This window comes from Ammospiza caudacuta, chromosome 3 (genome assembly GCF_027887145.1).
Source record: "Ammospiza caudacuta isolate bAmmCau1 chromosome 3, bAmmCau1.pri, whole genome shotgun sequence".
NCBI classification, from domain to species: domain Eukaryota; kingdom Metazoa; phylum Chordata; class Aves; order Passeriformes; family Passerellidae; genus Ammospiza; species Ammospiza caudacuta.
The window spans coordinates 14492882-14622318 of NC_080595.1; the positions used below are offsets into that span (position 1 = coordinate 14492882).

At 44.3% G+C, this 129437-nt stretch overlaps 5 protein-coding genes across 10 annotated transcripts; 4 read left to right on the top strand and 1 right to left on the bottom strand.

The window, feature by feature from the left end:
- The first annotated feature begins 6427 nt into the window (after positions 1–6427).
- CHGB (chromogranin B) lies at positions 6428–15415 on the top strand. The gene is made up of 5 exons (XM_058802141.1): positions 6428–6616; positions 10181–10224; positions 11439–11532; positions 12295–13961; positions 15060–15415. Exons 1-5 carry the CDS (start codon positions 6568–6570, stop codon positions 15141–15143), a joined length of 1938 nt encoding a protein of 645 aa, XP_058658124.1. The 5' UTR covers positions 6428–6567; the 3' UTR covers positions 15144–15415.
- Positions 15416–16311: 896 nt separating this feature from the next.
- On the bottom strand, positions 16312–30164 carry TRMT6 (tRNA methyltransferase 6 non-catalytic subunit). 6 transcript variants are annotated; one of them, XM_058802006.1, is made up of 11 exons: positions 30021–30164; positions 27567–27694; positions 27054–27163; positions 24837–24928; positions 24667–24750; positions 23364–23488; positions 21796–22160; positions 21480–21565; positions 18365–18467; positions 18196–18282; positions 16312–17324 (listed from the first exon to the last, which is right to left on the bottom strand). In XM_058802006.1, the coding sequence occupies exons 1-11, from the start codon at positions 30113–30115 to the stop codon at positions 17151–17153; spliced, it is 1449 nt and encodes a 482-aa protein (XP_058657989.1). In that variant the 5' UTR covers positions 30116–30164; the 3' UTR covers positions 16312–17150. The 6 variants fall into 6 exon arrangements, with proteins under 6 accessions (XP_058657989.1, XP_058657993.1, XP_058657992.1 ...); XM_058802010.1 differs by lacking the exon at positions 30021–30164 and adding an exon at positions 29223–29278; XM_058802009.1 differs by lacking the exon at positions 30021–30164 and adding an exon at positions 28614–28658.
- A 227-nt stretch (positions 30165–30391) lies between these two features.
- Positions 30392–45723, top strand: MCM8 (minichromosome maintenance 8 homologous recombination repair factor). The gene is made up of 18 exons (XM_058802282.1): positions 30392–30527; positions 30710–30784; positions 31071–31153; positions 31338–31487; positions 31807–31910; positions 32775–32973; positions 33659–33744; positions 34746–34897; positions 35736–35934; positions 36704–36734; positions 37637–37777; positions 38776–38917; positions 39490–39685; positions 39946–40159; positions 40802–41011; positions 42209–42285; positions 43261–43450; positions 45187–45723. The coding sequence occupies exons 1-18, from the start codon at positions 30392–30394 to the stop codon at positions 45277–45279; spliced, it is 2478 nt and encodes an 825-aa protein (XP_058658265.1). The 3' UTR covers positions 45280–45723.
- Positions 45724–47027: 1304 nt separating this feature from the next.
- Positions 47028–52418, top strand: CRLS1 (cardiolipin synthase 1). The gene is made up of 7 exons (XM_058801868.1): positions 47028–47315; positions 47579–47716; positions 48130–48259; positions 48703–48788; positions 49144–49212; positions 49526–49617; positions 51118–52418. The coding sequence occupies exons 1-7, from the start codon at positions 47028–47030 to the stop codon at positions 51227–51229; spliced, it is 915 nt and encodes a 304-aa protein (XP_058657851.1). The 3' UTR covers positions 51230–52418.
- Positions 52419–52679: 261 nt separating this feature from the next.
- On the top strand, positions 52680–115259 carry COMMD1 (copper metabolism domain containing 1). Its single transcript, XM_058802521.1, has 3 exons — positions 52680–52876; positions 70958–71239; positions 115121–115259. Exons 1-3 carry the CDS (start codon positions 52688–52690, stop codon positions 115226–115228), a joined length of 579 nt encoding a protein of 192 aa, XP_058658504.1. The 5' UTR covers positions 52680–52687; the 3' UTR covers positions 115229–115259.
- Positions 115260–129437: the final 14178 nt, after the last annotated feature.

Genomic DNA, 129437 nt, shown 5'->3' on the forward strand with positions numbered 1-129437 from the left:
AGACAGGCAGTGTGCATCCTGTGTAAATGTGGCTATTCCATTACTGAGCATTGGTGATTTTGTGTGGGGCATATGTTTTCCCACAACACAGAAGTTCATGTTAAAAATACCCTGTTCTGTAGGCTTTCCCTAATGACTACTTTCCCCCACACATCGATTAGGCAACAGCATATGCCAGCATTTCTTCCTTAAAAGTAAAATCTGGCACATAGCACACAGAGCATGAAATAATAAGATGTGATTAAAGCAATAGCTGGAGCTAACCAAAGCCAGAAAACTTGTGGCTGAAAGGTCAAACCTTTTTTAAAATTGCATTTGCCTGTTTGTTTGCAGATGCTGGGACTTGGGAGGGAAAGTCTTGTAATGAAAGAACAACTATCATAGAAGATTTCACCCTCAGTACAAGGCAAACAAACTTTCACTTGCATTGGAAGGTAGGTTCCTGTAGTGGGAAATGTCAGCCTTAGGCAGGTGTCACTTTCCAGTGTTACCTGCACTGCTGTGAGAGATGAGCCAGGAATGGTGCTAAATGGGTGCTAAAATCAGCACCTCCTGGCCAGAGAAACAGAGTGATTCTGTAATTAAGGATGCTGAGGTGGGGATGCTGTGCCCTGCAACATATTGTCAGTGTGACTTCCACCAATTAGTTTTTTCTAAGTTGCCAGCAGCTTGTTTTGGGTATCTGAGAGCTTCAAAGAAAGAGTGGAAGGCCAGAGGGCATTTACACCACATCTCTAACAGCAATTTCCCTCAAAACCCTGCAATTAGAGCTCAAACAATAATAGAGATTTTGCATCTGTGGTCCAGCCCCCCCTGTTTAAGAAGCAGCTCAGCACGTGTTCTGTGAGGCCAGCTTGGTTTTGGTCCTGGTTTTTGCATCTTCCCTGAGTCTGGCTGGTGCCTGGGACAGGCTGAGTGCCACATGATAAAGGTGTGAGTGCAGGCAAGTGCCAGGGCTGGGTTCTGTCTCTGGGACTGTTCATGCTGCTTGTCTGGTGTTCCAGAATAGCCTGCTTGCACGTGAATTAGTAGGGAAGAAAGTCCTTCTGGCATGAGGAGACAGAGTGCTGTTTTGAGGGCTGGGGGAGGCTTTCCAAAGGCAGCAGTGCATTAGGCTGAAAATGCAAGGTGTGCTGGACAAGCATCAGACTGATTCCTGTGCCCTTCCTCCTGTTCCCTTTCCCATGGGGTGATTCTGCAGCTGATTTTTCCCAAAAAAAATCAGGCTCAGTGTGCCTCATCTGAGTGCTGGCAAAGCCACCCACTGTGGCTTGGTCTTTCTTACATCCAGGGTAGCAGAATCTCTTTTCCTGTTTGGATCACATTCCCACCATCAGGGTTACTAGACAAATTTACACAGATGGAGCATCTTCCTGCTATTTTCATTTCCCAAGGCTGCCTTTAAGTTTAAGCCTTTTAAGGTTTTTTGATAAGCACACAGCATTTCACACAAAGGGCCTAAAAGTCTTAAAATCGGGGTATGCAAAAGGAAAAGGATATTCTAAGGGGAAAAGATGCTACCAAAATATTCTCCTGCATTTTGCAGGTTGTGCTCTCTCTTTCCTAGGCTTTTTTTGCAATTGGGTTTTGTTCTTTGTGCCAGTGGCGATTCAGAAAAAGGTGATGGAAAATTTCTTGAGGGATTCCTTTTGCTGTGCAAATACTGCTGTCATAAAATAGATCTCTCAACTCTGTGTTTTCAGTCTGCAATTATCTGCAAGAGCATAATTGGATTATTTTTTTAGCACATACATTGTTCAGTAATAAAAACTTTACTCTGAAATCATTACAGTCTATTGCAGAAATCTATATGTTTTTATGCTCCAAAATGGAAATTTGCCTCTGAAATTTCCATGACACTATCAAGCACAGAACAGTATTGTTCTTACCAAACAGAACCCTTGCTGAGAGTCAAAGTGCTATAAATATTTAAAGAAATTAATTACTAAATAAGCCAGAGTAGTGCCCCAGTCTTTAAATATTAAATGGAACATGCACAGTTGACAAAAAGCAGGCAGAAACACTGAATGGGGAAATTTAATGGCCTAAATGTAATTATTTGCAGTGCAAAGGCAACTAATAAAGTAATTTTTGCTTAATGACAAGCAGTACTCAAAATACAAAGGCTTAAGTGTCCACATTTTGCTTGCTGAAAGAAATTTCTATCCTGTTTTTTATTCTCCTACAGAAGCCTCAAAGTTTACCAAGGAGGTTAATTACCCAGTGTGAGTGGAAAAAGGGCAGGGGGCATTGGCAGGGGTTGTTTCATGAAGGGTTTTCTTTGGGGCAGCACCTGGGTGTGCAGCTCAGCTGTGCCCAGCCTGCAGGGAGAGATGCTCCAGCTGCTCTCTGAGCATCAACTGCCTGAGAACTGCTGTCCTGCAGTGATGCTAATCCTCCAAAAGGCAGCCCAGAGAGATGTGGGGCAGCTTTTGGGCGCTGTTATTGTCCAGGACTCCTGTCTGGTCAGGGGGTGTTGGGTGCCCTCACTTTCCCCCTGGCAGAGGAGGAGGCACCCAGGGCTGCAGAGGTTGCTTCTGTTGTCAGCAAGGCAATTTGATGACAGCTGAGGCTGGGAGAAGGTTTAGTCATAGCCCAATTTATAAAGCCATGAGCAATCATGTCAGGGCTGCTTGTGCCCCTGCTCAGATCCAAAAGCTGCATCTTATCTTGATGGCCAGTTTCTCTGGAGTGGTCACTTTGGACTTGGAGTCCAGCACATCATTTTTGGACAGACAATCAGGTGAGGAGTGGCAGCTCAGAAAAAATGAAGTCTTGTGACTAAAAATGCCAATGGTGCTCACATTATTAGGCAAATTCCAACTTTCTCTTCTAGGAGGAAATGTGCCTGTTGGTTCCCATCAGTGTCATCTGTCCCATGGAGACATTTACCTGTGGAATTGCAGGAGCTCACTTGCATTTCCTGCCTGGAGCAAGCAATGCCAGCAAGTTGCTAACTAGGGAAGGAGCTAGGAAGTGGCACTTCATGCTGACTGCAGTATGGAAAAATTGCCCCTAGGCTCCAAAGTATTTTCCCCTTCCCTTTCCCTTTCCCTTTCCTTTCCTCCCCTCCTTCCTTTCCTCCTATCTATCTATCTATCTATCTATCTATCTATCTATCTATCTATCTATCTATCTATCTATCATCTATCTGTCTATCTATCATTTAAAACTTATTTTTGTATTGCAGCACAATCCAGTTTTCTGCCATCTGATCTAACAGAGAGAAGGATGACTGGGGAGGAAGAGAGGTGTGTGAGCAGTATATGGGAAAATGTTCTGTGGAAAACCTGGGATGTTGGATAAATGGTTGTGTTTATACTTGGTCTTCCCTGTCTCACCTCTGTTTTGTCCTTGGCTTTGTTTTGGGTTTGGTGGTTTCTTTTCTTTCATTCTGCAGCCTGTGAGTGTATCCAGAAGCCCTGAGGACTTCTATCAGGTAGCACAGGGCTTTTTCCAGAGGACCACACCAGGGTCTGTACATGTGTTTTTCATACCACTCAATAGTTATGACATCCCTTGTAGGCTTATTTTAAACCTCTTTTCAGTTAGGCCATACAATATTTGACCTCATTTCTGTGGAATAGATACATCACTGAAAAACAGGAGCTAGAAGGGTCCTGCATGGAAAAGAAGAGGGTTACAAGTGAAGAAAATTTGTTTTTTTAAGAATACTAAGAAAGACAATTCAGGAAGAGTTGGACTGAACTTTTAAGGTTCTCAAGCAAAAATACTTTGGATTTTTAATGAAGAAAGTCTTTTGACACTAAAGACTGGAAGTCAGTTTCTAGCAGCTTTTTCTGCACTGCCTAAGTGTATTGGCATGAATAAAACCCACAGTGTGAGGTGCTATATAAATACAGAAAACTAAAAAAAGATATTTGCCCATGCTGCAGAAATCACCCATCTGTACCACACAGGGTCTCAGCTGCAGCTCAGCTTGCTGGGCACTGGTACCATGTGCTAAGGCCACAGGTGGTGACAGTCCTGTTCTACTTTTGTGCAAGAAGGACCCAAAAATGTGTCAGCTGTGCAGCTCCACCATCCCTTATGTTACAATGAGCATTGCATATGGCAAGGTTTCTGAAAGGATTTTGGTTCTGTTAGGGAAGCTGCATAGATGGTGGCCTTTAGGTGCAATTGTCTTTCTCCAGACCCATCCTCTCAGCACCTCCTGAATGAAAGAAATGAGTTTGTTCATGAAATGGGCTGCAGTATTTTAATGCCATGAAAACTAATTGGCATGTAAGAATGAAGATAATCCCCACTAGCACACCTAATTAGAAGAGCAATCCTCATTTTCCTCATGCAGTCTCCTCTCAATTTAGAAGGAGCTCAGGCACAGAAATTGCTTGTCATCCTTTGAAGTTTCAGCTTCTAGCATGAGCCAAATGTGTAATTTTCTAAAGCATTTGTATTTGAGAGAATCCCACAGGATAAATAGTGTTTATTCATAGAGCAGTAGATTGTCACAACATTGCCAGGCGTGGATGTCACTGCAGTCAGAGTACTGACACATCTGAGAAAGGAGGTTGGGGTGTGCCACTCACAGTGATCAAATGAAATGTGCCTTTGCCTGCAGTAATCCTGATTTAGTGCAGTCACAGCTCTCTCCTGATCTGCAGAGAAACTCACCCCAGCTGATACCTGGCTGTAAAAGTCCACGTGAAGTGACACTGCTTTGAGAACAGAGGCTGACTTAATTAATTAACTGTGGGCAAGATGCTTGGATGCTCTGGTTTTCCAGTGCTGGCAGAAGAGTCTGTGGGATCCTGTTTTGGAATCCTACCCTGAAGACAGAGTTGGATATACTCCACTTCTGTCCCTACTCCTGTCACAGGCCTCCTACAACATTTGCAAATCTTTGTCACCTTGAACCTCATCAAATCTGAAGGTGTGAAGGTGCTCCCATGCAGACCCTGATGTAACTGATGGCAAAACATGCTATTTATATGCCTGCAGAAGCAGAGAATACATAAAAGGCAAATGCTTCACTTAAAATTCTTTCTCACGAGCAGCTGAAGAGGTTGAGGCCAATCTGAATCCTCACACAGACAGAGGAGGATAAGGGGGCCTTGGAGCCAGGGAAATTTGTCAGTCTTTTGAAACAGGCTCTTGACTTCCCAAAGCCAAGACTGGAGATTCCCAAAGAAGCAGCTGCCTGTGGGGATGGGGCTGGCATAGGCAGTACATAGCATGCAGGAGGGACATTGGGAGGTGTTGCAGGTGGTTTGTCTTCCATGGCCTGGTGACTGGGTTGTGTTACTTTGCAGAAATTGCAAACTGAATGCAAGGTGAGCAAGGTGTCTCCTCCTGGCTGTCTCCTGAAGCAGGCTTCAAATGGAGCTGGAATTCTGCTTCCTGCTGGTGAGTTGGTTTGGAGCACTGTGCTTGTGTGCTGTTTTCTGTCTCTAAAGGCTGCGTGGCTGTAGCAGCCTGCCATTGTTAATGGACAATAGAATGGCACGGGATGATAACAGAGGGAACTGCCAGCTTGGTGCACTGATCCATTGTCCTCCAGGAACACTGGCAGTTAGAGGGCCATCTGCTTGGCTCTGGAGACAAACAAAAAAGAAAGCTGTAAATACACCTAAAATTGGAGATGACCCTCTGAGGGTTAATGAAAACCAAAAGGAGTTCTGGTCTTTGCCTGGCTCTGAAGGGAACCGGGTGGAACATTCAGACTTCCTCGTTTTAACTTGTCATTTAAGCTTTTTATTCCACTATGGACTAATTAGGACAGCAGGGGCTGTTAAAGGAAACCATGTAAAACTTGATCTCTGTATGCTTCCTCTGGCTTCCCAGAGCATCATCACAGTAAATAAGAGGCTTGCCTGTGGAGATGGATGCTGAGAGCAGTGATTTCCCTGGTAGAACTCTTGGGGAATACTGCTTGCCATTCCCTCCCCAGGGGCCATACGCTCTAGGATTGCTTCCCAGTCGGGGTCTGGGTGTACTGGATAAGGGGTGGGGGAGGCTGTGAGAGGAGGGAGCAATGAGGGGAGGGGAAGGGACAAAAACCTTGCAGGAGAAAAGGCTGCAGGAGCACCTGAAGAGGCTTTGATCGGAAAAGGGTGTGGAAGCGTGGCAGTGATTCCTTGTGGAAGCTGTTTCAGAGGGATGGGTTACCGCACCTCCTCCCTTCGGCATCCTCTGACGGTGGGAAAGACCTAAGGACGCTACCGCATCCTCCGAGCTGGAGAAGGAGGCAGGGAAGCCCCGCTTTCCCCTTTGCTGGGGCAGGGCTGTACGGGGGTCTTGGAAGTGTTGGTCGGGGATATCGGGCAGGGCGGCTGCGGTGGTTACCGGGGAAGGGAAAGCGAGCTCGGCTTGCCCAGCCTGTGAGAAAGTTGGAGAGGAGAGGAGAGGAGAGGAGAGGAGAGGAGAGGAGAGGAGAGGAGAGGAGAGGAGAGGAGAGGAGAGGAGAGGAGAGGAGAGGAGAGCGGGGGCGGCACCGCCGGGGGCTCGCAGTGACGCAGCTCCGGCGGGGCCCCCCGCCCGCTCCTCCGCCCCCGCTCCCCTTTTAAACCGCGCCGGAGCCGCCGAGCGCAGCCGAGCCGTGCCGAGATGGGGCCGCCGGCGCTGCTCGCCCTCCTGGCGGCCGCCGCCCTGGCAGGTGAGCGGGGACGGGGAGAGCGCTGGGAAGGGCGGGGAGCGGCGGAAGGATGGATGGATGGATGGACGGACGGACGGGCTGGCTGGCTGGCTGGCTGGCTCCGGGGAGGCGGCGGTGGGTGCAGGACCCGCAGCCCGGAGTCGCCCCTCGGGAAGGGGCGGCGGGGATGGCGCTGAGCGAGAGCTCTCCGCCTGCTCCGCCTTTATTTTTATCTTTGCACAAAGACTTCTCGGTGCCGCTTCGTTCCAGCGGTGCTGCTGGGCTTGTGCCAGCCGGTGCTGGATGCCGGGAGGTGGTGGCAAAGTAGCGGCTCTGCGGGTTTAACTAACAGGGGTTTTAATTTTTTTGCACGCGGCATTAAATACAAAAACTGCACGGTGAAATGAACCTTAAACACAATAGAATGAGGTGGTGACTTGGCTCTGTAGTGTTTTATGCGTACTTACATCATTGGTTGAAAGAGTCGGTGTCATTCTGGGTTGAGTATTTTTGGCTTTAGGTCTGTTAGAAGTCTCCACGCTTCTGGGACTTGCACAGAGACTGTGAGGAAGTTGGCTGCCTTCAAGTGCTTTTATTGAAATCAAAGAGGGAGGGTGGGGTACGGAGGGGAAGAGACCCCAGCACAGAGAAGCTCACACACTTATACCGTAGATTCTATGGGGGTTTGTTACCAAATGTTTTTTCCTGTTTATCAAAGTACCTGATCAAACAGATCAGGTACTTTACATCCTTTGTGGCTGTTGTGCTTTCAAATGTTGAACTGGTTAGACATTAACTTCAAGAACTTTCTAGTGCTCCTGCAAATCAATATGCCTAAATTTCAGTGATCCTGCCTAGGAAGACACTGTGACATTTTGGTGAGGAATGACACTGCACTGAGTCATCTGTGCTGATGAAACAAAGCCATGTGGGGATTTCATCAGGGACCCACCTGAAGATCTGTTCTAATCTTGGAGATGCAAGCAAAAACCTTGTGAATTTGTCCTGCATTTATCATTTCTCATGATATTCATCAACTCTCAGCACTTAGGCAAAATCAGATAATCTGATCACAACTGCCTGGGCAGAGCTGGTTCAGGAGGGTAAAGCAGAGCCAGAGCCAGCTGTGCTCCGTGGGGCTGTGGTTTGTTTCTTGCTGTGTGTTCAGGTGCAAGGTTTCCATGCTGGCACATGCTCTGCTCTGGAGCCCTGCTGTGCCCCTGCAAGGCCATGGGTGGGTGTCCTGCTGCCTGAGCCCTGTCCCTGTCAGGGTGGTGGCCTCACCCCTCCTGGGCACACCTGGGGACGATGGCAGCCGTGTTGGCCAGCACCTTCGGGTGGCAGGTGACACTGCCAGCACTGGGTAAAGTGGGGCACTGCTGGCTCCCCACTGCCTTCCTGGCTCATCCCTGGCAGAGCAGCTGCCTCAGGGAGTTATTTCAGGCTCTGGCATGGATTGGAGCCTCATCCTGTTTCTCCAGACAGGTTAATATGAGGTTTGTCTAATACCATTTGGTTCTCCTAACATTGTTATGATGCTCCCTCTTTGTTCATGCTGCCTTTCACTGTTAACCAAGCTCTTGGGAGCTTTTGAATGACAGCAAAGACAGTGGGTACAATCTGACTTTGTCTTCCTGTGCCACTGACAGCACTCAGGGAGTGGCCTGAAGGAGGAAAAGATGTCCAGGAGTTTTTCTGCTCTGTCCTTTATCCCATCCTGGGTGTCACTCACAGGAGATGTGCCGTGGCTGCATCACTCAAAGGATAAAATCAGTGCTTGCCCTGGAGCCTGTCAGATTTTCACAGGGGCTGGAGGAGCAGAGGAGCCTCCCCAGAAAGAGCTCATGAAGGGGCTCATACCTGTGAGTGGAGCCTGGGGATGTAATAGCAACATCCCCAACACCTGTGGGACTGAGAGAATGTCTTTTTAAGACTAACACTTGTTTTGGTGGGAGGGCTTTGTCTCCTGCCTGCAGCAGCCTGGCAGTCATTTGCATACTGGGTTAGTGAAGGAGCTGGAGCCGCCTCAGGCAGCTCTGAACGCCGGAGCTGGGGGAGAGGCTTGGCTCTGAGCAGCACCATCCCCTCACACACCACCTGCCACTCTGGGGGAGGCAGGCAGTGCTATTTTGGGGGAATCCCTGCTGTGCTGTCCTTGTGTGGGTTCCCTTCTCTGATGGCACTTGTATAGGCAGGGAAGGGCTGGGGGCTGGAGAAGCACATCCCTGCATGTGTGTTTGGGGGAGAGCACAGAAATATCAGTTATTAGTGTATGATGCTCAGCTATTACACTCTGAGTCAGTGTATCCAGGGGATGTCTGCTTCCTCTGCCAGCACAGAGAATAAAAAGGTTGTGTTCTTTAAATAGTGCAGAGCTACGTGATCCTGCCTTCCTTGGGACAGTGCTCGTTCTCCTGATGCTGAGAGGTAAAACTGACCTCCTTTACTTCCATGATGTGCTGTGTGCTCATCTGTTTCAGGAGGTCTCTCACTGACCCAGACAGTGTGACAGTGTTAGGACTCTGTGACCTGTGTGAGGACTTTAGGGCTGCACCTCAAGCTGTGTGTCTGTGTGTGTGTGCTGTGATTCTGCACCTTGGGAGGCCTGCACAGCCAGGATTCAACAGGCCCTGCTTCCACACACTACTGTGAGTGGCACAGGGGCTTAACCTCATTCCTGGAAATCTCCAGGTGCATGGGAATTGACTCAGCTCATTAATAACACACAGCACATTTATAACACACAGTTCATTAATAACACACAGCAGCCAAGCTCATTAACCAGCTGGAGCCATTGCAGCAGTGATGGCAAAACCAGGCAGCACAGAGGTTTTATGGGCAGTCGCTTCTTTCCAAAAGCAAATTCCTTGGCCCAGGTACAGTAGAACTGGTGTAAGGAGGTGTGAGTTATCCCACATGTCCCCAGGGCACAGAGGGTGAGGGATGGGTTGTACTGCTTCCTTCCAGAGTGGTTTTCCACTGAGATTTGAGGGGGTTTTGCTTATTTCTTGGAATGATAATGGATCACTCAGAGAATGGAAATTTTCCTGTCTCTTCTGGCTCACTCCATCCTTGCAGGAGACACCTCCAAGTGAGACAACATTTCTCCAGCAGGACTGGGACAGTAGCTGCTTTAAAGTCTTAAAGAATGGTCTGCTGTTGGCAAGGGGAGCACCTAGAGCTTCTCTAAGAAGCCAAAAGATTCTTGGGGTGCAAACAGGCCTTGCTTGTTGGGTTTGATTTATTTTTTTTAACAGGTGCAGCTACATAAGAACCTGGTTTGAAGTAAAGTTCCATTTTGGAATTTGAACGTGGCTTTCTTTGGTGTTGCATTTTTTGTGGGTGGGATTATTCTTGGTGTATATTATTTTAGTGCTACAAGTGTTACCATGCCTCTTCTCTCCTGCTATGCCTCAATTTTAGGTGGCTTTTCCATCCAAATAAGGAAAGATTTCATGTGGAATGTGCCTGGTTTAGTTGGCTGCCAACCCAAAACCCAAGCTGCCCCATCAGACCCATTTGACTGAGGACTCCTGTCAGTGATGCTTGTGTTGATGAATCTCTAATAATTGGTTTTTCTTCCAGGTGCCAGCACAGTTCCAGTGGAAAAAGACCATACTGAAGAAATGGTGAGTAGCTGCTTGTCAAACCAACCCCAGAAAATACCAGTGATGTGTTCTCCGTTTCTTTAAACTCTCAGGACAATGCTTCATTTTTTTCCTAAGGGTAAATTTTTAAAAAAGCAGATGGCTGGTGTGGAACTCAAGTGCCTTTAGCTGCCAGGAGATGCCTGCCTGCACCTCAGTGTGTTTGGTGGAAATGGGAGCTGCCTCTTGTGTCAGTGTGGTACTTGTGAAGCTCTGCATTGTACAGCTGCTTGAAAAGTGATCTGAAATGTTGCACAGTACATGTTATTGTACTGACAGCTTTGGGGAAAGATGAAATACCTACAGTTACCTACTGTGTTACAGACTCACTGCTGTAGTCCTTCCTCTCCTTCTGTGGAAAGAAATCTCCCCCTGTGTGATTAAATAAATGCCATCAGCTGCTCCCAGAGCTGACACCAGACCCTCTGCACTGGTTGTTGCTGTGATCATTTAGATCAGCAAACACCTGGTAATAACCAGAAATTGTTAAAAGACAAATGGCTCTGTAAATGTTTCATTGTCTCCTCCCAGTCATCCCCACAGATTGTACCCCCACAAACAGGAGCACTTGTTCTCACCATCAACTTCAGCACCTGAAAATCATTTTCTACAGAGGACATACTTTGGTAGTGCTTAGAATTAGAGCACATTGTGTGACTTTCCTAAATCAATCAATTTTCTCTGCTTCCAGACAGCCCAGTTGAATGTTCAGTGCCAAAGACCAGGCAGGACTCAGAGCACACACAGGTGGAAAGGTGTGGAGTGTGTCCCTGACAGAGGACAGGGAGGTGTTTTAGTGTATTGGCAGTCCAGACTGCCTGTGCAGCATCCTCATATGGGCAGATCCTACAGGATAATCCTCATCCTTTGAATGTGTGTTGTGCCTGTTTATTTTATAGGGTGTGTTACCACGTGTTGTTTGACTTTCCTTTGTACTGAGTAGGTTATTTAATATTTTAAAAGGTACAAAAGAAGCCCCTTAGCTCTGCAAACAAAAGGGGAGATAAAAAGACCTCTCTGTTCTCTTCCTGCTGGTACAGGAGTGAGGGGCAGAGCCCAAATGTACAGGATTACTCAAAACTCATTAATAATAACAGCCTGAACTGTCATCTCCAACAGGCTTTTCTACCAGCTGGGTCAGTAGTAAAGTTTCCATTTTTGCCATGATGATTTCTCTCCTGTTTTGTCTCCTCCAGGTGACGCGGTGCATTGTGGAGGTTCTGTCCAACGCTCTGTCTAAGCCCAATGCACCCCCCATTAATCCTGAATGCAAAGAAATCCTGAAGAAGAGTAAGTACAACGTTATCTGCACTCAGGAAAGGAGTTTGGTGCATGGTTTCTCTCTGGTGATGGAGCTGGTGAAACTGCTGCCTCCAAATTTCAGTGCTAGAATTCTGGTGTCCTTCTGTCTGTCTCTCTCAGAGAACAAACAGCCTGACCTGGGAATTCTCAGGGGTTCTTGCCTGACACTTGTGGCTCCCTCCTTGAACCACCTGGAGAGTCTGAGAGGACTTGACAAACTCTTTAGGTAGCCTGAGAAGATGAAGCATATCTATTGCAAAGCATCAGATTTCATTGACTTTTTTTCAGTCAATTAAAAAAAAAATTTTAAATTTGCTAAAAAGAATCCCTGGTGGTTTTGGGTAGCTTGAATAGATAGTTGTCTTTTTATTGTGAGTAAGCATCGGTGATGGGCCTGGTCTGGCATTCAAAGAACTGAACACAACTCCAGATCCCATTGTTTTTAATGGAAATGAGAGCTAGCTTGACTCAGTACTAAAAATGTGATCACAAAAAAAGCCAAAGAAGGAAATTTATTCTGGAAATTCCAGAGGAACTTGTAAAATGCCTAATTAAGTGGAGTTTAATTAGTTAGTTAATCCTTTTCCAGGCAAGCATACTAAATAGTGGCAAAGTAATGATTTTGAAAGCAGAATTAAGAAATCAGTTCTGTCCAAATTTCCTTAGTACTTTGAGAAGCCAGTCATGTCTTTGTAATAACACTTCAGCGGAGGGTTGGATTATTCCATGATGCTGCCTTTGTTCTTGTAGGTGATAAAAATGACAGAGAGAGAAGTGAAAACGCACAGCCTGAAGTGAGGCATCCCAAGGACCCAGCAGAGACTGAAAAACATCCTCCTGGGAGCATGGAGAAAGAACAGAGGCAGGCAGAAGAGGAATCTGAAAAGTATTTGGAAGGAGGTGATGAGGAGAAACTTGCTCATGAGGAAGGTAAAAGCGAGGAGGAGGAGGCTGGACACCACACACCTGCTCAGGATGAGACACTTCATGTGGAAGAAAAAAAGCACTACCAGGAAATTGGGAGAGAGGAGGAGAGGAATTACCACAGTGAGGAGGAAAGCAAAGAGGGGAAGTGTTGTGAGGATGTGGAGGCTGCTGTTGTCACCAAGAAGTCCCACTCTGAGGGCATGAGCGTGGATGAGTTCCGTGGTGGGAATGATCAGAGCCCCAGGGGCCGCTGGCACCTGGAGGAGGGAATGCAGAGCCCTTCCAAACAAATTCGGGAAGGTGAAGAGGGAGAGGAAGGAAGGAGTGAGAAATACCACCATGAGTCTCAGGAACGTGGGTTCTCCCACCAGCAGCAGCGTGAAGCATCTGAGGAGAGTGAAGAAAGAGAGGAGGGAAAGGAGCCCTTCAAAGGCAAAGGTTATCATGGGAGGCACAGGGGGGGTGACTCCAGTGAAGAGAAGAGGGGCCATGGTGGTGAGAGGGGGGAACCAGCAGGGGGATCACACCCGGGGGAGGCCAATCTCTGGGAGCAGTGGAAGCACCGACAGAAACATGAGGAAGAGTCTGAGGAGAAGGGTGGCTCTCCTGGCAGGCGTGGGCCCGAGGGGCTGCAGCAGGAGGGGCCTGCAGAGCAGGGCAGTGAGGAGCTCAGCTGGCAGGAGAGCAGGGACGAGGAAAACAAGAGGCACCACCACAGTGAGGAGAGCAGTGAGAAGTGGCACGAGGAGAGGAGGCAGCACAGTGGATCCCACCATCCTGGGGGCAGGATGCCCCTTACTGAGGGAAGCCAGGAGGAGCTGGCCAGGTACCTCAGCCAGGAGAGGCAGCGCCGTGTGGGAGGGAGAGCCCGCGGAGGGAACAGGCAACAGGAGGGGGCCCAGAAGGCTCGAGAGCACAAGGGCCAGGCCAGCAGGCACTACAGCACTGAGGACAGCCTGGAGGAGGAGGAGGTGGAAAAGAAGCATCACAGCAGTGACCAGGTTGAAAATGAAGAGGAGGAAAGGTTTGCAGAGAGAGAGGAGTACAGAGGCCATCTCCCCGCAGAGAAAGAGAAGAGAACTGCAGCATCCTACAGGCCGTTCTACCCACTGGTGTGGTGGAAAAGCCAGCACTTGGACAAGAGGGACAGTGCAGGGGAGCAGCTTCTGGAGGGCAGGGAGGAAGGCAGGCCTGCCCTGAGCGAGAAGAGCCTTTTCCCTGAGTACAATGACTACGAGTGGTGGTCAGAAAAGCAAATCCAGAGCGCTCTGAAGCACAGGCGCAGCGAGAAGAGGAATCCTGGCAAAGCGAACAGATACGATGTGGAAAGGCAGTACAACAAGATGGATCAACTTGCACAACTTCTCAACTACAGGAAGAAGTCAGCTGAACTCCCAGGGCTGTACAGCTCTGGAGAAGACCTGAAGAAGCGTCGGGTGGCTGGCAATGACAGAAGGAGCCTAAGCCAGAGGCCCCTGACAGAAGAGGAGGTAAGTGCGCAGCAGTTTCCCTGAAAAGCTGGGGGAAACACACTCCCAAATCCATTCTCAAGGCAAATGGGAAACTGCACAGAAAAACACAAAGATTAAGTCACAGTTAAGGTGTGAGTAGATCTTCAGTAATTTAAAAATCTGCTTTCTTTGAACAGCGGAACTTTGAATTTGCTGAACTACCCCAGGGCACAATCTGTGGGATAAAGACACAGCTCCTGTCTGCTGCAAGGCAGGAAGGGAAAGATTTTATTCCCCTTTGGGCCCTGCCTCTCCCTCGAGGCTCCACAGACTGACAAAACAAAGGTGCCATTGCAGCAGGAGCAGAGGGAAAACTGACAAGCACCACTTGGGCTGTCGGGTTGTTTAAAACACCGAGCTGCAAAGTGAGTTGGGTGTTCAGAGGGAAATCAGCTGCCCGTGGACTTCCCAGCTGGAATTGCAGAGCAGAACCTGCACTGCACTTCTAAGTCCAGTTCCTACGTGTAGTTCACATGTAGTGAATTCTCTTTATTTTGTTGGACTTCCTGTTCTGCTCCAGCATCCAGGAAAACTGATCCTACATCCATCAGTTAGCTCCCCTCAGGCACATCCTCCTGGTGTGTGTCAGTGTGTCTGTGCATTGCTCAGAGCTGCACACTGATTTATTTAACCAGGTGTGAATTGGTGTTAACGAGTCATCCCGGTGAAGGCTCGGTGCACAAAGCTTCTCCTGCTCTCTGAGGTGCCTGAGGATCTGTGCCCTCACTGCCCCTGTGCTGGCTGTGGGACCCGCAGGGACAGCAGCTGCAGCTGTGATATGGCTGGAGGCCACCTATGGATGGTAATGGTGAATTAAATCTACAAAGATGAGGCTGTAATTAGAGCCGGCTCTCACAATTAAAATTTTGATGCTTTCCCCAGCCCATGTTCAGTCCAAAGCAGGGAATTTCACCCATCTCCCAAGTCTTTGCTGCACTGCTGTTAACACCTGCTCTGCTCAGGGACAGGGAAGTGGCAGGACAGAATCTGCCTTGGAAATGGCCTTTCCTCTCCTTTCCCTGGAACAAAACATTTCCCAACGTTAACAACGATGTGTGAAACGCTCTGTTTTCCCAGGAGAAGCAGCTGGAAAACCTGGCCACCATGGATCTGGAGCTGCAGAGCATAGCAGAGAAGATCAACAGCCTCAGGAGAGGCTGAAGGTGTCCCGTGTTCTGTGGTAAAGTCACTGCCACTGGATTGTTGTTTGCCCCAAACCCAGGAAATCCTATTCCCTGTCCACTCTTGTGTAGTGATTTACACAGCTGAAAGTGTCTTTAATTTGCTGTTATGCTCCTGAGACCTGAATGGCATGAATTTTAGTAACATAACCTTTCATGTGGGCAGGTATTTTTAATATGCTTTTGGAGATAATTGTGTTAGTGTTCTTCAGGAATATATTTGTCTGAGTTTGCAATAATAAAAACCATTGATCTTGGACCAAACCTTCTCCTTGTTCATGTGGCTGCTGGGGTGATCTCAGTGAGCTGGTCAGGTGTGCAGATTGTGCACAGAACAGTGGTGCTCCAACACTCTTTTAAAAGTTACAAGGAGCCCATCTGTGCATTTCGTTTGCCACTTTGCATAAGCACGAGAGGGAACAAGGAATCTGAAATCTCAACAGTGATTTATTTCTTGTTTCCTTCCTCATTTTCACTGAATTTTACAAGGATTATGTCACATTTAAAAACTGGGATTCAGTGTTGACACTCTGTCAGTGTCACTACTGGTGAAATGGAGCCAGTTTGGCCGTGACCCAAATTAACTCCTCAACATTGTTTATTTCTCACACTGCTCTATTATGCAAATATGTTTTTCCCATGTCATTGTTTTTTATTGTCACAGTATCTAGGATAAGCAGCTGTCTACAATGAAGAGATGGTGAAATCTATCATCCTCTCCTTTTATGAGTTGTTCACATGAGGAGGAGAAGAAAAGGGAAGAGAAACTTCCCAAAAAGTAGAAAAACAACACTGGGAAGTTTACAAAAAGCAGAGGTAGATAAAACCTGAAGATGTAGTGTACCTGTTCTCCCAAGGGGAACCCTAAACTGCTTCTTTCCATGAAATAGAACCTGTTTTCAGCTAAGGCTGCCCTAAAAGAGCATTACTCAAAATACTGAATTTTACAGCTTTATTGAGTCTCAGCACTAGATCCCAAAGCTCCAGGTTCTGTCCAGACACTGATGAGGGAGTTCCAGAATGGAGGCCAAGCCCTCCTGGCCCTACAAGCTCCCACTGGGGTGTAATGGGGTGCAGCCAGCAGAATATTGTCCTCCTAAAGCCTATGCTGGACCTTTTCATTCCCAAAAAGAGGGAAAAGAGAAAACATAAATCTCTTTAGGGAAAAACACCCTGTAGTTTAATTGAAATGGCAAATGCAAAGTTAAAAAAAATTAATAAAAAAAAGCCCAACATCTGAAAGATCTAACAGTAGAATAAATAAATATACATACAGCAGTTTCCAAAATAGTCATATCTTAAAAACATACAGCAACTCTCAGAAAATGTCCTGGAAAGTGACAGACAATATTAATAGTGACATTGTTTAAATATTTAGTATTTTAATTTAAGAACATGCACTTTCTCCTCTGTCTTTATTTCAGAAAAATGTGGAGTCATGCTGTAAGCATGGGGTCATCTCTACTATTAGATTCCTCTTTTTATTGTTCCTTTGGAAAAAAAAAAAAAAGTATATGATTTTTCCTATTTATTCCACTTTCTTAAATCACAGAACAGAGCTGAGTTCTGTGTCCCATGTGGAGCAGATCACCACATGCAATCCTGAGGGGAATCCTCTGCTGCCTTTCTGGGAGAATGGAAAGCTGAGCTGGATGTGTTGATTCCAACTCAGCCTTTTAAAAAACTACCTCACATTCAGATTTGGCAACAAACAAACAGAATGTCTACACTGAGGCTTTGTCTGCTTTTGATCTTCTCTCCCTCTTGAAGTTCCTATGAGTTCAGTGGGATGTTTGCTCCCAAGGGTTTTCCTTGACATTCAGATGATGGGAACTGCTAAGGAGCAGGTGAGTCCTCCCTCTCCTGCAGCTCTGCTGAGTGTCTGACAGATGCACGACAGGCACAGCCCTGTGCTGCCACCAGCACAGGAAGGACTTGTTCTTTCACTAAACTGCTGAGATCTAAGCCATGAGTCATTCTCCAAATGTTAACAAGGAAGGTCTTGAAGTTTGCATCTTTTAGATGATGGCTCTTCCATCTTTAGTGCCTCTGAGTTACTGGAATCAGACTTGCCCTTCTCCAAGACAACAGTGATGCCAGACAGGAGGTACCCTCCACCTCCACTCATGGTCAGCTTGGGATGGCTGCGATCTGGTAACACCTTTAAAACAAACAACGACACCACAGCACACCCAGAACACACCCCACAGCCAGCACCTGTGAAAATCCACTCTGTGTGTGCTCATCATGTTGAGTCATTTCAGCTTGCAGGATAGGATGTAATTTTTTTCCCAGCCACAACAACAAACAGCCCTTTGGGAAGTGTATTTATCTTTGAAGTAGCTGCAGGGGAGAATCCAGTTATAGAAATCCATAATAATACAGCTGCTGCCTCACTGGCTACTTCTTCATGGCATTACCACCAGAAAGATATATAGATATAATAAATATCTATGTAAATAAATTAAATTTATATTATAAAGCCAAGGTTTGAGACCCATGAAATGCCATGATGTGCTCAAAAGTGAGGTACTCTGCAAGAAAGCACAGCTGCTGCACAAAGCAGCCTGAAGGGATTCAGTGATTTCCAGTTCTGTCACCTTTCTGCAGGCACAGCACACCTCTGTGTAGGGACTGTCCCTCCAGCTGTGCCCCCTCCTTGCCCTGACTGCCCCTGCAGGTCCCAGAGTTTTACCTGTGTCCAGGACACTGCAGTGCTGCTCTCACTGTTGCACCTGCACACAGGACCCCTGGCCAGGCCCACCTTGTGTGCACATCTAGGAATTATTAACCCTGTTACTCTGCTACAAATATTTCAGCAAATGTTTAATGAAATGCAAGCAAGTAAAGTCTTTCCATTGGAACTGGTGACAGTGAAGCATTAAAGCTCTTCAGAACAGCCCCTACTCCAGGGCAGAGCAAATGCCTGAGCTCAGACATGGTTTCAGCCAGTCCAACCTCTCCCCTATTTTCAGGGAAGGTTTTGCTCCCCAGAATTCCCTGGTTCTGGCAGCCCCTGCTGCCCTCCTTACCTGGTAGTTCCTCAGCCAGGTTTCAGACAGTTTCAGGTTGATGACTCCACCTCTTTCTCTCAGCTTGGTGTAACATTCCAATAATGGCTTAGGAAAACCAAAGAGGAGGTTACACAGCAGAATGGCACCAAGCTTGAACTGTAACAGCTGCAGTAACATCCTGATTTACCTCTTTGTATTGGCAGTAGACAACAAAAGGCCTCGAAGGAGCAACAAATTCCAATAAAGAAAGTAACAAGGGTGTGGGATGAAACTTGCTGGCTACAATTAAGCTGCAAAAAAGTTTCATGCACGTTAGTTTTCTGCTTCTGGAACCTGCTCACCTAGTGACATTTCCTCCTACTTAGCACAGCAATCAATTACAGCTTAAAAGTGTCTCATCAGCATGTTTTCATTGCTCTGACAAGTCCCCAAATGTAAAAACAAATCATTACTTCCTACTGGTGTAATTAAAAGGCTGAAGCATTGCTCCCCAAAGTGCAGAATATTAAAAGCATTGCAGGAGCACTCACTTCAGCTGTGTCAGGCTCCACAATAATTCTCAGTCTAAGAAATTTCACGTTCCTTGCTCTGCCCCAAGACCATTTTGCAAATACAATTTAAGTTTTGTGACTGCCAAATGTTGCTTAGAATGTAACCTCAGTCATGACTCTTTAGACTGAATAGTCCTCATTAAAAAGAATATTTAAATAGAGAACAAATCCTTAAAAGGCATGACTAAAAACCTTTTAAAAAGAAACTATGTCCTTGACAACCTAAAGCCTTCGTATTTTATTCTCCATCTTCATTTTAACATCACACAATAACTTGGATCTACAGATGGCTGAGATTCTCTACCACCATCTCCAGTTTTAATCCAAAAAAGTCACTGCTGAACTACACTGCAAGAAATGGTTGATAATTAGTTAATTAGCCATTAAGTTGTGCTTGTGCAGAAAGAAGGGGCTAATTAAACTCCTTCACAGTGTACAGAAACTAGTGAGATGCCCCACCAATTCACATTTGTTCTCCAGGGGAATGTGCAGCACTGGAGCAGAGTTAAACTTGCCTGGCAGAAGGGAGATAAAAATTGATGTTCAATTTTGTAAATACAGCAGAGATAAGGAGGTGAGATAATTCTTTTTCAATTGTTCCCACTTTGGTTGTTTGCCAGCCATGGCCTTGCAGACCATTTATTTCCAATGCAAACCTCAAAGGAGTTGTGCTCCATCATGACCCAAGCAGCCACAAAGGAAAGGCTCATCCTGTGCCTGGGAATGCTGCACTGGCACTGCCAGGGGCTCTGCCAGACTCCAGGAAGGGAAGTGAGGGCTGACGCTGGGAAAAGCAAGTGCTGCTCTTTCATATGGCAGCACAGATTGCTGCCTGCAGGGAGCCTGGCCAGGCACAAGGGATGCACTGGGTGAGGGGAACAGGAAGGGGCAGAGGGAGGGACAAGGTCTAACTCCAAACATTTGGTGTGCCTATAAACAAATTTCTGCTTCCACAGTGTCAGGAAAATGGCACAATCTATCTCTAGAGTCTTCTTTAAAAGAATACCAAATACCCAATGAATATCTTCCTTTTTCCCCTCAGCAGCCCAACATCAGACCTCAACTCTCACCAAAGGAATTGAACCAACAGATCCAGGACAAACAGTGTTTTACCACACCACAGCACAGAAGGTAGAAATTTAACTGGAATGGTATTTTCTACATTCAGTAATAAATACTGTTAAATTCAGGTACCTAAAGCTGGTACCCACCTTTGCCTCATGAACAGCTTTTCTTTACTCTGCCAGTAAGTGCCACCTTTCTCCCCACCTCCAATGTTAAGCACCCTATCCTTTTCCTGTTTCTCTTCTGCAAAAACCCCCAAACCCTTATTTTCCCTGTCTGTTTCTAGTCCTTAATTTGAAGCATTTTTTATTCCATGCCAAGTTTTCTGTGGTGCCTGATCTCAAGGAGCAGTGCCTAAAAAAAGGCAGATGACTGAAAAAAGGGGATCAGCTCTCTGGGACAGTGCTCTCAGGCACCATAAATTCTGTTTACCCCCATCCTGCTGGAGCCTCCCTAAAGCCAGGAATCACTCATCTCTTCAGCAATGTCATTTGTTACAGCTTTCATGCATTACAGAGGACAAAAGAAGGATAAAAGTGATTGAAAATAAATAAAGAGACAAATACTAAACAGGCCTCCTAGAACTGAATCAACTACTGAATGTGCTATTTTACAGGGAAGGAAATGACAAGTGAAGTCAAACATCAATTTTGCCTTTGCCAGGTCAGGCACAGACATTAATTATAGAGATGGTGCAGCAAACAGCAGAAACCAGAGCCAGACACTGCCACTGTTCAGGCAGCTCCATGGTCACAGGCCCTGCCACACAGAACTGCAGAGCTTTTTACAAACCTCCTTCAGCTCTTCAGTGCTTCAGGGAACACTGAATTACCTGGTTCTGCATGTTTATAAATTGTACCACTTAAATGTGCTACATGATGCATATCAATGAGCATGAGTTAAAACATTTCATAGTAGTAAAACCCAAAAATTATACACAAGCATTTGAAAATAACCAGTAAATGTGCAGTAAAATTTATTCAAGCAGAACAGCTTCATTTCCAGTGAACTAATATTCTTTGGAGGAAAACAAATTAATATGTTATTAAATCAACTGAATTAATGTTACCTGGTTAACTTGAATCACTCCAGCATTTGCTAAGAGCACAGTGACAAAGTCACACCCACCAAATGCTCTTACACTATTTTGGAGCTCAATTTCTAGGAATACATTGATTGTGTTTGTTTTTAATTTATGATATTAAATCTTTGTGCTAAATTGTTCCTCGGGAATAACTGATCCTGGGTAAAGCAGGTAAAATAAAGCTTGGATTTTTTTTCCTTTGTAAAAATGAAATTAGTTTCTAAAGACATCTAATTTAAAAAAAAAAAAAAAAAAAAAAAAAAACCCAGAACAACAAATTTAGTTTCACTTCAATGAAATGAAAACCTCAGGTTCTACTTTGCTAATTAGAATCCTGTTATTTTTTTGGGAGTCATTTTGAATGAGATTCTACCTGGGTTCTGGCTTTCTTTGGCTAGATCTTTTGCATTTTTAATATTTGCTCATATTTAGTTGACTTTTAGATCATTTCAAGCCATTTAAATTAAAGAAAAAAATCTCAACCAGTGCCTTTGGTGCCCCCAGTTCTCTGCTCCATCCCATGGCCCCCATGGTCTGGGATGTTTCAGAGCACTTAATTGGGAACACCATTCCCAAAGTGTGACAGCTCTAAGCAGACTCACCCATCAGCATTCTTCTCTCTCAGCAAAGCTGCAGCTTCTTTCAGCTTTTTCCTTCTCTCCCACTGTTTCATTTGCTTTTCCCGAACCTTTGAACAACAAAACAAACAGTTGGTACTTTAACTGGTAATTATCTATCAAATCATTATTGCCTGGGCTGCATTTTCAGTTTTTGAATCTTAATGTAAGACAAAAGACAATTTCCAGAGTTCCACTTAAACACCTGACTAAGCTGCATTTCAGCAGGGCTGATTCAGACAGCAGAAATTTATGTCCACAGATGTTGTGAAACCTGAGCAGCCACAAGACATATTCTTACATTTTCTTTATTTTCTTTTTCTTTGTTCTCTTTAAACTCTACATCTTCAGCACTAATGTCCATTGTGTCTTGTTCCTCTGTTGGATTGATGTCCATTGGTGCTTCAGGGGCAGGATCCTCCTCTGCTTCCTGCAGGGAACTCTGTTTCTCCTCACTCAGGCCATTGCTTTCCTCTTCCACCAGGGCATTCTCCTCAGGCTCTGCAGGCAGAGTCTCGGTACTGAATGTCCCAGACAGGAGACTCTGCACTTTGCTGAGAGGAAATTCATGAAGATTATCAAAAAAAGGTTTGGGAAATCCAAAACAACTGGTGGCAGCTCTAACAGGTCCCCCTCCTGGGTACATCTGAATGATGGATCCATAGCCTGTGGGAGGGAAAGAATCAAAACACATTGGAAAGCCAGAATTCTTAAAAATGTAAAATTCTTTCTAAAATGCTTAAATGAAGGGTCCATTTTAAAAAAAGGAAGTAAGCTGCCTGCTTGTAATCAAACCATCAAATTTAACAAGCTGTGGAAATATGCCTCAAGGTAGGAAACCTTTATTGAAAGGACAACAGTTACTGAAACACAGAAGGACAAGGTAACTCATGGAATATTTGTGTATTAAACATATACTAAGGATTAGCTCAGAAGATAATATTAGCTTCTTTCTTCTAATATATGAGCTGTTAGCTCACAGAAGCAGTGACAAATTGCTAGAAAAACCTAATTTAATAAATAATTAAAAGGCAAAATTCTAAAGTTTGTTACTTATTTACGGAGTTGCTTGGATAAAACCCAAAAGTTAAATTAAAGAGCCTTATGTGGCAAAGAATTTCTTCAATATCCAGGCCCTAAAGAAAGAGCTGTGAGATGTTAAACACACAAAAAATAACTAGTTAACTAAAATTGTATCTTATTTACTTCAAGAAGTAGCCCTATGGCCAAAAGCCAATCTGCAGTAGCACTGCCTGTGTGCTTCCCACAGCACATCACCTCCTGCCTTTCCAGGCTCCTGGAATAGATCTGTCACCTCTACCTGGTGTCTTAAAATAATGAAACTGATAACTGACTTCCAAAGACAAATCAGGAGCCAAACTTCTCCTAGAATAAGCTGAAGGAAATGTCACATACTTTCAAAAGACACACACTAAATCTGGTACAAGAGGAACTGCAACACTTCCAGTGCTGTCAGAATTCCAGTGGCACTATTCCTGTTTTCTGCCATTCACTTTCCTGGACTTCCAGGTGTCTGGGAAGAATCTCCATACAAGCTCTTCACAGCTTTTTCTGAACTGAATGTCAAAATGGTAAGAGAGGAACTAAAACAAATCTATGTACAAGGCTATAAATTTAATAAAAATTATATAAAGAATTATATCAAATCTAATTCTCATTTTTATGTTATTTTAAGTACTGAACAAAAAATCCAACTGATGCAAAAACTTTCCCCAGTGGAAAAACAATTTTTTCCTTGAATCCTGGAGGTGGTAAGAGCAGATTTCAAAAGCTGAGGGAGCATTTTGGAGTGCTGCTGTCAGCAGTGTCCCACAGGTGTGCATTTCCACCCCCCTTGGTGTGGCTCACCCCCCATTCTCTCCATCACAGCCCCCAGCACCAGGCCTGCACACGTTTCCATGACAATCATCTTGTTGCCAGCATGGATGTTTCCCAGAGTCAGCATCTGAGCCAGGGTGTCGTATCTCAGGTGGCTGCAAGACAAGAGGCATTGCACAAACATCAGTTTGCTTACAGACACTGCCCACTAGCCCAGGAGCCTGCCAAAAGCAGTTGGATTGCAGGTAGGTTTGGGAAAAGCATCAGTGACCTTCAGAGTCACCACACAAAAACTCATAATTACACAGCTGATACTGAAGAACTAGAACTGGAGCCAACAAGAAATCAGCCAGGAAAAGCAAAAGCAGGATGTGGAGTAGGGTGCCCATGGCAAAGTGGGCATCTTGTGCTGTGCCAGTCAGAGAAAGCAGTTTTCCAACCTTTGTTTGTTTTTTCTCTGGCATGTCAGCTTTGTAAAGAACAAGTGGTATGAATGCATCTCCTGATCCAATAAGGAATCCCCTGTGGTTTTCACCTGTTTTGCAGGAGCCAGCATCACCTGTAACCCAGGATCAAAACCCAGCACGTGCACTGAAGGGACTCAGTGAAAGCTACAGAAATTACAACTAATCTTCAATAGTAAAAAGCAGCCAAGGGCAGAGATGTTGGAAGGAGAAGGAAGAAGGTTTGAGAAGCCTTAAATAACATGTAGTTGAAGATTTTAAATCCCAGCATCATAGATCTACTATTCCTTCATTAAAAATGTATCAGTCCACTGTTACTGATATAACAGTTACTGATATAACAATACTGATATATTGTTACAGTCTGTAACAATATATCTCTTAGGTGAGGTGGGTGAAAATCAAACAGAGCCAGATCCCTGGAGTCATCCCAGGCCCCATCTGACTCTGACCCCAGTGTCACCCACAGGCTGTTAAACTCTGGAGATTTGAGGATTCTGAATCCCTGACAGGTTAAAGACAACAATTCCTGCCTGTGGTAAGTGGCTGTTACCTTGTTACTGAGCCAGAACCAAAGCAGGTAAGAGGTACCTTAGAAAACCACAGAGCTTCTGTGTGTGTGGGCATTAGCAAGGTGGTGTTGTCAGGGAAATGGTGAATTCTGGTGCTGCCTGCAGAAGAGCTCTCCTGTTTCTGCCCTATTAATTAACTGTCAGCATCACATTATCCTTCATTAAATCACAATCTTCACGTTCAAGGGAAAGAGAAGAAAGGTGAGTATTGTATACTTTGGTAGAGTGCAGGTATTTAAAAAGTATTAAACTATCTTTCTGTTGTCATTTGAAAAAAGAAACCATATGCAAACTCACTTAATTTTTCCAGGCTCCCTTGCATAGTACATGGTTGAAAGGATGCGAGTGGATGGTTTCACAATTGTAATAACTGCCTCATATCTGTAAAAAACATAGTCATGGTCTTACTTTAATCTCAGCAATTTAGGGAATTACCAAGTACTTTTCACAAGTTAAAATTCACTTACTTTTTTTTCTTCTTCTTTATGTATTTATCTTGAGCAAATTCTGTTTTGTCTCTGAACGTTGTACTGTTCTCTATTAACTGTTGAACTATTTCCTTGGAAGAGACAATTCATTTTTGTTATAGCTAGCATTTATTTCTCATTCATTTCATAGACAGTATTTTTTTAAACAAGCACTGAAAATATTTCCTTCCAGTAGAGGCATGTATAGCATGAACTTCTCCTGACACTGATGGAAAGTCACTCTCTGTTAACCAAAGGACCAGTGAGGCATTACACTGGCTATGTGCAGGAATTTAATCACACAGTTTTGCATAAAAATCATAGAAATGAAAATGTTTATCCTGGAATATTCAGTAATATTTCATTTAATCCAACTCCCTCTTTGGGTCTCTCTGATTCCAGCATCTCTGAGGGTACCTTTTTTCCCTGTTCCATGCAGTTAATCACCAGACATCTCCCTCATTCCAATAATTTTTTCAGTCTCACAAATTTTGCCACCCTATTGTACCAACTCCCCGCACAACGTCCAACTCCTTAGCATTTATTACTTCCTGCAATACTCCTCCTGATTTTTTCCCTTTTCTAGCTCCCAGGTCTTCCCAGAATTCCAGTTTTGGTTTCTTGGTCTCCCTGTTCTCATCTCCCCCCTTTGCCAACCCAACTCTCCCTCATGCTTTCAGATTAGAGCTGGAGAGATCATTGGGACCTCCAGCAGAACCCAACCAATCCCACAGGACTCTCCTTGCCTGGGGTTTTATCTCCATGCCAGCAACACAAGAACAAAAGTGCTGCTGTTTTGGGTTCTGTGATCCAAGTAGTTTAACTGCTAAAATTATGGGTTCTATTAAACATGGAGGGGACAAATGAAAAAAAGGAGTATTTTCAATTTGGACACTGCAGCTCCCCCTGTGTTTCAAAAACCTACTCAAACAACAGAGTGGTGCAAGAATTCCTCACTTCCTATTGGGCTTTTCAGGCCATTATTCCTTCAAACACTTAACATGTGTGATTAATGATTTGAAACAGGATCTCTTTCTTTTTTGCTTTATTCTAGGAAAAAAATAAATTCAGTGCCTGGGTTATGTTGTTTTGCAGGGTTTTTTTATGTTGCAGTAACATTTACAGTGAGGAAAGAGGGAAGTGTCCTGCATCACCAAGACACACCATTCACAAACAGGAATTCAGATTTTAACAGACACACAGGGAGGAATGATATCTATTGCTGCTAATGTAGCTCAAAATGAGTATTAGTCACAGTCCAGAAAGCAGAGTTAATAAAAGCACAGGAGATGCATGGCACAGGCTTGCTGAGGACACACAAAGTCACAGGGATCTTCTGCCATGGACAGTGAAAACAAAAACCATCAGAGCTGTCAGCCTGATGGGCACATTCTTCTCCAAGAGATCACACAACCAGCAGCACAACCATGGAAACACAGGAACCATTCCAAACTCCTTGGACCCAGCAGGCAAAAGCAGAAAACTGCTCCAAAGAGCAAGATGCAACCAGAAGCTGAACTTGAGCTAAGCATGAGCAATTTCCTGCTTTTCTTAGAAAGGTAAAGCAAAGAGCAGAGAGGACTGTGCCTGACAGAATGTGCACAACACAACTGGCTGCAATGCCTTAGGAACAATTTTAAATGGCTTACAGATCCCTTACTTTATGAAAGGTGCAGGCTTAAATCCCAACCCCTTTTCCAACAGAACACAACTGATCTCTTGGGAACACTCTGAGTTTCCCAGGTGCAGATAAGGAACCAGCATCACCCCTGTGTGGCAGGCACACTGCTGGTACGTTTATTACTCAGTGTCATTTGATAAATCTTCACTGCTTGGCCATAATCTTTTCCTACACCTTTGACAGTTTAATTATTGCACAATTTTAATATCTCTGTAATACAGAAACAGTATTTTGAACCTTATACACAAGCAAAACTAAATGGTGATTATGTGAGCTGTACTTTTTTATCTGTTATGACTTCTGATGCCACAAAAATTTATTCTTTACTCTCCTCTGACAAAGTTGCCAACCTTACATAAAGTTTTCTCTGAAAACAGCTTTAGCATTTTTGTAAAACCAAAAAAAAAAAAGACTTCACCAGATGAACCAAGAAAAAGCACGAAATCTATGCACAGATAAAAAGAACATCCTTTTTCACAAACTAAAATATAACCATCAAGGTAGCACAGAAATGACACCAAAACCTTATTTTTTACCTGTCCTTTAATACCCTTGTCCTTCAAAGCCTTTATGTCATCATGAGTCAGTTTTTGAGACTTCCCATCGTCAACTATGTTACGATTATCTGTCCCTGCTTCCTTTGTTTCTGAAGGAAAAGGATATAGATTTGTAAAGTCTACCTCCAAAGAAGTGGGAGAAACACATGATTTTAGTGTCACAGAAAGCAGATTTCTCGTGGTTAAACACACATTTTTCATGGCCTTGCAAAGGACAGCCTAAGCAAGGAAATGTAATATATGAGGTAGAACTGAATGTCAATAAAATCACCCAGACTGAGGCTCAAATCTTCTCCCACATTAAAAAGATTATTTGTTACAGGACTAGTGCAACCACTGACAAGACAAAACCATGCACTTCTATGACAGACAGAATATAAGCAGCATGTAGTTAACAAATGATTATTAGAAAGCTTTCCCAATTTCTTTGGTATCATCAAAGAAACAAATGAATTTGAAATAGTTTTTCCAACTGCCAATCCCCTGGGATACCTGTGCTTGTCTCTTCCACCTCTTGCTTTGGCTGGAGGTTTCCACCGCTGGTTACTTCAAATGTAGTTCCATAGATGTGTCCGATAGCATTATCCAGGTAGAACCACTGCTTCTCAAAAATTATTTTTCTGAAATAACAGAACAGTGAGTAATACTTAAAGCATTATTTTTAATGTATCTAAAGCCCACTATACTTGAGTCTAAACTACAGCTTTATATATGACATTTTCATGTGTATCCCCAAAGAAAAGCAGGACAAGACAAAGAGTGAAATTAACCACAAAGCCCACATTGAACTGAAACTGGTCAGGAAAAGAGCAAGGAACTTAAATAAACCATATAGGAAGAACTTTTTTTTTTTCAAGATCAAAAGAATTTTCAAATGACAGATAAAATCAAGCTATAGCACCTATCAGCATCATTTTATAGAAAGTCAGAAATATATTAAATCCAAGCTGGGTCATGTAGAGTAGTAGCAAAAAGATGAGCATGGTCCTGTATTTTGCAAAGCTCCTCTGAAATAACGTTTGCCATAAGACTAGGAAGAAAACAAGCAGCAATCCTTGAAATGTTTCATTAAAAGAAATTTAATTTACCATCCTTTTCATTTTGATTGCACCAAGGCAGGTGTGCATTTTATCTTCCTTCACTAAAATCAGGATCCACAAAGCCTTCAGCTTTCAGGCTGACCAACAAATACTGCCTTGCTATCCCTGGAAACACCAATCTTGGCAAATCAAACAGAGCTATGCCACGCTCACATTCAAGTCAAAACTTGCCAATATGAGCTGTAATTATGCAAATTATACTCAGCACTAATACTGAACATCATCATTTTCAAACCAGTGCTGTTCAAGCACAGCATCTTTCAGTCTCCATCCTACTGAATAACCTGGCCACATTACACAAGTGCCAGGGGAGAGCCCAGGCTGTGCCCAGCAGTTTCAGCCCTCCCAGCCGGGCTGCAGGCGCTCTCCTGTTGTATTTTGTTGTATTTCATATTTCTAGAGTCCCATACTGTTACAATCATATTTCTAAAGCCCATACCTTCTAGCTGGTTTTCTCCCAAGCAGCTCTTCTCTGCCGTGCAGTTCCTCATGGCTTCAAAGAGGCTCCTCCAGGGCTCTCGACACACCCCCTTTTATCCCAGCTACCTTCATGAGCCACAGCTGCTGCCCAGCTTAGGACTTCGCAGCTGTAGCTCGTTTAGAATAGCTGGGACCCACTTATCCAATACACAGATTCTACAGGGACTCTCACTACATTTCCCCCTTTTTTCTATTACTAACAGATGTATTCAAATACAATATAGATAATTCAAGTACAACATATACATTTCCTTTACAATACATGTTTTATCCCGAGACTCAAAGGCCTCGTACAACACACACATCTTCTTGCTCAAAGGCCATTTCTCGCAGCTCCTGGCTGCCACAGCTCCTTAATTCAATAGCTATGTTCTTCTGCAGCTCTTGGCTGCCTTTCCCACAGTCCTACAGCTCTCAGGCTGCTATACCTATCTTCCACAGCTCTTCAGGCTGCTACAGCTCTCAGGCTGCATACCTCCATCGCGTCGAGGTCACAAATTGTTGTTATCTTGTTGTATTTCATATTTCTAGAATCCCATACTGTTACAATCATATCTAAAGTCCATACCTTCTAGCTGGTTTTCTCCCAAGCAGCTCTTCTCTGCTGCGCAGGTCCTCATGGCTTCAAAGAGGCTCCTCCAGGGCTCTCGACCCACCCCCTTTTATCCCAGCTACCTTCATGAGCCACAGCTGCTGCCCAGCTTAGGACTTCGCAGCTGTAGCTCGTTTAGAATAGCTGGGACCCACTTATCCAATACACAGATTTTACAGGGACTCTCACTACACTCTCCTACTGTGCCAGCTGGCCCGGGAGAACAAACGGGAGCGCTTTGCTGGCACCAAAGCAGCAGCAGCCGGAGCGGAGCAATTACGGATCCCCGACAGCACCTCACACACACCGGCAATTACCGATCCCCGATAGCACCTCACACACACCGGCAATTACCGATCCTCGTTAGCACCTCACACACACCGGCAATTACCGATCCCCAATAGCACCTCACACACACCGAGGGCCGCGGCGGGCGCCCTGCTCGGCTCCGCTCCCACCGGCACCGCCAAACCTCCGGAATCTCTTCCAAAGTCCTATCAGCAATGCGGCCAGCACATCTTCCGGGTTTAAGGGTTTTTTTGCCACAGGGACAGAGACGACATTAAAACCTTTCCCACCGCCTGTCATACGACTCTCGTGGGGCCGCCATTCCTGCCTGGCGCGGGGGTACCGGGACAGCGACCGGCACCGGCACCGGGACCCCCTTCCCTCCGGCGGGGCCCGCCACAGCCGCACCGAGAGTGGCGGGGGCGGAAGGCGCAAACCGCAGCCGAGGCACGGAGCGGCACCGGGAGCCGCGGGCGCGGCGCTCACCTGCGGCGCAGCACCGACACCGCCTTGAAGACCTCGTCCCGCTTGAGCACGGCGCAGTCGCCCTCACGGATGCGCGCGCTCGGGCCGCCCTCCATGGCCGCCGCTCGCGCCGGGCCCCCGCGCACGCGCCGGACCCGCGCGGGAGGGGCCGCGGCGGACGCGCCTGCGCAGTGCGGCAGCGCGGGAGGCGGGAGCCGGCGCTGAGGGCAGCGAGGGCCCGGGGCTGTCCGAGCCTTCCCCGCGGTGTGCTAGGGACGATAGGGCCTGCCTGCCGCCCGGTGCCCTCTGGAAACAGCACCGGTTTCAATTAAGTGTCTTTTGGTGCAATTTGTTTCCTCAGCTCGGTTTGCTGTCGCGTCTGGCAGTGGGAGATGAGCAGGGAGCTCAGGGGCAGGGGATGCGCCCGGGGCAGAGGCTTCCAGGGATGGCGAGGAGGATGGCGAGGAGGAGGAGGAGGATGGCGAGGCAGAGCACAGAAGGGAGAGCCCAAAAGGATGCCCGAACCTGGTGAGCCAGCCCCTGTGCTTCTGCTTTCTGAAGCCATAATGTTCTTATTCTCCTAACGCACTGTGCTAGGCAATTACAGCTCCTTGTTTCCGGGGTCAAAAGAATCACTGAGAATAAAACTTGCAAAATTTCACTATCCGTATTCTTTCAATCCACATTTTTTATTTTTCTTCTTCCCCCAGCAAAATCTCGCCTAGTCCAATCAACGATGGACCAATTTATTCCCTATAAGGGCTGGAAACTTTATTTTTCTGAAGGTATTTTAAAACCTATTTTTCCAGAATTTATTATACATAGCGTTAGTAGAGTTACAAGTTCAAAAAAGAACAACTAAAAGTTCATCTATGAAAACATAAATGCCATAAAGACTTCACTCTTGTGATATGCTGTAACCTTTGTGATCATTACTGGGATCTTGTAAAGATCTATCATCTTCTGTAGTTTTGCAGTGCAGAAAAACAATGGAAGAAAAATTACCTGTTTATGTATTTTGTGAAGTGGAAAGAATTATTTCTGTGACTAACGTGGTGTGTTTCTAACTAGTTTACAATGACAAGTCTCCTTTTGTCCAGAAGACTCAAGCCTTTGAAAAATTTTTCATGCAGCGCATTGAGCTTTATGACAAGGTAAAAAACAAAGCCAAACATATCCCACTCCAACAACCTGTTGTTGATACAAGAACATTACAGGTTTTTAGTGGTTTTTCCCCATCAAAAGTAACCTCCATCAGAGACCTGAAACATTTAGGACATAATTTGGGTGTTTCACTTCTAATTTGAAGTGTATTTTGTCATTTATGGTGTTTCCCAGGATGAAATAGAAAGAAAAGGAAGCATTCTCGTGGATTATAAGGAGCTGATCCAGGACAGAGAGCTGACTAAATCAATACCAAATATATCTGCTGAACTCAGGGACATGCCTCAGAAAATACTGCAGTGTATGGGTCTGGCAATTCATCAGGTAAACACTGATACATGGAAGCAGACAAAACAAAAAAGAACCAGTGACACTTAGAGGCCGTTATGTTATAAACCCCACATCCCTGTGTTTCTCTTTCTTAGGGCAAATTACTGTTTGTTTAAAACTCAAGTGTTTCCATCTCTCCTCTTCCTGTATGACCCACAAAATCACATTTTGAAGTTGCTTTGGTCTTGGTGCGTTTTTCTTATTCATCATTGGAGCAGTTGACTAAAACTGAATGTAGTTCTATCACCTGTGTCTCTCCCTGTTGGGAGTTCTGATTCCTGTGGGTGTCTGTGTCCCCTCCTGTCCCCTGCAGGTGCTCACCAAGGACCTGGAGAGGCACGCAGCAGAGCTGCAGGTGCAGGAGGGATTGCCCCTGCAGGGGGAGCCTGTCATAAACGTGCCTCTCATCCATGCCAGGTAAGAGGGGCTGGTACTTCTTTTGCAGGGAAAAGCTGTTTCCTTCCTGGCTAATCCTTGCCAGTGTCCATGCATGGCTTGCATGTTTAAGGGAAAACTGGGCTCTGTGAAGCTTTTTCCAGGAGAACGTTCTACATTCTGCTTTTTCTCTTCACTGTGACCTCATGTCCTTGTGAAGAAAAAAGTGAAGTGAAACCTCCTTTTAAACTGAACAAACAGCTTGAACTAGAAAAGCTTGTAAGTAGAGAAGTGGCTTATAAGCAGAACAATTATTCTATAAATAGAATTGTATTTCTATTTACATAATAAAAGCAGAATTATTTAAATTTCTGTTGACTGGAGAAGTTTTTAATTAAACAAGTCCTTAGAACATTTTTTCTTTATCAGAAGTAATGGCATCTCACACTTCAAGGGTCTGAGGGAACTGGGTGTGTTCTATTTGAGTTCAAATTACCTTTTAAAAATTATTTTCTTTTTTATTATTGTTTTTAATTCCCTGCTGGTGGTGGCAGAGCCATAATAAAACTTTGGTCCTTCTGTGTCACAAGTCGAAATTCCAGGCTTTATCTGAAACTATGGAAAGAGACCCTTATGGATGATCTTAAATGTATTGCTAGGCCAGAGGTGTCACTGGATAAACAAACTGCACTGTTTGAGGCTGTTGAGGTCAATTCTTGTGAGAATATTGAATCTTCTGCTGCTTTCTAGAGCAAGAATCAAAAACTGTACCATGGATTCACCAAAAAAATACTTCTAAGTGTTTTTTTCTGGATTTTACCCTATTTGATTGGGAGTAGGATTTTTTGTCTGTGTTTGGATGGGTTTGGGGTTATTTTTGTCCTCATTTTCTGTGTGCTAATGCAGGGTGTACAACTATGAGCCTCTGACCCAGCTGAAAAACGTGAGGGCCAACTGCTACGGCAAGTACATCGCCCTGCGTGGCACCGTGGTGAGGGTGAGCAACATCAAACCCCTGTGCACCAACCTGGCCTTCGTCTGTGCTGCCTGTGGGGACGTGCAGGCTGTTCCTCTCCCTGATGGCAAGTACACCCTTCCCACCAAGGTAAGCCAAAACCATGGAACTTTGTGCTTTTTGGTGTGTTTTCACAAAAATCAGCACCGCAGGCGTTAAAAAAAAAAGGGGAAAAAAAAAGTCTTTAAAGCTAGGTTAAATAACTGACACATTGAGAAATAATTAATTATACCTTGCAACTTTTCTTACTTCAGACCCTTACTTATAAAAAATGTATGCTGCTGGAAGAGGATATGTCACCAAAAATACACAGAAATTCCTTGAAACCTGAAAAAAATATTATCTCTCTTAATTTCCATTTCACCAGTTGTGTTTAAAATGACTCACCTTGCTGTGGTGATTTTCCATGCTTACATTGTTTTTTTGTTTAAAACTTTCTGTTTTAATTTATTTTATTATTTTTATTATCTGGACTTAAGAAGCCATTAGACATAAGACAGTGCCTGGTTATTCTCAAACCAGTTCACTGGGGAGATCACACAGTTCTGCTGTGTTTGCTCTAACAGCTGTGAGTCAGAGTTCAGGTGTCTGTGCTTGATGGATCCTCATAATTATGTACATCCTAATTTGTAGCCCTAATTTAATTGTCTTTTTTCCTGGAGTGATGCTGAATGTTGTTGCTTTGTAGGTTTTTTTTTTTTTTAATCAAATAAGACAATTTCACCCCAGGACTTTAAAAAAGGCTGGGAATAAATCAGAATTCCTGTTGTTGCAGTGCCTTGTTCCCGAGTGCCGGGGCCGGTCCTTCACAGCTGACAGGAGCTCTCCTCTGACCACCACAGTGGACTGGCAGTCTGTCAAGTAAGCACAAAAATGTGATGTGACAGGACACTCAAGAAGTGACAGGATGGCTCCACCTGTGTTACAGTGTGTGATTTTAATAATCTTACTCTTTTGTAGCAAGCACTCTCCAACATTTGTATCACAAAGGAGTTGTTTTATCCAAGTGCTGGTATACTTTGTAACCTACCCTGTCATAGTTTCCTGGAAAGTCCTTCTGTCCTTACCAGACTCTTGGAGAGATGCTCAGTTTTGCGTTTTGCTGCATTTCTCAATAATTTCTAATTGTATCTGTGATTTCATGATTCCCTTTAACGAGCTGCAAGTCAGCTAGAAAAGCCCTATTGGTCAGCTGTGCCACTTGACCTGAATGAGCTGGAAGTAAACTGGAGGGTTAAAAATCGTAGTTTAGAGTGATATTCATGTGAAAAGTCGTGCTGTTTTCAGCAGCTCCAGAGGGCGCTGTTCATCACAGCTTCTTCGGTAAAGCCTGGCTGCGCTTCCAGGGAATCTCAGAGCTCCAGGTGCAGAGCCAGAGCTGGAACTGTCGCAGCCAGAGAGTCAACTGCTCTTCTTTTATGGTCTGAGAAATTCCTTGGGCTTTTCCAGGGTTGGAATACCTATTAAGAATTCATGGGGGCTATAATGTGTGAGCTCCTAATTTTTTGTTTATATGGGTCTTTTTTATTTTATGTACTGTGTGTATTTCTACGTGAACATGCTCATCAGTGATAGAAAATCTGCATTTCAACTTGGAGTTCACAGTTGGTGCTTTGTGGGCTTTATGTGTGGTTTATACCCATTCAGTGAAGTGTGACCTGAGGAATGCCCAGAGCTGCACTGGAGCTGTGTGCTGCTGCTGCTGCAGGGTGTGCAGCTGCACTGGAGCTGTGTGCTGCTGCTGCTGCAGGGTGTGCAGCTGCACTGGAGCTGTGTGCTGCTGCTGCTGCAGGGTGTGCAGCTGCACTGGAGCTGTGTGCTGCTGCTGCTGCAGGGTGTGCAGCTGCCCTGCTGTGTTGCAGGGTGCAGGAGCTCATGGAGGATGACCAGCGGGAGGCAGGACGGATCCCGCGCACCATCGAGTGTGAGCTGGTGCAGGATCTCGTGGACAGCTGTGTCCCAGGGGACATGGTCACTGTCACAGGCATAGTGAAGGTGGCAAGCACTGAGGAAGGTGAGTGCAGCATCTTCTTCCTACAGTGGAGTTTTGGTAGTGCTTACACAAGAACAACAGTCACTGCCCTTAATTGATGCCATAAGTCCATAAAGTGTAAATTTCTTTGGAAGTTACCAAACTTTTGCAATGAAGAGTTATTTTAGGGCATTATTTGCTTAACATTTTCTCTTTAATATCTCCTTCAGACATTAGGAGAACTGTCACACTGTTGTGAAGGAGAGTTAGCTTAGCTTAGTCTCCCTAGAGAAATTTTTCAACTCTTTTTTTTCCTTTTCTTTGCCAAAGTGAAGAAATAGCTGTGCACTGCTCTGAAAGAATGCATTGCAGATAACTGCAAGACTGTTTTACTCTGAGACTTCAGTCTCTGCTCAGTAGTCAATCTGTGTAGAAAATGATTAATTATTAATTGATAATTACTGAGTAATTACTGTGCTACATGTTTAATGCTTCCACACCAGGCATCTTTTTTTTTTCCCCCAAAATATTGAATGGAAACATTTTATATTCAACTTTGGTTTGACAACAACAATATAATAATTTAAAATCCCTGGAAAAATTTATTTATTCTGGGACAAAATTCTCTCTAGACATGTATCCTCAGTTTCAGGAAAATATTTATTATGTACATAAGTGGAGGGAACTTAAAAGAACAAATGTAGCTAGAAACTTATTTTGCATCAATTTTACAAAATGCAGATGTACTTAAATATGAACATAACTGTACATGATATTTCTGAATTACTCTATGCCATTTGTAGATAATATGTAGATCATATTATAATAATAAAATTGATAGGGAAAATGCTCCATCATCCTTTCTCAATTTTTCTAACAGGAGCTTCTAAAAGCAAGAATGACAAGTGTATTTTCTTACTGTACATTGAGGCAAATTCTGTCAGCAACAGTAAAGGACAAAAACTGAAGAATTTTGATGATGAGACTTTTCAGAGATCATTCATGGAGTTTTCCCTTAAAGACCTCTATGCCATCCAAGAAATTCAAGCTGAGGAAAATCTGTTCAAGCTGATTGTGAAGTAAGTTGTATCAGATCTAGACTGGGTCTAGGGTTAGACATGAATCAGTGTGACACCTTCATAGAAATGTGACAGCTCATCCTAAAGCTGTGAAATGTCTGAGCCTCATGTAATAGAAACCACAGAGATCTAAGGAACTGCAGTGGGCAAGGGACTTGGGAGGGAGGTACTGCAGTGAGAATGTTGGGACTTTGGGAGTGGTTTACAGATTGAAGAAGTTGCCTGTGTTCTAGTTTAACCTTAGACAGAAAGCTCTGGGTAGAAAAACAGTTAATTTTGTTCCTCACCATGTAAATTCAACTTACAAGTACCATTTTGTCCTCCAGTTTTCTACAGTAGAGGAAAGAGGTGCAAAAACTGAGCAGAGGGTGTGAAAGACCCTCAGTTCAGACTGAAAAGTACTCTTCTAGCTGGGATGGCCCTTAGGCCCTCCCACTGGAGTCAAAGAACACAAACCCAGCACTTTAAAAGGAGGGTTACAGGCAGTCACTTGATTAAGACAAGAACAGGTGCAGATAGCACTGGGAAGCTGGTTCTCCTTTGTCTTTATGGGGATTTAAGTGAAAAGCTTTTCTTGTTTCAGTCATCTCTGGTTATCCAAAAATTTCAAGAAATTTCATGCTGCTGTTTTCTGTTGGAAATTCACAACAGCTACCCAAAAAAGTTTGATGTTTATTAAGGTGTTCTGTGATGAGAGAAAGGACAAGTGTTTATTTATAGCAATACATGATTTATCTTCCACTTATGTTACCCTGTGCTTTCTTTCCAGCTCTCTTTGTCCTGCAATCTATGGCCATGAGGTAAATAATCTAAAAACTCTACTTTTAATTCCAGTTTGAAGAGTTTATGTCCCATCCAACTCCTAAAGGATTCACACAGCTTATCTGGGACAGGGGGAGGTGGCAGGGGCTGTTTTTACAGGTGACTGTTGTGGTGTTTGTGAGGGTCCCCAGGACGAGGTGAGAGATGAGAATTTGACTCCAAGTTCTTAGAAGGCTGATATATCATATATCATATAATATCATACTATACAATATTAAGTATATTATATGTTATATGTTATATATTATATGCTATATATTATATGCTATATATTATATATTATATGTTATATATTATACGTATTATATTATATTATATTATGCTATACTAAAACTATAATAAAGAAAGAGAAAAGATACATCAGAAGGCTTAACAAAAATGATTAATAAAAACCTGTGACTGACTCAGAGTCTGACACAGCTGGCTGTGATTGGCCATTATTAAAAAACAATTCCCATGGAACCACTCAAACATTCACCTGTTGGTAAAAAATGTCCAAGTCACATTCCAAAGCAGCAAACACAGGAGCAGCAATCAGATAATTATTGTTTTCTTTCCTCTCTGAGGCTTCTCAGCTTCCCAGGAGAAAGTCCTGGGCAAAGAGGATTTTTCAGAAAGTATCATGGTGACAGACTGTGGCTCACAGTCTCTTTTGGTGTCAGGGAGTGGCAGCCTTACACCCCTAAGTTCAGAGCTCCAGAAGGCAAGGTCATTGCAGGCAGTTCTGGGGAGCTGTAAGTGCTGGTCACCAGGAAGGAATGGAATGGAATGGAATGGAATGGAATGGAATGGAATGGAATGGAATGGAATGGAATGGAATGGAATGGAATGGAATGGAATGGAATGGAATGCTTACCAGTGTTGGCCTCTACCACAACAGATTGTGAAGGCAGGGTTGGCCCTGGCCTTGTTTGGAGGATGTCAGAAGTTTGTGGATGACAAGAACAGAATCCCAGTGCGAGGAGATCCACATGTTCTGGTTGTTGGAGATCCAGGATTAGGAAAAAGTCAGATGTTGCAAGTATGGTTTCCTTTATTACTGTTTTCTGTTTTCCTCTATTTCCTTGTTATCTTGACTTGCAGCCATGGGAGGATAACTGTGCTGAGACCAAAGGGTTGACTGAGCCTGGCTGGAGCTGTCTTTTCATGTGGGATGCCTCAAGTACAGGAGAGTACCAAAGGGCTCTCCTGCTATCCAGGAGGACAAGGACACCAAAGCAGGTGTCCTTGTCAGGCCCATGGGCTTTCAAGGACAGGCTTACAGGCTTGCTGTCCTGCCCTTACACAGTTCTTGTCACCAACCCTTTTCCCCAGTGAGGAGCTTCACTCCTTCCTGTCTTCATTTAGCTGGTCCATTGTGAAATGAAGTAATTCATCTTTGAACAAATGCAACTTCAGATACCCTGTGACTCTCCTCCTGTGAGGTTTACTTCCATTCCTTACCTTATTTCCATGTTGGTAGCACAGATCTTTTTGGGAAAGGAACCTGATGCTGTGTTTGGGTTTTGATTTCAGGTATTTCTGCATGACTATGACAATTAGTAATAGATTTTTTTTTTCCTTAAACTGAGTGATTTTTAAATTCCATGTCTTTTTCCATGGTTACTGTGAAGTGCAAGAGGGACAGAATTCACCTAGAACTTCTTTAAAAAGTCCTTCTAACATGGACCTGTTGCATTAGGATATGATTTGCACTTAGCCAAGGTGATGTATTTACATGCAAGCATCTTAACAAACAAAATTTTGAAATTATTCTTTTGTTCAATGAGGACTCTCCAGCATAGAGTAACTGATTTGTTTTTTCACATTGTTAGTTAAAAAAGAATACCATCCAAGAAAAGTTACTCCTACTGCTTTGCAGAATTATGTGGCTTGGAGTTGCAAGGAGTTAGAGCTTTACTGTTGGGTCATATTCAGTGGAAAGAAACAAATTTGGGGTTACTTTTAATTGTTTTTCTAGGATGAGGCTTATGAAATTCTTCACTTTGGGGAAGGAAAAAGTATTTGTTTCTCTTCTAGGCTGTGTGTAACATCGCTCCTCGAGGTGTGTATGTTTGTGGTAATACTTCCACCAGCTCTGGCCTGACTGTTACACTCTCCAGAGATGGCACTTCTGGAGATTTTGCCTTGGAAGCTGGTGCCCTAGTGCTTGGAGATCAAGGTAATGCATGGAATGCACAGATTCTGTGTGGCCATGTGTAAGGGGCAGGAGAGTGTGTGCTGCTGAGTCTCACTGTGGGCTAGAAATGTCTGTTTGAAGTATGATACCATGGGAAGTTCTGAGCTTCTCCAGTGGCTTCCCTGGGGGCAGTTCCTGCTTTCCTAGAGTGTAGGGAATCTTCAGTTCTCCAGTTCATATACCAGACTTCTTACTGTGTCAAAGAACTAGGATTTTTTTTGTTCAGGGATCCGTCTTGATATCAGCTGCTGGACTTTTACTGGTTTTGAAAAAGGACTCACTTATGAGATATGGTGTCTATTTTAAAAAGCTTGTTTCATCATCTTAGTGAATCACCAAAATGCTGCATCCCCAAGTCAGGCTGAGTTCATTGTGTTTGGTTGCATTACCATGGAATGAAAACAAAGCTGGCTGAAATGGAGATTTTCCAATGTCTCCTGCAGTCCCTGGGGTTCTAAGTTGGATTTCTGATGTGTCACTAGATTGTAGGACACACTTGTCCTTCAGTTAATGTGTTGTCTGATAAGTCTTTGTCCTGTTTTAATTGCTTCCAGGCATTTGTGGAATAGATGAATTTGATAAGATGGGAAACCAGCACCAGGCTTTGTTGGAAGCCATGGAGCAGCAGAGCATCAGCCTGGCCAAGGCTGGCATTGTTTGCAGTCTGCCAGCTCGGACATCCATTGTTGCTGCAGCAAACCCCGTTGGAGGACATTATAACAAGGCCAAAACAGTGTCTGAGAACCTAAAGTGAGCCCTTTCTGAAATGCTGCTTTTGTAATTCACATTCAGGAGTAGATGCTTCTGATGGTCTTGTAGCTTGTGTACAATTGCTTTCTAGAATTTTGGAGTGTGCACACAAACTTTAATAATCTTTAGCGGCTTTTGAGAGAGAAATTCCTGTTGTACTTTATTCTGAATGAGCAGGACAGGATCTTTTACCTGTGTTTGAAGTGGAACAGAGTTGCTATAATTTTTCCACTACTCCAAGTTCCTTGTGTTTCCTCCAGGATGGGGAGTGCTCTGCTGTCAAGGTTTGATCTGGTGTTCATCCTGCTGGACACACCCAACGAGGACCACGACCACCTGCTGTCGGAGCACGTGATGGCCATGCGGGCCGGCCGGCGCGCCGCCGCCACCAGCGCCCTGGTGACACGGGCCAGCTCCCAGGAGCACTCTGTCCTCCAGGCCACCTCGGACCGACCCCTGCTCGAGAGGCTCAAGGTGAGACCTGGCCTGGGGCTGCTGCTCTAAGGCAAATTTGCTGTGTTGGGTTTCAGTAAGGAGCTACAGAAGTGGGCTGGGTGTAATAATTTGGTGTAACATGATCTGTGATGGAGTGTTGAATCCAAATAAAGCAGTGTGGAAGCAAATCCTTGGGCTTCTGCAGCACCATGGATTTGGGAAGTATAGGAGAGGACGCATGTCTCTCATTAGACTTCAATGATGGCTTTGAGAACTGATATTGTCAAATGCCAGGTCTTGGGACAATACTCCTACTGGAGGTAAACCCATGCACTTTTGGAAACAGGATATCAGCAGTGATGGTTTAGTCTTCTCTGGAGCTGTGGGAATTGGGATTTTCTCTTTTTGAGAAGAGATTTAACTTTATAACAAATTCTATTTGGCACTTCCTACCATTGCAGATGAGAACCCTTGGCTGCTTTTCCTGAAATGGCCAAGTGTGTGTGTTTACATGTCTGAGCGTAGCATGGGGACTTGAAGTACACCATTCATATACACAGCACCAAAGCCCTTATAGTGATGACTTCACCAGATAAAGCATAAAGATGATGATTTGATATTAAAATTTTTATTGTATAGAATTCTGACAGACAGAAATCTAACTCTTTGTAATGGTGCTAGATCTCAACAGGAGAAAACTTTGATGCCATTCCCCATCAGCTGCTGAGGAAGTACGTGGGGTACGCTCGGCAGTACGTGCACCCCAGCTTGTCTCCAGAGGCTGCACAAGTCCTCCAGGAATTCTACCTGGAGCTCCGGAAACAGAACCAAGGGGCAGACAGCACCCCCATCACCACGAGGCAGCTGGAGTCCCTGATTCGCCTGACAGAGGTAAATGCAAGCTGGAATGCTTGAGGGATTGAGAGCAAAGAGATTGTTCCTGAGGTACTACCCAAATCCTACCATTTCTTACAGCTTATTCATCACTATGCTTTCTCTGTTTGGTTTAAAAAAAAAAAAGTGAGAATGCATCAGATTTAGAAGGATATTAGAATAAGATCCCAATATTACCAGGTAGATTGTGCCTGGGCTAGTCTGACCCTTGCTGCTGGGCCAAAGGCAGCAACTGTGGTGTTTCAGTTGCAGCTGCAGTGTTGCAGCTGGGCACTGAAACAAGTCCAGGCTTGTAGAAACTCAGTTTACCTCAGGTGGGAAGGCTTCAGGCTAGGGTGAAGAGGAAAAGGAGACAGATTCTGTCGGAGGGTTAATATCCAGAGTTTTATTCCATAGTCACAGATGTCTGAATCTTAGGTAACAGCTCCAACAGAATCCTGAGCACATGGTTCTGGCTCAATTTAAGCCCAGGGACAGGGGGAGGGGAACGGACAGGTGATCACCAACCAGGTGAGAGGGGCAGGGTCTCAGGGGACAAGGGACACATAGACAGGCCAATGACCCCCAGGCCTGAGGGGCATCCTTTGAACTTGACCAACCACACGATGCCCTCACTGGAATGTTAAAACTGATTGACAGCCCAGCAGGGGGCGAGGGGGCGAAGGGGAAGAGAGGTATTGCCCCACCTGGGAAGGGGCTGGGAAGTTTAAAACAGGAAATTGCAAACACTGCAACAGAAGGGCTTAAGAGCTGCTGTTCCTTAAAGCTTCTTATAAAGCAAAACACCCTTGAGGAGGTGGGAAGAGAGTCTATCACATTCCCCAAAAGGAGAAAAAGCAGGTGCAGGCAGGAGCAACTGCTGCTCACCTTGAACCTAGACTGCTTCTGTTTTCCCTAACACTGCCTTAACAGCACTATCTGTGATCTGCTGCTTCACAAGGCTACTCTGCTGAAAAGCAAATAAACTCCAAGCCACAGCCTAAAAGTGCAAGTATGCAGGAGGACACAGTGACACACTAACAAAAAATAGAAAAATCTTCCTCTAATCCTGTATGTTTAGGTTCTGTCTCTGCTTAGGTTCTATCTCTGCTCCTAAAATTTGTGCTTGTAGCCCTTGTAGAGTGATTGTAGCCCTTTTTCTTATCAGTTATGATATATCTTAAACCTTTGTGGGATATTTTTTTCTGTTTTAAGGCACGATCAAGGCTGGAATTAAGAGAGAAGTCTACCAAGGAAGATGCTGAGGATGTAATAGAGATAATGAAATACAGGTAGTAGAAAATACTGTTTTAAAGATAAATAAGGCATCACAGTGCTATTCATTTGAAACTTAATTCCTTTACATATTCAAACACAATGAAGAAATCACTTTATCAGGCTTAGAACCATGATACTTCCTGAAGGGAGGTTGTAGACAGATGGGGGTCGGTCTCTTCCACAGGGGGGCTGATGGTGTGATCTCTGGTAGGTGAAGAGTTTGGCAAGGAAATTCACCTGTTCTTAGCCCACTTCATTTCACTGAGTTCTTTCAAATGGTTTATGTTGCTTTACATTAGGTAAGATGTCATTATCCAGTTTGGTATTTTTGTCTTTTTTTTCCCAGATCAAGAGGACACAATCTCAAGCTGTGTCAGGGAAGGTATAGGTTGGATATTAGGAAAAAGTTTTTCACCAAAAGAACAATAAAGTACTGGAATGCTCTTCCCAGGGAGGTGGTAGAATCACCATCTCTGGATGTGTTTAAAAAAAGACTGGATATGGCACTTGGTGCTATAGTCTAGTTGAGGTGCTAGGGCACAGGTTGGACTCAGTGATCTTAGAGGTCTCTCCCAACCTCATGATTCTGTGATACTACATTATTTTGTGATTCTGTGATACTACTATTTGGATTTGTTAGCTGCTCCTTAAAAGCTGCCAGCAGCTCTAAGTCAAATACAACTGCTTAGGCTTGTGAGTTGTGGGGTCACAGTGGTTCTGCCTGTCTGGGCACAGTAATGCACACGTGAGGCTCTGCTGAAGAGTTTTTGTCCCCTGTGAGTTCTCTCTGGTACAGGTGAACAATTAAAAGTTCAAAAGTGATTTGGATGAATGCTTAATCTAAGTTCCCTAGAGAGTGACCTGACAGGGGGTGGTTTTCTATGTGGCTTCTGAAAGTTCTCAAGCATCACATTTTGGGAATCAAATCCACATATGTTTGCTTTTCTGTCCTGCTGAGAGTTTGATCTCTTTTTGTAACCTGTTTGTAGCATGCTGGGCACTTACTCGGATGAGTTTGGGAAGCTGGACTTCGAGCGCTCCCAGCACGGCTCTGGGATGAGCAATCGCTCGCAGGCCAAGAGATTCGTGTCTGCCCTGAGCAGCGTGGCAGAGAGAACCTACAACAACCTCTTCGACCTGCAGCAGCTGCGCCACATCGCCGGCCAGCTGCAGCTGCGGGTGAGCGCCCCCTGCAGCAGCCGCACACTGCCGGGCCACCCTCGGTAGTGCTGCCAAAGGGACAGGGGCAGAGGCGCCTCTGCTGCCTCTTTGCAATGGCAGACATAACCAGTGTGCTGCTGTTGGGCTGAGCAGAGCTCCTCAAGTGTCTGTGAGCTCCACTGACCCCACAGCTGTTTGCAACAGCAGCTCCTTGCACTGGTAAGGGAGCTGGCTCTGAGCTAGATCCTGAAATGATGAGGCTGGCTCTGAGCTAGATCCTGGTTTGATCTGTGAAAAGCAGTGGTGCTTTCAGTGCTGCACTCCTTCTGCCTCCCCAGAGGACACACCTGTTTAGTTTAGACTTGTGGTGTCTGTGCTCTATTTCAGCAGTGCAATGATGTTTCTGCATCACCTCCTCTGGATGAAATATGCCTTTAGATTTTCATTCCTGCTCAGACATCCTGAAGTTGTATGTTGAAAGGGTCATCTACGACATGTGGCCACAAATGTATTCTGCCCTGTAATTGATTTGCATTCTGTACTTGTGGGGGCTTCAGCCAAGCAGAACTATTGATAGCTAACTGTATATTTGCTCCACTTATTGAAGTTATTTTAACTAACTCTAATTCTCCCTTCATATATAGAATATTTTTGCCCACCCAGGGATACCATTTCTTGCTGCTTGTTTGGGGGATCCATGGGGAGTCCCCAGGGGCCCCATAAGCTGTGTGTTGGCTGGCAGCAGCAGGCAGGCAAGGAGACTCCACACAGCTTCTGAGGGTGCTGATTAGATGAGGATTTATTGGGGGTCCCAGCCCTGGGAGCAGCACAGTTTCTGAGGGAGAAAGGGGGAAGGGGGAGAGAGGGAGAGCCTAGGGAGAAAAGGGGCCAAGAGCTTCTCATCTCTTGCAGAGCTTAACAGGGAGATTCAGAGTGGGTGCAGAATAAGACTTGGGCCAATGGGATTACACATATATGAAACTTCGGGAGAGAATCCCAGACTTGGAATAAACTGTATGTTTTTGAGGGGTGAGACGGAGCATACCATTTAACTAAAATGTAACACCACACATCACCTCCTCTGGGTTATTTATGCCTTTCAGATTTTCATTCCTGCTTCAGACATCCTGAAGTTGCATGTTGAAAGGAATGTCATCTAGGACACGTGGCCACAAATGTATTCTGCCCTGTAATTGATTTGCATTCTGTACTCCTGAGGGCTTCAGCCAAACAGAACTATTGATAGCTAACTGTACTTTTTGCTCCATTGACTACTTATGGAAGTTAATTTAACTTCAAGAAGTACTTATAAGTGCACTTATTTAATTAACTTCAATAAGACTACTTATTGAAGTTAATTTAATTAACTCTAATTCTCCCTTCTTATATAAACTACTTTTGCCCATTCAAAGTTCTATACCTGGAAATCAGGGAGAGTTGTAGAAATCATGCATTTGTGGTAGATACTTCTGTTTCAGAACTGGAATTTACACATATGTAGCTGCACCCTTTCTTCATGTCATAAAGGAGAGACTGCTGCTTCTGTGTAACACTGCGGTAAAACCAGTGTGTAACTAAAGCAGCAAACAGGGTGGCTGATGGTGTGAGATCTCTGGTAGGTGAACAGTTTGCCAAGGAAATTCACCTATTCTTAGCCCACTTCATTTCACTGAGTTCTTTCAAATGATCTATGTTGCTTTACATCAGGTAAGATGTCATTCTCCAATTTGGTATTTTTGTCTTTTTTTTCCCAGGTATCTGATTTCGAAAGCTTTATTGGATCCCTGAATGATCAGGGTTATCTTTTGAAGAAAGGTTCAAGAGTTTATCAGCTCCAGACCATGTGAGAGGAGTCACTGTGATGGACTTCCTTGGGATGATTGTCCCCTTGCACTGCTGACCTGGAGCAGGGAGGCACACCCTGAGCTGAGCTGCACCTGCCACAGCGCTGGGGTTTGCTGAGCTGGAGATTCCCCTGCAGAAAATTAAACTGGAGAGCTGCAACAGGACAAACTGGCACATGGTACTGCTGCCTGGCTCATCCTACAGCTCTCTGTTCCAAATGGGACCTCATCATCCCCCAGGAGTGGAAGGTTATTCTGTTACAGTGCCATAAGGGACTTCACTTCTGAAAGAGATGCTGCACCCACAAATTCCAGCCCAGGAATCTTCCATGAGAGGATGGTATGAGCTGTACTTTCAGCATTGTGGTTCATTTAAAGTCTAGAAATGTTTCCAGTAGGTTCTGACAACACTGTTTGATAGCTGTTACCAAATGACACTTTACTGAATCTGACTTGATTTTCTGCTTTGAAACATGGTCTTTGAAGCCAAGGTTTTATTTAAAATCCAAGTCTGATTTAAGAAAATATCCTTATTACAATATTTAATTTGTAAAGCAGGGATTGGATTTTGACTTCCATTAAACTTTATATATGAGAAATATGACTTGTTGAAGGCTGTTTAATGGCCTTTACAGGATCTGTAACACCAACAGGTTCTGTTTGTTTCTGTGTAACTGTTCCTGGCACAGAACCATGTGTGTTCAGCAGGGGTGAAGTGCTGAATGCCTCCTGACTTTGATGAAATCAGAACCATGGTCTGGTGCAATGAAACAGCAGCTGGGAAGCTTTCAGTGTAAGAATTAAAAACCTACAAACACCAATACACCTTCCCTAAAGAAAAATATACTTTAAAAAATCAGGACTGCAGCGCTCATTCTTGTTTTCCCTCTTTCATTTCTCAGGTAAGATATGATAGACGACAAAAAGCAGAAATACTGAAACTTAGTGCCTCACCCTGTTATTTAAGGGACATCAGGGACCAAATAAACTTGAAACTGAGAACTGGTCAGCCAGATGAAATGCTTTAAGTACAAAATCATAGTTCTACATGGGAGCTCTGAAGGGGCAAGGTCTGCTCTATCAGCTAAAGGGCAGTACGTGTTGGAGGCTGATTTTGGCTTAGTGCAGGGCTGGGACAGGAGCGCGCCCCAGGAGCCAACAAACAACTGCAGCTGGGAAAGCGAACTCATTGCCGTTCCTCCTTGAGACAGCAAACGCGGGCAGCCAGAGCCAGGAGCAAGGGCTGAGCTCCAGACACCACTCGCGCTCTCGGAGCAGTTTCTCAAGGCAAAGCGAACCCTCCCCTTCCTCCCTCAAGGGCTTTCCCAGAACAGCGCGGCCCCGCCGTGAGGAGGAGCGGGATGAGCCCGGGCAGCCGCCCACCGGGCCGCCATGGACATCGCCGTCCGCCCCCGGGGGCCGCCGGGGGAGAGCCTGAGGCGGGAAAGCACCGGGAAAGCGGTGGAAAAGCACCGGGGAGCCCTTTCCCGGGACCGGCCCTTCCACTGGGCTGCCGGCCGTAAAGCGCGCGGCCTGAGGAGGGGCGGGGCTGACGCAAAGCGCCGCAAAAGGTCGCGCGTCCCCGGCAGCGCTCGCGGCACACGCGCCGCGCGCGGCTGGCGCGCCGTGCTCAGTCCCGCGGCGCGGATGGCGCGAGGCCGCGCGCTCCCGCGGGCAGCGCGGCCGCGCGCGTAGGGGCCGCGGGCAGCGCCTCTCCCGCAGCGCTTCTCCCGCGCCGCTCCTGCCGCGCCATGCTGGCCGCCGCCTGGCTGGGCAGGGGCTCCTGGGGGCTGCTCCGCGGCGCGGCGCCGAGGCGGCCGGGCGGCGGAGCGAGGCCTCTGGGCGGCCGGCCCGGCTCGGCGGCGGCGGCGGCGGGAAATGAGGCGCGGCGCGGCGGGGGCGTCTCGTGCGTGCCCGCCTGCGCCGGGCTCCCGCGGCTGCTGCGCGCGCCCGCCGCCGCCTGGCGCCTCCTGAGCGGCGGGGCCGCCCCGCCCGAGCCCCGGCCGGAGCGCGGCGCGGCGGGGCCCTACGCCGAGCTGGTACGTGGGGGACGGCGGGGACGGGCGGGGGAAGCCGGGCGGGCTAAGCCATGTCGCACCCGGCGCTCTCCTGCCCGAGGCAAAGTTAATGTTTAGCAGGTCGAGGCCGTGCGCCTCGCCAAAGCAGCGCGCCGCTTCCAAGAACTTTGCCGGCTTTCTGGCTAGTTAAGCGGAAAAAGTATTTGTAGCTATTAAAACTCTGTTACGTGCCAAGGCGGGGTTTGAGTTCCTGCCCTGAAGTTTTTTCGTTTCTTGCTTTACAGTATGAAAACCCCTGGACCATCCCAAATATCCTGTCCATGGCGAGAATGGGTCTGGCGCCAGTTTTGGGCTATTTGATTGTTGAAGAGAATTTCAACGTTGCCCTCGGTGTGTTTGTCCTGGCTGGCGTGACAGACCTGGTATGTCGGCTTGGAAGGGCTTGGGGAGCGTTGGAACAGACTCCTGTGTAGAATGGAAACGGACAAAACAGATTTGTTTTGTTTTCTAGGATTTGTTTTTAGATTTGTTAGTTTCTAGGAATGCTGTATATATCCTTTGTGGTGCTGCAAAGGGAATTTGCAGGTGCCTGAAGGCATTAATGCTAATGGAGGAAAGGGGAATGACCAGCCCCGGGTGGGCATTGGCCACTCCGTGTTTGTGCACCTGCTGGTCTGTTAAATGATACAAGTATCAGCTAAGAGGTATCACATTTTATCCTAGTTAAACTCGCTGTTTTACCTGATGTCATTCATTAAATATCTCTCTAAAGTAGCGTGCAGGAGCTGTTGTGGTTCATACTCTTCTAACAGCTATTGAATTTTGGTTTTCCTAGTTGGACGGATTTATTGCACGGAACTGGGCTAATCAGAAATCAGCACTGGGAAGTGCTCTCGATCCCCTGGCAGATAAAATCCTCATCAGTGTGCTCTATGTGAGCCTAACTTGTGCAAACCTTATCCCAGGTGAGGAAATGTCATTTGTGTGCTCTAGATGAGGAAAGGAAGGTCGGTTTGTGTGTAGCAACACTTCTGGTGTTTCTAAAAGGAAAACTGTGTATCTCTTGGAACTCTTGCTTTGCCCTTTGTTCCCATTAAGCACTTCCCCAGGGACCCCACAGAAAGCAAGTGCTGCCACATACAAAGTGGCATGTACTGCCATTTCTAGGTGCTCTTTCTTTAAAGCACTAATAGTAGTTCTGTAAAGTTGTTTTTCATGGACTGGATTGTTTCAAGTCTTCAGTTTAAACCCTTTCAAGAGTTGTGTTAAACATCCTCACTAATGCACAGAACTCGCTCAAGAGAATTTGGGTGTGGTTATTTCATCTTGCTTCCAATTTCCTGCTCTTTTTGTTTGTGTTTTACCTTTAATCATGGGCAGTTTTTCACTGGCTGGTGTTGCCTTGCAGTTCCCCTGACTTCCATGATCATCCTGCGGGACGCGGCGCTCATTGCCGCCGTCTTTTACGTGCGATACAAAACTCTTTCTCCACCGGTGAGTGCACAGCATTAAAAGTGTCTAATCATAACAAAAAATACATGAATAAGCTTAATTAATAGCTGAGTTGTGACCAAGAGATTTGTCATCTTGAGGCTTGATGGTCACAAGATGTAATGCTTGTTCTTTTGCCAAATAGATTTCTGAGTAGAGCAGTGTTTTAATAAAATATGGTTTGTAAAGATAAGTCAGAGCTACTGATAGCTTTTTTCCTGTGTGTGCTGTAATAATAAATCTTACAAAAGAGCAGTGTAATTCAGTGCTACAGTTGCCTTTTCTTTATCATGTGGACAGGTATATCAGATTGAACGTACAAGGGCTGCATTTTTTTCCCTCTTTTCTCCCCCAACAGAGAACCCTGAGTAGGTATTTTAACCCCTGTTATGCTACTGCACAATTAAAACCAACATTTATCAGCAAGGTAAGAGCAATAACTTGTTACAAAAGATAAGTCCTGGGTGCTTGGAGCATTGTGTGGCTTGGAGGGTGGGGATGATTTACCACTACTGCTGAGTACAGTTTCAAAATAGTGCCAACTATACCTGGATCCTGAAAGGTTTTCAGCTATGCTCTGTCAGAGCACGTGCTAATTTGGAGAAAGATGCTTTATTTTAAGAAGGTCTCTAAATAAATTTTCTTTATGTAAACTAATCCTTAAAGCAGTAATACAAGTGTGTGTTGGTATTCCTTGTACTCCTTCAAGTTGCTCACAGTTCCTGTTTTGCTTTTCTCAGATGAACACAGCAGTTCAGCTGATTTTGGTGGCGGCTTCTCTAGCAGCACCTGTTTTCAATTATGTGGACAGCGTATATCTGCAGACATTATGGTAACTGATATCTTACATCTTTTTCCCCAGATAATTTAATGTGCTCCTAAGGAAACTGGTAATCAAGATTAATTTGTGTGGAACAAAAAAATCTTCTGTGCTCAGAAGATGCAATAGGCCCATATGCTTGAATTTTTACACCTTTAGTCTTAAGTGACACCAGAGATAGATATTTATTTGTATTTAATGAAACTAGTGAGATCCAGGAATATTAGCTTAGAAACAAGTCTTTGGGGTAGGCATGGTGTACACAGGCAAAACAAATTCAGATCAGTGGAGAAAAAAAGAGCAGGAAGAAAGGCAGTATGGATTCCTCATTTATTCATGCCAGAAGTGTCCTTGAACAAGCAACCTTGGGATCAGCAATAACAGCCATTCTTATTTTTGCTTTATACAGTACCTGCTATCTTGAAATCCAGGTTTCTGCAGCCTGTTTGAAAAGCACATGGAGAAATGGTGATTCCTCCTAGACCTTAGGAAGGAAGGAGAGGGATGGGATGAGAACAGGCATAAAGGAACTTTCCTCCTTAAAAAATGCTGTTCCTTCTGCTCTCATTGAGCTCTGAACTGCAGCTGGCTGCATCTGTTAGAGTGCAGTTATTTTTCCTGAGCTGTTTGGCAAAAGTTCAGAACAAAGAGTTCTGAACAGCAGATATCAGAATTACTTAGTAACTTAAAGTAGTACAAAATCCAGTGTTACTCGTCTTCTAGGGAAATAAAGAAATAAATAAACAACCAAACCAAAGAAACCAAAACCACCAATCCAAACCAAGAAGTGTTTAAGGAACTGTGAATGAACCTTGATCTTAACAGTCTGTGGTTTTTTATCCTGGTGGTAAGACAAAATCTAGAGTTGCCTCTGGGTGTAATTTGGCCGGGTGTTCTGTGAATGCTCTCAGAAGCTCCCTGGCAGTGCTCAGGGAGGGCAGCAGGAGCAGAGGGGCAGGCAGGGCTGTGGCAGTGACCTCAGGGTGGTGTCAGCCTTTCACAGAGGAGCACTGCTCATTTAGGGGTACCTGTGGTCTGGGAGGGAAACAAAAGAGCCTGAAGCAGGAATTTGTTCTTTAGCTTTGGGACGTGGTGAAAATGGTAAGTTTGAGTCTTGAGGGGTTTGAATGCTCCCTGCTCACACTGCCAAGGAATAGTTTCTCACATTTGTCAGTTCTCAAGCTGGTAAAAGTTATGTAGGCTGCAAATGCTGAATCTTTTGTTTTCCCTTCTCTAAAGCAAGTGCTGGTGTGGTGACAATTTGCCCTGGTATGCAGTTACAGTGAAGCACGCTGCTTACCCCTGGATGGCAGAGCCTTTGTGTATCTAATCCTCCCCATAGCCCTGATTTTCAGCTTATAAACTGTAAGCTGCATTTGTGTGGAGCATAGTTCCTGACTGTGTAGTTATAAACAGATGCTAAAAAAAAAAAAAAAAGAAAAAGGAAAGAAAAAGGCACTTTTTCTATTGTCCATAGACCCCCATGACTTAGAGGAACTCTTTTCCCCAAAGGTGCATCACAGCTTTCACAACGGTGACATCTGGCTACAGCTATTACCACTATGGCAGGAAAACTGTCCAGGTGATCAAGAACAAGTGGAGTGGTCCAGGTGATCAAAGGTGAAGTGTTCCTGGAGAGGCAGGAAGGTGCTGTGCCCCCAGAGGTGGTGGTATTGCAGCTGAGTTTTGGATCAAAGCACTCTTTGTTTATCTGCTTAAACCATGGCATCACAATGAAGTGAAATTTGAACATGTACTGTGTATATATGTAGAGACAGACTTTTTGATGTATTTTTAATTTCCTGAAAAAACGAGGTTGTTTACAAAACCAAATAAATAATTAGTAAAAACACAGGTTACTTGCTGCTGCCATGTGCATTCTCAGTAATTTTATGCTGGTTTTGAAGTCAAGACACACACTTGGCACCAGATTTGTTTTGCCATATTCGTGCAAGGCACTGAGTACACTGGGATCTGAGAAGAAAAAGCAATCACAAGAACAAGTTTGTACCTCAGCCTGTCAGTAAACCAGCACTGCCCATTAGGACCTAATGACTCACCTCAGGCTGCAGCAGAAGGAAGCACGTCATCGAGGGACAGTGTCTTCAGAAATTCAAAGCAGAGAGAAATTTTGCTTTATGTTCCATGAGTGATACTGATAAACCATGAAGAGTTCCTACCCTGCTCCCTTTTCTTTTTAAAGATGAACAATGATGAACTGTACTCAGGGTTTTTGAGAAAGGTCAGCGGTGCTGTGAGGAGCCTGTACCCAAATGGAGTTCAGTTTCTCATCCTATGTATTCATTGCTAGTGATTGAAAGAAGTTCCTGTATCTCCAGATGCTTTAAAGCTCCTAAAGATGTTGTTTAATCCCAATACCACTGGCTGAAGAGGACATTTAAAATACTGTCCAAATGAATGGAGACAGTGGAAGAAATTTTAGACGTGTTTGCTGTTATTTCTTCCTGTGCTTCCAGCTTCAAGATGTACTCTGTGCTCCCCCTCATGACAACTTGTTCTTTGCCTGTTCTCTACCGAAGAAAGAGCAAGGCAGAACAGGTCAAGTTGATCATAAACTCATATTTTCTCTTTGTGAACAACGTGATTTTTCTTTTATGTCATAAAAAGTACAACAATGAAGGGTTTCAATGACTGAAAATCAGGAGGTAAATAATACCACTGTATTATTGTTGTATTAGCAAAGAAAACTTTTTGTAGAAGAGCACACCGTCTCTTTTGTGACAGTGTGTTTGTATAGATGAATTATTTTAATGCTTTCTTTATATTGAAACTTGTATAAAATGGTGCACAGAGAAAACACTTGGTCTTTATTAGTACCTTTGTTTTCACCCCGTCTTTAATGGTTAGCCCTGCATCTTTCAGCAAAGAATAGATGGTGGACGTTTCCTTAAACTACATGAGTAGTGGAGTATTTTCCGTGCCCAAACCAGCTCAAAAAGCGAATATTTATTGTACGCACCCAGCTGGCTGCTGTCAGGTTCTGGTTAATGGAACTGGAGCTGGCTCGGGGAGCATTTTTGGCCCCTCGCGGCCGCCGTACCGGGGACGCGCCCTGCCCGCGATGGCGGCGCCCGAGCCGCCGCCGCCCGAGGGCTGCAGGCCGCTGAGCGCGCTGCTGAGCGGCATCGCCCAGGCCGCCTTCCACGGTACCACCGGCATCACCGAGGAGCTGCTGCGCGCCCAGCTCTACCCCGAGGCAACGCCGGACGAGTTCCGCGCCCTGCGCGCCAAGATGGGCGGCCTGCTGCAGGTACCGGCGGCGGGGGGAAAGGGGCTGCGGTGCGGGGGAAGCCGCACTCCCGCCGGTGTCCGGCATCTCCTCCTCCGGGGGGCTCGGGGTGCAGGGCTCGGAGCTCTGCCCTGCCCTGCCCGCGGTGACAGCTCCGGCTCCATCCCCGAGCGGCCTGGAGCTGTGTCGGGGAGGGTTGGTTGGATCTCAGCGAAAGGTTCTGCACCTGGAGAGGGCTGGGCGCTGAACGGGCTCCCCGGGCAGCGGGCACAGCACAGCCTGGCAGGGCTCAAGGAGCGTTCGGACACTGCTCTCAGGCACAGGGTGTGGCTGCTGGGGATGGGGCTGTGCAGGCCTCCGTGGTTCCTTTATGGACCGCGTTGGACACTGCTCTCCAATGCAGGGTGTGGCTGCTGGGGATGGGGCTGTGCGGGGCCAGGAGCGGGGCTCCATGGTTCCTTTATGGACAGCGTTTGGACACTGCTCGCAGGCACACGGTGTGGCTGCTGGGGATGGGGCTGTGCGGGGCTCCGTGGTTCCCTGTGCTGGATCCCATAAAGCTCCGCTCCTTCCGCCGTCCTGTGCCTCGGCTCCCTGGGAGCCCCTCGGGAGCCGCAGCCCCTCAGGCCCGCGCTGTGCAGGGAGCGGCGGCGCTCGGGTCTGTGCTCCCGGGAACGCGAACCTTTCCTCTCTGAGGAGAACTGCAGCTTTCTTTTAAGTAAATCAAAAGGCACCACCAATCATGAGGCAAGCCAGTGTACTTAGTCAACAGATTTTGCCTTTTGTGCAAGGGAAAAGGTCTTTTCCCCCATAATGGAGCCTTTTGGTCTCCGTTCAAAGCGTTGTGTAGTTCCCGAGAGCTGCATGGGCTCAGGGAGCCTCCAGGTGCTGAATCTTGCATGGCCGCTGCCACCTTGTGGGTAAATGCACGCTTGGATTGGCCACATTTATAAATGTGGTCCGTAGTTTTAAACAGAATTGAGAGATTCGGAGTTTGATGAGGATGATGTCACTCACTTTGTGCCTTTATGAAGGTTCTGTCGTTCATTTAATGATCAGATTCATGTGGTGCCCCGAGAAGCCTGCAGTGGAATCCTAAAAACTGATTCCTTCAGAGCTCTCTGGACTTTTTTCTAGTGGGTAACTTAACAGAAGTGACAGCTAAATTCTATGGATCCTCATAGGATCCGTGCTCTAGAGCATCTTAAAGGAGCCCCTCGGCCTTCTGGTCACTCTGAGGGCCCTCTTTCCTTCACACCTGCCAGTTTTGGGGGGGAAGGTTGATACTGGGACTGTGCTTTGGAGGTAGGGAGGCTTAAACTGATCTTCCCCTTTTAGTATCTCCCTGACTTGAAACCTGGAGGGTTTTTGTGTTACGCTGTATTTGCTGATAGCAGCAAACTTCAAAAGTGATCCTCTGTGCTTACAACATCTTGGTGCATCTTTGGATGCCCCTCTTGGGTGCTGGTGTCTCCTCAGCTCCTGAAGAAGCAAAACTTACTGCAAGATCTGCCTTTTCCCTTCCTTGTCAATTGCCATGTGAATTTCTGAGCTTATTTATTCCAGTTTTGATACTTGATTGTGAAAAACCTCTATAATTACAAAAACCAGGGGAAAATATGTCTTTGTTACCTTTTTGTGGTTTTATTTTGTCCTTCCTCTGGGTGGTGGAGGAAGGGGAGCAAACAGTAGCATGACAAAGTCTGGAAGCAGAGAGATTCATTGCCCCTGTGACTTAATTGGTGTTGGTGTCTTCTAGGCAGTGAACATGGATCTGGGCCATAAATCACCTCTTGCTTTCACTGATCTGAGCTTAAACAAGGTGAAGGACTTCCCAGTACCTCTCTGCATTCCACCTGTGCAAAGCATGTGGATTAATAAAAAGTCTGTCATTTTTACTGTAGCAATAAAAAATTTAAATTTTTCTCCCCCTGGATTATACAGAGAGTAGTGCTGGGTTTATGTTTATAAAAGATGTCATTATGATCTACTTCTTCCACCTGTTTCCTTTGCTGCCAATCCATCTGCTGAATATGCATGAATCATCCGACCTCTTTCTAAAATGTCACATTTATTTTGCAGTGAAATCATGTTTCTTTATTAAATTGACTTTTAAAAAAATCTAATTTCTGGTGTGGAGATTCGTGGAAGGCAGGACAAAGCCCTAGGAAGGCTGGCCCTGGAGAACATATGATTTTAATGTTCTGTTAATTGTTTTTTGCCCTCTGCCTTCATCCTTCCCAGCCTCCTGTCCCTTAATGCTGCAAAGCACTGAGAAACTGGAGGAGAGCAGCTTTTGTGAGTTCTCACCCCCAGCTTTTTTGGGTTTTTCAAAGGTTATTTCATCCTGATTAAAACACTAAATTTGTCTGCTTCTTACATAAGTTTAATTTACGGTGTTAGTCCACCGGTCATAGTTCCTTTCCATGTGGAGTAATCCCGTTGTTCTCCTTTTGGTGGCAGTAACCTCTCGCATTTATTGAACGGCATCCTTGGCTGCTGGGTTTAAAGTCTTCTACTTAGGAACAAACTTTACATAGGCTAAATAATAATAAACGTTTCAGCATGAGGAGTAGAACTTATATTTTATTTATAAGTTGGTTTGTTTGGGTTTTTTTTTTTTGACTAATACTGAGGAAGTTACCATCTGTAATAAATATCCTGATGTGTGAATGGTATATAGATATTATATTATATTATATTATATTATATTATATTATATTATATTATATTATATTATATTATATTAGTTATATTATATTAGTTATATTATATTAATTATATTATGTTATATTATATTATATTATATTAATTTTATCATATTATTTTTACCATATTAATTTTATTATATTATATTAATTGATAAATATATTTATATTTCTAAATAATATTATATATATAATAATAAGAACTTGAAATCCAGCATATAAATGTGTTGTCCCTAAAAATTGTCTCCCTCCTGCTAGGGACTGCAGCCCTTTCCCTATGAAGTTGATGTTGTGACCTCAAGAGGGGTTTCCAAAGCATTTTTACCCCTGTTTGACAAGGAAGAGACAACTCCATAACAGGGACCTGCCCTCATGGGAAAAGAGCAGAAAAACACTTGGAAGGTTCTCTCACTGTGGAGGATAAAGGCCCTTGCTTCTGCAGCAAGGATTTCTGCTAACAGAAACATTTCTGCTAACAATTTCTGCTAACTGGGGGAAAATAAATAACTTCTTGCATTTTTTAATAAGGGGAAAGAGTTGCCAATCTTCCCTCTCCTCAGATACCTTGTAATTCCTCAAATGTGTGAGCTGGGTCATGAACTCCAGAGCACTTTGCAGTTGTCCAAATTTCTGGAAGGCTGAGATGGAGAGCAGCTTCAGTCTGAGATAAAATAATTTTGGCAGAGCTAATAGGAGAGACTGCTTGCTTTCAGCCACTTAGATTTGCAGTTGTGCCTGCATCTACTAACTGAAAAGAAAACCTTTTTTAAAACCTCATTCTTCTTGATTCAGGAAAAAGGAAAAAAGTACTTGTCCTGCTATTTTCTGCCCAGAAATGTGTCCCATGTAGTGTTATACTTTTCACTCCAATGAATGACTGGGCTTATAATGGATAATTCTATTTGTTGTTGGGCCAAGTGAAAATGTATTAATAACTTTGCACAGAATTTTGTGAGGGGGGGAATGTCTGTAGTGTTATAATAGGACATACATGAGAAAATCATTATTTTCTGAATTAATGTTTGCCTGGAACAACTAAATAAAATCACAGCTATTTTTTTTTTAGCTAAACACCACTATTATGTAGCTCACTAATCTGGGCACAGCTCAGTTGCTAGCTCACCAGTGTCTGGTGTTACAGCATACATTTTCTTGTATAAACTCTAATCCCACAGTTATTATTTCTTTTTTTTCCCTTTTCCAGCATTGTCTTAGGAGGGTAGAAAATGTCATGTTTTCTGGAACTAGCACCTGTTGAATTGCAGTGATGACAATGTGCATGGGCACTCTCCCAAAGCTCTCTCACTGCTTTTAATGTGAGTTATTTTGGCTTTTAGGTTGGTGTACATGTGCTCACTTCACAAGGGAGCTGGCACAGCTGGCAGGTCACATAAACTGGAGGGGAAAAATGCTTGAAAACAGTGAAGTGGAGAGGAAGGCTGGGTGCAGAATGTGACAGGGTTGAAGAACATTGCCAGGAGTGATAAGATCAGTGCTCCACTGCCTGCAGCAGCAATTTGTTGCTTAGGTATTTCACCTAGAAAGAACAGCGTGCCTGCATCATTAGGGATTTTTTCATGACTTTTTTGTGAATTCTCAAGTTGCAAAAGTTGGGATTTGTGTTGTCAAAGCCTCTCACATTTGCAGTGTTGTTTTCACGGTACTGTGATTCCTGAGGAGATGTGTGGGAGGTGGTGTTAATGCTGTTGGCTCTGGGATTTGGAGGTGATGCTGTTCTGCACCACGAGCATTGTTTTAAACAACAGGCTGTGAACAAGGAGCCTGTACCTTACAAACCTCAGCTAACTACACCTGCAAATCCTCCAGGCAGACAGAAACAAAAGGACTCCCACAATTACACTGTCCATTTAATGAGTGGTATTTCCTATAACTGAGACAGAAAGGCTCCTTTCATCTGGGATTGTCACATGCTGATACTCTGTGACTGTGCCACCTCAGTGAAAATGGCTCACCTGAAGTTTAATGGTTTACCTGACCTTTTGCAGTGCTTTTTTTTTCTTTTTTTAAGCTTAGCTACAGAAAAGTGGCAGATTAAAGAAACGTCATCAGATCTGCGTCACTGGTCTGTAACAGGTGTGGTGGACTCTCTATTGCCCAAACAAGAAGCAAATCTCTGTCTCTCTCTCTCTCTCTCTCTCTCCCAATTACAGTGGTGATTACATCTCTGCAAGCAGAGATCTGGTTGCTGTGCCCCACTTGAGGAGGCTGGTGCTCCCTGTGTGTTTCTAGAGCAGGCAGGTCAGCACTGGCTCTTCTCGTGTCTAATGCCTCTGCACTACCTCTGAATTTAAGAATATCCTACTGGAACTTAAATCTGCTAATTACCAGGTTATGGACTTCCAGAACAGCATGCTGCTGAGGAGGTTGGACTCCCTGGTGGTGGCAGTGCTTCATGTCCTGCTGATTCCCACTTTCCCATCCAAATATATGGTTTAGTTTGTTGCATTTGTAGGACTTCTGCAAGTACGTAGCACTTTCATCATTAATGACCTCATTTCTCAAAAAAAAACCCAAAAAAACCTAAACCCTACAGGTGAGATTTCATAAGTTACACACACATATGTGTGTCTGTGAGCAGTTTATTCTGTGTATATAGAGGGGTCTGTGCACACAGACACTCCCATGCACAGAAAGGGAAATATATTGGTTATGCTGAAATTCATTATTCCAACCTGATCCCTACAGTGTTTCTCTTGAGCTGAACAAGAGTCTACTCTGATTGAAGAACAGGGAGTCAGATCTTGCCTTTGAAGATCATTATTGCAAATTAAATGCTTTTACTATGCTTAATTAGTATTCATCAAACACAGGCTGTATGGAATGTATTTGAAAAGGGAGAAGGACTCCCTTAGGCTTCACATGTAGTTTTGTGCCTTTATTTCAGTACCACTAAGGCTCCATTCCCTGCTCCCCAAAGTGTGTGGGAAATGATGGAGAGGGTAATGAGGCTCAGTGCCATCATCTCACTGCACTGGTGATTTTCTGGACTACTTTTGAGTGGTCTTTCCTATTTTAAATGTGGGACTCTGAAAAGGGGAGAACTTGAGCTGTCTTGTCTTCAATTTGATGCATAAAGAAAGACTAGAAGAAAGGAAAGGCTCAGTGCTGAAATTTTATTCTTTATTAAATGCTACTCTAAAAATGGTGTCTCTTACAACTGGTGTGAAGGAAGATGAGTTCTTGCTTGCTCTAGGAGCCAACTGATGGTGTCAAGGAAGTAAAAATATTCATTTCAACCTCCCTGCTCTCATGTGAGGCTGCCACACAGCTGAGCAGAAAATAGACCTTTCTTTCTTCTTTCTTGCTCTCTTTCTTCAGAGAGTGTGGTTAACACATTGACTAGCACTCTGTCAGAGATGCAGGAGTGTGGTGTGCACTTGAGTGAAGTTCACAGCTAGTGCATGAAAAGGAAACTTGGATGACACAACTCAACCTTTTTACAAGCTGAACTTCTGAAATTTTTAATTCCTATTAACACTTAGCTACAATCTTGGCATGATGTAATTTAGATTTTTGACTGTGCTAGTGTGTAGCAACTGGGTGCAGTATATCCAACAACTTACTAGAAAGAAAAAAGTGAAGACAAGACTAAAAATTTTGTATGGTATGGCTAGAATCTGCTAGTATGGCTAGAATTATTGTAGTTTGAAGCTTGTACTCTGGATTTCTTCCAGTCTGGTGACCAAATATGATGGAGCCTGACTTCTTCAACATTTGGATGACATTTGTTTTTTCAATAGTTTATTTAATTAAAAAAAAAAAAAAAGGAAAAGCTTTAGTGGCGCAAAATACCAGGTCCTGCAAATGTTACATGAAGTCCTTTTCCATTGATGTTTTAGTCCTCAAACCCAATGGGACAGAAGTTGTCAGGTGAGAACATCTGACAGCTTGAGCTGCTGAGTGCCTCCTGTGTTTCCCCAGGAGCTCCCTGGGCAGTCAGGATTAGCTGCAGCTTCCTGGAGGGCTCCAAGATCATCCCTGGGGGATGATTTATTTTATAACAAGGTGAATTGAGTCACTTTATTTAAAGGCAGGGCCTAAAATACCTCGTTTTTAATTCTATAATTATTTTAATTCTATAATTATAATTATCATTATAAATGATGTATGCTTTTACACTGTGAATTTTAAGGAGAGGATTCATTTATGAAGTAAGTAAGAATGAGTGGAACATTGATGGCCTGCATTGTGAAGTTTAAGGGTTCATTATTGGGAAAACCAAACTGTGTGGTTGTTTTTGTTTGGTTTGTTTTGTTTTGGCAGTTTGTTTGTTTGTTTGTTTGTTTGTTTTGAGGGGAAGACATTTTTGGTTTGTATTCTTAACACCTGAAGCTTAAGCACAGTAGTTTTCCATATTTCTTTACCATTGGATTTACCAGTCATAAACAAGGAAACCAAATCTTCCTTTACTTATTTTAGCCACCCAACTATTTAAAAATTGCACTGTTTGAACAAAGTAAGTTGGACTTGCCTTTTCCTTTGTTTACAGTGCATGAGCGCCTGGTTCTGGTTGATAGCCAAGATCTAATTCAGAATATTCTATCTTTTATAAAGTTGGTAGTTTTAGAATTGTACAGCAAGCCTGGGACTCCCTCCTCATTCTCAGTTCCCAGTGGAGTTCAGTATCTGTTTTTCTGTGTTTGAGGATGCAAGTTGAATTTTTAAAGGTGACAGTGATCTTGGAATGCATTTCTTGATCCCTCTAATTCTCTGGCATATTCTGTATTTACCTCTTTACAATGCTGGTTTATATGTGATTTCATCTAAGTAAAAATAGACTGCAACAATCTCATGAAAACAAGACATAAAATATTCTATTCAAAGAAAATGTGACCTAACATTCAACTTGTCCAAACAGTTTATAGCCTTAAGTGTTTTTTCTAACTATTTAAAAAATATTTTTGTCATTGTGTCACGTCATTGTGCATGTTAATACATTTCTGAAAGCATGTTTTTTCACATCTCTCTCTCTTCCCTAACAGTAAAAAGTGGCAATACAAATATAGTTTGAGCAAAATCTGTGGGTTTTTTTCCAAATAAGGTTAGATTTTTTTCTGGTTGAGATGTTTTGGGATCTTTGCCAAAAGATTTCTACCTCAGCTTGGTGGGTAGTTTTTCCTTTCCTTTCCTTGCAGTCTCTCTGAACTGTGATGTCAGGATTATGAAATATGTTTTGAAGATACAGGCAGACACTGAAGTAGTATCTGTGTGAAAGGCAAGTAATCAACAGACATTTTTACTCCTTGTCTGACATTTACACATGGCTTTGTTGTCTCTCTTCAGACTGTCACATCAGATATGCTGTTCTCTCAGACTCTTTTTGCCTTTTCTGGTTCAAAAGTGGTTTTTATTCTCTTCTGACAAGCTGTTTGTATAAGTACCTTTTAGTTTTACACAGTCACACATGGCAGAAGTATTTTGTGTATTTGGATTAGTTGTGATTCCTTTTTTATTTTTTCATTTAGCTCAAACTTTTAACGTTTTTGAAGTGCGAAAAAATTCTTGTAACTCCCTTTTTCTGTCAAAGAAAAAAATGGTACATTTATGATTTACATTTACTTGGCAAGGAAAGTGGGTTTGTTCATTTTATGACATGTCAGGAAATCTATAAAAAGTCTCATAATGAACAGAAAGCTCTAATGAAGTTGTCCAGTTCACGTGGACAAATGACAGGGAGTTTAGTGAATAGGAGTAGCCCCCAATTGACTAAAAGACAAAAAGACAAAAGCCACAGGAAAAATTAATTGAATTAGTTTGATGCCAAGGGTTGTAGTGTCTTGCAGCAATTGATTGCTGAAGTTTGAGTTGAGGCCTAAAAATGTGAAATCTAAAAGCAGATTTTCAGCAGCAAGCAGTTTCCACTGGTGGGGTACCTGCAAGCTCTGCCAGCCACAGCAGTGAACAGGGCTGGGCAGGGACAGGGCTGGGCAGGGACAGGGCTGGGAAGGGACAGGGCTGGGAAGGGACAGGGCTGGGAAGGGACAGGGCTGGGAAGGGACAGGGCTGGGCAGGGACAGGGCTGGGCAGGGACAGGGCTGGGAAGGGACAGGGCTGGGAAGGGACAGGGCTGGGAAGGGACAGGGCTGGGCAGGGACAGGGCTGGGCAGCACAGGGCTGGGCAGGGACAGGGCTGGGAAGGGACAGGGCTGGGAAGGGACAGGGCTGGGCAGGGACAGGGCTGGGCAGGGACAGGGCTGGGAAGGGACAGGGCTGGGAAAGGACAGGGCTGGGCAGGGACAGGGCTGGGAAGGGACAGGGCTGGGAAGGGACAGGGCTGGGAAAGGACAGGGCTGGGAAGGGACAGGGCTGGGCAGGGACAGGGCTGGGAAGGGACAGGGCTGGGCAGGGACAGGGCTGGGAAGGGACAGGGCTGGGCAGGGACAGGGCTGGGCAGGGACAGGGCTGGGAAAGGACAGGGCTGGGAAGGGACAGGGCTGGGCAGCACAGGGCTGGGAAGGGGTTCCTACAAGCTTTGGAAACCTGATGGCTTGGCCAGCTCTACTGATGGATGATTCCAGCAGCCCAACCTGATGGAGACAGAGAACCACCCTCTCTGGGGTAATCCCGTTAGTGTTTGATGGGATTCTCTTGGAGAGGGCTTTGGTTGATGTCTTAGCAGTTTCATCACATCATTAGCTTTTCCTCTCCCCAAATGTTAATTGTATTTAGTGCAGAGATAATGTTTGATACAGGAAATGGCAACTAGATCTTTATGGGAAAGTGAGAGATGATTTCTTCCAAGCTCCCTGCTTTGGCCTTTGCTCCTATCAGGTGATGTTTTCCAGCAACAGGGATGGAGAGGAGGATTTACACTTGGGAATCCCATGCTGAGGAGTTTGACCTGTTGCTCCTTTCTCCTCATAAAGGTTTGGCTGTTTGCAGCCACCAGGTTTGGGGAACATGTTTTATGTTTCACTGAGCTGACAGGAGGGAAAACAATTTTCCCTGTGCTGAAAGGAAGCCCTGGTGGCTGGGATCCTGAGAATGGAAGCTTCCCTCTCACCTGTCAGCTCTGTCAGCATGTAACATGAGTTGTCAAAGTAGGTGCTGAAGGAGCAGCTGGCAGAGCACTGTTGCTTGCTTCCTGTGAAGCACTGTAGTCTGTAAGCTTGTCTCCTTTCCTGGCTGATCTGTGTGCTGCTCTGAACACAGGGTTATGGCTAAGGCAGGGGTGTGTTCCCAGCCTGGGCTGGGAGTGCAGAAATCCTTCTTCTTGCAGGTAGGAAATGGAACTCCAGCTGCTGCTTAGAGTGGCAATAACAGGTAATGCACAGTAGTGCTGGCAATTGGAGAGATTGGAGTCAGAATTTGCCACTAAAAGGGAGTATATGGCAGCAGTGGAGGGATGAGACTCATAGAGCTCGTGTTTTTCACTGCTAGAGCATCTCTGCTTTATGTCCAAATGCAAGCCAAGGGACAGATTAGCTGAGGTAACCATTAACTTGTAAGATGCAGACAATCAAGGTACTCTGAGTAAAAGTGGAAATTTAATTCACGATACTGAGTCTGTTTCTGTGCTTGCTTCATAATAAAGCAAGTTTGTGCTGATTTCACTGACAGGATCACTGCTTGCAAAGCTCCAGCAAGCTCTGCTAATGTCTGCACCATTACTGCACTCAGGGTAGGGCTACAACTTTTTTTTTTCCATGTCTTCCAAATGAAGAAGTGCTCCAACTTCTATTTTTAACTCCCCTAAGTGAAATGAGATTAGACATGAAGCAGTAGTCTACAGCAGCAAGTAATTTTCCCAGAATGATTGTAGAAACCTGATAAACAAAGATCTCTTTTATTGTAAGAGAGTAGAGGGGAAGAAGAAAGGGCTGAGCACGTGGTCTCCCAAGGGAATGACAGGTCATGTCACCAGTTCCAGGACTGTCACTGTGTCTGTCTCTCTTTTCTTGCTTTTACTCCATCTCGTGGGTTTTTTTAATTTATTTATTTACCATCTGCTATTTTCTGTCCTATCTGGATTTCTTCTGCCTTTTATTTACCTCTCTGTCTTTGACAATAGTCCATTAAACAGCTTTCATCTGATGAGTGTTCTTGCTTCTGAATCCAGCTCCTTCAGGGCTGGAGAAGAAACCATTTTAGACTGAGTAATGTAACCTCTAAAGATCTGTATGTTCTCCAAGAAAACAGCTCCCTTCTGCTGAAACTGAGTTCAGGGAGCACATGTGTGTGTACATTCATTTTGAAAGAGGTTGAACCTCTCAAACTTCTCTGTAATACAGTTGCATCTTTAAGAATACTGGGAATATGACATTTCTTTCCCTCCACCCCAAGAGGCAAAATGCTTTCTAAACCACAGCAAAAAATTGAACTTGAGTGGGGAAAAAACTATTGACAAAGTCTGGGATTTTTTTTTTCTTTGCTGTAATTCAGTAGAGTACAGGTCAGGTTAGACAATTTATAGTTGTATCTTTAATTTCAGTATATTTATATTTTTAATCCTGCTATATCACCTTTATTGTTGCAAGTACATCTGCTATTAATAGAACTTTTGTTTTGTTCCATGTTTTATCTCCCTCCAGCCGGTCCAGCCTATCTGTGCTCTCTGAGGAGCACTCTCCATTGCCTTTTTTCTTGTATAACTCTTCCTCTTTCTATTTTAAATAATACAAATGTTTTGAGAACTTACACAGGAAGGAAGGGCTGGTGCTTTTTTTTATGTTTATTGCTTAAAATCCAAGCTTTTAGTATCTCCTCATAATCTGAGTCTGCAGGCATCGTTTGGATATCCACCTATGAGTGATGTTGTCCGTGGGTGGGCTTGTTCTGTTTCTGCTATTAGTTTGTTTTATAAGTGCTGTAAGTGTCTAAGTGTCTCCTCTGTAGACAGAGTAGGTGCAGACTGAGTAATCCTGGTGGCTCTCAGTTTTCCTTCAGCTGAAGATGTTTTCTGGGGTGGGGGAGCCACTGGAGGCTTCCAGGAAGCGCGGTGTGACCGCAGGAGCACAGCTCAGGTTGCGGCTCCTCTGGTGGCTGCCTGTTTTCATCAGCCCTTCATCCTCTTTTGTCATCAAATGCATCTTCACACCACAGTAAAATGACACCTTCTGCAAATAAATTTAGGAAGTGGTGTTTTATGGTGTTGTGGGTTCAAACAGGGCATTTCTAGCAGCTGCACAGACTCCTGGCAGGGGCGGGCTGGAGAAAAAATATTGTGGTCACTTCACATGCTTTTAAAAACTAATGCTGAGGTCTCTTTTGTGTTCAGTTATAAGCTAGATCAAAAATAGCTGAGTATTTACTCCCCTGTGATTGAACTTTAAAGCAAAAAAAAAAAAAAAATTAACAAAGAACATAGTTTGGTGAGCTTGTATGCAAAAAAAAAAAAAAAGGTTGGTGTTTAGGGGATTTCTGCTTGGTGGGAGCCTGGGAATTGTGGGGGTGAAGATGGAGGAGTGAGAGAAGAAGCATGGAAGTGACCCATTGAGAGGAGTTTTTTCCTCTCATGTGCACAGTTGACAAGTCCGTGTGGAATCAAGCTTAATAAGATCAGGAAAACAGGAAGGATGTAATTTTCAATTTGCCTGAAACTTGATCATCCACACACACGTTTTTCCCATCTGCAGTAGCAGTTCCATAATTTTTGTGTTGGTGTGTATTGCGAGTTCTCCCATCCAAGAAGAAAGCTTGATGAAAATCAGAAGTCAAATTTAAAAATATTTACAAGTCTGCTGAACCTCTGTTGACTTGGTGAGTGCCTCTTTGGCAAGGAACCAAAAGGTTGGAATAAAAAAATAGTTGTTGCCGAAGACCTGTTACATACTGGAAAAAAAGTAAGCTACAGGGTTTAAATAAATGTATTTATTAACCTCTTAATGGTTCACAGGTTCAGTGGTTCTTTTCTCTTAGCAAACTGTTTTTGCTGCTTTCACTACAGCCCCATAAGAGGTAAATAAAAGTAATACTGGGACATGGTATGGAATGTAAATAAAAGAATTTGTGTGATCCCCCATGGATTTGATGAAGATTTAAGATGAGTTAAAATCTTTCTACTTTGTGGTAGAAATACTGAATGTATTAGGGTCACTTGTGATTTCTGACTTAGAAATTTCTGGGGGGTGTAGAAGCCTTTAGTTTTGGGGTTTTTTTCCCAAAAGATGGATCACCATTTTTATGTGCAGACAGGCTGCAGGCTGTTGTATCTAATTTTATCTTAATTCTGATTCTCAGGAGAGCTCTTGGACTGTAATAAACAGTGTTTGTGAGGCACAACCTACCAACTAGTTGCAAACCTCCACTATCTCCAGAAACGTGGGAAAGTCTTCTGGACTTTTATCCAGGGCCCATCTGTGGGAACAGCTCGTTTATTACAGGGCTGGACATCTCAGCAGCCCTTGGGGGAGTCAGGCTCCTGCATACCAAGGAAGGCCCAGAAACCACAAGGTTGGGAAGATGTTGGATTCCTCCTGTCACAAGCTGCTCTCTGCAGAGGAACACGCTGAGCTGACTCTGACTGATAGCACAGTGTCAGCAGCACTCATGTGCTGCTCTGAGCTGCTTCTCTTCCCTGCAGGCAGCTGCTGTTTGCCCCCAAATCCAGGAAATGTTTCATCCTGAGGCTGAGAAGTGAGAGATGCACGTTGGTGTTACCCAGAGTGGGCTTTGTGTGCTGAAGATGTTCAGCTGAGCAAGGTTCCCTGGCACGTTCCTCCTGTCTGCAGCTGCTTCCACAGCTCCCTGCGTGCATTCCTGGGGGATCAGAAATGGCTTGCAGGGCTCTGTTTCTAAAAGCACAGGAATGAGAGGGGCTGTGGTGCAGGAATAACCTCTTACCCCACCTCCCAAAAGCCTGAGGAGGCGAGTTCAGCACCACAGCCCATGGCACTGAGTTTGTTTCCTTGAGCTTGGGATTGCTTTGTGCTGCAGGCTGGCACTTCTGGGGGTCAGCTGGAGGAAATGCCTCCACATGCTGCTGTGCCCAGCTCTTAGAGCTCTTCTGTGATGGTTGACAAGTCATGTTTTTCTTCTGAAAATGAAATGTGTTCTTTTTTTTCCCAGTGGGTTTTACCAGTTGTTGTTTCTCACTAGTACTGCATGCTTGTCAGGCTTTATTTCTCAGAAGAGATAATGAATTTAAGTCTGTTTTCCTGTTCTGTGTACCAGGGCACATGTCTGATGGATCTAATTAGGCTAATACAAAACTCTCCAGATTACCAAATATTGTTTCATTAAGGAAATGGTATTTGAAGTCTTGTTTTTATTGGCTGAATTGTATTTGAAGACACAGTGGGTTTGTATTGAAGGAGAACACAAGGAGAATTCAGTATGACTAAAACTGTTTCTTGCTGTTCAAAAGCTTCTGCCCAGCCTCTGGAAAGGAAAGGATTTGTGTGCTTGTAATGACATACTGTCCATAAGCTGTGCTTTCCTGGGGGGAAAAGAAAAAGTGTTTTATCAAATCACAAAATACATAATGTGAGGAAACTTTTAATATCTAATGGTGTTGTTTTACAGACTCTAGTTTTGAAATAGACATTTCTTACTTAGATATTTAAGTGAATAGTCACAGTAAAGTTAATTTACATTTGGCACTGGCATAGAACAGCTGTGATTCTATACATTCTTAAAAGAGCTTTTCTGGTTTTTGTTAGTTGAAGATTTTTATGTTGAAATGGTAAATTACTTGTGATTACCAACAAAAACTGAAATTACCTGAGAGTATAAAGTCTCTATAACATAATGATGTGTCACTAACAGTACAGTGACTGAAGATATGGCAATTATTCTACACTTTAAGGTCTGTCTGGGCTAAGAAATTGGCATTAATAAGGTGTTTCACTCTTAGAACCAATGCTGACAGTGATTCAGCTGTAGCAGCAGATGGATAAAACAGGTTTCAATACCTTTAAGTTCTGAGAATTTTCCAGTTGGGATGCTAAACTGTGCATGTGTTGTTTATTCCAGCAGTGAAACAATCCTCACCATGGCAGTTGGAGTTGAACAACAGCTGATAATTGTCATTGTCCTGGGGCTGATAAATGCTCATCTGAGGCTCCTGGGGTTTAATAAAAGCATGAGAGGGAGACTTATAATCAGATATATTTCATCTGTCTCCAGATATAAGCACAGAAGAACCACTCATATTCTAACTTAAATCAATCCTTAGAAATACCAATCAGATGTATCCTCTATAATTGGATATTCTATGTAATAAATGAGCATTGTTAAAAGTAATGGAAAGAACTGTTTGTAATGCTATGCAGAATGTGATTTGAAATATAATTTTTTGCCAAGTTAAAATAAAACATTTCCCAAGCTTAAAAAAATTCTGAAGTGAGGCCCTTCATAGAAGCAATGGAGTAGAACTACATTTGTTTGAAGAATAGATTGTGTAAATGTTCATGCAACAAGAGACCAGAAAGATCAGCAAAGACTTTGAATAGTCTTTTTTTTTTTTTGTCCACAGTGAAATGTTTCCAAGTTAAGATGAAAAAGAATACTAAAATGAGTTACTGCTCTTATGTGACTTGAAAACCATTATAGCCAGTGGGATTTGTTTAGAAATTTCAAAGAAAATATGTCTTCATTAATTAAAATCTTCATGCAGCTGTACCAAAATATAACTCTTTGTCTGTACCCACTTCCAGATAATTTTTTTTAAGGAATTTTTAAGTAGTAGTCATATTTCCAAGAAGGGAGAGAATGAATTCTAGTCTGAATGCTGGATTACAAGGCTGTGTTATTTAAGGTATGCATTATTTGATAAATACTGCACCAAAATACAGTATGGTTGCTACCTTTTGGGTTCTTGCCTGTGTGCAGTCAGTTTCTTTTATGTGTAGAGTATTAAACTGTCCCTGTTGTGTGCACCTGTGCACATGTGTATATGAGGGAGGTGTAAATGATGGCTAATTATCACACATGGTTTCCTCCCTCTGGCTTTATGTGGCACTCTTTTGGTAGCAAACTGTATCAGGGTGCTTATTATACATAAAGGTGCAGAGTTTTTAAATGTAGCTCACACCACACCTTAATTAATCAATCTCTTGATGTTCTTTACCAAATAGCCAGGTTGAACTGTCCTGTATATGCTCTACTAATATTGTTTTGTGTTCCTTATGCTTAAAAGTTCCAGTTTGGTCATAAGCTTCCTTGTCTGGATACTCTTCAAAGTCAGATTTATATCACGTGTCAAGCACAATAAGAACTTTGTGTCTGCAGTTTTTTATCAGCTTAGAAGGGCACTGCCAGAAATCTTCCTGCATCTTGCAAAAAGGGTTGTTGTGAAGGGAGTGAGGTTAAAAAAAAAATCCAGAGGATTGCAAATGTGAAATGGTCAAAGGTTATGAAATCAAGCCTAGAAAAGGGGTGCCTGGTATCACCATGAACCTGCATTAGGTTAACATTTAACATAAATGAGGTTTTTAGCCATGACACCTTTGCTTCACTCAGTGCAGAGGACACAGTTTGTGTTCTTGGTTTCTGCACAGGAATAAAACAGAAGGCAATTTTCTGCACAGCTGAACTGGGAAGAAAGTCTGCATCTGAACTGGATCTTGCCAGGGCTTGCTGCAGGTGCTGGGTCTGTGCTGGGGTCTGTGCTTGTTGATTCACCTGCCCTCCTCCCCCGTTCACATCAGCCAGCCCAGGAGGAGTACACGAGCAGAAGCAGTGTCACACAGCACACAAACACAGATGCAGTGATGTGAAAAATATTGAAGCAGAAAATACTCCACACTGCTGTTAGTAGACAGTGTAAGATGTGGCTGTAGGAAAGGACTGTACGTCTGAATAGCTTTTCTTCTGGAAATAAAAAGAATTGCTGTTTTCACTTCCAGCATAATGAGTTAGTACAGGATAATTACCTCTTAAGTTAAATATTTCTGATCTAAAGCAAGCAGTATGTACCAATATGTCAAATGCCCTATAGAAAAGCCAGAATGGTGCACTAGGCAGCTCAGATTTTGGAATAAAATCACAGATGCTCCTGTTAAGCTGGAGCCTTAATACAGCCGAGGGTTTACTCCTAGTGTTGATTGCCATTTCTTTTCTCAATCACATAACAGATGGCAGCTGATCTATTGTGAAAGCAAGGCAAGGCAGCTCATCCCTTGTAAAAAAAACACTGCAAACACCTCCATTTTTAGATCAGCACTGCCCAGTGTGCAGACAGACAGTGTGAGGTGCACAATGTGTGTGTCCAGCCCAAAGCCACACAATGTCACAGCCCTGGCTAAAGGAACGAGGCTGTGGTTCCCCAGTGCCTGGAATGCAGCTGTAGCTGTACCACATCAGGGAAGGTTAAACAGAGGCAAATCCAAGGACTGGCTGCACTTCACCTTGCTGTGCTCCGTGTCAGCATGTGCTTGGAGGTGGTGTGCTCATTTTGGAGAAATTGCATCCATTTTGTGTGAAAATGAAGCAAAAGCATCTGCTTGAAATGACAATGAGGAAGTTTAACCACAGCTTCCTTTTTCTACCTCCCATTCTCCCTTTGTGGCCATGTACAGCAGTGGCTAGTCCCACTGAGGCAATGCAAATACAAGGCTGTGGGTTTATCGGTTTTGAAAAAATAGATGGAAAAAACTGGATATCTATATAAAAATGGTTATTATTATAGTTGTTTATTATTGTTGTTATTATTGCTGTTGTTATTGTTATTACTGCTACTACTACTGTTGCTGCACAGGGACAAGGAGTAAACGACCCCTTCCACTGTGTTGCAAAATACAAATAAAGCCTGACAAAATCCACCAATGCTCTAAAAGAAGCTGGAGTTGCATTGTTAAGGCTTTTTGGGCCTTATGGATTGAATAATACAGATGAAAAAATGCAATTGCATTTTGCATTTTGACTCTCCCTTGAAAGGCTCTTGCTGCTGCAGGCCCTGCTTTGCTGGTGCAGCACTTACCAGTTTTGTTCCTTGTTTGTGTTGTGGAGGTGGCAGATGAAACTGTGGGTGTTGCAATGAGCTGGGCTGTCCCTTCATTGTTCCAGCCCACGAGCCCACCTTCTGTGTCCCAGCCTTCCCGTTTCCTGGCCCAGCAGGGCAGCAGTGCAGTGCCACACCTGACACAGTGTTTGTGGCACTGTCCATTTGGGAATGCCTGTGGCACAGTGAGGAAAGGGCCAGGACACAGGGAGAAGCCTCCTTGCTGCCCCATACCAGTGCTGAATTCCCAGAGGTGCTCCCAGCTCATTGCTGGAGCCAACCCACTCCCCTCCAGCTGCTGTGGGGCAGAATCTGGGATTAGCAGTAGGCACTTGCAAATTGAGTTTTAATGAAAGGTGTCAGGTTATTTGCATAACCTGGTTTGTTTGTGCAACCATTTTAAAATCCCATATTTGTCAAACCCTAAAGATGTGTCTTTTAAGTCCTCAGTTAAGCAAGCTTTTCCCTTTTACTCCCTTTATTTTCCTACAGTCAATTGCTTCAGCAGACATGGATTTGAATCAGCTGGAAGCTTTCCTCACTGCCCAAACCAAAAAACAAGGTGGCATCACATCAGATCAGGCTGCAGTCATTGCAAAATTTTGGAAGAACCACCGGACTCAAATCCACGAGAGCCTGGTCAATCAGAGCCGCTGGGATAATGTCCTGAAAAACATGAACTGGAGAGTGGACCTGAAGGCACAGTTGAGGCACGTTGATCAGATAAACACTCCTGTTGCAATAGTTGAAATGGAACTGGGAAAAAATGGGCAGGTAAGATTCCTTTTGCAAAATATATACACCAGATGTGGCTGCACTTGCACTGAGGGATATTGCCTATTGCTGAATTCACTGCATCCAAATCAACGCAGTGGTTGATTCATCACCACTGGCCCTTTAATGGACTTGAAATTGGGGGTCCATCTTTGGATACAAAGAAACATTCTGGGTGGTGAATGCAATTTTTGCTTTTTTTTTTCTTATCTTCATATAAAGAAGATATAACACATATACTGACATATATATATATGACATATATATTGACAGCTCTCTTTACATTAAGCTTGTAAACTCAGAGGATGTAGAAATCTAACATGATCTTATAATTCTGTTTGTATACCATGCACTGCAAATTCAATTAGTCTTCTTTTCTTTTAATTCAACACTAAAATTAGTTAAAATACGCAAAGTAGGAGCTAAAAAAGAGTAAAGTTCACAAATTACATTTTAGAACAAATGAAGGGAAAGATTCCTTTTTATTTTACATAACACCCATTCTTATGTTACTTATTACCTGTCACATTATGCAATCTGGCCTTATCTACCTGAAAGATATCTGTCTATATATATATGGCTCTATCAGTGCTGAACATTGCCTTCCTTTTTTTATCTTTATAGTCCATAGGATTGTACAGCTGAAGGCACAGATTCCCATCTTCACATTTGCTGTTCTTTTCTAACAGGAAATGTGTTTCAGTTTGGTATCTTTTCTCTCTGTGATGTTTTAGTAAATTTCAAAACCTCATTTCTTAGCAGTAGCTACTGCAAATCATGCCATGAGCCGATTTGGGAATTTTGATGTTAATAGTTAACGTTTTGCTAGGTTTCTTGTATTTCATAATATCGTAATAGCAAGAGTGCCTGAATTAGGAATACCTCATTCCATACACCTGGAATATACATGTGCATAGGAATGATTGAATTCCAGCTTGGCTAAGCCAGGGCAAGAATGAAGGTACATAATGTCTGAGATCCTACAGAGGCAGAAGGTATTGTTGGAGTCATTCTGTTGGTTCACTTTCCTTTGCAGTCAGTGGAAGCTGATCCTCCCTGAGCCTTCCACTTGTGGTTCTCTGCAGTGACCAATACAGTAATGGTGTGTGCCTTCAGGTTTTTTCCTAACCTCAGAGAAGTTGAGTTTTCTGCTCAGGATCTTGAGATTGAAAACCATTGTGTTCTATTAGCAGCAAATGGAAAAAAGGTTGCTTTGAATAAAAAGGTTACAAGGGAGCATGTTATAATGAGTACAGTGAGTACCTTAGTGAGCAAATGGCAGAAATACCTACATTCATTAAAAAGTGCATCCTTAACTCAGAATCGCTGTTGTGTTTCACAAGGGGATTATGTAGTTAGTGACTCCTGTTTTGAAACTGTTTTTTCCCCAGTGATGGATTTTACAGTAACATCAAGCAATATTCCTTTCACCCTCTGCAGAGAGAGTCAGGGGATGGAGGAGGAATACACATTTCTGAGACACTGTACTGTCTCTTACCAAAGAGCCCCACAACAAAATCAAAATGAGTTATTTTAGCAATGCCCCTTCACGCTGCAAAGGGAAATGGTTGTGCAAATGCATTTTTGGAGCTGCCATCAAACACAATTTTGCCTCCTTCCCTGAGGGTACCAGTGAGCTGTGAGTTAAACTGGTCCTTACTGAAACAGCCATGGAGTAATTAGCATTGTCACCTCTTGAGTCAATGTACATTTGTTCTAAGGAACTCTGCTTTCACATAGCCTTTGGCTGTGCATTAAATAAGTTCTCTGCTGTAAATCTTTGGGTTGAGGCACTCTGCATCAGGCTCTATGCTCCTGTGATGGGATGAGGTTTGGGGTTTGGGGACCTCCTGGAAAGATTGGTCACAGAGACTCCTACTGGAGGTTGAACAACTCCTTGTTACACACTGGATCCAGCCCACTAACTTGAAACTGTCATGTTTTATAGCCTTTATAAGTATTTTTACTTTATTGTTAGCATATCTCTTCTAAATATCAAGTTTTGTAGCACATCAAATACACACATACTGGTACCTTCCCTAAGTTTAGAAGAGAACATATTTTCTAAACAGTTGTCAGCCATAGATGGGATTTGATGAATAATGAAGATCTGGCTTTGAAGAAGAAAGCTGGCTGATGATTCAGGAGTAAATTATTCACAACAGACTGTTTTCATTTGGACACATGATAACAGGGGAATGTACAAATGCATTGATATGTAATGAATTGACATGAATATTTCATGGTTCAGCAGAAGCAAAGAAATGCTCTGTAGTAAATGTACCTTTCCAGAAGTCACTCTGATTCTTCTCAGTGCCTCTGGGTTAGAGTTAGGTCTCTGCCCAGCAGAAGAGGAGGCTGCTTGGTGGAGCATCTGCTGCTTCTACTTCAATAAATAACTTTGCTTCCTGCTTGCCTTCTCTGAATTTTAGTCAGCTCTTTCATGAGGGGAAGACTCTGTGTGTGAAACTTGATGTGATTGGGAATGGGGAATTAATTGGAAGTGACTGGTTCATAAATGCCACTAGCCTGAGTTTACTTGAATTTTGTCAAATTTTTAAATGTTTTCTGGCTGGAGAGAGATGTTTTTGGGTTTGAGAATCCATCACAACTTGCACGCATTAATTCTTGCTAGCCTTGCCATTACTGATAAGAGAAAAAAATGAACCCTTTTCCCTAAGTGCTCTTGAAAACACTTCTGATGAGGAACATTTGAAAATACCATGCTCTGAACTTTGAAAAATTTGATTCAAGATCTGTAAATTGGAGTTTGAACTCTTCTTCAGTAAAGATTTTACAGCAACATTAAAAGTTCCCTTTATGCTGGTGTTGTAGTCTTTATAGATCCTAGCAGGTCTATATTAAGATTAAAGGCAGATGAACATGCCAGCCATCACCTTTGAAAGCCCATTTTCTTTAACAGTATGACTAAAAATAAAATTATAAAGCAGTTGCACTTTAGCCTGCATTTGCCTTCATCTTGTGATATTCAGTGCTCATCACTGCTGGTCCATTTTTTCCATCTTTTCTTTGGCACAATGGTTTTCTCCTCTTGGGTTTTTTATCTACCTTGCTGGCTTTCTCTTAAAACATCTGTAGCTACCTGTCCCCTTCTTTATGTCCTTTTTTATCTTGTTCTCTCTCTGAGCATGTCTGTAAAGCTCTTTTGGCATGAAATTTCAGACATCTTTTCAGAGGGATGAAGAGTGAGCTGGAGCATCCTCCCTCTCCTGCCCTTGCTGCCCCTCTGCAGCAGCCCTGCTCCACATGGTGGGAGCCACTGCTGTGCAGTGTTGGCTTACCTGCACATTTCAGTCCCAGATTTATACCTGTCCTTGCCACTGACAGAAAGTTACTGCATTGGTTTTGTGCCATGGCTTGGCACAAATATTATATTTAAACTTGTTTTCTGGATTTTGTCATGTTATTTTCCTTGTGAGATCTGCCTCTCCCCTGGGGCTGTTCTTCTTGTGGGCTGATTTGCTAATAAGTTTTACTTTCTTTATATAAAGAAAGTAAAATTATATATTTTGCAGTTTAATCAGTCTAAGACTGATCAGATATTACGGATTAGCTGAGAATTTGTTCTTGGCTTTTCTGCTTTGGCTTATTTACAGAATGGGTATTTCCACATACATTTCTTTTCAGTGTTTAAGTTACCAGTAATCCATGTAATATCACTTCTCTTGGGGCTTTGTTGGATCTTAAAGCATGTTTTATGATCAAAGAGTATTTTTTGCCCTGGTTTAACATGAAGCTGGGATTCTCCTGCAGGATTCTTCCTGGAAAGACCTGAGATAATCACATCAAGATTATGGATTAAAGGGTTTTTTTCCCAAAGTATTGTATCTCTCTTCTCTTTCCTTTTCTAAAAGCCTCTACCTGCCAGAGGGGTCAAACAGTTAATGATATACAGTAAGTAAATGCCACAATGTAGCAAATACTAGAAGCTACATACTAGGTAAGGAATTAGTATAGTTTCTTTAAAAGTAAGGGCAAACAGCAGCCTTTCATTCCATATATTTTCTCTGGTCTGAAATCACCAGGGATGTGTATCTTCACAAAAAACAAATGGTTTTCTTTAAAGAACAGGCAAGCATTAGTAACAATCTTTTCAGTGAAAGTCTAATATTCAATACTTATGATTATATTTTGATTGTCACCTTAAACTCTCCCCAGTGAGATAAAATACTTTCTGATGAAAAGGGCTTGCTGGGTGAAGTGCACCTTTGCCAGTGCAACAGCATACTTGATGCTGAAAAAGTAGGAACTGTCAGCTGGCAGTTTACCTACTGTCTGCTAGTGGCTGGGCCCAGACCATGGTAATTCAGAGAAATTAATACTACTAATAATAATTCAGGTAATAATTCTATTAGTTCATGTGTGGAAAGAGTTCATGAGGAGTATAGACAATTGTCATGTGCTGTATGTTGGAGATAAAATGCTTCCAGTATTTTGAAGGTCTGGAGCTTGTCAAGTTTTAGTTGCAATGATTATAAAGGTTTAATTAATGTTTTGAGGAGGAGTAAAGTAGGTCTCAAAGTAAACTTGTGGGAGATTAATGTTTTTTCTGACTTGTTAATTATGTCCATGCTACATGAATCTAGGCTGAATTTTCTATCATCTGTGCTATAAACAAATTATATTTATTTTTAGCATTCACACATGAGCACACTTTCACGATGTAATAAAAAAATCCTAGAATTTATCTTCTATAAAACTTTATCCCTTGCTGGGAGTACACACTGAACACTGCTGAGGATTTGGTGGTGTTTTGTGCATTTTTCTGAGCCACTTTTCTCTTGGCTTTTGTCAGCTGCAGTTCTCCCCAGCCATAGCTGTCACTGCTGCAGAGAGGTCAGACCAAGAGAACATCAGGAGTACACTCATGCCACAGGGAGGAGGGATTATGGCTGTGCCTGCTTTTGCCTCTGTGTGACTCCAGGCCAGGCTGCTTCAGAGATAGGGCTGAAAATAGCCCCAGATAATGGATCTCCAGGCTTTTTTATGTAGGAACTGTTTGAAAAGGCAGATTGCTTTTTGTAGGGTATGGTGTGGGCAAAGTGATGCATGGGGAGATGAAAAGCAGCTCCAGGTACCCAAACCAAAATAACTCCAGCCAGGCCTGCAGAGAGGAAGGAAAAGCAACCACCAAACCATTTTTCCTTTCCAGCCATAATCTGTCTTAGTCCTTGTAGCTATTAACATCATCAGAAATGACGTTCCCATCAAAAATGGGAAAAGCATGAGCATTTATAAGCCAAATTAATCAACTTAAGTCCAATGGGCTTAATATTTTTATTTGATTAAAATGATGGAATCTGGTAAGTAGAAGTCAGTTGGGAAAAAAATCACCTTTGTGGCCAAGCTGAATGTAATAATTTGAGCTTTTGTTCACCTTGGAAATTTATGAGCTGGAGGGAACAGTTACATAAGGGCTGTACAGTGCAAAAGCAAATAAAAAATGGAGAGGGCAGCAGGTCACTCCACAGAGAGGAAACGAACACAGTTGACTGACTTAACTCAGTTATTTACTTAATCCTCTGCTTGGCACTCTCTGTAGCCCTTTGCTTTGACAGGTCAGTTTTTGTCATCTTCTTGGAGTGGAGAGAAACTTGGGGAATAAGAAGGGAAATTTGTTATTTGTGGTTCTTGGGATGTGGAAGTGTAATAAGTATGTTAAGGAGATAAGAGCATTAAATGGAGGTATTAAATAACTGTCTGACTCAAAGTGTCACTTTTCCACTGGGTGTATTTGACAGTATTTTTTTACCTCAGGTATACAAAGCAAGGATATTCTGTAATCAGTAGCACTGACAGTTTCTGTGCTTGTTTATATGTGGATGTGCAAGTGCACACATACTCATATATTCCCTGTCTTTACTCTGGGACTGGATTTGCTGAAGTAATTAAGTAGAATGAGTTAACTCAGACAGAAGTATTGATTGTAGCTGAGCTCAGGGTATTACAGAGGAAATTCTGCATTAATTGAAGGTAAGCTGTATGAAGCCAGCAGCGATGCCTGCTTACTGCCTTTCATCTGCCTAAATTCAGATTCAGTCCTGGACCCTTGAAATTTTTACCTTCTCAGGTCTTGCACGTTATGACAGAGGACTTGCAATCTGTTAAATATGTAATATCAGTGATATCAACAAATATTTTGCAATCTAACATCAATCAGTTCACACAGAGCAATAAAGTGTGGGATAGCTTTGATGAAATGTCCTCCAGAGCATCTCTTGCAGCTTTGAGAAACAGAGTGCAACAAACCTGGGACAGGGGCAGTTGGGGTCAACAGACCTGGCTGTTGAAAATTGTCCCAGCAAAAGTGTTTCAGCACATACCTTTTCTTGGGGTTGGCTCTGCAGAACCAGAGACCCTAAATTGCATCTCCCCCCTCTCCAGAGGAATTGTTCTGTTTGGGGCAAGTTGGCAGAGCAGTTTCTGTGTGACACTTGCTCTGTTGTGTAAATAACCACAGGCAGTCCCACTGTGCAGTTCCCACCACCACGGACTTGGGGCTTTGTGGAGAGTGTCTGCAAACACGCAAATCAAAGCACTGCATTTGCACAGTGCCAGGCTGGCACCATTTGCCTGCATGACCTTGCAGCAAAGCCAGTCTATAACTGAGGTCAAATGTAGTTGAAGGATCAAAAACTGTAATCTCCCTAGCATCTTTTTAACAGAAGTCAAAAGTTTTGCATGATTCTTGAAAAGCATTTTAAAAAGGGGGAAATTTCTTTGCAGGAGAGCCTGCATACAGCAAATCAGAGCCTCTTTGCAACTTAGCTCTGGTGGTGGTGTCTGGTGTCAATCTGTGTTCTTCAAAGGACTTGGATATCAACATAAGCAAGTAATTTGTTCTTAGGAAACTCAGGGGAAAAAAGGAGTTGTTATGACCATAAATGCCTACTGCATTGGCTAACAATGCATCTTGTTTTTACAGGCCTAGCCTGGCCAAATACATTTAAAATTGTTGTTTTGCCAGTTAGCCAGCCTTGCCTCTCTTGACACAATGCCATGTTGCTGCTGAGAAATGCTTTGGAGATCCTTTCAGGTGTGTCATGATCTCTTTTGAGATCTCTCAGCATTGGCATTCAGAGTGCAAGTAAGAGCAAACAGGTTCTTAATTTATTTTAATGAGGAAGAGCTACTGCAGGAGAAGGTATTAAAAGATACAAAGGAGAAAGCTACCACATAACTGGGGAGAAACACTTGTAGAGCATGAAAGTCCTTTTGCTGCTTAATCCTTTGTATTCTCTTTATCTTAAATATATGTGTGTATCTATATATATTTGTATGCTTTTCATAAAAGATGGACTCCAGTTTTTGCTGTGAAAGAATTGATGCAGCAGAAGAAACAACACAGCCCACAGTGACAAAGCAAAATCCCTTCAGTTCATGGCTAATTCTCAGTGTAATCTTTTCATGGATCAGGTATTTCCATTCTAGTTTCTGCAAACTAGGGCTTTCCATCCCTCTACTCATCCTAGTTAAAAATGAAAAAGGATAAGCGTAATTTTTTTCCTTTTCTTCTTACCATTCTGTTTACAAAACCTCTGACAGAGTGATTCCACAGGTAGCTGGCTGGAATCTGTTGGTGGGCAGAGCTGTCCTTGGCAGTTGGTAGCTGAGCATTAGTGCTGAGGTGCTGAAATCAGCATGTGAAGGGCTTGGGATACTGGCCCCCTGTTTGGATAAAAGCAGGCTCTCACTCCTGCTGCAGTTGCTCTTGCTGTTACAAACCACCAGCAGTGCTGCTTAGGGACTTGCAGAGGCCAGCAGAGAATTTTGGGAGAGGCTCCTGCCCCTTTCCAAGGGAGTGAATGAAGACTCTAGGAAACAAAGCCTTTTTTTTGCAGGTTCACTTGCCTCTATGTTAAATGGATTTGTCTGCTCCTTGGTATGCTGGCTTCATCTTGTCAAAGTGTGGACTGAAAGAAAGGCAGTAAATGGAGCTGCCACAGAAGATCACACGTGGGTTTGAGAGGGCGGTTTTGGTGTCAGGTCTTTTCCTTGCTGCCACGTGGACTTGAAAACTTGCTGACTTTTGCTGCAGCCTTGTGCTGCCCCAGCAGTGATGTGTTCATGGAGCTGAAAGTGGCTGAGTGAGTCCAAATGAAATTTTTTTTTGTTCCCTCCCCACCCTTTTATTTTTTTTCACCCACATTATTTTTAGTGTGGATCAATTTGTTGAAGGGACAGGTTGAGGGCAAAATTGAGCAAAAGAAATTGAGAGCTCTGTCTTGCCTTGAAAAAAATGCTCATTTAAGCATACATGTTGAAAGAGCCATCATTTAAAATTCTAGCTAGTGATATCTGGAACAGAAATGAAGCAGCTCTCCTTGAATGCTGAAGATAACTTTTCTGAAGTGCCAATTTTTCTTCCAAGAATGGAGGAGGAATAGAAAATGAGAGGCACGGCTGTTGGATGAGTTTTGTATTGTGGAGTTCATCTGGAGAAGGGTGGGAAAGGTATCTGGTATGGAGATGATCTAAAAGGGGATCTGGAGGTGGCAATCTGTGCAGATTGCAGGAATGGGGGAATCTTGATGCTTTAACAGCATTGGTAATTTTTGTTTCTAGAAAGTTTCTCAGCTACATGGTTTTGTGACAGCAGCAATGAGAAGCATGATTGAAATACTGGTCCTGTTCCTTGCCTGCTTATTTTGTCTAGAGTTAGTGGGAAATGTGGTGAGCTGAGCCACAGCTTGGCTGAGTTGCCTGAAGTGATCCTGTAAGTCTGGGAACAGCAACAGTTGTACAGTCCTGACTTACTCACATCTTCAACAAATAAACTCATGTGTTGTTCAGGGTTGATTTTTTTTTTTTTTTATTCAGTAGTTATAAGAAGTTGGTTGGTGTTGACAGTTTCATCCTCAAAACAACTTTCTCTGTTTCCTTGCATGCATCTGGTCCAGTTTTTTTTTTTCTTTTTGCTTGTTTTGAAAATACTTTCAGAGGTACTGGGGTGAAGCATAAGTTTCCCTGCTTTTCTCTGAAAGGAGATGGTTGGGAGGTGATCACTGGCAAGTGCTTTTGGTTAAGACATCATTGTCCTATATACTACTTGAGGAAATTACTACTTTGAACATAATTCCTGGAGCAAATCCTCTTCATTTAAAAAGAGATTCTAACTTACAAAAGATACAAGACAATCCTTTGGTTAAGAAACCTCTTGCAGCTGTAATTTTGCATAGACCTTGACACAAGGGGTTTTTTTCCTGTCCTCCTTTCAAATTATCAGTTGCAAAACTCCACAGAGATAATCAGACATGCAAATCTTCAGTATATTTTTAGTTCAACTTACTGATGTAGATTCATTAATATGTTAATATGACAAGGAAAGCATAATTTAAATTGCATATGCCTAATTTGGTTAATAAATGCTTGAAATACAGTCCCAATTTTAGAAGTAGCCATACTTGATACCAATTTTTCAGGACTTTTTTCCCCTTCTAAATCACAAGGAGAGTACAAAACCTCTTGTTTTATGTACAGAAATAACTTTGTGGTGTTTTTTACCCTGACTATGCACAACCAAAGGACCTTTAGGCTAGGAATCAGTGTTCCTTGTACACATTGTCACATTCCTAGTGATTGAATTGTAATCAATTGCATCAGTGGAGACCTAGTGAGGACTGTGGTATTGTAATTTGAGTTCCCAGGCTGCATTAGGTAGAGTTAGACAGGAGATAGAAGATGAAAAGAGAAAAGTTTCCTCGTGTTCAAATATGGCCAAGCTCCACCAATGCAAATCAGGGATGTGCTTGCCCTGTATTTAATTTGCAGTGGCCTAACTAAATGAGATACAAATTACTACTGGAATTAGATTTAGACAGCTTCTGAATCTTGGTTGAACATGCAAAGCTGCTATAATATCTAGATTTTTTTAAAGCCCTGAAGTGGTATTTGAATGCTTACAGGCAATAAACTTTTCAGTCAATTGATTCCATTTCTGTTGAATCACCCTCCAAAATGAAGCTGTGCTTTAAGGACTATTAAAAAAAATCATTCCATTTAACCTGTAAATATGCCACAGGACTTGAGAAAATGAGTTTGATAATTGCTTTTTTTTGGAAGACTTCAGCCTGGAAGGCAGCATCTTAAAAGGGCTCAGCATTGAGGAGACTCTCTAACGGAGCCAGTTAGAGCCACTTACACTGGCCTGACCTCCTTGGGCTGAAGTAATGAGGTGTGACAGATCAGGAGTGCAGTGCATCATGGTCAGGACCAATAACCCCTTTCAGAAAATTACATTTCTGCTCTAAGCAGTCCTTTCGAGTTGTCTGCAGCTAATTGTAAACCACCTGCTTTTACAGAAAGGGAACTCTGATGTTTCCCAGTAAATATCACCATGATGCTCTGAGACAGCTATGAAGTGTGGCTGTCTGGGAGAAAGCTCAAGTCTGATCAAATTTAATTAGACTGGAACCTGTTCCTGCCTACAAACATCTTGATTATACGAAGAGACATAGTTGGCTTTTGTGATAGCTACTGCTGTGAGAAGGTGAAAGAGAGGTGTGGATTCACCTGCTCCTTCTCACTGAAGACTGAGCTGAGCAATGAGCTGTGTCTGCACCCTGGTGCTCCCCAGAGCTCACCAGAGAGGAGCTGGAGAAACCCAGGCTGCTTGAGGGAATGATAAATCTGTCTGCCTTGGACTATTCCCTCAAAGAACATGGACTCCAAAGGAAAGCAAGCATTACTAGGGCAGCTCTAGGAGCCTCAGGTTTGGTGAGATAGAGTCCAGTCTGAACTGCCTGGTGATTAATGCAGCTTGACAACTCCTCTCAGATGAGTGGTATGGATAAAACCTTGTCACTTTGCTCAGCTTATGGCAGTGGAGGCAAACTGCCTCAGCCTTCATTTTTGAGGAAGTAAAAGCAGAAAAGAAATGCAGCACCTTCCATTACACTGTGGGAAGTGTAGTTGAGTGAATGTCATTAAACTGTCAGCCAAAGTGCAGGCTGCTGGGTGAGAGACCTGTATTTGCATTAAATCAAAACTCTTGGGCTAAAAATTAATGCAAGTTATAAATGAAATTATAAAGAAAACCTCTTAAAATATGAGTTTCTTTTTAAAAGCCATGTTGAACAAGCACTGAGTTTACTGAGCAGAAGCACTTGCAGGTTTAAGCACACCAAATGCTTTGCATACAATTAACAGCATGGATAGGCTGTGATCCAGCAGCACTGAGATATGGCATGGGCTGGATAGGAGGTGTGAGTGGGACACTTTGTTACCCAACACTTTCCTCTGCAAGCACACCAAGTCAAGAAAAAAGACAATACCTGCAGCTGAGAGCAAGGTTTTGGAAGATGATGGACAAAGGGATTGGTTTGAAGGCCTTGGAGCTGCAGGGAAGGGAAGGGAAGGGAAGGGAAGGGAAGGGAAGGGAAGGGAAGGGAAGGGAAGGGAAGGGAAGGGAAGGGAAGGGAAGGGAAGGGAAGGGAAGGGAAGGGAAGGGAAGGGAAGGGAAGGGAAGGGAAGGGAAGGGAAGGGAAGGGAAGGGAAGGGAAGGGAAAGGAAAGGAAAGGAAAGGAAAGGAAAGGAAAGGAAAGGAAAGGAAAGGAAAGGAAAGGAAAGGAAAGGAAAGGAAAGGAAAGGAAAGGAAAGGAAAGGAAAGGAAAGGAAAGGAAAGGGGAAAGGGGAAAGGGGAGGAAAAAGGAGAAAGCAAGGCTTGTTTTTCCAGACACAGAGCTTGGAGATCAACAAGACTCTCGCCTCTGAAGGGGATTGTTCTCCAGAGCTGCTGGAGAAGAACTCAGTTTGAGGGACATGGGTGTTAGGTGGTGCTGTCACATCTCAGTGGCCTTTGGCCTGTCTGAAAGATTTTGACTTGCCATGATCTTTGTGCAGAAGCTACCTGGTTAGAAAACTGTGTTCAGCAAATCTTGGTATTTTATCCGAAGCCATAGGCTCTTGCTCTGAGCAGGCAAATTCTTTCTTTCAAAGAGATATTGCTGTTCTCTGGCATTGCTTTTTGGAAGAGGATTTTTGGAAGGGGCTGAGATGAGAGAGAACTGAGATGCTGTGCTCCAAGCCTGGTCCTTCCTTCTACCCCTTTTTGTGCATTTGCATGACACCGTGTAGAGCTCTCCAGGAACTCTTCTGGCCCCCAGGAGAGTTTCAGCTCCTGCCTTTCCCTGGGGCAGCAGGCAGAGCTCCTGGCCAGGGGGCTGAGGATGGCCAGAGCTTCCATGTGCAAACAGGGAACATGAGGTTTGTGCCAGCCAGGAATTCGCACTGACTTCAGATACTTGTTGTGCCCCGGGCCAGCCTGGCTCATCATGTCCCATCCTAGGAAGTGACAGCAGTGTCCAGCAGCCCTCCTGTGTCCTGTCAGAGGGCAGGGCTTTCTCCTGAAGACAGGGAATTGTCACCAGGCCTCTCCCTTTGCTGCCCTCCCCATTTGGCAGCATTTCCCCGCCCGAGGCGGCTCCTCCGCGCCCTCCTTTCTTCTGTGCCCTTTGCTTGGCTCTGCTCGTGTGTTTGTTTTCTCTCCCACACTGACTCTGTTTCATTCACTGCCCAGAATAATAAGAGGTTTGTTGAAAGGGTGCTGCTAAGTAATTTGTCTTCTTCATTCATTCTCTCTTTGTTTAATGTTTGTTTTTGCTGTGCTTTGAATACAAAATTATTAATTTCATTGTAGTTTATTTCAATTGTATTTATTATTGTGGAGGCTCCCACACACCCCCTCTTACTGCTGTAAAAAACTCATAAATGAATACTTATAATAAGTTATGATGGTATTTTAATTCCCATTTCAAGGATACAATCAGAAGGTGGAGAACATAAAAAAAAGGATTTCCATTAATTGTGGTGGCTGGTGTGAAAAACCCTCAACCCAAGTTCCCAGAGTGCAAAGCCTTTGTGGTATTGCCAGGGTTCATCTCTGACAGTGCAGCCGTGGCACTGATGGACATCTAGTCCCCAGGAGCCTCTGGCTAAATATGGAAAAAATATGGAACATACAGTGACTTATCACCTAGACAAATGTTGGCTTGGATCTCCTGTATGCATACAAGAACATTTACCTGTGGGCAAAGAACTTTATTTAATGGCTTCATGCATTATAATGGCAGAATACTCAATATCTCGGAGCTACTGGAGAAAATATTAGTGGGATTTTTTTTTTCAGCCAGAGAATATGTGAAATGGAGGTATACTGGAGCAGATTGTTAGTATCCTCCCCATCCAAAGTCTGGGAAATGGCTTTTAGTGCTTCTCTTTCCTTTTCCCATTGTTAGAGCCTATGTCAAATGCTGCCTTTTATCTGAAGTGGTTTCCCCAGAGACCTGTGCTCCATTCCAGTTCCAGGTATTATTCATCCTCTGTCCTTCTCTGAACATCTTCCTTTTCCCAGATTTTCAATTCTGAAGCAATAACTTTTTCTACCTAGTAAAATGTAGTAATTTGGTTATATTGCACGCACTCTAATCAATCAGGTCAGTCACTCTCAGGCTTTGCTAAAGGAGAAAGCAATCATGCAGTGGCCTCAGAGTCCAGCAGGTCCTGAGCTGCAGGTGTCACCCCTTGGCAGCAGCACAGCCTGCCTTGCTGTGTGTGAGGCCCCATTTCTCTCTTCTCTTTCTCTGCTGGGTTCTGCTTTCATTTCTTCTGCTTCTCTTCTTTTTCCCTCCTGTCTTTCTCTGCTGGTTCTGCTTTCATTTCTTCTGCCTCTCCTCTTTTCCCTCCTGTCTTTCTCTGCTGGGTTCTGCTTTCATTTCTTCTGCTTCTCCTCTTTTCCCTTCTGCCCCTCAGGCTGCTGTTCTGCCATCTTTTTGTTCCCTTGGTTTCATCCTCACTCCCAAACTTGGTTCCTTGTTTGGGATCTGCAGAGCTGCTGGTTTCTTCCTTTACTGGAGTTGTGCAACACAGCAAAAGACCATGAAGGGTCCCAGGTTAAAGCTGCCCGTGGGCACAGGAAGGCACTGAGGCTGCCCTGGGGAAGGTTCAGGTTTGCAGGGTGTCTCCCTGTGCTGTTGCTTTACATCATCCCACTGAGCCCCAGTGCTGTTATGGAAACAGGGAGTGGTTCTTGCTCTGCAGCACAGCTGATTTTTCTGGGAAGCTGTGAACATATTGTATTCTTACGGTTATGTGTGGTTTGGTGTTTGGTTTTTTTTAAAGCAGTGTATGAAATTTTCACTTGGAATTTTTAGTGAAACTCCTTGTCTAAAATTCTGTGGATTTAGTGAACAGAGCTTTGAAAACAAGAGTGGAATACAGAGGAATTACTTGGCACTGCCTATTCTAATATGTTTGAAGTAATGAGCTTTATGTGGTACATTTGTGTAGCTAAGCTGTGAAATTTTGTTCATAATGATGATGATGCTGAGAACCAGCTTTGCTAGCTGAGGTGCATGTGAACTCAAGCAAGGCTTATTACCCTGGAGAGCTGATTAGAATTGGGTGGAGGGCAGTTGAAAGTAAGCAGCCTGTTTGCATTTAAGTGAGCTGTAGTAGCAGTGGAGATGTGCTCACCCTGTCAGTCAGAATTGTCCCTCAGTCTGGAGCAGCAGAACCTCACGCTGGTGACAGGACACGTGGCTGCAGGGTGCATGAGGACACTGCTCCTTCTGCCTGATGGCTTTTCCCCTTTGGAGCACTGAATCATGTGGCAAGCCCAGCTTCAAACAGGATGCTGTCAAGGGGTTTAATGGATTTACAGAGAGAATCGATTGTGCACGGGCTGGATGAAGTCTTCAGATGCCTCATTGAACATCAGCAAACCAAAGGGTCATTATCCCTTCCCCTGTCCCCCCCTCAACTCATCTGTCATCTGTTTGTAGCCTGCACTAATCTCCCTCTTCAGACCTTTATTGAGAACTGAATATGTTCTGCATTTGCAGGGTGCCCCATGGCAGGAAGGAACAATGAATCTGACTCCATGTTCTCAGAAGGCTAATTTATTATTTTAAGATACTATATTATATTAAAGAATACTAAACTAAACTATACTAAAGAATACAGAAAGGATACTTACAGAAGGCTAAAAAGATAATAATGAAAACTTGTGACTCCTTCCAGAGTCACAGCTTGACCCTGATTGGCCAATGAGTCAAAACAATTCACATGAACCCAATGAAACAATCTCCAAACACATTGCACATGAGAGCACAACACAGGAGAAGCAAATGAGATAAGAATTTGTTTTCTTTTTTCTCTGAGGCTTCTCAGATTCCCAGGAGAAAAATCCTGGACGAAGGGATTTTTCAGAAAATATGAATGTGACAAAGATGAACAAATGGGTCCATTGCACATGGAAATAAGTATTTTTTTTTTCTTTTCCTCTCCTCAGTGGTAAACATGCTTCACAGTATGAGCATTGTTAATGCAAATGCCAGCATCCTTTTGACACTCAATGGTATTTTTGATGAAGGCAGGGGTTGGGTCACCAAAGTGGATGGGACATGACTTTTTGTGCTGAAAATGAGAACATGGAGATCTCTTACACTTGAAATTATAAAGATGTGTTTTGTTCATGGTTTCACACTCCTCTGTACAAGCAAACCTTTATCTCTCAGGCTTGTGTTTAGTCTTTAGACTTAGCTGGTACTAATTAGAGACAAATCAGGTGAAAAACAATGAGTCAGATGTAGAGGGAAAGATGTGGGCTTAATTCTATGGAAGCAAAGTGCTTTACCCGTACACTCTGGATTTCTGGTTAAGCAGGAAGAGATTTTCATGTCTTGCCAGGATATCTTTTGAGTATTAAAGTAATAACATAAGAACGTAAACAGAAAAAAAAAAAAAAAAAGGTTTTATGATCATGGGTATGTTACACCACTAAAGAAGTTGCATCTTACAGCTGCCACTGTAAGTTCTGTGTTGTGTTCATGGGCTGCAAATCTCACACTTTACAAAGCTAATGGCACATCTTCATGCCCCTAATAAATTCTCAGTGTATTTGGTTTCATGTGCAGCCTTCAACTTGCACAAACAGCTGGCTAAAACAAGCTGTTCTGGCTTTTTGTGCTCTTCATTTTGTCTCCTCTTCCTTCTTATCTTCCTTCTTATCTGATTTCCCCATTTGAGTCACTGCAATGTGTTAGGTACTCGTGTAGCTCACCCCCTCTCAAACATACATGCCCATGGACTTTTTTTGGAAACTTGTGTTCAAACCCACAAGGCTGCACCCCTGCCAACTTGCTGTGTGTGGGTGTGCCAGGAGTGAATTATCAATTACTGACAACGAGAGAAGGGGTCAGTAATTGAGGAGTGGAGGAGGCCCTGGAGATACCCTGAGCCTGTTTCATCTGAGGTTCCTGCAAGGATAGAGGTCTGGTTATTTCAGTGGGTTACACTGCATGGGTGACATCAGGCTGGCAACCTGGCACCAGTGGGCTTTCACTCAGGCCCAGAGCTCTTCACATCTCCATAAACACCTTGGACACAGATCTTCAGGGATACTAAGGAAGTTTGTTGATGGAACTAAATTGGGAGGAGCTGTTGACTTCTTTCTGAGGAATTTTCTGGAATTTTTAGAAGGAATTTCTTCACAGAAAAGGTGGATAAGGCTCAGAATGGGCTGCCCAGGGAGGTGGTGGAGTCATGGTCCCTGGAGGTGTTCCAGGGAAGACTGGAGGTGGCGCTTGGTGCCATGGTCTGACTGACACCATGGTGTTGGGTCACAGGTTGGACTCAGTGATCCCAGAGGTCTTTCCCAACCTAATCCATTCTGTCATTCTCTGGGTTAATTCCATATGTGATGCTTATGGATGGGCCCAATCCTAACCTTACAAAGATGCTTTTTTGTACTGTATTTTTGTGTTTTCAAAGATATTGCTTCTCCTCTAGCATTTAATTTCTAATGATTCCTATATTAAGAAAATGTTTTAAGGGGAAGAGAGGGAGAACATGCTGCTTTTACATCTCTGAATTGCTTATTAGTGGTAAGCTGCATCACCCTGGAATTGTTTCAGCCCCCAGGAACTCAAAATAATCATCATCATCACTTTTTCTTTTTGTGCACTTGCCTCCCCTTTCTTTTTCCACCCAAGGAAATCAGAATCTAAAATGGAGCCTTAGAGCTTGTCTTGTTTGAAAAACCTCCAGAATTCTGGCTTGCTGTCACTGTCATCATTGAACAGCATTGTATTCAGGTACCATGGTGATCTTAAACACTGTCACACTGCCTGCATGTACTTGTCAAATCATTTTTGTAAGGTGTTTTTTATTGCTTTGATTCCAAGGTGCTGAAAAAAGAGGCATATCTAATCCCCACTACAATGTCAATGCTATTTACCTAAGAAACTAATTTTTAATGATTTGCTTAGTGCTTATCAGCACCTTGCTCCTTTGTGCTGCTGTAGCTGCACAGGAGCAGCTTCTGACATGGGAATCTGCTGTGTGAAAGTGCTTATCCCTGAAATGCAGATGGAGCTCTGCTTCTGGACATGGGCTGCAAATGGACACTGGTAAGGAACTCTCTGAAAGTAGAAATACAAAACAATATTCTCCTAACTTCCCTTGCCTTTAACTTGTTCAGGAAGCAATTCTTATCAGTCTTGTTCTGGGCTGGAAATGATTTTCTAAAACATGGAGAATGCACTGCACACAGACCTCAAGGCCATGGCCGCAGGTGGAAGAGCAGAACCAACTCAGAATTGTCTTTAGGGATCCCTTGTGGCACCAGGGCTGTGTAATTTCCCTTCCCTGTGATCCCAGAACATGGCAAAGCCTCATGTGCTTCCAGAACCATATTGGAGTCCCAGGTAGAGCAGGATCCTCCTCCTTGGGGTGTGAGAGGGTTAGTGCCATGATCCAGCTGATATTGTCCTGTGAGGGATGCTGCTGGCAAGGGTTTGTGCTGTCTTTAAGCCAGTCAGGTTGGATTCCTAGTTCTTCCTAACCTGAAACATATCTTGTTTTTCAGCACTCAAAAAAGCTTTCTTTGGAGGGGCTGTGGAGTTTGAGAAAGCCAACAAACAAGTTCATGACAAACTATAAGCATGCCATAATTGTTTCTTTTTTCTCCTAATTCATGGCTCTCCTAAGGATCAAGTGGCCAGAAGCACCAGAAACTAAACTTACTGGGAAACTGGGGCAGGGGCTGGAAATAAATCTTTGAGTGGGAGAGCTTTCTTCTGGGAGAACTTTTACAAATATAAATATCGAAACACAGGAAATCTGGTTCTATAATATCTAAATAACTTGTGTTGGCTTGAAAAAGGCTAATTTTCAGTATCTGAAGTAAAAGGGGACTTCTGATTTTTGAGAGGATTATTCGTTATTAATCTCAGGATCTGAGATTCAAAATAGTTAATTTTTTTATCTCCTACTTCAAAAAGAAGGCCACAGACTTTTCCTGGGGTTGATCCCTGCAACGCCTACCTGAGGTCAAGCTTCATGGGCAAATCCCTGGTGTTTTGTGTTCATTCAGCTTAAGTCTGTCAGTAAGGCTGGCCTTGTTTTTTGTAAAAGAGTCCAGAGAGCAAGATAAGGCTGGAGGTGATGAATTATTGTTGTACTAATGGCTTGTGTTTCACTGAGGATATAGCTGAAATGGGGCAACATCACTGCCTCAAAGAGGTGTTGTTACAGCAGGAACTGAAATAAACAGGGCCAGGAGACTTCTTTTGAAGGCCTTTATTAAAAGTGATCAGCTCAGGACTGGGCAGCTCGGCGGGGCTGCACTCTCCCGTCGTCTCTCCCAGGGCGACTCAGAGCAGGAGGATAAGCACAGCTCTGTCCACGAGGGGCAGAGCTGGGGAATCACATCCTCGTGGGAGCCTTTGGGGCGTGGTGATCCCGTCTGATGTTGATTATGCTGGCTGTCTTAGCAGGCCCTTATCTCCAGGGACGACTCCCGTGGTCAGGGCGAGAGGGGCTCCGAAGGTTTTCAGCATCTCTGCAGGCCCAGCACTCGGCTCCTCGCGTCCAGACATCACTCCAGTCTCTCAACTCTTATTTGGCTCGTTGTTTTTGGGGTTCCTGCGCGTTTGGAGTAGGGGTCCCACAGCATGCTGGTCCTTGGAGTCACTCTGCATAGCCCCCCCCCGCCCTCTCAGGTCTCTTCACCCTTCTGGGAAAAGTACACCTTAGCCTAGGCAAGGCTCTGCTAATACAAAAGGAGCGATTAGCCACAACGACCCGTGATTACAATAACAAAACACGCAGAACTTCGGCAGGGACAGTGATCTGGCTGCCTTTTTGTAACTTTTTCTCACAAAAAAATATTAACCGAATTTTTGTTCATAACAGGAATCATGAAAATATTGCAGGGTTTTATTTACTTCCATGAGGAATTGGATTCCAGCTTTTCTATGTGATGCTCATCTTCCCCGGTGCAGCCTCCATACACTGGGCTGCCTGTTTCCCTGCTGCACAGGGGCTTGGGATGGTGTCAGAAAATGTGAATTACAGGGAAAGGAGTGGAATTACTCAGGGTTTAGCTTGTTCTCCCTCCCTTCAGCAGCTGAAGGAGAGGATTTGTTTCCCAAGTTCAATGCCAGCACATCAGTGAAATTCCTGACAGATGCTGTTCTCCTGAGACATGGCAGAAATTCATCCTTTTTCAGCTTGGCTGGACCCACAGAGTCTCCATCTGCAAGCAGGGTGGTTTTCCCCCTCTGCTATGGATCCTGATACACACCTCTGGGCTATTTCTTCAGGTTTGTTGATAATGGGACAGATCCTGGAGCTTGTATCCAAGGTGACAGAGGTATCCTTGGAAGAGATCTTTTCCCTAGGAGAATACAAAATTAATGTGACCTGATGGGCAGTCAAAATAAAAACAGCGAAGAAAACCAAACAACACAAAACACAGAATTCAAGCAGCTGCCTCCAAGAAGTACAAGGTGACATATGGGAAGATTTACTCCCCACCTAATTTTTGGCAGTCAGAATTGCTTCTGAATGGTGTGTGTTGAGTCTTGTCTCTGTAGGTTCCTTGTGTGGTCAGTGGAGGGAGAGGCTTCTCCAGGGAGTGGCTGGGGTGGGTTCGGAGGGCAGATTCAGCCTGACAAAAGCTGCCTTAAGCACTGCTGCTAACGGGGCTTGGGGTGAATACTCCTCTGTGTGGTTTATTGCACAAATATTTGTAAAAAACCTGTTGGTTGCTCAGCCAGCACCTCCAAAAGCCGCCTTCCAAGTTCAAGTGATGCAGCAAAGAGAAGTTTGTTTGTGGTACCCAGGCTGTCCATCCTCGGTGAGGATGAACACGACTGTTCATCATCTTTTCCTGTCCTGTCCTTTGATCCCTCCAAAACCACACACACCGATGCTTTGGGTGGCAGCCTTCTCCTGCCTCTTTTGGGAGGTCACACCATTTAATCTTTTTGTCGCCAGTGCTGAGAAGAGGTGAAAAGAAAGGGTTTGCTGTGAAAGGGATTTTTAGTGAGGTATTTGTCTCCTGTTAACTCGGTGACATTGTAACAGCTGTGCCTGTAACATTATCCTTAAGTAAAAGCTGAGAGTTTGCTGATTGTTCCCCTCCAGAGCTGGGGTGGTGTCATGTTCCCTCCTGTGTCTTTTACACTTTGACTTCTCAGTATTTAAAACGAGAAGGAAATTCAAGGTGAGTGCAATTTTTGGTGAGGATTGCACATTTATAAAAGTTGTTATACAAATAATAGAAAAATACTTTTATATCGATTAAAAAAGAGAGAGTTTAACGCTCTAATGCTCTAAATGAAGCAAAATCTTCATCCACCAACTGATCATCTGTTGCCCACAGAAATATTTCTGAGTGGCTCTGAGTAGTTTTCTAGACTTGCAACCAAAGATGTGAACATATCTGCAAAAACAATTAAACCTCTTTAATTCTGCTTATTAAACCTCTTTAATTCTGCTTTCCTTTCTCTTTCTTTTGCTTGAGACTGTTTTGCCTTTATTAGTCTTTAACAAGTGTATTTTTGTATCTTAAAAAGATGGAATAATTTAATATCATTAAATGGAATAAATTTAACATCATGCCAATATTTTTGCAGTGAATACCCGTTACAGTATAAAAGGTTTATCATAAGGTTAATAAAATTACCTAGATATTCTATCTTAAAAAACAGTAGGAAATTGTTATGTATCCAGTTGCTGACTGTGTGGTCTTTGGAGCAGGAGGGACTGGATTTGATAGCATGACTGTTAAAAACCCAGGTTATTTTATCTTTTCATTGGAAAATGTCAGTGTGTTCTAAAAACCAACCATTTATTCAGTGTTGAAGCATCACCTACAATGGTAACATGAATTCCTTTCTGTGTGAGCAGGAAGCAGCCAGCACTATCTATGGAGTTTTTTCACCAGGGATAAATCCACAGGAATGCCTGCTGACCTCTGTGTCTTGAACTTGTGGCTTAACTTAGCCTGCTTTCCCTGTTTATCCTGTGCACTCCTTGGGTGAGGGAGTTCCGTACCAGGGAGCAGCCCTGCTGATACTCAGAATTCTGAAACTGCCTGAAAAAAATGTACCAGGAAATACATAGGTCAACAAGAGGGAAATTGTAGTCAAAGTTTTATTGGTAATATTTTTAATATTCCTTTACAAGAATATTTGTTGTAAACCAGCAAGAGTTGTGTGCCTTTGCTTCTTAGGAAATTGGTAACTATTTATCTTTGAAATTACATATCAGATAATTCATGGCTAAGGGAAAACCTCTGTATTTCATTGTGTGGCTTTCTGTGGAGGGAGCTGTCTGGCCAAATCCTGCTCTATGGCTGATACCAACTTAAAGAAACTTCCCAAATCCTCACATTTTGATGTTATCAGCTGTCTGTGTTATCATAATGTTGCATATATTGACATGGACAAAAAAAAAGAGCAAAAGATGGTGTTGAAGTGCTGAGCTGGGGCTGTTGGGTGCAGCCTGGTGAGGATGAGCCAAGTGTTTGGCTTTGGAACAGGAGAGCTCAGCCCACAGCAGCCAGATTTTAAAGTTATGGTTTTGTTTCTGTTCTTCTCAGCATGAGGAAAACTTTGTTTTTGTAGCGTTTCTGGAGAACAAGGTTAAATTCTTTCAGGAGAAGTTCATTGTATCTGACCTGGAAAGAGGAAAAAATGTCTTTTATGCTTATCTCTAAAGTGTGTTTGAAATGAAAATGAAAGAAAAACAGTAAACAATGATGGATACGGGGCTATTTCTGGCATGATATTCTGCCTTCTGTCCCCTGTGCACACAGTGTAATTTATCATAGCATTTGTGCCTGCATGAGGTGAGTTCCACACCAGCCTTAAAGCATTTATGAATTACCTCTGCAGAATGATGTTTTGCAGGGAGTGCAGGGAGGAGAAACCCTTTTGCCTGGTGTTGTGGCAGCTGGGGGTCAGAGGAGTCTCTCTTCATTCTAGCAGGAAGATGTTTCCCTACAAATTCAGCTTTCCTGGTGGCTGGCTCAGTGCCTGGTGAAAGAGTAGAGGGGGAGAGGAAGCACCACAGCATCTCCTTCATCATCAGGGTTTCAGTTTAGCACCTTCAGGCTTTTCTCCATGAAACCATGGCTAAAGCTTAGCTTGCCTTATGCTTTATTTCTCCATGTTCACGTGGGAAGGATCAAGGCTCCTGTTGTTTTCTGGGCACTGGATTGCAGCCCTTGTTGCAGTGGCTGTGAAGTCCCATCTGCCAAGAAAGGCTGTTTGTCTGGTGGAGTGCTGCTGGCCCAGCTGGGCAGCACTTGGATTGCCTCAGCTTTGCTGCTGGGCTGGGCTGCCATCTGATGGAGGGCATTAACTCTTGAGATGCTGATGCCTGACTGTTTACAAATGGGTCCTTGAGGAAGGTTTTGGGGCAGGCTCTGTTTTCCCAGGGACAGGGCTTGTTTTCCCAAGGCGTTGCCTGCTGTCCTATTGCTCCAGAGCTCTGGCAGCTGTCCCGGGAGCCACCCACGGCACATCCCGGTGTCAGAACGCCCTGTGGTTCCTCCGCCACGGTCACCTGCAAAGCTTTAGGGGCATTTTGTGACCTGAAGCCAAGCTCAGAGTGTGAACTCAGCCCCTCAGCCCGGTGAGCTGATGTAAACCTTCCACCCTCACCCCGGTGAACGTGCCTGGGGCCCTCACCCCGTCAGGGCCCAGACACGTTCACCGCTGAGGGTGGAAGGTTTACATCAGCTGCTGTTCAAATAAACTTAATTGGTTTGGACTTTGTTTTTTGGACAATACACATCAATTGTGAGGCAAGGCTTTTATTGGCAGTTACATCTTTGCTTTTCCCTCGTAAAGTTACTTATGCATCAGCAGTCCTTTGATTTAACACACCAGTTTATTGGGCAGACACGTACTGTGATCTCAGGTTACCCCTGTGAGATGTCCATCACCCATCCCTGAGCTGCTAAGCTTCATTTTCTAAGAGGGGATTTTAATGAATTTCTGTTTTATTCTAAATGGAGGTGCCTATTTCTAAGAATACTGTTTGTTACTTTAGTGCTACACCTTATAAAATACAAAAATATTTAATTATTACTGTTGTTCAGGAAATCTGGAATTCATTGCATATTTAGAAAAATAATCTGATATTTCATGCTTAGTTGATGACTAAGCTTTGCTTCAGAAATAAATGGTAATTCTTCAAATAATACTTGTTCTTAGAATTAGGTAAGAGTGGGTACTCTTTGTCCTTAAAGGAGGGAGAAATTGATAGTGTTCAATATTTGTCCAGCTGTCTTCCCACTCCTCCCATAAGTTCTTAAACCATATGTAAATAATCACTTACAGTCCATTTTACATTGTTTTAATTTAAGCCATCTCTGCTTGCTCTGTAATTTCTCTTAGAAAAAACACCTATAACAAAAGTTTATGTGGCATGTTTGGCATGAACAAACCATCATCAGGTTCTACTAACCTTCTAAACCTTTTTATTTAACTTTTAAAAACACTTGAGAGAAAAACAGATTGTTCAAGAAAGGATGGATTAAGCAAAAGCCTCATTAAGGTCATGGTCTTTTCCTACATTCACTTTGTATTTTTCATAGTCATCTGTTACTTAAAATATCTCCAGGTTTGGGTTGTTCTGGAGTTTATTTGGAATGCCTAATGACAAGCTTCAGAGGGAATATTTGTAATCCTGTGCCTTAGGGGGAGTGTCAGCAGCTGATAATCCGGGAGCAGGAGTTCAGGATGAGCCTGGGGAATTGCTGACTGTAATTCATCTGCACTTTCCCCTACCTGAGGAGGTGAATAACCATTTCCTGTCCCTCCTTCCCCATACTGTACAGCTGAGGCTGCTGCACTCCTCTGCACTGCGGCTCTCTCAGAAGCCTGTAGGTTTGGTAGTTCTGAGGAAAATAGAGGATAAACCCACTAATTTTGTTTCTAGTTCCTTTGGCATTCCTAACGTTCAGAGGATAAGGAGGGAATGATGCCTTTTAAACTGGATCATTTGTTTAGGTTTTAAGGGCAACAAGCTATTTTTAGAGCTTTATCTGTGGTGTGAGTTAACAGAGGTGTTTTGAAATTCTGTCCAACAGGAATAGGGATTGTTTTACCAGCAAATGTGAACAACTTTGTTTTGTAAGTTAAAGTCAGTGTTTAGTTACTCTGTCCCCATTTTTTTGTGGATCACAGTTGTGAGAAGATTCAGGACATAGATAGTGAGTGAAGCTGCTGAAACAAATGCACCCAGGGAGCAAAATTGAAAGGGCTTTGGAGATGCATTTTGCTTTTTTTCACATGGATTGCTGAAAATAATTTTGCTTTTCATGTTGCAGAATATAGATTGTTTTACATAACTTGCTGATGAGCTCATCAGTGTTCAACAGCATAAATGAATAAACCCAACCCAGATGCAGCATCAGCCTCAATTAAAACTTCATTAGCAGATTCCATAGACCTCCATTTCCTGCATTTTTTAGGACAAACTTCTTAAGAGGTATCAATAAACAAAGTTATAAAAGGCAAATGCTGAAGCTTTCTGGTGACCCTAAGCTAATTTCATATGTGCAGAAGGGTGAAGTCCTTGGCTGGGACCAGGAGGGGCCAGTGGGCTGCAGCCCAAGTGCTCTTCTCAGATGAAACCAGGAGATTCCTCTCCTCTCCTCTCCTCTCCTCTCCTCTCCTCTCCTCTCCTCTCCTCTCCTCTCCTCTCCTCTCCTCTCCTCTCCTCTCCTCTCCTCTCCTCTCCTCTCCTCTCCTCTCCTCTCCTCTCCTCTCCTCTCCTCTCCTCTCCTCTCCTCTCCTCTCCTCTCCTCTCCTCTCCTCTCCTCTCCTCTCCTCTCCTCTCCTCTCCTCTCCTCTCCTCTCCTCTCCTCTCCTCTCCTCTCCTTCCCAGATGATACTTTAAGGATAAATGTACTGCCAGCCTGTTGAAGATTAGCACACTGAGTGCTCTATTGATTAGGGTATCAAGTGCTTTGCTCTGTCCACCTTTAACCTGTTAGATTTTCCAAGATGTGCAAGTAAAGGCTTAAGAAAAACAAGTAATTATTGCTAATTAAAGCTCCAAACTGGAGTAACGTTCAGCAGGGCGAGGCACTTGGACATCAGCACAGGGCATCACACTCACCCTTGCTCTACTGAGAATATTCAAGCTTTGAATTAGTCAAGGATGTAATAGCAGAAGTTTGCAGTCTTGGTTTTGATTTGAATCAAAATTTGGATTATACTTTGGCCTTTGATGGATGTGGAAGGAGCTCTGTTTAGAGCTCTCATTTCAGAAGCACACACTGTAAAAAACTGAAAACCAGGAGAGAAGCCTTTGTAGGCAAGGTGTTTTCCTCTGTTCTTGATGGATGCCTGGATGGCATCCCTTTAAAAAACCAAAAAATTGAAATACAGATGAAAAATTCCTTCAGACTCCAGGAATAATGTCTGGAGTTGCAGATGGGAGCCAGTCCATTGCTTTAAGTTCTGGTGTTTCTTCTGGTCATTAATGATCAGCCCTCTCCCAGCATGGAGAGCTTCAAAGGTCTTCAAAAGACACTGACTATTCCTTATTTTGGGTGGGAGGAGGGGTAGGTAGGACTGCTTGCTGCCAGGACTTCAATTTCTAAGGTGGAAAGTCTCAAATGCAGGGGTTTTTTTCTGTGAATTTGGGGATCTGAAAGATTCCTTGGGTCATAATCTTGGGTCTTTTGCATCCTCTCACCTTCCTCTGAATTTTAGGACACAAAGGCTATTTTGCAGCTCTGAAAATTCATCCCAGCTTGAGTTAGGCTGTGAACTGCCTGCTTGTATTGATCTCTTGCTCACCAATGACTTTAAAACAAGTCAATTTACTTGAAAACGAATCCACTTGTTGTCATCTGACAGAGGAAATTGATTTGTGTGGGAGGCAATTGATTTGTGAGCTTCTTCCCTGCTTCTATAAAATGCTTTTTTTATTTCAAAGGAAAAAGTGTGGATTTATGGGTACTGTTATTAATGGAAGGTAAATACATCTAGAATTCATGTAAAGCTCACTTTGAAGGATAAAAGCAAGTGTCACATGAGCATTTATGCAAACATTAAAGCATCACCAATATAAACATTCATAGGTAGCATCATCTCATCTCAAACCTTTTCAGGGTCTTTTTTCTTTCAAGAAGGAACTATAATGATGTTTTTGGAAACTGGATTATAGACTAGACACGTTGAGCAAGATAAAATCCACATACAACCTGGTTCTCTGTAAAGCTTATGCAACAGGTTTGCAGCCTTACACAAACTGTTCCCATGCTGAATGTGATACAGCTTTGTATAACAGGAGTCTTATGTCATCTCTGCAATTTTATAGCAGAACTGGGTAATCCATGAACAGAACAGAAAGGGCATTAGAGCCTAAATGGGAGGCTAATGACTGCTGATGGATTACTGAATGTCAGGTTTTGAAGCTCTCAGCGTGGTCGCCTGCCCTGTGAACTGGAGTCTCTTTCAAATAACCAGCCCAGCTCAGGCATTAAAGGAAAAGCTTTGCAAGAACTTCCTTGCAACGGGATTCACATTATTGAATTGGGCATGTTTGCTTTCTTGTGCAGACCACTCAGATACTGCGGAACATAAAATTCTGGTAATAAACCCAGTCCTTGATTAGATATTTGAAACACATGGTTGTCTTACTGTTCTCCTCATAGGAGCGGGGTGCTTTGTACATCCTTCCTGACTGTGCTTTCCTAAGCACTTCAAGCACATGACAGGTTAATTTAAACAACTTGTTGGGTTGAGGAAGAGGAAACTTCCAAGAAGCAGGTGAGAAGGATCTCGGGCAGAGCAATTCATTGCCATGGCTTTCCTCATGCACTCAGAAATAGCAGCTTCCTGGTGACCCTTTCTCAGGAAGGGGAATCCAGAAGGAGCCCTCTGCTCCCCAGCCAGACATGGTGTTTTACCACAGGGAACCAAACTCCTGAAAGGTCTGATTGTGTTTCAGGCTTTTTCTGATAACAAACCTTCAAAATCATGCTAAGGTATTGAAGCATATTTCTGAGACAGATTTTGTTTAAAGGCTGCTTCAGATTTTACTTTCCCATCCTAAGTTGCGTTGCCCTTCACAGGAAGTGTCAGAGTGCTCAGTTATGTGCCTTGTCATATCTGATTGTTTGCTAAAAGGAAAGAGAAGAAAATACATGCTAATTTTGATTTCTTCAGCCAGAAGCCTTTGGTGTGTGTTGGGTAATTATGTCTGTTGTAAAGGTTGTGAAGGGCAAGAAACATCTCCCTCAGCAAGAAACATTTCTGTTTTCACTTCAAAGACTGCTGGCCTGTTGTGTCACCTGTGAAAGCATTTGTACTGATGGAAGTTGTCTTCTCCCCAGAGTGAAACTGTACCTCCTTCCTTTACTGTGAGCTGCTGCACTTGGTACCTCCAAGGATGGACCATTCCTCCATTCTTCCACTTCTACACCATATTTTCCCCAACAACCCTTTTCCTACTATTGGGGTTTTTTTGCTACATCTGTTCCTTGTTCGCACTTCATGCAAAAGCACATTAATCATTAACATTTGTACCTGTGGCTGAAAAATGGCTTTGTCACAGCTGCTTTTAGGTGAGCTGTAAATATTGTGCAGCACATCCACTGGTACCTGTGGGACAGCACTTGTGAGATACTGTTGCTGTTAAGTGCCCCAGGTTTGCATTTGGGGGGCAGTGTTGTGTTGCCTTATGCTCTGGGATGTTCAACCCATGGATAACAGGCCCAGGAAATGAACAGCAGAATTAGGGAGAGAGGGGACATGACTCAAAACAAGTGTAGCACATGCTGGTATTAAGCCCCCTCCTATTTAATACAGCCTTGGGACAGTGCCTGTAGCATGGGAGCATCTTTTTGGAGTTGTGAAACCTGAAATATTTTGCTGTAACCTTTGGCTGTGTCACACATGGGTGTCTCTAAAGCAAAAATTTTGGTTTGTGCTTTTGGGGGTTTGTTTGGGGTTTTATTAAGGCAGAAAAACAACCCAACAACTCTGTTTTGCCCTTCATAGCTGAAAACGAAGAGGACAGTGATTAGAGCTTTTACCTACGACAAAAAATTAGGAAAGCTGCTTTTCTGGCCATTTTATCTCATAGCAATAAATCTCGTTGAGCTGAGTGCATCTGTCCATATGGATGTGGCTATTCTGAGACTAAAGAACTTTACACAGTGCTACTGGTGCCTCAGACCTAGGTGCCAGGCTCTCTTTGCTCCTGCAGTAGTTGTGTTCTGGTGGGTGAATCTGTAGACATCAAATAAAATATCAAATGCCAGCCCCTCATTATTGTTAGATCAATGGGTGTTAGCTGGGGGAAAGTATGGTGATTCATTTTTTAATGAAAAGAAAATGTCTTCAAATGTTCTGTTTCTGGTCATACAGTCTCTATTCAATGTGTTGTCTTTTGAAAGTCTAAATCCAATTCTAACCACTGTGGGTTTTGTTATTTGAACTTATTTCCAGCATCAGTATCTATCCCAGGCTATTATTTTTATATGCTTAAGACTCTTGTTTAAAAATAAAAAGTAGGTAGCTTGGAGTTTAATGCAGCCAGGTCAGTAAATATGAATAACTTTTCAGCATTTCTAGCTCTCCATCCTCCCCATCCACAGCTCCTGAAAGGGATCTCTTATTTTTATTGTCCCTTACAGATGAGCTTATCTCAAGTTATTATACCCATTTTAAAGGGGTGAGGGGAAGGTCCAGACAGCTGTTACATCTTCATTCTGTTCATGAATGATCCAAAGAACAGCATCCAATTCCTGGAAGCTCTAGAGCTTCGTTTTTCATTTTGACTAATTGTTTTTTGGAAGTAATGAGCAGCAGTGACTTCACAAATCACGGTCTCCTGGCACCCAGATCATTAATGACTCACTGTATCTTCAGAAGCAGTTAAAAATATGCTTTTCCACACTTTGAACAAGTCCTGGTAGTTTTGCTCACAAAGGAAGTGTAATGTGTGGTGGGAGTGAGTGGAGATTTATTTCCTTATCATTTTCTATTCATGACCATTTTGAGGCACAGAATCCAAGGCAACCAAAAACCAGCAAGAAAAGATGGGTTGCATTAGAGGTCTGGTCCAGATGAAAAATACTGTCAGTAGTGAGTTTTTTGACATGGCCAGTGACCTTCTTGCCTCCCCCTTAATTCCTCTGCAGTGCAAGGACCACTTCATATTTTTGAGGCTCATCTGCAGTGGGAGCACTAAAATGAGTCCCCTGTTCTGGAAGATTTTGGCTTTTTTGGAGATTTCATAGTGGAATTTTCCTCAGACACGTTCTTGAAGAGCAGTGCTGGGGGACAGGGGAGGGAGGGGAGTGCATTATCCCCCTGGGATAACCTCTGGGAGAGGTTTCCAGCAGGGGAAATCCCTCATGGCTCCTCTCAAGTGCTTCACAGGCAGCTCCATTCTCATCCCTACTTGTTTTTTCTTCTGAGGGCAAGTGATGTAGGGCCCCTCAGTGTCTGAAGTGCAGGTGCATCCCTGAAGTTGCTGCTGGGGATTGACCCCTGACTCTTTCCAGCCCAAGGTCTGTGACTGCACTCCCCTTGGAGCAGCTCTTGGGAAGATGCTGTGATAGGAAAAACACAGTGAGGTTAAGAAACAGAAATCCAAATCTGATGTTGTCTGTCCCTATTTTATTGTTTAAAATTCAGCCTGAAAATTGTAATAATCCCTTTGCAGTAGCACAGGATTCCGAGAGTGGATTCAGTGTTCCTTCTGGAAAGCACCTCTGGGATGTTTTCCAGCCAGGGTGTGTTGTTCTGGTTTTATAACACACCCAAAATGTGTTAGATTTCTTTGTGTGACTGCCTGACTTTCTTTAAAAGTATAATGGAAGTTACTGTTTTGAAAGTTATTCTCTTTTTGTTGCTTTTTAGGTGCAGGGGATGCTCGTGGTGCCTCCCCTGCTTTGCTGCCACAAAACACAAAAATCCCAAACCACAACCAAACATTGCCTCTGCATTGGTTTGAAATGAGGAGTCTGTAATGTCAATTTAAGGTATTTCATCAGCATTTAATTACAGTCCTTTGTCAAGTGGCTGCATACAGAAGTAGCACAAACCCATAAAATGGCAATGCTGAGTTCTCTTCAAGAACTTCTTTATTAGGGATCCAATCAAAGGAGGTCAGACATGCCAAATTCTCTCCCTGGTTATTTCAGGAGCACCATAGTACCAATACCTTTTTCATAACTCAGGCTGATATTTTAGAAATGTCTTTACATCTCTACAGCTTATTTCCAGAAATGTTAATTGGGCCTGTGGGATGAAAGGCCATTCCAAATGTGAAGCTTCTTCCCAGCACTCTTTATCTCAGAATAATCCTTTTCTCCAAGGAAATTAAGGCACATTTTATAATATCCACTATATTACCAAGCCTACAGCAGAGCAGAGTGAATGCAGGGAGCCCAGCATGCCACCTTTTTTCCTAGAACCTTAGAGCTGTTTATCAAACTTTTTTTTCAATTTCTGAGCAGGTTTGGCCCTTCTGAAAATGAAACTCCACTTCTGGCTTTGCCTCAGGCAAGGAGCAGGCAGGTCCCAGGGGTGCTGTGCCTGCACAGTGTCCTGGGCTCTGCTCTCCCTGCAGATGCCTTGGCAGGCTCTGGGAATTTAATCCCAACAGTTCTGGGGTGGATACAGACAACAGCTAGCATGACTTGAACCCAGCTTTGCTAATTAATGTATGATTTTATTTTTTTTTTTAATCTTCAGAAGGGAGATGAAATGATGCTTTTGGAGGAGCAGTCATTTGGGTTTTGTAAACCCCCCTGAGGTCTGTGTGTGTTGTAGAGGCTTGAGAAGGAAGGGAAAACCAGGGCTGCAAGGGTTGGCTGGTCAGTGAAAATCCCTGCCAGGCATTCAGCAGGGGGTCAGATAAAAGCAAGCTTAAAGAATGGGAGGAAATAAACCTGAGAATTGAATTATTTATTGCTGCTGCAAAATATGTGCTAACTCCTGTCTCCTAACATTAAAGAAAGATGTAATAGGCATGGAAAGATGTAATAGGCATTAGCAGGGTCAGGGGAGACATGAAAATCCTGCAGGCAGGCAGGGAAGGCAAACAGACATTCCCTGTTCTCACTGGCATTTTTGCCTTTATATGCAGACCCCTTTTTTCCTACTAGCCCTCAAAATAATCTTTCCATACAGTTTCCACTACCTCCCAGCCCTTTCACAGGGCTTAGCTTCCCAGGAGGCAGGGGTTTGAAAAGCAAGATATTTAAACCAAAACCAGCTATTTTTATCACAATGCTGCACAGTTGCCCTGGCTTTGTTAGCACCTTTTGGTCAAGAGGGCAGCAGGAAGAGCAGCCATTGGTACAAGCCCCTAGGTTTGGCAGGATAAAAAAATCCTGTGCAGTGTTTTGATGCTTGAAAGGAGAAGCAGCACATGCATTTTAGAGACACAGGTCCACTCACAGATTTTACTCTAGTTCCACTTCAGGACAGCTGTCCAAAACCAGGCAAGAGCATTTAGCATTGCACATCATCCTCCCCTTGCCTGCTTCTTTAGGAGTTGTGTAATGCTCATTTTCTCCATCTCATGTCCCTGCCTGAAATCACAGCAGCATTCTGTTTTCTTTTATCTGAGAGCTGCTACGTGACTTCTTCTCCCACTCAGGAGCTGCAGAGAGCAGGCAGGGGATGGTGCTGGAGACAGGAGTGGTGTCCCTGTGCCCTCCTGGCCACAGTGTGCCAGGCCAGCATGAGGCCCACCAGGCACAGTCCTTGTGCTTAGGTGGGTCTCCCAGGAGGAAATCTTCAGCCTGATCCCAGGAATGGGGAGGAGCTGAAATACATTCTGTTTCTCACAGCCCTACAGCACAAGCAGTGACCTTACATCTGCCAAGGGGAGCCAGTCACAAATGGGACGTTTTCCTGATGCAGGAGAAGCAGATTTACCACGAGGAGACACCTGCCCACTCTGCTGGAGGCTGGTGTCCAAACTCTGGGTGCAGGCCCGAAAAGACAGGTGGAGAATAAAAAAATGCACAGAGAATAAAACTGCTGTTGTGGAGAATAACAAAGAGACTTCTCTGCTCCAAAGGCACAGAAAGCTAAATGAGCCATTCACATCATCTCCATTTTCCTTAGGAGAAGTGGTTAAGGTCTTTTATTGCCTTCTTCTCCCCTTGTTCACCATGAGAAAAAGAAAGAGACAACTAATTCAATATCTGATGTGGAGGAGCTGAAGCCTTTCTTTGCAGAGGTATCTTTGATTCTCATGTGTTTATTTTCCTATTCAGTTTTCCTATGCTGAGTGGATTGCTTATTAATTGTTAACTGACTGCTGTGCAACTCAGTTATGGAAATGATTTCTACTTCAGTACCACTTGCCCTTCAATTGAGAATGGGAGGTCAACCAAAATTAGATAACTTCTCTTCAAACATTTTATCTTTCTGGGAAAAAATATAGTTCAAACATGATGCCTGTCAAGAGGACTATGGAGTTCCAACCTTAAAACAATCCTTGCGCCCAAGCTGGTTTGGGGATCATATTGAGAATTAGTGTCCTGATCTGTCCTGATGAGACCTTTAAACAGATTAATCCAGGTGTGGGGTTGAGTGTAGGCTCTATTGCCCACATTCATTTCTAGAATGAATTGTGAAATCTCAGATTGAATAAAACAAAGTTGTAATTTTAACTGAGGCAAGGGGAGCTGTGTGGGCAGAGCAGGCAGTCCCTTGGCTGCAGTGAGATTCTGCTCAGGCAGAAATGTCCTCCCACGCTCGTCCCTTCAGGGTTGCACCTCCAGCTTCAGCTTTCACTGTGAGCCTTTGCTTTTCACCTTACACAAGAAAAGAGGCTGAAAAAAAAAGAAAAAGGAGTTATGTATTATGCAGCAAATAATACCAAGGACATGTTCTGTGGTTAAAAAAAAAAAAAAAAGGCAAAGAAAAATGCAAATCTGGAGCTTTTCCTGTATTTTCAGAAGAGAGCTGTATTCCTCTGGTGTCTCCCTCCTGGCACATAATGCTGATATTTCTGTGCATTTGATCTGAAGGTCACTGAGGTCAGTGCAGAGATTCTCAGGATCTTCAGCAGACTTTGCACCACACTGAGCAGGAGCTGCTGTTGTGCTGATAAATCTGAGTGTGATGCCTGTCCCAGGCTGTGGAACAGCAAGAGCAGCAGTGCTGGAGGGGCTGTAAACCAGGCTGGACTCTGAACACATGGCTGCCCCCTTTGCTGTGGGAGTTTTCTCATGCTGAATTGAAAGACAGCAGTTTGCATCTGAAAGTAATGAGGAAAAAAACCTAAAATTATTTAGACTGGGTTTTTTTTTTTTTTTTTGGCTTTTTTGTCCCCTTGTAAGTTCACACACTCAAATTGCACTAAAGAAACAAATACAGTTATTTTGGTCCCACTGAGGAGATGTGTTTGCAATGGCCACAGAACTCTGAGTAGATCCTTTTGTCCTGTTCTATTTTCAGATCATCGGAAAGGTTAAATGCCATAAAAGCAGCAAAAATAAACAGCCTGTTTGGTCTGACTGCTTTGTCTTGTTAAATATTTTAAGAAGGAAAGCCCAGCTGAATGCATGCTGGACTGCAGGCATATTTTCAGGCCTTTGGTACCCTGTTTATGTATTTTTAGATGAGCAGTTCTGCCCAAATGCCAGTGACTTTTCCCCATGCATTTCAAGGTGTATTTGCCTGTAATTCCAGATGTGTGGGATCAGTGTGCCAGGAACAGAGGGGTAATGTTTCTGGGAGGAGATGGGGATGCTGCTGGGGGTGTGTGTGCCTGTCTTGTGCCAGCCTTGTGTCTCTCTCCTTTCTCTGATGGTGAAATGCCCTGGAGCAAACAGGTGCCTGGCATTGCTGCTTCTGTGAGCAGGACAAGGAGAGAAGGGCTCAAACAGCTGCCCTTCAAAAATTATTTCTGTAAAATGCCATTTTGTGAGCACAAAACATGCTTGCTGTAGCTGGGTCATGCTGATCCCAGAGCTTAGGTGAAGAACATAGGAACTTTTTGAAATGGGGCTTTTTGAGAGCATTACCAGTTGCCATTAAGACACATAAATCAGCAGAGGGTTTGCATGGCCTTTACTCACTGTTTGCAAGACTTGCAGCAACCAAAATAAACACCTTTGTACTTTTAGTTCAGCTCTGGGTGTTGAAGCATTTCAGTAAGAGGAGCCACCTACCCCTCATGTGCTCTTGTTTCTGGCAATCCAAGTGCCACAGGGCAAATGTGCAGGGTTCAGAAAGGAGGGATTTAAACATATCTTATTCCAAAATGCTGTTTCAGAGTAATTCTAATCTTTGGTCTCCTCTCTGAGAAAACCAGTTTTGGCCTTGACTGATGACTGATTGGAAAGGAAAAGCCAAGATCCTGTGGCCTTTGCTATCAACAAGAGCCAGCATTGTCTGCTCTCATGGGAAATAAATTGTTTTGGGGTTACAGTATCAGCGATGAAGAGAGAGACAGGGACTCGGTGTGGTGGTCAAATAATTCTAATTTATTGTGAAGTACAAATGCTTATATAGTATTTTAGGAAGGCTAGTAATGTTTTACTACAATTACTGGGTTAATCATCACTTAAACTTACACATTTTAAACATCTCTTGCTTGCAGAAGTCTTGATGCCATGTTCTTTTTCTGGTAAGTCAGTCTGGTTGAATCTTCTTGCAATCTTGATTTAATCCTCAAAGTTCTGTTTGCTATTGCCAAGGCATCCTGTTATCAAATCTCTTGTGCTAACCAGGTCCAAAGTCCATCATCTGTCTCGTGTCCCAATATCCCAGTATTACAGAACTGTAGAATTACTTGGGTTGGCAGAGGATATTCATTTCTACTCAGCTTTTATATTTGAGCAGGACATTAATGGGTTCCTGAGTCATTTATGTAACACATAAACATGAGAGGGCTGTGGAGGTACAAGAGTGATCTGTCTTGGGGCTGCTAACCAAATTATTCAGCCTGCAAGCCAGCAGTACTCTCAGCCAGAAAATACCAGAATCCCAAGTCACACAGCGTCCTAAAGGTCAGGAATTCTCTGCTCAGGTTTTTAGTGCATTCTTTAACTGTGGGGTTATTTCTAAACGTAGATTGCTTTAACTGTGTTGATGGTTTGGTATAAAAGTAATTTTTACCCCCCTGAATTCATTCCAGTCTTCCTGGTATTGTTTATTGCAGTAACAGAGAGGAATGTGGTTGACACTGATTTGATGAAATAAAAAGTTACATTCAAAGCACAGAAATTTCCTTGTGTCCTAAGGAGTTAACCAAGTTCCTGGTCTTGGGGATACCCTGTTACAAAAACATGCCCCAGTGGCAGGGAGGGTTTGATGCTGTGATAGGGTACTTCCTGAAACATTTAAGAAAATGGTAAATAATAACATAAAGTAGTTGAAACTTTGTTCTGAGAAAGTGTGGGGGGTTATGATAGAGTGGTGTTTGATTTTAATTTTTTTGCCATGCTGAATGATTCCCATATTAGGTAATAGGTAAATGTAAATGTAATGAAAATTAATTCCAGATCTAAAGAATGTTCTCACTAGAAAAGGTGGATTTAGTGTAAAAGCAGAAGATGCATCAGTAAGGACTCTTGTTCTTAGACTAATTTCACACTGCAATTAAGAGCTACAAGACTGAAAAAAAAAGTCTAGCCTAGTTATTGGGACATAAAACATGTCTAGGGAAAGCTGTACACTGATATTTCAGCTCCATGAGCAGCCTTAAAAACACCAACCAAACAAAACACTGCACAAGAAAACAATGACAGCTGTCAAACAAGGTAGGAAAATGTAGATCATAAGTGAGGAAGGGCATTCACCCTCTGAGGTCCCCTGCAGAGGACTCTGAGAGGAGAGCACCTCACCTTGCAGTGAGAGGCTCTGTCAGTGGAGAGCTGACACAGCAGGCAGGGCTTCAATAAGTGATGATGGAGCTTTCTCATCGCTGGTACCCTTGTGAGAGAGCCTGATGCCCTGCCAGAAATTGAGGGTTTAAATAGTTTTTATGTAGTTTTTCATGTAATATATATAACTGTATAAACTACATATGCATATAGTCTTATATAGTTCTATATAGTTTTTATTTTAAATTTAGTTTTTAATACATGTTTTGTTTCAAACCTCACAGTGATACAAAGGTAATTTAATATGTTTTTTATTTTTTTATGCTGGCTTTATGTGCTTCCGTGTACAGTTTGATGAAGCTTGCAGATAACACTGGTTTTATTTGGTTTGGTTTTTTTCCCTTTTAAAACCTCCTCATGCATTTCTTAGTTAATGATTTTAGCTCTGCTTACACCTTTGTTTAAATAGCAGCTGGCTCAAGGGCCAGGCACAGTTGCATACCGGGTCTCCAAGACAGTGTCATTAGCCTAAGCAGGTTAATTGATTTATTTGGTATGCCATCACACCTACTTACCTCAGGCCAGTCAAGCAGCATGGGAAAAATGCTGCTGTTAAAGATTAAATATTCCACACTCACTGTTTTAGGGTTTGAAAGAGCTGGAGCTCAGCTGTGCTTTCAAAGATGCTGGAATTCAAATGGGAACATTTGGTGTGCTTGCTTTGACAAACCAGTGTCTGGAGGGGCACAGAGGGGTCAGAGGAGTGACTGCTTTTGCATTGTTTTTTAGAAACAGTTCAGATACAGAGAGGTTTCACTTTTCATTCCTGCAGCAGGAGTTAGAGCACAACACTTTCTGTTCCCTGTCTCAATTCCATTCCTATCTCAGAACACACAAGTTCTGGCAGTGCCTTTGGCTGGGGTTCCCCAGCCCTGTGTTCAGTGGCCCTCAGCTGTGACCTGCTTACATGGTCAGTATTTCCCAGGCCAGGCTGGATCCTTCCCCAGACTGCTTTGCACATCTCCAAGATAAAGACTATGAGGGAAAAAAAGCCACTTTTGAGGTTTTTCCTTAAACATATTTTTTCTTTTTTTTTCTTTTTTTTTTTTTTTAATTTTTTCATAGGAAGTGCTGTAATGCAGGGGGCGAGGGGGTTTTGAGGAAAAAAGCAAATGGTAAACAATGGAAATAGTAAGCTCAAGGTGACTGCTAGGTCAGAAAGGTGCCTCTTGATGCCCTCATGAAAAAGAATTGCCTTAAAAATTCAGGATACTCTGAACACCTCAAGATAAGAGTTTTTGTCCAACAGCTCAATTCCAGGAAGATTTAGCCTAAGCTGAGCATGTTCCAAAGTGCAGGTGCAGCATTGTACAGAGTCAAACATCCACCACTCCTCACTGAGGGAGAGCCATGAAGGGTTTTCTGTTTTGAGGAGCTCCTGTGACTGCAGCAGGTTTTGTGGGGTGCCCTGAGCCTCAGGTAGCTGGAGGTGTTGGAGGAACCAGGTGAGCAGGCTCAGCAAACAGCAATTGATCAGATGAGGCCACACAAAAAGTCACAGGCATGACCTTGCAAAGAGTCATCCATAAATGAGAATGAAATCTGCGTTTTGTCAGCATAACCAGGTTCTTTCTTTTGCATTGTGTTGGTTCCAGCAGAACTGTGGTTTTTATAACCTTTCCTTTCTGACCGCAGCAAGCTGCCCTCAGCTCTGCAGTGTTTGCCTCCCCTGATCAGCCAAGGGTCTGAGGGACATCCCCAGGGATGGAGCAGTGTCCTCCCAGCATCTGGAGCTGTGTGAGCACTGGGTGAGCAGAAATCGGGGATCACTCATCCCAAACCTGGGCTGGACATCCAGCACTTGTCCATTGCCAGCCTCTGTGCTTGCACACTGTGGTGGGAGGGTTTTGGGGGGAACAGTGGATAGGAAACCCCTGGAGTGATGAGTCTGTGCAGGGGCAGCACACAGGGCAGGGCACTCAGGGTGGGATGTGGGGAATGCATAAGGTCAGAAATCAGAAACAGTGTCATTTTTTTAAAAATCAAAAAGAGAGAAATTGGAAGGTCTACAGAAACCAATGAAAGTTAATATCTCCAGAGCCATATAAGAAGAGGCTTTCATAAAAGTATTGTACTTTTTTCTAGTTAATTAGTAAGAATCATATTGCTCTTGTTAGCTTTTTAATGTGAAAGGTATAAAAGCTACAGAGTATGCTACCTTCTAATTAGTTATACTGATTAAATTATGGTTTGGCTTTGTTTTTTTTCAACACTTCCTGAAAAGAAAGCTGCACCTCCAAAAGGCACAGGGAGCAGCAGGTTAAAGTTGCATCCAGAAATGCTCATTTTTCATGTAGGATATTAAATATGAGGTATAATATTTTCAGGAGGCTCATAATGTAAAAGGAATGACATTACATTTGCTATGCAGTATCAGGGATCTGCTTTTATCCTTTGGAATTGTTCCATTTTCTGCAATCCTTAATCTGCTTCATCTATGATATTACAGGCTTGATGATACATTAAAAGTATTAAAAACCTGCAATGGAGTTAGCTTTTTTTTTAAGGGGATGTAATAATAATTTGCTTAAAAGGTTCCTGGTTCATGTAATATCAAAGTAATGGAGAATTAAAAGGCTCTCACAGTTACAAATATTTGTGCTTTATTTTATACAGTATTATGGAAATGAATTGCACTTTACATTAGAGGTTTTGAAGGGCATGATTGTAGATATCTAGCAAAAATAGCTCTAAATTGAATTAAAAATGATGAACTTAGTATTGTCAGATATGTGGGAGTGTGAAATCAGTGGATTGCAATTCGTTGCATTTTTTGTGGAATTTTCAAGATTTTGCTGTCATTATCATATGCCCCAGTACATCTTGCAGAATATTAATGAATATAAAAATAACTTGAGAAGTTTTCAGTGGGATCATGATTGATGCAATGTGATGGAAGAATCGATGCAGCATCTCACACTTTCGTCATTCTGCATTGGTTTGGGGCAACTTTTTGTGGTTTTGTTTTCTTTTTACCATCTATCAGATGTCCCTAAGACAAGAATCTAAATGGCAAAAATAAATTGCTCTCATAAACTTCTGACATGAAATATTTCCACCCAGTGGAACTACCCAGTTTAATGTCCTATAAGTGTGATTTTTCAAGCAGGAAATGCAAGCTAAAATCCAAGGTTTTTCATCTTTTTGGACCATTCATGCAAGGTGGATGTTGTGTATTGTGACATTCCTGCAGCAGATGTTTGAGTGAAAGGGGATGGGAGAGAGCTCTGCACATGTGACAGGACAGGTCCCTCCGACCCAGGCAGCCCTGGGAATGGTGAGCACCAGGTGTCAGGGAGAGGCCACCCAGAGAAAGGTTTGGAAGCAAGTTTATAGTGCAGGGGTGAATTTATCAGGGTTTATTTTGTGCCACTGGGCAGCACAGTAACAAATTCCCACAGTAACGAGTAAGGAAATCTGCAGTGAAGGAAGGCTTCTGTGATAGAGCTTGGCAGCATCATTGCAAAAATGACTTCTGGATGTGCCTTTTCCAAGGAAAATGTGTCCTTGCACTGTTAATAAGTGTCTAATTTCCATTTTGAATTTCTGGTTATGTTGAGATTTTGGGGGGCAGAGGGTGTGGTGTTTAATTTCTTTTCTCTTGCCTTTTTTTGTATTGGGGAGGGCATTTGGATTTTTTTTAATATCCCCTTCCCCCCCGCCCCTTCCATTTTTCTTCTTTTTTTCTTTTTGTAAATCAGGATTTGCATTTGTGTGCCATGCAAGCCTGAGCAGGTACTGGCTCAGGCAAAACCTGCTGTGGTGCTGAGCCATGAGGATGGAGGCTCAGAGCTGACCATTACTGACCAGTGAACCTCATGGACCTGCTGGGATGAGTCCCAAGGACAGTGAGGGAGGTGTTGCCAGGGCTGGAGCTTTCCTGGTAATTCAAGCTGGGATAATTCCTTTACCTCAGCCAGACTGAGACACTTTGGGTTGTTCAGCACGGAGAAGACTGGAGAGAGCTTAGAGCCCCTTCCAGTACCTAAAAGGGGCTCCAAGAGAGCTGGAGAGGGACTCTGGACACAGTCATGGAGTTACAGGGCAAGGGGAATGGTGTTAAACTGAAACAGAGTCAGTTTAGAGTAAATGTTGAGAAGAAATTCTTGACTGAGGGTGGTGAGGCACAGTTTCCCCAGAGAAGTTGTGGATGCCCCATCCCTGGAAGTGTTCAAAGCCAGGTTGGATGGGGCTTGGAACAACCTGGTCTAGTGGAAGGTGTCCCTGCCCAGGGATGAGCTTTAAGGTCCTTTCCAACCCAAGCCATCCTGTGATTCTGTGATTGATTTTCCTCCTGAAATACAATTACATTTATGACTTGGGATAATATTTACAGGATAGTCCCTGCAGGAGTTGTATTGGAATAGTATTTACATGGAATTAGCAATTTGGAGGAAGTGGGAGAGTTGACAGTACCAGATAAACCAGACTATTGGCAACAGCAGGTTATACCTAAGCCCCTGCAGGTGTTTTCTTTTACTCCTGAGAAGCAATCTCTTAACACTTCTTTGCAAAATTGGACAAAAAAATATCAGCAGTAGATTTATTCTGAAACGAGTAGTTTGTCTTTTGTGTTTAATTAATGCCTTGGAACCAAAATGACATTTGTTTGTGCCCGTGGGTGTTGCTGGGGGAGCTGATGTGCTGTGAACTCCCGGGCCCGTTTGCTGTGTGCTGGCTCCGAGTCCCAGCTCGCTGATGCCTTGGGCACCAGCTCCTTGTTTTGTGTCCTGGGGACCAGCTCCTTGTTTTGTGTCCTGGGGACCAGCTCCTTGTTTTGTGTCTTGGGGACCAGCTCCTTGTTTTGTGTCTTGGGGACCAACTCCTTGTTTTATGTCTTGGGGTTCAGCTCCTTGTTTTATATCTTGGGGACCAGCTCCTTGTTTTGTGTCTTGGGGACCAGCTCCTTGTTTTATTTATCCCCATTGGTGTTTTGGTGTTTCAGCCTAATTTGCTGGTAATGGGAACGGTCCGAGATTCATCTGTGCTAACACATCTCTGGTTTAACCCGAGCTCTGCGCTTGGGTACGAGCCAAGCCCAAATTGTCCAAAATGGCAGCACTTCTGAACTCGCCTACTTTTTGATTGGAATTCTCACTTTTCTTTTGGCTCTGTTCATAAAAAAAAAAAAAAAAAAAAAAAAAAAAAGAAAAGAAAAAAAAAAGGGAGGAAGCTGAAAATGAGTGTAGGTTCTTAATCACAATGAAAGATTGTTTTGAAGGCAAGTTTTGGAAGACATTACAGATTGGGTTTTTACATATGCAAGGGGAAGCTAAATCTTTAAACCATCCACCCTAGAGAATGAGATCTCTTCCGGAGCAGTGCGATTGCATTGCTGGCAGGCTCTGCAGAGCCCATGGCAGCGCTGCCTGCTCCAAAGGGATCGCACCCAAACCCCTCCAATCCTCCCACTGCCCCGGGAACAGGCTCTGTGGGTGCCCAAATCCAAAGGCACTCGGCTGGCCGGCTGTGTTTGCACACAGGCACCCGGAGCTGGTGTTTTCTCACCGTCTGAAGAGCTCTCCTAGTAATTCAAGCTGGGATAATTCCTTTACAAAGAACCTCTAATAATCTTACAAGCACCGCGTCGAGTTGAGGCGGCTTCTAAGAGAGGGTCTGGCGCCTTGGCTGGTGGCTGTGAAATGCTCAGTGTTGTTGTAGGATCTTCCAAATCAAGGGGAAATGAATATGAGTGCAATGATATGCGAATTCTGAGGGCTTCCTTTCTCTTGTTCCAACGTAGTGGCTAAAACTTAGAAATACAACGTGTATCAAAGTTGCTAGAAAGCATTTTAAGTAGCTGGCCAAACTGATACAATAGAGAACAATGGTAATTTTTTCAAGTTTTCAATTTGTGAGGGTTGGTTTTCTAAAAATACATGGGGTTTTTAAGTATAGTTACTGAGACAGAAAAAGTCGTGCTTCTTTTAGTCTCTCATATAAATATTTTTGCAGCACTCTGTTGTTGCAGCTCCTCAAAAACCCGATTCAAGGCTGGGGCAGTTTGTGTTTCTTGGATGTTTTGTTTTGCAGCTCCTTTTTATAGCCCGGGAGTGAGAGGGGAGGAGGGGTGGGAAAGCGTGGAGGGACAAAGCCAAGGCGGCTGCAGGAAATGGGGATCCTTTCCCACACCTTCCTCTGGGCACCCAGCTCGGCTGAAAGCCCGGCTCCAGCCCGGGCAACAGCACTGCTGGGCTTCAGGACTTCGAGTCCCTGACTGGTTTTGGTTTTGCTCTACTCCAAGGGGGCTGGTTTATTATGTAGCAGTAGGAAGGATCAGAAGGGATGCCTTGTTTCCTGCTGAGGATGAGCAGGGATACCATTTGTCCTGCTCCTGGAGGATGCTTAGGGAAGGAATAAGGATTTCTGTATTTCATGGCTCCATCTTACTTTTTGTTCTGGTTTTCACGGGGGAGATAAACTAACAAAGCATTAAATAAAACTGAAGCTCAGTTCTGAGCAGCCTGATTTCCAGCCCTCTTGGGTCAGGTTTTAGGTTGGTGCACATGAGAGTGGATAACCAGACACCTTCCAGCCCACATGGGAGAGGTTTAGCTGCTGTATAGCTGAAAGAATGTTTCCTGAGTGCACTTACATTTGTACCAAGTGGCAGTGTCTTTGTGTAATCAAAGAGTTCTGTGTAATCAAAGTGTTTTGTTTTGATCAACTTACATTCCTTTTGACTGACAAAACCTGAAGAGGGGAACAAAAAAAAATTAAAAAAAAAAAAAGTCCTGCTTATGCTTTAGGCTCAGGCAAAAACATCTCCAGAAGTAGGTGCTCCCATCTCCTCCTGTGCACTCACATTCCTCTGTGATTAGGCCATGAAATCAGCTTTAGCAGATCTCAAAGGTTGCATGGGCAGCCCTGGCCTGTGGATGGGTTCACATGGCTCGGGGTGCAGAGCTGTGGCTGGAGGCCTGAGGAGGCACCAGGAGCTTGGCCTTGGAGGCCATTCCATGGAGGAGCAGGTTCCTGCACAGCATGGCACTGCCACTCCTTCCCAAAGGTCAGGACAGGAACCAGCCCCTGGCTGGAGCACACGTGGGGCAATGAGAGGTCAGGTTACAGAGAGCTCTTGTCGGATCGTTTGTGAAAGGAGACTTGAAATGTGTTACAAATACTGGGATTATTTTGGGCTGGTGAGAAAAGCTGCTCCTCCTGCAGGAGCTGTTGTGTGAAAGCCTGCTCTGGACTTTTGGCAGGTCTGGAAAAGCAAGGATGCTGGAACTGGAGAGGACCAGCAGGAGCTGAAGAGGCATTGGCTCTGCAGTCCCAGTTTGCAGCAGCTGCTCAGGGTAGGCTGGTGCTGTCTGGCTCTGCTGGTGTCCATGGAGAATGGTTCACTCAGCAAGGCTCTGGGACTCCTCAAAGCCTCAGGGGTTAACTCATGGATTGCTTGAGATCTGACTTTTCCAGTGCTTCCTAATCAAGGAATGCTCTGGGACATACTCCAGGATTTTGTTCACACTTACTTAGGCAGCCTCCTGCAAACACATCTGCCTCAGGCAGATCCCACCTGGATATTTATCACTGATACAAATTAGTGCTCATAATCAGACAGGAAAATGCAAGAAAGTCCATGGACAAATGGAGTTAAGCTGTCAAATTCCTCAGCAAACTTCTGCACAGGGATCAAACATAATTGTTTTTCTCAAATATTGTTCTCTCTTCTTTTGTAGGAATCGGAGTTTCTCTGCCTGGAGTTTGATGAGGCCAAGGTGAGCCAGATGCTGAAGAAACTGTCAGAAATAGAGGAGAGTATGACTTTGTTGACTCAAACTACTTAATCAAATAAAGAGATTGCAACTTACAAAAAAATGACCCTTGGTACGTTTTCATAAATCCTATTTCAGCACATAAAATAGGGGGTGCTGGTTAAATCCAGATTATCACCCCAAGAATGGGCTACATCACACTGTGAAGCTTTCTCATCCCCTCCTCCCAACCTGTTTTCCAAGGCAGCAGCAACACTGTTTGCACAAAGCTTTGCATAATCAGGCCTTGGGGTGTAGCACAGCTTTTCTCTTTATCTCCTCAGTCACTTCTGGAGTCTTCCAGATGCTGTGGATGCTGGGCTGGATGAACAGCAAAGGTAAATTGGCCAATTGTGGCAGAGGAGAAATGAGCAGAAGAAACAGGCAGATTAGGGGGAGCTCATGTTTGTGCTTCCAAACCATGGACTTTATAGGACAAATCCACCTCTGTGAGCTGTGTCTGCTCAGAGTTGAAGCCCAGGGAAGCAGATGAAGTGCAGGGAGTTCAGGGAGCAGAGGCACAAACACACCTCTCTGTAGCTGCCAGGGATTCAGTGGTTCCCAAGGTTCCCAAGCTGGCTGCAGAAGCCAGGGGACAATCAGGGCAGCATCTCCTGGGCAGTGGGAGGTGCTGGTTTTCCAAAAGGAACAGTCCTGCATGTGCAGAGCACCTGATCCAGCTCTTTGCTGGATGGTGCCTTCAAAGTGTGGGATCAATAATCCTCATGGGTCCCTTCCAGCTGTGGATGATTCAAGAGGTCTCCAGGGAATGGTGACCAAAGCTGACAGAGCTCCAGCAGTGTCTGGACAACGCTCCCAGGCACGGGGTGGGATTTTGGGGTGTCTGAGCAGGGTCTGGATGATCCTCATGGGTCCCTTGCAGCTCTGGGTAGTCTGTAATTCAGGAGGTCAGGGAGGGTTTGGGCAATGCTCTGGGATTTGGGGGAAAAATTTGTGGTGATCTGTCCTGGGCCAGCAGCTGGACTTTGATCCTTATGGGTCCCTTCCTGCTCTGAAAAGGTCAGGGAGAGGTTGGACAACACTCTCAGGTGTTGGGATTTAGGATTTTTGGGACTCAAAGATTGTTGTGGGTCCCTTCCCACCTCAAGGAGCATTTGGAGAAGACTCTCAGGGACAGGGTGGAATTTTGGGGTGTTTGTACAGGGTCTGATCTGCTTCCCCAAAGACCATCCAGCCTCATCCCCTTCTGGCTCCTGGGCCGTAGTGGTACAGCCCTGGCACGGAGCTGCACGCTGTGTTTGAGGGGCCAGTGCTTTGTCAGAGCACAGCTGAACTTGGCTGCTCTCAGTCCTGCTTTTCATGGCTTGGTTTGACCTGAGAAAGCCTCAGATGGAACCCAGGGTTTCTTAGTGCCTACACTCAGCTCGGAATGTGGGTAAAGGAAAACACCCTAAGGCAGCCCGAGGCCTTATCAGTAAAACACTTGTGTGAGTGAAGAAATCTGCCAGAGGCAGGTCAGGGGCACAGGATCTGCACTGCCTGGGTGGCTCCTGGCTGCTGCAGTGCCACATCTGTGCTGGAACACCCAGCTGCAGAGCAGCTGCTGCCCCTGCGCTGACAGAGGCTCCCAGGAGGGTTTCCAGTTCCCTGGGCTTCCCTTCAGGGCTGTGACCTTGCCAGCCTGGTCACAGCAGGAAGTGCCACCACACTGAGCTGGCTCAGCAGGAGCTGAGCCTGGGCAGGCCAGCATTGGACAGAGCAGGATGGAAGGATCTCCTTGCAGCAGAGCTGCCTGGTGGTCCCTAAAAAGGTGACAATGCTGGCTCCTGGTTTGCTCTGTCACTGACTGGAGGGTGTGTACACACGTTTGGTTGGAGGCTACATTGCTTCTTGCCATTTTATATTTGCTTCATAAGCAACCTCCTCCTGAGCTAAAATTACATTGAGGGCTTGTACCAATATAGAGATGACAACATGAAATGTTCTCGTGCCATAGCTAAAGCTCCTCACTGCTTCTCCTTGAGAATTTATTGCTTGTGGAGTTGCCAGATTGCACTTGGACACGAAATCTCTTCAGAGCAAGGGAAGGGCACCTTTTCCCATCTGCCTGCTCAGAAGGGGAAACCTCCCTCCAGCCAATTTGTGTCCCTGCACAGGGAATTAACATTTCCTTTGCCATGCCTGTCCCACTGCCGCCTTTTCTCTCACAGCCTCCTGGCTCTGCCCTCTCGTCTCATGGGGCCCCCAGCACCTCTGTTACCCAGCTGCCTTCAGCTGATCCTTGTCAGAGGGGCTGGGCTGTAACCACAAACTGCTCCTCGTGCTGCTCCCTGAGTCACTGGCTGCAGCAGCGCTGTGAAACGAGTGCTTTGTGATTCTCTGAGCTCTCTGTTGCCTTTCTCAACTCACTTCATTCAAGTGCGTTCCCTGTTTTAGGACATATTAAAAAAAAAAAAATCAGGGTCAGGGAAGGATCATGATCTTAAGTAGCTTGCACTGTGTCAAACATACTTATTGTTTTGTTTTAACATGGTCAGAGGATAGGAAAATGTGCTATAAATGGAAATTAAAGAGAAACAAACTGGGAACAGATGTCAGGAAGTATTATTTCATGCAAAGAATAATAAATATGTGGAATGGCTAACAAGGCAAAGAGGCTGAGGCAGAAAGTCTAGGGGAAATTTAAGAAATAATTGGATACTTTCTTAGTTGAGGTCTAAAGTGGTATGTTTTTATGGGTGGATGCTTCTCTCTCTTCCTAATCTTCCCTCCCCTGGATACCTAACCATCCTCATTTCCTTCTTGGTGGATCTTTCTAAACTACTGTGCAAAACAAAAAAAGAAGAAAAAAGCACTGAGTGTGTTGAGGACCACACCTGCTCAGTCCTTGGTAGTCCCTGGGCAGCAGAATTGCTCCTCCTTCCCCAAGTTTGATGTGGCAGGGGAGGGGATGCTGTGCACCCCACTGCTGTAATCCTCAGCTGCTGCTGGGACACGAGGGCAGGTTTGCTCCTTGGCAGGGCTGTGCCTTCCTGCTGAGGAGGTTTCTGTGTGTGTGCATCCCTCTGCCCCTGCCTGCGCTGTTCCAGCCTGGTGGCCACTTCTGGCTGAGCCTGGAGGGGACAGGGCCTCCAGTGCTGCTCTGCTTTGCTTCCTTGAGTGAAGGCACGAGCTCCCATGGCTTCTGTTGGGATGTCACTTGCTATCTGTGGTCCTGCTAAATATCTCTGTGCTGCTGGCACATGACAGCTCCTGTTCAGGAGAGATTTCATAAATCCTCCCCCCAAGCCCAGATGTAAACCAGACTCATCCTGAATGCACGGCCAGGCAATTCCTGCACTGGTTGAGGGCACACGTGACCGCTGGAATCCTGCATGGATCCAGCTGAGCCCACATCCCAGCACAGCCCTCTTGGCCACTGGGGCTTCATCCAGCCTTGGAGACCACTGTGGTTCCAGCTCCTGTGCCCATCTGCTGAGCCAGGCCAGCAGTGTGGCACCAGGGCCATCACCTCCTCTTCCTCCTCCTCCTCTTGCTCCTTCCTCCAGGGAAGCAGGCAGGAGTCACTTCACAGCAAGGGAACGAGCAGCCCAGCACGGCTAGAGTGGGAAAGGGAGGGAGGCAGGGAGGGAGAAGCAGCAGGAAGAAGGGCCGAAGGAGGGAGTCCCACCTGAGGGGGGCTTTCCTGCCGACTCCTCAAAGGCAGCCAGGGCAGGAGCAGGGACAAAACCACACAGCTCCTGCCAGGCTCCAGTGTCCTTAGGCTGAGGAAGCTGTCCCCGCTGCTCTGGGCTTGGCTGGCCCCTGGGGCTGGGGCAGGCTGGGTTCCCACCAGGGGCTGGGTTCCATCCCACCTGTCCCACGGTGGCTGCTGAGCAGGGCCAGCCCCGGAGAGAGCGAGCGGCACTTGGCGGCTGCCCCGCTGTGAAAAATGTGTATTTTATGATTGGCTTTTTGCAAATATTAAAATGAATATTATATGTGTTGTGTTAGAAAGTAATGCTGTATTAATTCTCTTAAGTAGAGTGGTAAATATAGTTTTAGGTTATAAAAAACAATGTTAAAATAGAAACTATGCTATGTGGGATACTTTTTTTCCAAATAAAGGACTTGCACTGAGATAGCAGCCACAGGACACCTAAATCTTTCCGAGAAAAATTATTTATTGCCCTCTTATCAGAAGAAACTAACTTCTTCCTGCCTCGAAGGCGCCGATAGGATTCAGAGGAAGACGTTGACGCTGACCAGACAGAATCCTGTGTTTGAATGGAATTTATGCATCATGTATGAGCTGTATGAATATGCAACAGGCTGTTGTTTTTAAGGGTTAAACCTTTGTTAACGGGTGTCCTTTTTCAGGCTCGTGCTGCCCAGAAAAAGGTACCCGGACATCCATAACTCTTTGTATTTATTGTCTCATATTGTCCTAATCCAAATTGTCCAAATTATTATTACTCTAATTGTATTACTATTTTTATAACCATTTTATTACTATTAATCTTTTAAAATTTTAAAAACAAGTGATTGGCATTTTTCACAATGATATACTTATGTTGGTATTGATTTGCTTTTCGGTTATTCAGGTTGCTTAGTCTCTTTTTTTTTTAATTTTTTTTTTTCTTACAGGCCCTTTTGCAAGTGTAAATAATAGTGTGTATGCTCTCATTGTGTTTCACACAATGGGAAGGATTTCACAGGAGCCCATAGTCTCTGCATCTTACTGTGCCTGGACTTTTTAATAAACTGATTGATATTTTGAGAGATTTTCTTTTCTGTGTGTCAATTCTTTGATACCTATTGATAAAACAAATTGCTCACCATTTTTCAGAGGAGGTTTCCTGATTTAAGTATTTACTCACCATTTGTAGGTGTGCAAGTATCTGAGAGGTTTTACTCACAGTTGCCATAGATTGCTCACAGAAATATTTTCTTCTCCTTCTGGGCAGTTTCAACAGTTTATTCATTCATTCCAAATATTTATGAAGAGGTCCTCAGTGCTGGGGATAGAGGGAGCCCTTTAAATAAGGGGAATGCAGTGGTCCTGTAGCAGCAGCCACTGATGGCTTTTTAATGTGTTGTGTTTCATGTGGCTTCAGACTGGAAAAACAGGCAAGGGCTCCTTGCCTTGAAGCTGGGCCTGTTAAAATCCTCCTCAAAAATTATTCCCAAATCCCAGGGAAGTGTGGCTGGGGGTGTCATTTAATCCAGTGTAGAGGCTAGAGCTGTGCTTTGGGGGGGTAAAGATGCCAGCACAGGGGGACAGGCAGCTGTCACCATCAGTGCACCAAAATCCAGCTGTTCCCACCCATCCAGGTCACACTGGTTCAGCCAATCTTTGCCAAAGCTGTGGAAGAGGCCCCCTCTCCTCAAATAGCACACACAACACCAAAGATGCCTTTTCCCAGTAGTGTGAACCCTGTGGGTGATTCCCCAGGGCCACAGAAATCCCAGAGGACTGGAGGACACGGGGTGTGTCACGTCCCATGGAAAGGTGGCAAGAGGGACACAGCTGCAGCCTCACCTCTGAACTGCCAGTGCCACTTGGGAATTGTTATTTTGGGATATCACCTGAGCTGCTTGTCCAAGCACAAAATTGTGGCTGGTGCTGTGGAGCTTCCCACCAGATGTGATGGGGCTGACCAACCCCAAGCTCAAGTCCCCAGATGCTTTGCCCTTCCTCCTTCCTTTTAGTGGTAGGAAGGCAGGTCTTGCAGTGCAAGAATTTGCAGGAAAACAGGTTTGAAGGCATGGCAGGGGTGGAGATCCCACCTGGGGGCTTTGACCCTGGGGCATTTGCAGGGTTATTGCAGCAATGGGAGGTCCCTGAAATGCAGAGCTGGCAGAAGGCATCTGTGAGCAAGGAGGTACAAGAGAGATTTCCCCAAAGATGTTTTCCTGATTATAATTCTCTCTGCACACAGGTGACTTGGTACTTGCATTTTAATTGCCTTGGTGGCCAGCAGCATTGGAACTCCAGCTCTCAGCCATTAGCTCTTGTAATGGGATGGTATTGGAGAATACATAAAAACAGGTAATTGCATAAATGGCATTTTTGGATGCCAGCAAGTGCCTCAGACCCTCGAGGAGTGACATTTTACAGGAGTGGATGGGAGGAAAACAGCAATCACAGCACAAACCCCAAATCCATAGTGTTTCTGAGAGGAGCCTGGGAGGCAGCATCATCTCCTGAGTTTTCTGGCCAGTTGGCAGCCCTGGCTGAGCACAGCACTGCTGGGAAACTGCATAGTGCATTTCAGTAATTAGTGGCACTTTTTCTGCCTGGCACATCAAACCTCGCAGGGCATGAGAGCCTTCATGGCGTCTCTGCTCTTGGCAGCAAAAGGGACAAATAAGCAAAGCCACCTCGGGAGTGGATGGGTGGCCTAGGCAGAGAGAGATAGAGATAGAGATAGAGATAGAGATAGAGATAGAGATAGAGATAGAGATAGAGATAGAGATAGAGATAGAGATAGAGATAGAGATAGAGATAGAGATGAGATAGAGATAGAGAGACAGAGATAGAGATAGAGATAGAGATAGAGAGATAGAGATAGAGATAGAGATAGAGATAGAGATAGAGATAGAGATAGAGATATAGAGATAGAGATAGAGATGAGATAGAGATAGAGATAGAGATGAGATAGAGATAGAGATAGAGATAGAGATAGAGATAGAGATAGAGATGATAGAGATAGAGATAGAGATAGAGAGAGATAGAGATAGAGATAGAGATAGAGATAGAGATAGAGATAGAGATAGAGATAGAGATAGAGATAGAGATAGAGATAGAGATAGAGGTGTCTGCTTGATCCCAGCCACCTGCACGTGGCTCAGGGCTCTCCCTGCACTCACAGAACACAGCAGGCACCCCACCACCCTCTGAAAAACATGTGGTGGCCTCCTCCAGCATCTCACTCCTGCAGAACCTCAGAACAAATCTGCATTTTTCTGTGGCCGAGGAACAAGGTGTGTAGAGTTAAATCCCTTCTCCAAGATCCTGTGAGGCAATGGCATGCCGAAGTACAAGGTTACAAAAATGCCTCTAGAACCAGTGGCTGGGAACTGTAAATACCTTCCAGGCAGTCCTTAGGCACATCAGGAGATGAGCAAGCAAAGCAACTGGAATTTATAAACTTGCATAATTAATTATTCTTTGCAAGGAGAACAAACATTCCCATGTTCCAGCTCTCTTAGGGCCTTTGACAATTGGGCTCCTTTCTGTAAATAATGTTATGTAAGTTTATACATTTCAGTTAGTGCTTGTTCTAGCCTCTTCACAGCCCAAGGATGTTTTCACTCCAGTTTATTATTTCAGCTGTGGACAGATCATTTTGCCCTGGTGCATCTATAATGGGATTTAAATTAAGATGCTTGCAAGCAGTGTAACAGTAGTGAAATAGTGTCTGGAAAACATTGGTACATACCCAGGGAGAACGAAAGACAGAAATTAGCTTTACATTGCAGCACTGGGCTGGGTGTCTGCTGGGGGGCAGGACCGGATTCCTCAGGGCTGTAGCCGGGCTGCATTGCAGGGCTGCTGGGGACGTGGTGCAATGGCCATGGATGTTTTATCCCAGAGCACGGGAGCACCTTTGAGTCATCCAGCAGCCCTGTAACTGCAGCATGCTGCAATCAGGGCTGCCTGAAATGCTCAACCCCAACGGCTTCATCTCCAGCCATTCCAAATTAGTACAGCTCCATTAACTCCAGAGGACTATTTACATGGGGGAGGCTAAATGTGTACAGGATCAGGCACAAAACCTGCAGTGATTCTGTACTTGGGGCAGTGGTTTATGATTTACAAGGCTAGGTCTCATCTCTGCTGGTTTCTGAAGTTTCATTTATTTACAGTGAGCACATCCATGTCAGGGGTGTTTGTCCATCAAGCAGAATAGGGAAAACCCTTCATCTCCATCAAGCAGCACAAGGAAAACCCTCCATCTACTTCAATAATGTTGCTGATCCCAGTCCCTAATGCAGGATATGTCTTCCCTCCGTGTCATTCTTCAGTAACCTGTGGCTATGAGGCTAGATATTAAAACTTGATATGTGGATTATTTAATTTCCTTTTGTCCTGTTTTTTATTTCTGAATGATTATTTATTATATTATTTATTATCTGCAGATCCTACAATAACAGGAGAAAACCTTTGTGATCTCCTGCTTTGATCTGTTGTAATTCTGATGTGCTGGGGGCCACATCCTGCACCTGGGTGGCTGGGCAGTAATGTGTGAGTGTGCCTAAGTCAGCACTGAGGCATGGCAAGTAGCCTGTGGCCTCTGGGGTGGCTTTTAGGAGCACAAATCCACCTGAAATGGTTACAGGAGAACAATGCAGGTCTTGGGGGAAACCAGGTGAGTCATGAGCGCCTGGCTGGCAGAAGAAGCCATCGGCAGCGGGGTGGTGCAGGACAGGGAGCTGGGAGTGAGGCCCCAGGCTGGGCTCCAGCGTGCTGGACAGGTCCCTGCACCCTGGGCTTGTAACTGCTCTCCTGTCAGAGAGCCCACAGGGCTGGCACAAATCCCCTTCTGGACAGAGCCTCATGAGTGCCTTGGAGGGTGCTCCACAACAGCCCAGGCAGGTCCCACCCCAACGCTGCCACTATATAAATGAGCCCAAGCACTCTCTCCACCCTGGTTTTGGTGACCCTTCTGCTCCTGCCACCCAGAGAAGGAGCCCTCAGCCAGGAGCAGCAGGCACTGGTGGCACAGTGCCTCTGCCACTGGTGTGCAGCTCCCATGGGCTGAGCAGATCTCACTGTGGGAGCAGCTGTGCCCAAAGCTGAGAGCTTTGCCCAGGACTGGGAGTGTCTTGGCAAACCTCCTGCACACGGTGTTGGCACAGCTTCCTTTGCCACCCAGAATCAGCCAGCCTGGATGCCAGCACCCTCCCAGGGCTGGTTTTAACTGGAGCTACCCAAGCTGGCACTGTGACAGTCCAAAGGAGTCTGATCCAGGAGGTGCCTGAAATCAAGATGCTTTGGAAAAATCTAAGTGACATGTGAGGACTGGCAGTTTTCCCTCATCTGGGATTTTGCTGTGCTTAAAACTGCATCTGCTAAAAAGTAAAAGCCAAGCAGAAAGGGTTTAGCTGAAGTGGGTCCAGTACACTTTTTCCTAGGTGTAAACAAAGGAGAAAAATGACTTTGGCTCTTCACATTTGAAGAGTCTTGGCTGGAGCTTTTTCAGTTCTGCAGCTCTTCAGGTCTTGCTGCAAAATGCAGTGGGATGCCCCTGAACAGAGGTAAGGAGAAGTGCAAGGAGCTAATGTTTCCAGGAAAAAAAGATGGTTTGTATGGAGCAGGTGCCTTTTTTGTTTTTTGCAAAATAATTATTGTCCAGTTTCTGCTACAATAGAAATTGAATTTCAAGTGGATTCTTCCCCATCCTCTGGCATCCTGCCCTCTGCACTGCTGTGTCTGCCTTGTGTCTGCAGAGAAAGGCAGCCCCACATGGAGGCAAAGAATGCTAGTTACTGCAGCCTGTGTCTGAAAAAGGCAGGTACGTCCTTCCCAAGCAGGGAAACTGATTTAAATCCAAGCAGCTCAGGAGTAATTATTCTTGGCAAATGTGAATCAATACCAGCACAGTGCAGCTCTGCCCACAGCTTGCAAATGGCAGCACACAGCACAATAGGGGCACCTTTCTTTCCACAGTCTCTGTCCTGTCCTGCTGTGCCTGCAAGAGCAAAGCTGCAATGCTCCAGAGGAGAAAAAGTGTTGGTCTGAAGCACGTGTGACAATCTCTTTGACTTGAGTGGTTTTGCCAAAGCTGAACCTGCCAGCCACAGCTCCCCCAGCTCACCAAGGTACAAAAGCAAGGGGAAGTGGAGCAGAAGGCCTCTGTAGCACCTGCTGTGCTGGCTGGCCTGTGTGCCAGGGGCAGAGGGTGGGGAGATGACTGTGTGCAGAGACCACTGAAATATTGTGCTCATGCTGCTGGCAAGCCTTGCTGACAGCCCCTGCCTACCCTGGGAAAGGCTCTTTGCTTGTCTGAATTCCAGGCTCAAACTTATGGGTGGGAAAAACCAGGTTCATTCCTGGAGGAAAGGGGATGCTCCAGCTTGAATTGCATGTCACCTTTGCTTTTAAATTTTTTTTTTTACTGCTGCTGAAGTGCTTGCACGCTACAATCCTTAGTCTCTAGTCATTATTTAAATTTTAGCCTCTTATCTCCTGTTCTCATCCCCTTTGATCACAGAAGCATGCTCGGGTTTGTCCTGTGCTCTCCATGTGTCCTCTAGCCAACCAATCTGTCCACAAAATCAGGCAGATCAGTATCCTGAATAGGCTTTGGTCCAGCTCAGAAAATGAATTCCAGCTGTCCTGGCCTTATGGAAGGGCTTTGACTCAGGAGAGCCAAGAGAGTCCTCACAGGTGGGGAGGAGGTGCTTCAGTACCTGTGTGCCTGCGGCGTTTTCAGCACAGGAGTGGGAGCACATTTTGGAGCAAGGGCTGAGAGATGTGGGTGCGTGTTCTGGGCACAGTGTGAGGGCCCTGGGACAAGCACTTCCATAACTCAGCCACTCCCTGGACACAGTGTGAGGGCTCTGGGACAAGCACTTCCAGAACTCAGCCACTGCCTGGACACAGTGTGAGGGCCCTGGGACAAGCACTTCCATAAGGTCAGTGAGTGCCTGGACACCGTGTGAGGGCCCTGGGACAAGCACTTCCATAACTCAGCCACTGCCTGGACACAGTGTGAGGGCCCTGGGACAAGCACTTCCATAACTCAGCCACTGCCTGGACACAGTGTGAGGGCTCTGGGACAAGCACTTCCATAACTCAGCCACTGCCTGGACACAGTGTGAGGGCCCTGGGACAAGCACTTCCATAACTCAGCCACTGCCTGGACACCGTGTGAGGGCCCTGGGACAAGCACTTCCATAAGGTCAGTGAGTGCCTGGACACCGTGTGAGGGCCCTGGGACAAGCACTTCCATAACTCAGCCACTGCCAGCCAAGCCAGACTCAGGGAAAGCAGCTGCTCCGTGTTTCTGGCCGCGCTGAGCTGCAGTGGCGGACGAGCCAGTTCCCAAGGGTGGCTGCAGGCAGGTACCGGGAATCCCGGCAGCAGGCAGGGAAATTCCTGCTCCTGCTGCTCTCCCTCGCTGGGAAGGACGTGCCCGCAGCTCCGGGAGTGCTGGGATGTGGCTCCCCCGGGAATGCAGCACACGGCCCCTGGGGCGAGTGGCCTTCGGCCCGTCCCCTTCTCTCAGCACCTCGGCTCCGTCCCGCCCCTCTCGCTCTTGCCTTGCTGCAGGGACGGCGAGATAACCTTGAAGATTTTATAACCTGAATCTCATTCCTACTTCTCCTTTGCTCCTGGCAATGCACCAATTATTAATTAACAGGCAAATGTTAGAGAAAAGGCCAATGTACATAACTCGCTTCCATTGATGTAAACGCAGCAGTCCCCAGGTCAGCTTTTATTACAGTGAACCCAAATACTGTGAATAAATAGCTTGGGGAAGAAAAAAAAAAAAAAAGAAACCAACAAAACCCCCCCCCAAAACCGACAAAAATCCTCCAAACCAAAATCAAACTAAACAAGATCCCAGAAACTATTTTGAACTTGATTTAAAAAGTTGAATCTTTTAAAAGATTCTCTTTTCTGGCTGCTGTGCATGCCATGCTACCTATGGAAAAACTCGGGCAACAAGAATTTGTGTCACCAAGTGATGTGACACGGATGCCCTGAGACTTCCCAGTACCCAGCTCCTGGGAAATGTTTGCTGCTCTGGGCTGTACACTGCATCTCATCACTTGCATCATGATGCTGAGTGAAGGAGCTGCTTTTGAATATGCACCAAAAATGTTATTCCAGATTCAGACCAAATTAAAGCTGCTGCAGTCAAAAGGATTTGCTCTCTTTCTCAGGAGGGGGGAAAAAAAAAGGTGCAATGATTTACTGCCATGTCTGTAACAAAACTTGGATTTACAGACCTGAAACATGGAAACCCTGCTTCTGCTTCCATGGAAGCAAACTGCACAACAGCTTTACCCACACATTTTCCAGGCCTCCCTTGGTTTCACCTCACACAAGCAGCCACCCAGGAGGGGTTGCACATCTGTGCTGAGATGTGGTCCCTGCTGACCTGTAAATTGGCAGCACCAGGTGAGAACCATCCCGGGGCTTGGGACTTCGCATGGATTTGGATCCAGGGAAGGTTGAGTGACCTGCTTGGGAGAGCAGGGCTGCAAAATGAGCCCCCACCTCACCTTCCCTGGGGTTTTTAGGGCACAGCTGCTCTGAGCACAGCAGGGCCATCCCAGCCAGGCAGTGGTTTGAAATGTGCTGTGGGCAATGCCAGCGTTGGTCCAGGTATTTTCCTGCTTTCAGACAACTGTTGAGGCCTGGCTGCTGAGTGGATCAGGGAATACATTTGTATTAAAACACCTCCCCCCGTGAAGGTCCCAAAGGCAGCCCCGTGACCAGCTCTGATTACAGAGGAGCAGGCAGGGCCTGGGTGTGGGACTGGGAGGAGGGAGAAATGCCTTTCCCCCAAAGGCAGCAGACCATTTCAGCATTGACCAACCCTTTTAGCTTCAACGTGTTTTTCCAGGCTCCTCAGCAGCCAGTGTCATGGGATACACTGCTCTAGTTGATTTTTGGCTTTTTCTTTTTTTTTTTTTTTTTTACAGTTGATCTCAAAACATATAATTATGAAATCTCCTGTGCAGTGGAGCCAAGCTCCTGGCTGCCAGACACTCAATTCTCCTCTCAAACCCTTGTGTTACTTTAATAGACAACGATGTTTGCCAATTTAGGGTAATTCCTCCCTTTGCTGTAATCTTCCCGCTCTGATGAAAAGGACAGCTTTACTCAAACGTGAAGCACATATATAAATATTTGAAGAGGGATGAAATATGCAACATCCCTACCAATGCACTGTGAATGGGGACGTTCCTTCCAGACTCCCGAGTGAAGGTTTTAGAGCAGCTCCAAGAGACTTGCAGCAGCTTTCCTATTGGCATGCCATATTTGACACACAGAGTATGGGGAGCTGGGGATGTGCAGTGGGTACTGATGCTGCTTCCCAAACTGGTTGTGTTTAGGGCTGTGCACACCAGCTGCTGAATGCTGGTGAAAATGAGTGCTGTAAAATGGAAGTGAACAACCTGTGTTTTCATGGATCACAGGGACATACTTACCCCTCCCTTTGCAATGAAAACAATTTTTAAGTGGTTGTGCCAGGTGACATTGAGACAATTCCTTTGGTCGGGCCTCTCCTTATACTGGATTGAGAATGCAGGTGCTAAAAATAGGAACAAATGGCATGTGTTCATTTTCATCCAGGGAAGGACGAAAAGCTGAGAGGTTCACAGTCTGTGGGAACTGTAAATCTGTCTGCTGGTTGCTATTGATCTGTCCACGATAAGATGTGCCCTCTTTGCTGCAGCAGCACATATTTCTATTTCTATGTTTTATTCCAGTAAGCACCCCGGGTTCTTGAGAGTTTCCTTTGGTTTGTTTCCACTGGGACGTCTGGCTAGCATTTGTAGGCTCATCAACCTAGCAAGTAAGCAAACAACAACAACAAAAGAGGTTACTAATGAATGAGTCATGCACGATTCAGTATCACTGCGAGGCGAATTTCCAAAATCGGAAATTCTCATGAACTTCTTTACTAAGGGAAGCCTTGACAGCCTAAAAACCCCCTTTGCTTCTCCTCCCTGAACTCTCCAGCAAAATCTTTGAAGACTTCCACGAAAAGCTGAGCCAGGTGCAAGGAACAAAGTTTCTTTGAAGAAGAAACATTAAAAAGTGATGTAGCACGGCGTTTCTCAGCAGAGCTGAGGGGTGTTCCCCTTTCACTTGAGGCCGTGTGGAAAAAACCACGAGGGGAAACTGTCCTGAGGGAATGGCCGGGGACCCGCGGCGTGTAGAGGGACACAGCACCCGGAGCTGGCTCAGGAGCCGGGTGTCACTGCGGCCACCTTTAGGAGGAGGGTGCCCGGTGCGGGGCCGTTCCCACAGGGAGGGAGCAGCCCCTGGCCCGGCTGGAAGGCGGACAGGGCAAGGCAGCGGTGTCTGCCCCCTTCTCCTCGCTCCTCACGAACACAGACACCTTTCCTGCGGTAAATGCCTCCCAGTTCTACAGCCTGGGCTCGGAGGCGGCGGGCGAACGCCGTGTCCTGCCGGGTCGGGACCGCTCCAGGCCCGCCCGCCCGCGCGGTCCCCTCAGGGCGCGGCCGCCGCCAACCGCAGGGACGGCCCGGCGCGCGCGGGGACCCCCCGGACGCTGCCCCGCCCGGCCCTGCGGGGCGCGCGCCTCGCTCT

What these genes read in the sequence shown, in the direction of transcription:
- TRMT6 (XM_058802006.1), bottom strand. Translation starts at nt 30,115, where the DNA reads ATGGAGGGCGGCCCGAGCGCGCGCATCCGTGAGGGCGACTGCGCCGTG. An exon ending in ACAAGGGTATTAAAGGACAG is followed by an intron (nt 24,929 to 27,053) that starts GTAAAAAATAAG and finishes GTCTCTTCCAAG; the next exon opens with GAAATAGTTCAACAGTTAAT. An exon ending in ATAAAGAAGAAGAAAAAAAA is followed by an intron (nt 24,751 to 24,836) that starts GTAAGTGAATTT and finishes TGTTTTTTACAG; the next exon opens with ATATGAGGCAGTTATTACAA.
- CRLS1 (XM_058801868.1), top strand. Translation starts at nt 47,028, where the DNA reads ATGCTGGCCGCCGCCTGGCTGGGCAGGGGCTCCTGGGGGCTGCTCCGC. An exon ending in ACAAAACTCTTTCTCCACCG is followed by an intron (nt 48,789 to 49,143) that starts GTGAGTGCACAG and finishes CTCCCCCAACAG; the next exon opens with AGAACCCTGAGTAGGTATTT. An exon ending in AACCAACATTTATCAGCAAG is followed by an intron (nt 49,213 to 49,525) that starts GTAAGAGCAATA and finishes TGCTTTTCTCAG; the next exon opens with ATGAACACAGCAGTTCAGCT.
- CHGB (XM_058802141.1), top strand. Translation starts at nt 6,568, where the DNA reads ATGGGGCCGCCGGCGCTGCTCGCCCTCCTGGCGGCCGCCGCCCTGGCA. An exon ending in AAGACCATACTGAAGAAATG is followed by an intron (nt 10,225 to 11,438) that starts GTGAGTAGCTGC and finishes TGTCTCCTCCAG; the next exon opens with GTGACGCGGTGCATTGTGGA. An exon ending in GGCCCCTGACAGAAGAGGAG is followed by an intron (nt 13,962 to 15,059) that starts GTAAGTGCGCAG and finishes CTGTTTTCCCAG; the next exon opens with GAGAAGCAGCTGGAAAACCT.
- COMMD1 (XM_058802521.1), top strand. Translation starts at nt 52,688, where the DNA reads ATGGCGGCGCCCGAGCCGCCGCCGCCCGAGGGCTGCAGGCCGCTGAGC. An exon ending in AGATGGGCGGCCTGCTGCAG is followed by an intron (nt 52,877 to 70,957) that starts GTACCGGCGGCG and finishes ATTTTCCTACAG; the next exon opens with TCAATTGCTTCAGCAGACAT. An exon ending in AACTGGGAAAAAATGGGCAG is followed by an intron (nt 71,240 to 115,120) that starts GTAAGATTCCTT and finishes CTTCTTTTGTAG; the next exon opens with GAATCGGAGTTTCTCTGCCT.
- MCM8 (XM_058802282.1), top strand. Translation starts at nt 30,392, where the DNA reads ATGAGCAGGGAGCTCAGGGGCAGGGGATGCGCCCGGGGCAGAGGCTTC. An exon ending in CTGTTCAAGCTGATTGTGAA is followed by an intron (nt 35,935 to 36,703) that starts GTAAGTTGTATC and finishes CTTTCTTTCCAG; the next exon opens with CTCTCTTTGTCCTGCAATCT. An exon ending in ATAGAGATAATGAAATACAG is followed by an intron (nt 42,286 to 43,260) that starts GTAGTAGAAAAT and finishes ACCTGTTTGTAG; the next exon opens with CATGCTGGGCACTTACTCGG.